This window comes from Pelodiscus sinensis, chromosome 1, assembly GCF_049634645.1.
Source record: "Pelodiscus sinensis isolate JC-2024 chromosome 1, ASM4963464v1, whole genome shotgun sequence".
NCBI classification, from domain to species: domain Eukaryota; kingdom Metazoa; phylum Chordata; order Testudines; family Trionychidae; genus Pelodiscus; species Pelodiscus sinensis.
In genome coordinates this window covers 8508317-8652495 of record NC_134711.1, presented here as the reverse complement: position 1 = coordinate 8652495, position 144179 = coordinate 8508317, and the positions used below count along the sequence as shown (strand labels likewise).

The 144179-nt window shown below is 48.3% G+C and overlaps 1 protein-coding gene across 9 annotated transcripts; it reads right to left on the bottom strand.

The window, feature by feature from the left end:
• Positions 1-44677: 44677 nt before the first annotated feature.
• PFKFB3 (6-phosphofructo-2-kinase/fructose-2,6-biphosphatase 3) lies at positions 44678-139310 on the bottom strand. Of its 9 annotated transcripts, none has more exons than XM_075925983.1 (17): positions 139289-139310; positions 64660-64785; positions 63917-64013; positions 63270-63336; positions 62581-62655; positions 61724-61780; positions 58814-58938; positions 57379-57586; positions 56963-57109; positions 56299-56403; positions 54654-54783; positions 54087-54149; positions 53775-53839; positions 52198-52371; positions 50880-50902; positions 49205-49470; positions 44678-47460 (listed from the first exon to the last, which is right to left on the bottom strand). In XM_075925983.1, the coding sequence occupies exons 2-16, from the start codon at positions 64742-64744 to the stop codon at positions 49455-49457; spliced, it is 1437 nt and encodes a 478-aa protein (XP_075782098.1). In that variant the 5' UTR covers positions 64745-64785; positions 139289-139310; the 3' UTR covers positions 44678-47460; positions 49205-49454. The 9 variants fall into 9 exon arrangements, with proteins under 9 accessions (XP_075782098.1, XP_075782096.1, XP_075782097.1 ...); XM_075925981.1 differs by lacking the exon at positions 139289-139310 and adding an exon at positions 135437-135514; XM_075925982.1 differs by lacking the exon at positions 139289-139310 and adding an exon at positions 122673-122691.
• Between the last annotated feature and the right edge of the window lie 4869 nt (positions 139311-144179).

The following is a 144179-nucleotide window of genomic DNA, read 5'->3' as shown; positions in this document are numbered from 1 at the left end:
AACAAATCCCAGTTCACCTCTTCCATCCCATCAAGAAACCTGGAAAGATAAAAACAGTGGCACGGGACTCAACCAATAATGATGTTTTAGAATAAAATTAATTAAATTAGATCAACCCACTAGCTGTGGATTAGGATTAATTAACACAGATTCAGGGAACTAACATGCGCACCAAACATGGGAATTGCCAATTGTAATTCTAAACACAGCCTTACAGGTCTAATTAAGGCTGAAATGGAAGATTTTGATTATCTACCAGTTTGTTTTGGAGCCATTTGGGTGAAAGTGGAAGTTGCATAAAATTACAAGAAAAAATTACAATTTCCCCCCACAGCCTTCATTAGCTACTAAAAACTGTAATGAATGGGGGAGACGGTCTATACAACCTAGGAATTTGGTGTGAGACAAGGAACTTGCTGTGTGGACCTGTACCAATTTCAAACTCCATTTTGAAGGTGCAGCCTTTTGTCTTCTCTGTTGTCCATTTACCTCAGGGTGGGCAAAATACGGCATTTGGGTCTGACCCGCCATGTCCCATAGTCCAGCAGGGCCCTCAGACAGGCTCCCTGCCTGCTGTGGCCCCACCCGCTGCTCTAAGCAGCCAGCGACTGGGGCAAGTGTGTCTCTGCACACTCCTTGTGGTGAGGGTTGCAATAGGTCTCCACAAGCACCCTCCCCTGCAGCTCCCATTGGCCACCTGTTTTGAGCAGCATGTGGGGACAGATCAGGCGAGCAGTCTTCCTGAGCACCCCACTTGGCTGCCAGCTGGAAGCCAGCTACCATAAACGCCTCCTGGCCAGAGTGTGCACTTAACCACCCCCCCCATATCCCAACCCACTCCTGCACCCAGATCCTGCACCCCCTCCTGCATCCCAACCTTCTGTCTTATGTCAGAACCCCCTCCTGTACCCAGACTCCATCCCAGATCCTGTACCCCTCCATTAATATAGTAGAAAAGTGAGGCCTGTGATCACTTACCAGATTCTTGACGTGGCCCCCTCTGCAAAAATTAGTGTCCGCTCTTGGTTTATCTCCTTGGTGAACTCAGATTCCAAGGAGTAGTGACACAGTAGAAGTCTTTTAAATGAGGATGATCCTCTATCAAATACAAACATCCTGAACAATGAGCTGGCTCCTGATTTGTCAGGGAAGATGTTGCCTAGCAACAAAGTCAGCTGGAGTCTGTGATCACCTAAGGAGGATGATCTGGGAGTCAGCTGTTCCTCCCCCTATCCCCCATGTGTTGTAGTAACACAGCTACCCCTCTGAGATATTGAACCAATGTTAGCAGGCAATGTGCTGAAGCACATCCCACCTTTAAGATGCAAATTGACATCAAATAACTTGTGGTCATTAAAAATTCCTCTGCACTTTTCATAAGTGTCTTGGCTAAATTCCAGTTTGGTCATTAACATTTGCCTACAGTTAAAATAGTTGACTGTATTTTTCTACCCGCCCCATCATAAAGTGTCGTTCGGTGTTGCTAGGCTCTGTTCTGCAGTTGTTACCTTCCACTCCAGAAGTGGCTGCATTTCAGTGAAAGGAAGGGGCCCTTGAAGTGATTCCCATACACAGTTCATAGAATACGTCAGATGAAAGGCACGTTATAAATGTCAATCATTTAAAAACATTCCAGCTCAGAGGGGACTGAACATTTCTGCCCTTAGGAGTTTGGTGATTCATGAAATGAGCTAACCACTTGCTCGGTCTTGTGACATAAGGCTCCAACAGGACCTAGTTTAAAAGGGAACTCCCTTACCTCTGTTTATCTTCTCCCTGTGCATTATATCAATTATTTTAATGAGAGGACCTGCAGTCCTCAGCCACCTCCCATCCCACCCTTTCTAGCTTTCCACCCCAGAGGGCGGAGATTTAGTCCTGATCCTGAGATCCGGTGAGGGCCCATAGCCTCTTATTGGCTTATGAGGCATCCTTTATAGAGCTGGCTTGTGGCAGAGAATGGCACATTCATGCAAAGTGGAGGCTACATATTGTTCTTCCAGGACGTAACCTAAAACCTTTAAAATGTACTCCGTGTTTATAGCCTCCAGGCCTTATAAACTGAGTAGAAGTGACTCACTGAGAAGGCTAGTGAACACACTGTGCATTGCACGGGGAGGAATCCCTGTTATTCACAACAGTGGAGCACATTCTATCTTTTTACACCTGTCAGTGGGCAGGGTCCTCAATTCAGCAACCCTCTTCAGCAAATTGCTTAAGTCCATGCTTAAGTCCCATTGACTCTGGCTCTGATTGAGTGAGTCGCTCAAGGGTATATTTTTAATTTATTTCACTGATTTAAAGTCAAGCATGTGCGTAAGGATCGCACTCAATCAGGCCCTTAAATGGGACTTTAGCACCTTGATGAAGAGGAATGAACATATGCCCCTGCTCCAAATATCTGTTCAACTGGTACTTTCAGCCAAGGTAGATTTTGTTTATACTCTGGTTTGTCAGGTGTGGAGTCTTTTGGTTTTGTTGTTGCAACATTAATTTGTTTTCCTTTTGAATGTGCTGCCAAAGAGATAGCAGTATGTGCTGTAAAAAAAAATGAGAAAGCAATATATCAGTGGATGAGAATAAAACGATCCCACATTCTGTCACTCCCCAAAATGTCCATATTCCCAGACCAACTCCTGGTTTTGCCAAGAAACAGGTGTTGCCTTGACTTGTCTCCACTTTAACTAGTTCCAGAAAAAATTCTTGACATCAACTTTTGCGCTGAAAAGTGAAACCGCCTACTTTACAGCCATGCGTTAAACCCTCTCATCATATGAACCCCTTGTAATGGAACTGCTGACAGAGGCAGTGCAAAGGTGGCACTGTAATTAAGACAGTTCACCTTGATTTGTATTAAATTCCATTATTGCATGTGGTATGTAGCTTTGTTCCGCTCGGGCTGATGGCATTTTGCTACTTCATGTGAGTGGAAAGACTGACTGAAAAATAACAACAAATTGTATTTTTGCTCTTCATCCCAGGATCTCAAAGGGCTTTACAAATATTAACGTCATATGGCCCATTTAACGTCACGATTCTGCCTCAATTGTTTTTATCTACCATTTGTACAAATTGTAGAATAATCTACAATTATTCTAACAAGAAATTATGGTGGGGAAGGGAAGTACCCTGTTTTGGAAGTTTATTTATTTTGTGCATTTGACCCCACTTGGCATTAAATTCACTCTCCCATTATTTTGATGAGACTATTTACAGGTTGTAAAATCAAACATGTAATTAAATCTTTCAGAAGGGAAGCCCTAGGGCATACACAAAAGTGAATTTCATCTAAAGGGCATAGTCAGTTTCACCACAGTCGGTCTTTCCTGTATTCCCTGAGTCTGCCACACAAAAGTGGAGAACAGGAAAACGGGGCTGTAAAACCACGGCTATGGAAGGGACTCAGGAGCAAGTGCAGCCCAAGACCTGAAAAGGACATAAACTAGAACTGATAGAAAAATGTCTAATTTCCGTGAAAATTTGTCTTTTTTTTCTCTCCTTTTCCCCCCTGATCCAACCCTTTCTACTTTTAACTCTATTTAAAAAAATAATAATTAGATCTCAAATGGCCAATGTCCCTAGAAGGCCACTGCAAATAGTCAAGCTGAATGTGGATCTCAAAGGGCTTTACAAATATTAAAAGTAGCAAAAGGCCATCAGCCTGAGCGGAACAAAGCTACATACCACATGCAATAATGGAATTTAATATGAATAAAGGTGAACTGTCTTAATTACAGTGCCACCTTTGCACTGCCTCTGTCAGCAGCTCCATTACAAGGGATTCATATGATAAGAGGGTTTAACGCATGGCTGTAAAGAAGGCGGTTACAAAACTCCAGCTTTGTTGGACAGCCAGGAAGCAGCTCCAATGTAGAGAACTCTGTTGGACAAAGCCCATCATCAGGGCTGGTGCATTCCAGCCCTAGGATCCCTCGGAAGTGGGTATCAGCTGAGCTCAACTGCCCTGCAGGGTAAGCGGGAGGAGGCAGTTTCTCAGGAAGCTAAGTAGAGCTTTAAAACTCAGCGTTATTTAGCCCCTAGCAGCGGAAGAGATGGTTTTTCTAATTCTCTAGCCTCAGGGGATCTCAGAGCATTTTTCAGACATTCATGTATTATGCCCCCAGTCCCACCTAGGGGGTGAGGTCTGTGGGTGCCATCCCCATTCTACAAACTGAACCAAAGAGAGCTTCAGGAGCAGATTCACAAAGGGACTTAGGCAGCTACATGCCACTTGAAGCACAAAAGTCCAACATTTTGGTGCCACTGGTGTACACAAAACCCTTACTCAGATATCAGTCTACCTGGTGAGCGCTCACTTAGCACCAGCATTTTTGCAGTAAAATTTCCCTCTGCACCTAAGTTTCTGCCTGTGGGGAATGCTGCTGCCTCCTTCTGCATCCTGACTCCTAAAACCCAGCTGAGCAAAGAAAACTAGGTATCCCCCCGCCTCTCTCTCCTGTGGAGCTCTGAGCTTGCCTACTGGCTCATGTCCCACCTCTTCTGAAGAGGTGCTGCCTCTTCTAACTTTCTGCCCGGTGGTTAGCAAATTCTGCCAGGATATAGGACTGCAGGCTCAGTTACCACCTCCTGCTTGATGGGGAAAAGGGATTTGACCAGGGAACGGCTACTTCTCAGGGGAGTGCCCTAATCATTGAGCTAGGGGATATTAGGATGTGAGGCTCTCCCACAGCAGCTGTGGTTAGGGGGCGCTCCTGAGCAAGGTGGGAAACTCCTGTTCAAATACTTGCTCTATCAAGCAGAGGGACAAACTGAACCTAGATATCCTGAGTGTGCTGACATGGGGCTATAAGGTAGACAGCGAGGGGGCTTGTAAGAACCCACTTAGATGCTTGATTCCAAGAGAGAGGCTCCTGACTGGCACTCACAAGCTGAATACCCCAAGAGGAGTGAGTTTGGGGAGACAACCCTCTCAATCAGCATCTCCCATGGGTTAGTTTAGTTGACTTTCTGCTCCGCATGCTGGCTTTTATGAATTCCATTCTTCAGAGCCTCTCTCTTCCCATTCCTTGTATAGAGAGCCTAGGCACTTCCCCCAGGTTTGCAAATCTCGGTGATTTTCTACATACCTGAAAGTTAGGCACAGCAGCAGTTGGCAGTAGGCATAAGCAGATGAAGCAATTGCTTAGGGCCCTAAGCAGAATAAGGGGTGCCCCATTTGCTTTGTATTGTGTGATGGAAGGGGGAAAAGTGGGCTAGCTGGCCTCCACATTGCAACACTGGCTATGTCCACACTATGAATCATAGAATCATAGAATAATAGGACTGGAAGGGACCTCGAGAGGTCATCGAGTCCAGCCCCCCGCCCTCAAGGCAGGACCAAGCTCCGTCTACACCATCCCTGACAGATGTCTATCTAACCTGTTCTTAAATATCTCCAGAGAGGGAGATTCCACCACCTCCCTTGGCAATTTATTCCAATATTTGACCACCCTGACAGTTAGGAATTTTTTCCTAATGGCCAATCTAAACCTCCCCTGCTGCACTTTAAGCCCATTACTCCTTGTCCTGTCCTCAGAAACCAAGAGGAACAAATTTTCTCCTTCCTCCTTGTGACACCCTTTTAGATATTTGAAAACCGCTATCATGTCCCCCCTTAATCTTCTTTTTTCCAAACTAAACAAGCCCAGTTCATGAAGCCTGGCTTCATAGGTCATGTTCTCTAGACCTTTAATCATTCTTGTCGCTCTTCTCTGTACCCTTTCCAATTTCTCCACATCTTTCTTGAAATGTGGCGCCCAGAACTGGACACAGTACTCCAGCTGAGGCCTAACTAGTGCAGAGTAGAGCGGCAGAATGACTTCACGAGTTTTGCTTACAACACACCTGTTGAGCTAGAGGTGAAAGGAAGTGGGCGCATCTTGGTGTGCAGCTCCGGCAAGAGCTAGCTGAGCTGCGGCAAAAGCCAGCAGGGAGCTATTTAAAGAGCTGGTAGGGCCCCGGGTTGTACTCGGACAGTACTTGTCAGAAATTGTAAGTCACTTTCACTGCTGTAGAGGTGTGTTTTCCCTGCCCTTGTACACATACTAGCTCTCATCCAGCAAACATGGGCAGCCATGCCGAGTGCATACTCACTAATGTCAGGCACCGAAGCAACACCAGAGATGGGAGCATATAGATCAGTGTTTCTTAAACTGAACTGTGTTCCGGGGCACACCGGTATGCTGCGAGGTAGTTGGAAGTGTGCCGCAGAGAACAACAGAATTCAAAATGGCCGCCCTTAAAGGGGTGACTTTTTTTTTCCTCAATAACTTTCTCCTGACCTTTTTTTTTTTCTTGCTCAACAAAAAATCATTGGTGTTCCTCATTACAAAAAAATTGTTTGGTGTTCCTCTGTCTTAAAAAGTTTAAGAAACACTGGTGTAGATGTTATCAAATATCCACCAGCCAACCAAAAACTCCAGAGCTCAGAAGACTTCCCTTGCAAAATGACCCAGGTAATAAATCTGCACAATCCAGGTGTCAAATTGCCCTCAGAAGCATGGGGCCGTGACGGTCAGGTGTTCAGGTTTGTTTACATCTAGGTTCTTTTCGAGTGGTTTGACAACTCTGTAATTACAACATTATCCCACTGGCTGGCAGAAGTTCTTTCATAGGGTTAGCAGTGTACTGGAGGGAGATGTATTTACTGCTCACATTCCTGTTTCTAGGTCAGCAAGCAATGCAATTACTCTATAACCGGGCAGGCCCAGGGGTTGGGCTTTTGTTGTGTCTCCAAAAATCCTCATTAGTTTATTTATATCAGCTGGGCTAGTCTGTATCTGCAAAAACAACCAAGGGCACAGTGGCACCTTCCACGCTAAGGGTATGTCTACACTACAAAGTTAATTCGAACTAACAGACGTTAGTTCGAATTAACTTTGATAGGCGCTACACATACAAACCGCTAGTTCGAACTTAATTCGAACTAGCGGAGCACTTAATTCGAACTAGATAAACCTCATTCCACGAGGACTAATGCCTAGTTCAAATTAACTAGTTTGAATTAAGGGCTGTGTAGCCACTTAATTCGAACTAGTGGGAGGCTAGCCCTCCCCAGCTTTCCCTGGTGGCCACTCTGGGCACCACCAGGGAAACTCTTCTGCCCCCCTCCCGGCCCCGGAGCCCTTAAAGGGGCATGGGATGGCTACGGTGCCCGTGCCAGGTGCAAGCCTGCCAGCACCCAGCCAGCAGACCCTGCACCTGGCACGGCTCGAGCCAGCCACCCGCTGCCACCCAGCCCTCCCCCTCTTCCCGGGACCAGGCTGGCGGCTCCCGGTAGCCTGCCCAGGTCAGCAAGAGGCGGGCGCCCACCCGGTCTCGTGCACACATCGTGGACCTCATCCATGACCTCCGCACTAGGCACAGGAAAGTGGCCGTCTAGGGCAGGAGAGCTGCCAGCCTGGCCACCCAGGAGCAGGTTGGCAAGAAAATCAAGGTGGTCCAGTGAGACCCCCGACCCTGAGCCTTGAGCTTAGAATGGCCGTACTGGGTCAGACCAAAGGTCCATCTAGCCCAGTAGCCTGTCTGCTGACAGCGGCCAACACTAGGTACCCTGGAGGGGATGGACCGAAGACAATGACCAAGCCATTTGTCTCGTGCCATCCCTCTCCAGCCTTCCACAAACAAAGGCCAGGGACACCATTCCTACCCCCTGGCTAATACCACTCCATGGACCCAACCTCCATGACTTTATCTCACTTCTCTTTAAACTCTGTTCTAGTTCTAGCCTTCACAGCCTCCTGCAGCAAGGAGTTCCACAGGTTGACTATTTGCTTTGTGAAGAAGAACTTTCTGTTGTTAGTTTGAAGCCTGCTACCCATTCATTTCATTTGGTGTCCTTTAGTCCTTCTATTATGGGAACTAATGAAGAACTTTTCTTTATGCACCCTCTCCACACCACTCATGCTTTTATAGACCTCTATCATATCCCCCCTCGGTCTTCTCTTTTCTAAGTTGAGAAGTCCCAGTCTCTTTAGCCTCTCTTCATATGGGACCTGTTCCAAACCCCTGACCATTTTAGTTGCCCTCCCCTCTCCCACCCTCTCTCTTCCCCTCTCCCACCTTCTTTTCCCAGTCTCCCCGAATTTTGTTCAATAAAGAGAGTTTCTATTTTTGAACACACGTGTCCTTTATTTTGTACATCAGGAAGGGGGGCTAGGGAGGGGTAATTGGAAGGAGGTGAGGGAGGAATGGGGTACGAGCCCCCGATGGGGAGGACTGGGCTGGCTCTGTGGGCTCCTCGGGGTGGAAACTCCCCTGAAGCCCCTTGATTGACCCCCCCCCCCCCGGATGGCAGCCTGCGGCAAGTGCAGCCGGGCTGATGGCCGAGTGCTGTGATGTGCCCAGTGTGGGCACTCAGGGCACTCCAATCCAGGACTGCTTTGCAAGCGGGGAACCCCTGAGAACTTTCTGTCTGGGGTGGGGGTCGGGTTCCTTTAAGCACAGCCCTCGGCTAGCCTGAAGCAGCCGCTCCACGCTCTAAGTCCTCCTCTGATGCCCTGCCGGCACTGCTTCCGGCCATCCTTAACCTCAGTTCAGGGTCCACTCAGTGTGGACATGCTAGTTCGAATTAGCAAAATGCTAATTCAAACTAGTTTTTAAGTCTAGATGCGCTAATTCGAATTAGTTTAGTTCGAATTAACTAATTCGAACTAAGTTAGTTCAAATTAGTGCTGTAGTGTAGACATACCCTAACATATATATTTGGGCAGAAGCTTTTGAGAGCCAGAAGCATCTGATGAAGGGAGTTTTTACCCTCGAAAGCTTATGCCCAATTAAATCTGTCAGGTGTGATGATGCCAGAGGACTACTCGTTAGTGTATTCGCTGACTCATGTCCCATGGGGGTTCAGAGAGGAGTCCCGATTATCCAACCTCCCAAAGCACAATGGGCAGAGAGTGAGGGGGGCAGAGTAACTGCTCCTATTGTAGTTAGTCGCTGTCACTCATGGGGAGTTTATAGGGACAGAAAATTTTGGCAAAAGGATGCTTATATTTCTGCTGCTTTCCTTGTCAGCAATGCTGAACTGGGCTTGCCTACTGCCATACAAGTGCAAGCCGCAGGAATAGGCACGTGCGCTTGGATCACATTAGACCCTTGCAGACCCATCAAGGGGGAAGAGCAAAGGGGGCAGTTGCCCCAGGGCCTGGTGATTCAAAAAGCCCCCAGGGCTCCAAGCTTCTGCAGCTGCTACTGCAGCAGCAGCAGCAGCCAAAGCCATGGGCCCTTTAAACGTCCACCCAGAGCACCACACTGTGCGCTTTGAGTGGCTCTGAGGGCTGCGTAAGAGGTGTGCCCCACCCATTTCACTCATATCCCCCCCTCCGCCCCACTCTCCCAGGGGCCCACAGAGGCTGTTGGCTCTCCTAGACCCTTGTAGGGTTGCCAGATGGTTTCAACAAAAATACCGGACACATTTGACATGACAATCGACATTACATCTGATTTAGAAAATACCGGACATTTATAGTTTCTCATTTATAGTTTCTCAATTTGTTTCCTGAACAGAAAGCTCAAATACTGGACTGTCCGGTTCAAAACCAGACACCTGGCAACCCTAGACCATTGATATTTCCTTTCAGCAATTTCTCTATAAACCCTGACGAGAGCTGCAGCCTTTTCAGGTCTTCTGGGCCCATGCAATCAAAAGGCGGAAGAAGCCTCTGAGAGGACAGAAATCTGACCTGTGAGCTATGCCAGCCCTTTGCCTCCTCTTGGCAGCCCACCTCCCCTCCCCCAGCTTGGGCAGTGAGAGTTTGCAGATGTGCAGTCTACACCTGGGGTTCTGCATTTCCCTTTGCCCATGAGCTATGAGGAAGCTCATAGCTAAGCAGATGCTCAGAGCTAAGCAGATGCATGTTTGCAGAATTAAGGCCTTACCCACTCCTCCCCTCCTTTTTTTCTTCTTCACAAACTGATCCTGACTCCGGTTGACGTATTCACTAACCATCACTATTAAATCAACCACGAGCATATCCGACCTATTAGTTTTTGTCCATCATCCCTTTGTCCATCAGCTTTCCTTGAATCTCATTTCCTGATGTGTGCTTGAAGAGTAGGGTTGACAGGTGTCCAGTTTTGAACTGGGCAGTCCAATATGTTCAGGAAACAAATTGAGAAAATATAAATGAGAAAATATAAATGTCTGGTATTTTCTAAATAAGACGTAATGTCGATTGTGATGTAATGTCAAGTGTGTTCAGTATTTTTGTTGAAACCATCTGGCAACCCTATTGAAGAGGTAACTGGGACTTTTTAAACATGAGGGGAAGGTGAATCCTGGAAGTAGCATTCAGATATTTTCACTAATACTGATGGTGATCTCTAAAATACCTGAGCCCACCCACGGCCATAAAGTTAAAGACTTTAAAAATCTGTCCCAGTGTTGGACTGGAAGCCACTGAAAATAGCAAGGCCCTGATGTTCTTACCCATTTATCTTACCTGGAACGGGGGCCCCAGTATTCTGATCCAGCTGGTGTTTCTGCCTGGCTTTCAGCATCATCCTCAGGTAGAGTGAATAGCCATTGCCTAGGCTTGGACTGGCACAACTAGAGCACAGTGTGGAGTGGATGAAGCCTGTTGTACAGCTAGAAATGGACACCAGCATTTCTGGCCACCATTGCTGGAATTTACCCAGAAAAATACACAGGCAGGACACCACCTTCCAAATAAGAGGCTAGATGCCCCCTCTGGTGGGACACAAGAAAATAGGTAATTTCATGGGTAAAATTAGAGGTGAAACATTTAAGGATGACTTGTTTTTCCTTCCTCGGATTAGCACGTCCATGGGTAGGTTTATGAACTACTGAATAGGACCAAGTTAGACCTACAGTGTTCTGTTTAACTTGAACATAGAAAGGCAAGTTCTGCTTTCCCTTATGTGGGAGAAACTCCATTAGTTTCATTAGAACAAATCCACATTTACAGTCCTGTAACTGACAGGAGAATTTGACCGAGAACCAGCTAATCCTTTTGCACCATACTTCTCACATCTTTACTATTCTTTTTTAAACTTTCCTATTACTTTTTAGCACACCTTAAATTTAGGGTCAGATAATAGATTAGCCAATCAACTCGAAAACAAATTACCGCTGCTCATCTGGCTCAATTTCACTCTGACCTTCACTAAATTGAGTGAAATAGCATTGTGCTGACTGACGGGGATAGCCTGTAGCCAAAAGTAGATTAAGAAGAACAGAAGAATGGTGGCTAGTAATGTTCTTTTGCCCAGCTTTTCTTCATTGTCAGACAACAGTATTTCATTCTTCAGATAATTACGTTTTCCCTTCCTTTCATTTTCTGTGAATTTCGTAAGGCAAAATTCGTAAGGCCAGATTCAATCCCTGGAGACTGGTCATCTACCTAGAGTAGAGGGACAACACAACTTCAACCGTCAGTCAGTGCAAGTTATCCTACTCGTTTTCCTGGCAATGGTTCCTAGCCTTGGAGGGGTTGAAAGAGCTGTATGGATACTTATGTCAAGTTAGTTAATAGATATGGTGTCAGCAGATGGCGCTCAAGAATGTTCCCAGGCTGTGTAGGACCAATGCAACTTTCTTGTGGCATACAAATGGCTTCCTCTCAGCAGCTATATAAGATGGGGGGGACCACTCAGAGAGTGAGGGGGAGAATACTCTTCATGGCCCATTTAATCCTTACATGTAGACTGGGCCTCAACAAAGATGCTAATTATCTTACCCATTACAGAGATAGCTTCCCCAGTTATCACCTCTAATGTCATTAGCTCACAGACATTAACCTCCCCCCCTCATCCTCCCTCAGTTCTGAAATTTGATTTGTCCTTTTTATGTGTGTTCACTTTTTTGGATTGTATCCCTTTGGTATATATGGTTGTGCCAATTTTCTTCCACAATTTGATCTGAGGAAGTGGGTCTGACCCACGAAAGCGCATCACCTAATAAACCATCTTGTTAGTTTTTAAAGTGCTGCATAGTCCTGTCTTTTGTTTCATTTAATCCTTGGCCTTTCTGGAGGTGTCATGACTAGAAAAAGTGGCTGAGTTAGGTCACCCAATCTACATACCACTTTTTCCAGAGAGTAGACGGAGCCAACGCCTAACAAACTATAGGCCACAGAATACCAACTGCTTGTCTTCACTTCAGACCCTGCAGCGTCAGTTCTCACTCTGCCTGTCATTGCTTATTCCCCGTTGCGTGGTCAGCACTCGCCTGATTGGCTCACAAAACCGGCCTCCGTCACCCACTTGTGACATCTTCAAACATGCACATTTCTGCGTTCTCCCATGCTGCCCCATTCGCCTGCTGGCCGTTCCCCATAAATATCCACCATGCTAACTTATCAGCCCCCTTCAAAGCCCTCCTCAGACTTCCCCTTTGCCTGGAGTCTGACAGAGCCCCTGACAAAGGTTAGGCTACTGGTGTGGGGAGATCACTGCCAATCGGATGGACTCCTTCTTGCACAGGCTCCAACTCTGGGGGTGTGTTGGGGCTGGAGCAGCCAGTTTAGATGCTCAGCACCCACCAGCAGCCAAGCTGGTCCCTCTGCCCTCCCCCAGCACCTTTCACCTGCTAGCAGCCCTGCCAATCCACTCCTCCCCCTCCTTCCCAACACCTCCTTCCCCCTGGGCAATAGCTCTGGGAGGTAGACGGAGGAGGGAGAATGTGGCGCACTCAGGCTATGTCTACACGACAGAGTTTTTGCGGAAAAATGGCCAGTTTTCTGCAAAAATTCATGGAGTGTCCATACCTCAAGCACGTTTTTGTGCAAAAGAAATTGAAAGAGCAGAGGGGTTTTTCTGGCGTATTCCTCATTGTACGAGGAAGAACGCCTTTTTGTGAAAGAGATCTTTGCAAAAAAGCAGGTGTGGATGGGAAAGAGGGGGGTTTTGTGCAAAAAGAGAAAAGAAGTAAAAGCACAGGTGCCTGGTGGTATTCTGTGCATACCAATCAGGGCTTACTTTTGAGAGAGCGCCCATGCAGTCTGGATGCTCTCTTGCACAAAAGCCCATCGCTTTTTCAATGCGCTTTTGCAGTGTGGATGATCTCTTGCGCCAGAAGTTTTTGCGGAAGATCTCTTCTAATAAAAGCTTCTTGCACAAGAAGCCTGCAGTCTAGACATAGCCTCGGGGTGAGGGAAGGTTGTGGAAAGGGGTAGGGTGGGACAGAGGCTTGGGGAAAGGCAGGACAGAGGATTGGGGTGGAATGGGGATGGGGCTGGAGAGAAGCAGAGCCAGAAAGGGATAGAGTGGGGCAGGGTTGGGGAAGGGATAGAGTGGGGGCGTGGCCTGAGGCTGCGTGGCGGGGGCGGAGTCAAGCATTCCCTGTCTAGAGTAGAAGTCGGCACCTGGGCCTCCTTGTGTTTCCCTGTCCATCTGTATCCATCTGTTGTCTCCTGTCTTGTACTTAGATTCTAGGAGCCTTGGGACAGGGACTGTCTTTTGTATTCTGTTTGTAGCACAGCGGGATCCATGGCTACTGCGCCTAGGCACTGTGGTAATATAAATGCTAACCAGCCATCTGCCGGCTGTCGCTGTGCACCGTACAGGACCAGTGTGCGGCCTCCTCCATCGCTTTCTGTGTCTGACTCCATCATTTTGTTCCTTCAGGGAAGTGTTTGCCACTGTCCCCTCGCTATCTAGGAGACATTGGCTCAATTATTCCCCATAGATTCATACGTCTGCAGCACCGGAGATGTGTCCATTTCCTATATAAGTGCTTAGAGCCAGCCGCAGTTACCGTGAGACTGTGCAGGGCAGGCCCGCTAATGGGGGGGAAAGAGGACACTTGCCCTGGGGGACCCGGTGTTCCAAAAGGGCCCAGGGCTCCCTGCTGCTGTTGTTGCAATAATAGCTGCAGCAGCTCCCAGCACTCTGGGCTCTTTAAGTCACTGCCAGAGAATGCACTTGAGGTGACTCTTAGGGCTGTCTGGGGAGGCGGGGACATGGCAGGGTGCACTCCAGGCAGTGCTGAGAATGTGGGGAACATGCCACAGACCTGGCGTCAGGGGCAGCCCTAGACTAGCTGCCAGCAACTGGCGCCCTAGGCAAACCATGCAATCGGCGCCCCCACCTCCAAACCCCTCAACGATATAGCGCCACCATTTGGTGCCCCATTTAACTTGGCACCCTAGGCGACCGCCTAGTTTGCCTATATGGACGGGCCGTCCCTGCCTGGCGGCACAGAGGGCCAGCTGCCCTCGGCCCCTCCCCTCCCACCTGAGGCCCCGCCCCTTCCACCTGAGGCCCCACCCCTCCCACCTGAGGCCCCGCCCCTTCCACCTGAGGCCCCGCCCCTTCCAGGTGTGCAGAACTGTCCCCCCCTCACACCTTACCCAGGAGGTCCTGCCAGGTTGTTGGCTCCTGTGGAGCAGAAGATAAATCCAGATTGGGATCATCTGTAACTCCTATGGCAATAAAGTGCTAGGACTGAGCCGTCAGTCACCTGGTTATCAGCCACCAGAATATGCCCCAGCTGATTCTCCTGCTGCATCGGGGAGAAGAACAACTCCAAGGAACAACTGCTCAGTAGAGTGCTTCTGATTCTTCTGGTGCTTTGGGGACGAAAGGGAAAAGAGTGCTACATTGCCCTGTATTATTTACCCAGACATGGAAACACCAGGGCTGTGTCTAGACTGCATCCCTTTTCCGTAAAAGGGATGCAAATTAGACATATCACAATTGCTAATGAAGTGGGGATTTAAATCTCCCCCGCTTCATTAGCATAAAAATGGCTGCCGCTTTTTTCCCGCTCGGAGCTTTACTGGAAAAAAGCGCCAGTCTAGACGCGGATCTTTCGGAAAATAAAGTCTTTTCCGAAAGATCCCTTATCTCTCATTTTAAGAGGGATAAGGGATCTTTCGGAAAAGGCTTTATTTTCTGAAAGATTCGTGTCTAGACTGGTGCTTTTTTCCGGCAAAGCTCCTAGCCGGAAAAAGCGGCAGCCATTTTCATTCTAATGAAGCGGGGGAGATTTAAATCCCCGCTTCATTAGCAATTGCGATATGTCTAGTTTGCATTCCTTTTGTGGAAAAGGGTTGCAGTCTAGACACAGCCCAGTGTTGCTTGAATCAGCTTTTCAACCAATATAGTTAAACGGGTGCAAACCTTTCTGTCCGTTCTCTGGTTTCAGCTTATTTCAGATGAGTTTAAACCTGTTCCTAATTGACTGAAACTAACCAGAGCTCCCACATGGCCCTTTGCGCTGGTCTAAGTCACTAGTTTACAGTCACACCTGTGTTAGGGGTGTAAATTCACACCTTGAATTATACCAGAGCAACTTTCTCATGGAGATTTGCCCTAAAAGTCTAATCTAAGTTCAAGTTGCATTGAACTAAGATGGTGGTTCTGGAAGTCAATAAGGCAGCCAGGTTCACTGGGAAACCCCCTCTCCTCTCTCTTACATGGCCCTGCAAAGTACCTTCCCCTTTGCATGGTTTATGACCTTTCTTGGCCTTCTGGTAACTCTCTGTTATTCACCATGTCAAGGGCCAATGTTACCAGTTTAGACAGGAACTCAGACTTCTCCCCCTATTTGCTTATCTAATCACTAGTGTCAACATTTTGAATTAAGTTTCCTCAATACAAGGGAGTTCTTCTAATCAGGATAGGGATCAAAGTGCAGTCATTCCTATATCAAAGGATCTCCCATGTACCCAGTTAAGGAAAGCTTTTTTTCTCCCAGTGGCTGTCACACCCTGTATCTCATCAGCTGCTGCCATAAATGAGCACTTTAAGGTCTATTAGCATTTATAGGGTCTATCAGGCAGTGTTCTCTGTAAGTTGTGTGCTTGTGCTGCCACCCAGGAGAGATTCAAATGCCACCCAGCTGATTAGCAAAGCGCCCAGAGCACCCACAGCTGGCACCATGCGTTTCTACTGGTGGTGCACATCCACACATGCTTTGGTGCACATAACAACATTTATTCTGCACAGGGATGGAAAAATTAGAGGAAATATTGCCTATTAGCCCACCGTAGGTCTTTTGTTTCTATGGCTATCTCATCAGCCAGCCCAGAACTTCATTTTAACATGAAAAAACTTAAAAAAAACACGAATAATCTAGTAGCACCTTAAAGACTAACAAAACATGAGATGGTATCATGAGCTTTCGTGGGCAAAATCCACTTCTTCAGATGATCGGAGTATTATAAGTCCAGATCCAAGAATAAATAAGGGAAGGAAGGAGCCCCCCCCCCCTCTTTCTCTCAACCCCCCCCCCCCCCCCCCCGGAGAAGGAAAAAGGGGAGGGGAGGGGAGGAAGAAAGCACCTTTTCCTCCCCTCCCCCTTCCCTTATTTAATCTTGGATCTGGACTTGTTTGACTTGGATCTTGGATCTGGTGGATCTTGACATGTAATCAGCATTTAGGCCTGGTCTAGACACAGATTTTGTACTTGTATAACCAATAGGATTGAGCATGTATATAGGTGTAACTATATCCATACTAGGAATTTTATTACTTTAATTATATAGGTAGATTATTATTTATTATTATTTATTATTAATTATTATTATTATTATTTATTATTGACATACCTAGGAGCCTTCTTCACGGGAGGGACTATAGGCTGTATAAACACACAACAAAAAGCCAGCCTCTGCCTCAGAGAACATGCAGTCTGAGGCTTGTCTACCCTACAGACTTATGCTGGTACAGCTACATCACTCAGGGGCTATGTCTACACTGGCAAGTTCTTGCTCAAGAGCATCTTGCGCAAGGGTTCTTGTGCAAGAACTCTTGTGCACGAACACATCCACACTGCCATGTGCTTTTGCGCAAGAGCATCCATGGCAGTGTGGACGCTCTCTTGCGCAAGAAAACCCTGCTGTGTGTCCACACTGCCCTCTTGCACAAAAGGGCTTGCACTTGTTAGAAAAGAGCGTAGCTCTTGCGCTAGAAGCCCTCTCTTCTGATGCCGTACTGTAAACCATGCTGTAAAGCAGGTGGGCAGTGTGGATGCTTTGCGGGTTCTTGCACGAGAACCTGCCAGTGTAGACATAGCCAGGGTGTCCTTTATCCCACCTTCCTAATAGGGCAGCTGGTGGTGACACTCCTCGGTGGGCAGGGCTCAAGCCCACAACCCAGTGGTCCTTAGGCCAATGCCTGATCCTCTAGGCGACTCAAGAACCCCCACTTCAGGATGCAACATAGTTATATTGACCTTATCCCCCACAGGTAGACGGCGCAGTGTTGGCAGGAGACCTTCGCACACTGACATAGTTCCCGCCTCGTGGGGGGCTGGGTTAACGATGAGAAAGTTCTCTCCTGTCGGGGCTGAGCATCTTCATTCCAGTGCTACAGCAGCACAGCTGCAGCAGTGTAGCTGCGCCAGTCCAGTGCTTTCAGAGCAGACTTGCCCTCCGTACTTACAGCAACGCAACTTTTGCATGTTGATAAGGCCCCAGATGGTAGCATCTCTCTTTGGTAAATCCCCACTGCCCCGAATCTAAGGCAGTGAGGGGCCCCAGAGCTAGAGCCAATACAGGTGCCTAATATAGACTCATAGACTCACAGACTTTAAGGTCAGAAGGGACCATTTTGATCATCTAGTCTGACCCTCTGCACAGTGCCGGCCACAGAATCTCACCCACCCCTCTTAGAATAATCCTCTCACCTATATCTCAGATATTGAAGTCCTTGAAACGATGGTTCAAAGACCCCAAGATGCAGAGAATCCTCCCGTTAGTGACCCGTGCCCCATGCTACAGAGGAAGGCGAAAAACCTCCAGGGCCTAATGTCTAATATGTGTGTGTGTGTATGTGTGATATGCTCCTTAGCTGTTGCTGGGCTTTGGGATCTTTTCCAGCCTCCAGGTTTATGTGTGATAGAATGTCATAGATTTGGAGGAAGGAGCCAAAATCCAGCCTTCCGGAGAGAGGGAGAGAGAGGTAGAGGGAGAACAAGAACTCTACAAACATGGCCTGAGTCCGGCTCACCTCAGCAGGAGGAAGGAGTGGGGTGGGGCAGGCGTCTGAAACAGAGGAGAGGTGTTAACAAGGAGCCTATGTGCTCTCAGGCACGGCAACTGATATGTACTCAGCTCCCTGCCTGCAGGGGAAAAACCTGCCTTAGGTCACATAGTCCTTTTCTGACCACTCCCTGTCAAAGCCCAACACCAGGATCAGGAAGAGGGAAAGGGAGCAGCTGGATGGCTGACACGACCCTGCAGTATCTGACAGCCTGGCTTCTATAGGAAGCCAAGCAGTGAATGCCTGTAGCTGGGAACGATGTGCCTGCCCCTTTTACTTAACTCTTTGCATGCTACTCTAACAGGTTGTGAGGGTCTATTTTGTATTTTCATGACTATGTAAGTTTGCATAGCCCAGAGCCACTTTCCTCTAAGCACTGACCCCAATGCATCACTGGTGTCGATCTGCACTGCTCCGTGGAAGTAACTGGGGAGCTAGACCATTTACTCCAAGTTCTCTTTGATTTATAAAACACTCCGGGTACGTCTACACTACAACGTTAATTCGAAGTAACTTAGTTCGAATTAGTTAATTCGAACTAAGCTAATTCGAACTAACGGATCTAGACTAAAAAACTAGTTCGAATTAGCGTTTTGCTAATTAGAACTAGCGTGTCCACATTAAGTGGACCCTGAACAGGGCTTAAGGATGGCCGGAAGCAGTGCCGGCAGGGCATCAGAGGAGGACTTAGAGCGTGGAGATGCTGTCTCAGGCTAGCCGAGGGCTGTGCTTAAAGGGTCCCGACCCCCACCCCGGACAGACACTTCTCAAGGGTGTCCCGCTTGCAAAGCAGTCCTGGCTTGGAGTGCCTGGACTACCCACACTGGGCACATAACAGCACTCGGCCATCAGACCGGCTTCACTTGCCGCAGGCTGCCATCTGGGGAGAGAGGGCAATCGGGGGGCTGCAGGAGAGGTTCCACCCCAAAAGCCCGCAGAGCCAGCCCAGTCCTCCCCATCGGGGGCGTGTACCCCATTCCTCCCTCACCTCCTTCCACTTACCCTTCCCTAGCCCCTTTTCTTGATGTACAAAATAAAGGACAATTGTGTTCAAAAATGGAATCTGTCTTTATTGAACAAAACTGGGGGAGACTGGGAAAAGGAGGTGGGAGAGGGGAAGAGAGAGGCTGGGAGAGGGGAGGGCAACTAAAATGATCAGGGGTTGGGAACAGGTCCCATAGGAAGAGAGGCTAAAGAGACTGGGACTTCTCAGCTTAGAAAAGAGGAGATGGAGCGGGGACAGGATAGAGGTCTCTAAAAGCAGGAGTTGGGTGGAGAGGGTGCATACAGAAAAGTTCTTCATTAGTTCCCATAAAGAAGGACTAGAGGACACCAAAGGAATGGAATGGGTAACAGGCTTCAAACTAGTAACAGAAAGTTGTTCTTCACAAAGCACAGAGTCAACCTGTGGAACTCCTTGCTGCAGGAGGCTGTGAAGGCTAGAACTAGAACAGAGTTTAAAGAGAAGTGAGATAAAGTCATGGAGGTTGGGTCCATGGAGTGGTATTAGCCAGGGAGTAGGAGTGGTGTCCCTGCCCAAGGTTTGTGGAAGGCTGGAGAGGGATGGCACGAGACAAATGGCTTGGTCACTGTCTTCGGTCCATCCCCTCCAGGGTCCCTAGTGTTGGCCGCTGTTGGCAGACAGGCTACTGGGCTAGATGGACCTTTGGTCTGACCCAGGACGGTCATTGTAAGCTCAGGGCTCAGGGTCGGGGGTCTTAGTGGACCCCCTTGATTTTCATGCACTCCTGCTCCTGGGTGGCCAGGCTGGCAGCTCTCCTGCCCTAGCCGGCCACGTTCCTGTGCCTAGTGCGGAGATCGTGGACGAGGTCCACGATGTCCACACTAGCCCAGGCGGGTGCCCACCTCTTGCGGTCCCGGGCAAGCTCCCGGGAGCTGCCAGCCTGGTCCCGGGAAGGGGGGGAGGGCTGGGGGGTATCGGGTGGGTGGCTCGATCCGTGCCAGGTGCAGGGTCTGCTGGCTGGGTGCTGGCAGGCTTGCACCTGGCACGGGCACCGTAGCCAGCCCGTGCCCCTTTAAGGGCTCCGGGGCCGGGAGGGGGGCAGACGAGTTTCCCTGGTGTTGGCCAGAGTGGCCACCAGGGAAAGCTGGGGAGGGCTAGCCTCCCACTAGTTCGAATTAAGGGTCTACACAGCCCTTAATTCGAACTAGTAAGTTCGAACTAGGCTTAATCCTCGTGGACTGAGGATTACCTAGTTCGAACTAAGCGCTCCGTTAGTTCGAATTAAATTCGAACTAACGGAGCGCTAGTGTAGCGCCTATGAAAGTTAGTTCGAACTAACTTTGTAGTGTAGACATACCGTCCCATTGCCATATGCACTGGCACATCCCTACAATAAGAACTTAAGACGGGCCCTCCTGGGGCAGACCATCTAGCCCCATATCCTGTTGCCCAGCAGGCGCCCCCAGTGGGAAAGAAGAGAACAGTAATCATCCATGATCCATCCCTGTCATCCATTCCAGCTTCTGGTAAACTGAGGCTACGGACACTTCAGAGCATGATTTTGCATCCCTGCCCATCCTGGCTGATAGCCATTGATGGATCTACCTTCCCTGAACTTATTAGGTCTTTTTTGAGTCCTGTTATATTCTTGGCTTTCATACCATCCCCTGGCAAAGAGGTCTACAGGTTGACTGTATGTTGAGGCTGAAAGTTCATTGGGGCAGCAGAGACTGTCTGCAGCTCCCTGTTTGTGTGGTGCCTAGCACCATGGGGCCCTGATACTGGTCGGACCATAAGCACCGCCATAATAAACATAGTTCACATGAGTGGTGGGGAGGGAAAGTGGTGGTGATCCCCTTTGGCCTTGGGGATTCATTTCCGGCCTTCTTGGGCCATGGGGAGAGTAGGATTTCCTGCATTATCCTTAACATGCTCAACACCTACAGCTCCATACTATGATGATGACTGTAATCAAATCTCAGGCGTCAGGGTTTAGCTGGTCACCTGCAGGAAGGAAGGAGGGTCAGGAAGGAATTTTTTCCCAACAATCCAGAACTGGCCTAGGGGGTTATTTAGCTTTTCTCTGAAACATCAGAGATTGGCCAGAGCTGAAGATGGGATACCAGATGGCATGAACCGGTGCTCTGAGGGGCACAGTGAATCCTCTTTCTTAGGCTTGCCGTCCCTTATTGTGGCACATAGAATACAACTAGCTACGCGCAGCAGGGAACAGCTCTGGCATCGGTGAGGCAGCAGTGAAAGACTTAGGCGTGGGTGAGGCCACGGGGAAAGTCGCCTCCCAGCCAGCAGCCCTGCAGGACTGCAAGGCAGGCTCCCTGCCTGCCACAGTCCCAGGCTGCTCAAAATGGCTGGCGCTGGCGAGAGGGAGAGCCTTTGTGCACTGCTCCCACCTCTCAGCAAAGTCTCTCCACTCCCATTGGCCAGTTTCCAGCCAATAGGAGCTAATAGATTTTGCTGGGGGAGGAGGGCTGGGTCGCCTCCATGGAATTATGGGGGGGACCAGTTTGGAGCAGGATCAGGCCCCAAGAAACAGTGAGGTCCATCAGACCAGAAGGGGAAGTGAATTCCAGAGCCACTGGCCCTTCCTGAGGGTGCCTGGCCAGCGGTGCCCAGGCAGTCAGAGCTGTGGATGGATTGCAAGAGCTCTACAGCTGACTGCCTCTGCTGTGGCAACGCAAAGGGAGAAGGCCCGTCAACACCAGTACAGCCGACAGTCCGTGACACACCTGCATAAATTATGCATGAGCGCTGCATAAATTAACCATGCACTTTGCATAAATGATGCATGTGGGTTGCACAAAAAGCATGTGAGACACACATTGCACTGCCTAACCCTCCCTAAGCCAGCAGTTCCCCCCCCCCCACCCCGCACCACCCATCTTCCTTTGCCAGGCCTTCCTCCGTTCCTCCCCAAGCTCCTCCACCGGTCCCTCCCACACAACACAAGTCAAGTTCTTCCCAATCGCAGCTGCTTTTGCTGACAAGAGCAGGAGGGGATGCGGAGCCCAGTTGCTGACTCTGCCTACCCGGCAGGAGAAACCAAAGCTTTAATGCAGGGAACAAGCTGACTGGCTCTGAGATATGAAGTTATCTTTGTTCTCCAGGCTCCTGTCCCCGCTTGCGTATTTGAAAGTAGAATCAGCTCGGTATATTCTGCATGGAAGTTATTACAAGATGATACAGGTTGGGTCTCCCAGCTCCGGCACCGGCGCAGGCCCACATACAGGAATTTCTGTGGGGGTGGGGGTGCTTTTTTTGTAAATGTGAACAGCAAGGGTATGAATGCACTTCTCCCCCCCCCCCCCCATAGTCCTCCAAATAAGGGGGGAAATCAACCCCAGACTTTCCCCAGCTGGCCAGAGCATGGGGGAGGGAGGCTCAGGCAGCGTACCGCTCTTGCCTTTCCCTGGCCAGGGGAGCATGCTTACTTGAGGCATGATGGGGGGTGCTTTCACACACACACACATGCACACACCCCGCATATGGGCCTGCCTCAGGTTCCAAACAAGGATTTGCCCGACATGGGGAGGTCCCCTACCATTGGCCTCCCCGTCCTCCACCCCTCCCTATTGCCGGCTGCTTCTGGCCCATGCCTGGCCCCCCTGCCCCCAGGCTTGTGCTTGGGCTCAGGCTCGGACTCCAGCCCCAGCCCCATTGCTGCTGAGCTCCAGGCTCAGCCTCCCTTCCACCACGCTGGCCAAGGCTCCCCAGGGCTGGAGTTCCCTAACTGCTGGAGTCAGAGCCCCCAGGCCATCACCAGCCCCGCTGCCACTGGGGTCAAAGCTCCACAGCTGGTAGGGCCAGAGCTCCCCACCATGCCAAACACCGCCCTTCCCCCCCCCGCCACGGGGGTCCCAGCTGAGTCACCGGCCACTCCCCTGCGCTCTCAGCCCCTCTGCCAGACATCCCTGTAGCTGCGCTCTGTGGCCCAGGAATATCAGAGAGTCCCATTTTGGGGAGATACAACCTGTAAGCCAGCAAGCTTGCAATGGCCATACCTAATGGCCTTGAACTTTTACAGAACTAAGAATTAATTAAAACACAATGATCAAATCAAGCTGACAAATTGGAATCGGCTCGATAAAACAGTAGCTTAGCAGTGATGTTGAACTGAATCGCCCATTTCTCAAGTCATTACATTAGTCCGTAATCAAAAGCGTGGAAGCCTATTTCTCCATCCTTACAAACACTGACCCCGGTTACTTAAGAAGACAGTTGTCTGTTTCGTCTCCGTTACAGGAGCTCACTCATAGCAAAGTGGGTAACTGGACTAGTAGAACATTTTGGAATCAAATCCAAACTGGTCTAAGGATTTGTCTACACTTCAAACACTGGCACAGCCTTAGTGCATCAGTCAAGTGCATCTGCCGCCAGCTGCAGGGACCAGTTCTTCCGTCGACACAGAGGTGCTACTTCCCCAACATCAATTTAACCTAGGATTTTTCGCACCTTTGAGTTACATAGTTATACTAACCAGGGTGGCCGATGGGGCACGGGTGGAGGGGGGCAAGGAGGCAGTTGATCCAAGGTCCAGCAATTTAAAGGTCCTGGGGTTCTGGGCCCTTTAAATCACCGCGAGAATCCTGGGTCTGGAGCCAAGGGGTCTGGAGCCAAGCCTGTTCCCTGCTGCCCCACACTACCAGAGCCCAGCAAAGTCTATCACCAGCCCTGATACCAACCTAGGGGGTATGTCTACACTACCCTGCTAGTTCGAACTAGCAGGGGTAATGTAGTCATCCGCAGTTGCAAATGAAGCCCGGGATTTGAATTTCCCGGGCTTCATTTGCATGAAGCCGGCCGGCGCCATTTTTAAATGCCGGCTAGTTCGGACCCCTAGTTCCACGAGGTGTACAGCTAGTTCGGATTAGGAAGCCTAACCCGAACTAGCTACTCCATGCCGCATGTAGCCGTGCGGCATGGGGTTCGAACTAGCCGGCATTTAAAAATGGCGCCAGCCTGCTTCATGCAAATGAAGCCCGGGAAATTCAAATTCCGGGCTTCATTTGCAACTGCGGATGACTACATTACCCCGCTAGTTCGAACTAGTGGGGTAGTGCAGACATACCCTAATTTCCTAGTACAGACCAGACCTACCTTTGCATTGCAGGCTGAGAGGCAGACGTCTCTAAGTTGCAGTTTGTGCTTTGTGAGCATACCCTTCCTTCGTACCCTACGTTCTGCTTGGGTTCACCAGTAACAAGCAGTTCGCACTCCTGCTTGCAAAGTGCGGGAGGAGTTCACTGACACTTTCCACCAAACCCCCGGAGGATTTCCAAGCAGGATTTCCGTCCAACGTAAGTTTAGGGACTGATCACTGGCACTTTCCCAGCACGAATGCACATGTGTCCGCTCCCATTCTGACATGCACATTCACATTCACACCTTGAATGACGTAGCAAAAAGTAATAATGGGAGAGGGGTCATCTTTACCTTTTGCAATAAAAGATCAAAATAGACACCAAACTGATATAGACATTTAGATTTATACTTGTGTTCAAATGCCATGGTGGCAGGTATCTTGAAAAACCTAAGATCGATAGATAGGAATCCCTTTGCCCACCAGTAAAATGCAGCCATTTCTGGGGTGGAATGAGACTGTTGATCAAAGAACATAAGAACGGTCATCCAAAGGTCCATCTAGCCCAGGATCCTGTCTTCCAACAGTGGCCAATGCCAGATGCCCCAGAGGGAATGAACAGAACAAGTAATCATCACATGATCCCTCTCCTGTCATCCATTTCCAGCCTCTGACAAACAGCGGCTAGGGACACCATTCCTATCCATCCTGGCTAATAAGCGTTGATGAACCTAACCTCCATGGATGTATCTAGTTCTTTTTTGAACCCTGTTATAGTCCTGGTCTTCACAACATCCTCTGGCAAGGAGTTCCACAAGTTGACTGTGCACCACTGAGAACTGCTCTCTGGGAAGTTTTCCAACCAGTTCGTCACCTACTTTATTGTTGCTCTATCTAGATTATATTTCACCAGTTTACTTATGAGATCATATGAGACAGGATCAAAAACCTTACTAAAGCTCACCAAATCTACTGCTACCCTACCCTCTCCTGCTATCCATAAGGCTTGTTACCTTTTCAGAGAAAGCTATTTAGCTGGTTTGACTTAGCACTTTGGGGTGTGTCTAGACTACTCTGTCGGCAGAGGGATGTAAATGAAGCACTTCGAAAGTGCAAATGAAGCCGGGATTTGAATTTCCCATGCTTCATTTGCATAATCATGTCATGGCGCGCTTTTGAAAAAGCGCTATTTCGAAATTGAAACCGCAATCCAGACGTGGTTTTTTCTAACATAGAAGCCTTTTTTGAAAAATCCTGTAAACCTCATTTTTTGGTTTACAGGATCTTTCGAAAAAGACTTCTATTTTCGAAAGAACCGCATCTAGACTGCAGTTTCAATTTCGAAATAGCGCTTTTTCGAAAGAGCACCATTACATGATTATGCAAATGAACCCCGGGAAATTCAAATCCCAGTTCATTTGCACTTTCGAAGTGCTTCATTTACATCCCGCTGCTGACAGAGGAATGTAGTCTAGACGGAGCCTTGGAGACTACACACACACACACACACACACACACACACACACACACACACACATTATCATATTATCATGAGTATTCATGGGCTAAAGGAAGCGGGTTTAGTCAATGAAAGCTCATGATACAATATATATTTTTGTTAATCTCTAAGGTGGGACAAGACTACTCATTGTTTGTTTTTAAAGTTACAGACTAACGTGGCTACCCTTCTGAGACTTTGCTTGACAAATCCATGTTGACAGTTACCTATCACCTTATTATTTTCTAGGTGTTTGCATTTGATTGCTTGATTATTTGCTCCATTATCTCTCAGGGTAATGAAGTTAAGCTGACTGCCCTGTGAGTATCAGGGTTGTTCTTACTATATTTACCCTCTTCTTTCCCTTTTGCTTCTTGTTTTAGCTTCTGGGCCTACCTCATGTTCACTGGTATTCATTATGTCAGATGTCAGATCATTACTAATCTTTCTGGTGAAAAATGAAACAAAAAAGGCATTTCACACTTCTGCTATTTTCCATTATTGTCTCCCCCCCCCCCCCCCCCGCCCGAGCCAGAATCTAGTGACAAGTGAATTTGGTTGATGATTTTGCATCAAGACCATGTGAAATTGGCTGTTTCTTGGGCTTCATGCGCTCCATGCAAAGCTGGGTGACTCTTGACTGCCATGACCTGGTTTCACTTTGCGTTTTGGGCTTGGTTTGAAGCTGAAACTCCAGGCTTGGGTGTGTGTGAACTTGCATGGGCTGAAAATGAATCAGGTATTAGCAGGAAGCTCAGCAAACTGAAATAACGGATCCTCCTATGCTGGTTCATAGCTTGTTCTGATTCCCACCTACATGAGAAGGGGGTTGATATTGATTTATACAGGGTGGGACTGAACCCTCAATGCTATGTCAGAGCCATCCGGTCTATAGGCTGGTGCGGGACAGGGGAGCCGACAGAATTGACAGGCCCCTGGGCAAGGTGTGTGGGCGGCTCTGCATGCCGGGAATGGGCGGGGTCTGGGGCAGAAGGGGCGGGGCTGGAGCAGCCAGCCCCCAGCACCACCCGAATGGGGCCTACAGAGCCGGCCAGAGCAAGCGGCACAGGACTCTGGAGCGCACCTCCCAGCACTCCAGCAGCGATTCTAAAGGGCCCAGGGCTCTGGCTGCCATTGCCATGGATGGTGGTGGCAGCCAGGAGCTCCAAGCTCTTAAGAATCACCAGGCTCTGGGGCAATTGCCCTCTTTGCCCCCATCAGCAGACCTGGTTCAGAGCTATCACCCTGAGCCCTGTACTTGGAGGGGTCCTGCACTTCAGGGGGCTATGGGAGAATGGGTGGCCCAAGGGATTAGTGGGGGGCCTGGTGGTGGCAGGACACTCTACTGACTCCCAATGTCACTCAGGGGAAGAGGCTTGAGGGATGGTGCGGAATGGGCGGGTGGGCAGGGGGAGTGCAGAGTAGGAGCAAGAAGAGCACTACGGTAATACAGGGGGAGGGATAGCTCAGTGGTTTGAGCATTGGCCTGCTCAACCCAGGATTGTGAATTCAATCCTTGAGGGGGTCATCCATTTAGACATCTGGGGCAAATCTATCAGGGATGGTACTTGGTCCTGCTGTGAGAGCAGGGGACTGGACTCAATGACCTCTCAAGGTCCCTTCCAGTTCTATGAGATAGGTATAAGAGATGGGGCAGTGGTGAGGCCTAGGGGAGGGGATATCCAGGCTCTGTGCTTCCCTAAGGACAGCCGGTGACGTAGTGTGGGTACCTTGCTGGTTGCTAGGCTTGGGTTGTGAATGATCTCCACTGGCTGGCTGCAGCACGGCCCAGCAGGGCAGGGGATGAGTCATTATGCAAGGGGGCTTCGAACCTGTCTGACGAGTTATCTCCCAGGGAACGGAAGAATGGGAAGAAGGGGAGTGGAGCCCTGGCTGGGGGCAGGGCTGGAAGTGAGTTAGTTAGGTTCTGGATGGTTTCATGGAGGAAGCAGCATACACAACGGGCTGGGATTTAGGGGTCCAGGCTCCCCCATCTCAAGGGGGGCTGAGGCATCCTAGGTCTGCCCTGTAACCAGATTACATCTGTGCTGTGCTGTATCCTGGAGAAGCAATAAACTCCCTCTATTCTACTGGCTGGTGGAGTCTGTCCGTGCCATTATGGGGGCGCAGGAGATGGGAAAACCCCAATGTGCCGTCACACAGCCCTAGCTTGCCCCTGCCCCTGTGCTTAGCTTCTTTCGCATTCGCCTGAAAAGCTATCAAAGGCATATTAACATTAGGGCCAGGAAGACTTCTGTAACTGTGACTAATCCACCTTCCTTTGTACATTTTCCATGGACCTCTCCAAGAATCAGTTTCAATAAAAAGAGAATGAATTGCTCTGAAGTCCGTTTGTCTGCCTGTTGTGCAGCCTAAGGTCTGTGTCGGCCAACTGCCCTCATCCATCTTACCCCATAATGATGATTACTCAGATCAGAACCACATGATTACAGAAAATTCCCGAAGATTTAAGCCAGGCATGTCCAAAGTCCGGCCCGCGGGCCAATTGCGGCCCGTGTTCCGGTTTAATACGGCCCCCCAGGTAATTTGGTAATATCTATCTTTTATGGCCTCCAACGAATCCATATGTATTGAGATGAATACATTGTAAAATCTCAGTTAATGTCAGTTGGTCTAAATCAGTTATAAATATATTTGGACACAACATGTATACTTGGTGTTATGTTCCTGTTCATATTTTTTGAACTTAAAAGTTGACAGACAACCTTTATTACCAATAATATGTAATGTACTTTACAATGTTCCTGACATATATTTCAGCTTCCTGGATTTTTTTTTTCATCTGGCCTTCAGATATGAAAGGCAGAGTGATTTAACACCTGTTTAGATTTGTCATCCATGTGAATAAATGAAAAGTATGCAGTTTGCAATAAACTTTGCATAAAATAGTTAATTTGCATTTAATTTTAATGGTTCAAAGGATGTCAGACAAAATGGTCGGCCCTCACGCATGTTCACTTCATCAAATCCGGCCCTCTTTGAAAAAAGTTTGGACACCCCTGATTTAAGCTAACGGGGACCCAAGAGTAAAGCATATTTAGCTCAAAAGAGATGGTCAAGGGCCCGATCCTCAGTATGCTACCAGCACAGTCTTTACTACTTTGAGTCATAAAACAGACAGGGTCTGCTGAGGACTGTTCATCAGCCAGCAAGATCCCAGTCGATGGTGTCTCACCAGGCATTGTGTAGTGAGGTTCCCAGATCTGCCTCAATCCTGCAAAACCGCCGATCTTTGGGGTGGCCCTGCAAGCAGCGGTTGGGGATACACCTCTTTGCATGTCAGTGCAGAGTTTGAGATCACCGTGTACTGGGCAGGTTTTGTCCATCTTGGAGACATGGCCAAAGAGCATATAATACTGCTGCTGAATGTGATAGCAATTGGAGGATGGCCACATCCCTGCATGACTGTGACATTTCGTGCACAGTCAAACCACTCCAGCTCATTATCTGATGAAGTGGGTTTTACCCATAAAAGCTCATGAGTCTCTCTCTCTATATTTGTTAGTTTCTAAGGTGCCACAGGACTACTTGTTGTTGTCAAAGTTACATGGCTACCCCCCGAGACTTTTTGGTGCTGATAACGCATATGGATAGCCACTCCAACTCTGCCTGCAAGAGGATCCAGAGCTCTGACCCGGGTAGCAACACTGGTAGTACACAGCTTTGATGGGCCCCAAACTTTGCCCCAGCCCAAAGACATTTTTGCCTCCGTAAGCAAACTATAGACTTTAATCTTTACAATGGTGAGTGACCCCAGTTTATTCAAAGGAGCTATCCATGGTAGCAAAGCATTCCACTTGGGAGTAGGGGCCAGAGCTTCAAAGGTATTTGATTACAATGGAAGACAGAAACCTACCTTTACAGATCTGGGCTTACATTTTCAAAGGACTCAAGCTGAGATGTGCGGACAGATTCTTGAATGACAGTACAATTGCTCAGCTGCTGGGACTGATCACTACCGGATGTGTCTGAGGAAAGGGAAATAATTATTCACAAACAAAGTAAGAGCTTGACCTATGGAGTAAATCTGTATTAGGGTCAACATTCTGTCTTGATCTCTGCAACAATCAGTTTATGTTCTTATTAATGCCATTTTATTAGTCATATCTTAGCATCAATTATTTGCTAATAGTAGAGCTGGTCAGAAAGCAGCATTTCTACATTTCAATTTCGTGGGAAATTTCAAAATAAAAAAAAATCATTCCAAATCAAAATGAAGCATTGCAAGTTTAAAATTCCACAGGGTGCAAAAATTCTGAAATAGATCTACAGGTTACATTTTGATAACATCAAAGCATTTCCTTTTGACACCAAAAATTTTTCATTTTGGTAATGTTGAGGCATGCCATTTAATTATGAGATTATAATTTCTAAATAAACTCAGAACAAAATGCTTCAGCATTATCAAAACTATACAAGAAAGTAAAAATGAAACATTTTGCCTTTTCTATTAGAATCAACACATTTCCATAAAACACTTCCACAATGGCAAATTTGTATTATTTTTTTTGACAGAAAACTGTTCCATTGACTTTTGTTTTGACCAGCTCTGTATTATTTGTCGTAAAATTATCCTTTCATTTTAAAAGTCCTGCCACAACACTGAATTCACACTCCTGCAGCAGCGAGTCTCACAAGTCTCCAAATATAACACATTCAAAGAAGCAATCTTATGTAAAATGTTTGCCAGCTGTATGGCTCCTCTGGATTTTTAACAACAATGCACTGAGCCTAATTTTAAGTGACTGTACATTGCCTTTCATTTGGAAGTCAGTTTCATTTTTGCAGATCTACATTTCAGTGTCTTTTCCTGGATTCTGTTTATTTTGCAGCTCGATGTAGTGTGGCTATCTCACCTCAAAACCCACAAGTGACGCATAGCTATGATGAGTCATGTTTTTATCCAAAGGCAGCTCAGTGGCCCGTTCAAAATGAATGTGCTGGTCTCTGTTTAGTCACAGTGGACAGCCGTCCATAGCACCGAAAGGGTCAGTGCTGTGTGCACTAAGTGACCCTCTTATGGGGCGTCTCAGCATAGGTGCCTAGGACAGATTGGGCTATGGAGAATGAACTGCCTCCAAGTCAGCATGGAGACAGTTGGCAGAGCAGTGTGGAAGAAACCAAGATCTATGCTGCAGATATGCATCCACAGTGGATTTCATCCTTCAGAGCTGTCAGGCCATCAGCTTTTGCATGCTCAGAAAAGATTATTCCAAATACACTTGGGACACACACTCTCGGATTTTTATCAGCAAATCAGCTCTTCTTTGGCCACGCAGCTTTTCAGCTGTGGCAAAGAGCCATTCCTCTGAGGCTGGTTGGCTGGCATCCTTGCCGTTCTTAATCTTCTGGCTATCAGTCATCAGCTGTGGTTCTGTTACTGACAGATCACGGTGGAATGGGTCTTCCGAGGTAACAGAAACTGCATTAATAGGCGGTGTCAGGGAAAGAAAGCAGCAATGGGGGGTATATGTGCATGGTATCGGGGGCAGGGGCTGGCACTTTACAATGGGGCATCTTTTCCAACACGTGGGAAGAAGCACTTAGCATTTCACAGAGCCATGCAGTAGTGCTGCATTGCACATTCATGAGTACCCCGTGGCCCCGGGGGTTCAAATGTTCAGACACTGACACACGGTTGTATGCAGCATTCCAGAGGATGAATGGCATTAGCCTAAATTCCAGACACAGCTACTCAGCACTGACACCCAGTCCCAGAACACACACACTTTTACACACACACACACACACACACACACACACACTTTCCCTTACAATGTGAAGAGCTGTCAAAATGCTTAAGGCGTGCAGTAGATACACTCTCCCTGTCTTATTTACCCCGCCCTCCAACACGTCATCACATATTGAAATGAATTATTTTTATAAACTTACACACACACACACACACAGAGCAATCTATGATGCCTACATACTGTAGTAATAGGTGCCTTAGCAATACTGACCCACAGCTCTTTATGGCATGCCCCTACCTACTAGCTGGCGGTGCATGGCATCTAGCTCCATTTCCCCGTGAGCGTTCAGTGCGAGCAGGGGCGGCCCATCCATATAGGCAAACTAGGCGGTCGCCTAGAGCACCAAGTTAAATGGGGCACCAAATGGTAGTGCAGTATCGTTGAGGGGTTTGGAGGTGGGGGCGCCGATTGCATGGTTCGCCTAGGGTGCCAGTTGCTGGCAGCTCGTCTAAGGCCACCCCTGAGTGCAAGAGGGCTAGTGTTACAATGAATTGTAGCTGCAGCCAAAGCAAATGTTAGAGTGGCCTGTTGTGTCGATAAGGACACGTTTCAGGCTCCGAAACAGATTAAGAATTTAATGAAACCTTTGTTTACTGTTACAATAGAAAACTTTGTGTAGGCCCAGCTTTCATCCCAGTAGACCCTTTCAGTCTTGCTTCCCTTTACTTACCTCTTACTAACCCATGACTGTAGGAGGAGAGTGGAAGCCGCCTTACTACAGTACTTTTACCATCCAGCTTGTCCTAGTTCACTGGCTTTTTTTTTACAGACCATTTTATGTGACAGACTGAATTAGACTTTTGTTACCCTGGACACCCTACATCAGCAGTTTTCAAACTAGGGTGGCAACCCAGTGCTGGGTCGTGCAATGTCAGGCGCTGGGTCTTGTTGCTGTAGGGGGATCAGGTGACCAGTGGGGGTACAACAGACTGTGCTGTGCCCCAGAAGCAGCTGGCAACAGGCCGAGCTCCTAGGTGGATGGGATAGAGTGCACAGGGTTCTGTGCACTACCCCTGCCCTGAACACTAGCTCTGCACTCCCATTGGCTGGGAACCTGCTGCTGGGTGCTTCTGGGGTGCAGCATGGTCTGACTGGTATGCCCCCCAGCCCCACCTAACACCCCCAAAGCCAGAGCCCCCTCCTGCAGCTGAAAGCTCTTATCCTCAGCCTCACCCCAGAGCCCACTCTCTAGTCACATTATGTTGAGTAACAAGCATCAACAATTTTCGTCTACTGGGTCATGAGAAAAAAAGTGTGAATACTATTGACCTACAGTATAGGCCTCTGCACAACAGCTCAGTTCCAGGGAAAAGAAACTGCCTAATGGAAGATCTGAGATTGGTCTCCATCATAGAATCATAGGGTATGTCTAGACTAAATGCCTCTGCCGACAGAGGCATGTAAAGTAGTCTACCCGACATAGTCAATGAAGTGGAGATTTAAATATCTCCGGCTTCATTAAAATAAAAATGGCTGCCACGCTGTGTCGGACCGACTCAGGATGGGTCGACAGAGAAAGCCTTTGTCGACCGCTCCCGTAAACCTCATTTCACAAGGCATAAGGGAGTGGTCGACAAAGGCTTCCCCTATCGACCGATCCGCATCTTGACTGCCGTGCTGTGACGACAATCAGCTGAGTATTTCCGCAAAATCATGCCAGTCTAGACGCAGCCTAGAACTTTATTTTGAAATAGCCCCCCCCAAGACTGAATTTATAAACAGAGCATCTACATTACCACGCTCATTATTCTGAAATAATGAGCCACCGAATTTGAAACCTGTACTCATGCTTTTCATCAGGAGTAATGCTAATTCCGAAATAGTTAGGTCAAAATAACGGTAGTGTGGATGCTCCGGTGCCACCATTTTGAAATAATTATTCCCCAGAGTAATTAGAACTAATTCCTCCCCAGTGCTTCCCAGGGCTGTAAGTCTGAGGTAGTGCATCCACATTAATGGAGCCTGCCTCCGACTAATTTCTATGCTTCCCTGTAGTGTGGACATGCTAGTTCAAATTTGTTAAATTGTGCGTTTTTAAGTTGAATGTAAAGCAATTTTGAAATACTTTCCAAGTGCAGACATAGCCCACTAGGGTTGTGTAGCGGTTTAACTGAGTTCTTACAGAAATTACTTTCTGTTGCACATTGTCATTTGTACACCAATTTACACCAGCTGAGGGGCTGCTCCGTAGCATTTAATAGCACATGAAATCTTTCCTTAAGGTGTTTTGGTACCGTCATCCCATTCTACTGCAACAACGAAATTCACAATTAAGTGTTGTGGGGCTTTGCCATAAGAGCACAGAAGAGGGAGCATGGATTCTACTCCATGCATCTGATAAGTGTTTTTTTGCCCACAAAAGCTTATGCCCAAATCAATGTTAGTCTCTAAGGTGTCCCTGGACTCCTCATTGTGTTTGTGGCTACAGGCTAACACAGCCGCCCCTTGAGAAATATTAATGCCATTGATTTCGGTCAAATTTGTTAGGCATTTAATTGGCAGGACAAACACGCCAGGTGTTGCCAATGTGCAGGGAAAAGACAGGGCTGTGGAGTGGCTGTTGGTGGGCATGACGCACTCCCGAGCTATTGTAACACACTGTATTTGGGGACTGATCCGCTGTAACATTGCTGCAGCAGGCCGTTGTTGGTACCACTCCCCTTTCTCTGTGGGTCCCCCTCACCCTGTAAGACATCTTTCACGATTCCTGATCAGTTATGGCAGGGGTGGGGAAGCTTTTTTGGGTTGGGGGCCACTGGCCCACAGAAAAATCAGTCAGGGGCCATACACAAGTGAGAAGAAAACCGAACCCTCACTGACGTGGCCCCCCCTTCTGAGAAGGAGAAAGACACTCCCCTAGCACATCAGAACCTAGCGGGGCCTACGCTGGTAGATGTTACATGTTCCAGCCCCATGGGGGTTGGCAAGGAGGCTAGAGTGCCAGCATGAGGTCCCCAATGTAGCCCCTGGCCACTGGGCCTTAGGTTCCCCACCCCTGGTTCATGGGAATCTCTGTCACTCTGGGTATGTCTACACTACCCTCCTAGTTCGAACTAGGAGGGTAATGTATGCATACCGCACTTGCTAATGAAGCCCGGGATTTGAATTTCCCGGGCTTCATTAGCATAAGCGGGGAGCCGCCATTTTTAAATCCCCGCTGCTTCGAACCCCGTGTAGCGCGGCTACACGGGGCTCGAACTAGGTAGTTCGGACTAGGGTGCCTCGAACTAGGTAGTTCGGACTAGGTTTCACGAGGAGTAACGGTAGTTCGGAATAGGACCCTAGTCCGAACTACCTAGTTCGAGCCCCGTGTAGCCGCGCTACACGGGGTTCGAAGCAGCGGGGATTTAAAAATGGCGGCTCCCCGCTTATGCTAATGAAGCCCGGGAAATTCAAATCCCGGGCTTCATTAGCAAGTGCGGTATGCATACATTACCCCGCTAGTTCGAACTAGCGGGGTAGTGTAGACATACCCTCTTTGATGGAGTAGAAAATGTCTCACTGGTTCAATCTCTCCTCTGCTCCACAGGCCTCATAATTGCTCTTCCCTGGGGGTCGGCTGTGTTTTGGGCCTCCCAATTTCCACCTCTAGCGTGTGGCCACCAAGGGCAGGTCTGCACAGCACAGTTAGCCCTAACTCAACTCCTGCCCCCACACATAAATCCCTAAATAGCTGAGCTATCATGCCACAATTCAGCAGCGGCTAATCCAGTCACTCTGTGCTGCTAATCCAATCACGCTGGGGAACTCACTTGGTGGTGTGAAATGTGGCTGCCTCCTCTTGAGCAGGGCTAGCGGGCTAACAGGGCTGCCGCAAAGGCAAGCCCCCTTTCTGCCTTAAAGAGGCAGCCGGAAGTCTTTGCAGAACAGGACTGCATTTTGTTGGGGTAGATGCGTTGAGTGGGGATGCTACCCTGGTGAACAGAGCACCCCACACTGGCGAGAGCTGTTTCGCCCCATGGTCCTGGTCTATGCGACTTTGTTTCCACCTGCTCAATTGTATTAACAGCAAGATAAGAAAACATTCCAATCTGTCCACATGGTTATGTTTCCATGTAGGGCATTACTGCGTCTGGCCAGGGACACTAGCCAAATGTCCGTGGGAGCAGGGCTGTTGGAACAATTTGTGTAGAGGGAGGCACAGAGCCAAACTGTAAACCCAGCATCTGATGGAAACCACTTCAAGCCAACAGTCCTCCTATTCCTCACCCTTAGTTCCAGCACCCATGCATGGGAGGGAAGGACGTTGGCACAATTGCAAATCAGTAGGAAAGTGTGGTATTGTGGAGCCAGGGTCTGTCCTAGGAAAAAGTTGGGGAAACCCTACTTTACAGCTGGGACTGTCCTATATAATTCAGGGGTGGGGAACATATAGCTCAAAGGTCAGATCTGGCTCTCGGCTTCCCTGGAGCCAGCCCTCGAGGCTCCTGCACCCTCTCTTCCGCCCAGACCCCACACCTCAAGCCCATTTCCCACACACTGAATCCCTCATTTTTTACTCCACCCTAGAGCCTAGGGGGGAGCCACAAAATCTACTAGCTCGGGCCCCCCAGGCAAACCAGCAAGGGGAATTGGGGAGTGTCTTTCTGCCTCTCAATCGGGGGCACATCAGTAGCTTTTTTTTTCTTCTCACTTTTGTGTCGCACCCCACCACTGATTTTTCTATGGATCAGCACCTCCCCTCCCAAAAAAAGGCTCCCCACCCTTATAATTAGTCCTGCTGGAGAGAGAGAGAGAGAGAGAGCTTGGGTTAAGAGCCAGAGCGGACTGGAAACGCTGTAGCATACTGAGCTCCAGGCATGTTGAAGAAACTGCTCTGTGTGCTGAAAGAGGCTGGAACTACCGGTGCGGAGAGGAGAGGGGGACGCTGCCGCACCCCCCTAGCGTGAAGGGGCTTCCATCATAGGCAAGGTTTCCAGCTTGGTTCAATGGCTCTCAGCACCGCCACTATGCAGACTGTTCCAGCGCCCCGTGTATTGAGCAGAGGAAATGTTCTACCTCTTGCAGTGCGCATCGCCAGAAGGTGCCAGTTCCTTAGGGCCCGGCAGGGCAAGCACTGTTCTGTGGGACGCACAACAGGCGCCCCCCCCCCCTTGCGGGCTCTGGAGAGTTAACACCATTTCATTGAGAATAAGCCAGCCCTTTAAGACTTCCAGAGTGAGCCCCCAGACAGTGTGGGAGGGATGCTCTCCCCTCCCCCAGCTCCATTCTTCGGCCTGCTCCTTCCCTGCGTGCTACCCCCCTGTGTCTGAGGCTTCGTACTTCCACCTCGCGCAGCATCGCCTGATCTCTCCCACGGTCCAATTAGCATGCAGGCCCCTCCGCCCCACTCCCCCTTAGTGCCGGCAGGAGTTGTCCTCCTCGCCCTTGCTTGGCCCTTCTGCAGTCAGTCGCCAAGGTAACGGAGCACAGACACAAGCAGGCCCAGCTATTTTTGGGCCATCTCCCTTAAGGATGGTTCCCAGCATTAACCCTTCCATTGCCGCACGTCACATGGGTGGGGGCGGATGTTCTCTTTCTGCAGTCCAACCTTGGTCTCTGCCAAATCAATGAGGGGGGGAAGAAATACCAAGGACTTCACTTCCCCCTTGCAGCTCCTCATGCAGAGCCCACAGGCTCACGAATGCTCTCCCTGTTTCCCCCCTATTCAGAATATCCTGGTAGTTTCCTTTTCTTTCCCTCTATGTGCACAGTCGCTAGCGCATCATGCCCATGCTCAGCTGCACCATCTCTGTGCAAATGGAAAACTCTTCCCCTTGCTTTCCGTGGTCTCAAGAAGGATTTTTTTTCCTACTTCCCAAGAAAGTGCAGCATTAATGAACGCTGCTCCTTGATGGGGGTAAGGCCTCAGGAAACAACGGCAGGGGGGGAAACGTTGCATAATTAGTGGGGATACGTCTGAGGGACTGATTAAAGGCACATCGAAGGTACTTAGACCCAACTGACACCATAGTATTTGGGCACCTTACAATCTTTCACCCCCGCTTTCCTCACTACACCCCGCTGAAATAGGGCATTGCTTGCATCCTCAGGGTATAGACTTGCCCAGCATCAGCCAGGATGCCTGCAGCAGAACTTAGATCTCCTAAGTCCTAACCCAGTGCCCTGGTCGTGGGACCTCCTTCCACCACTAGGCTGCACTTTTTTTTTTTTTTTTTTATTAAGCAGAGAGGAATCTGACTCACAAAATGCAGATGTGGCCACAGGTGCTCAAACCAAGGATAGAGGAGAAGGGGATGCTGCTGCATCCCATGGCCCAAAGTGGTTTGCATCATCTACACAGGGTTCAATGGCTCGCAGCACCCCCACTATGCAAATTGTCCCAACATTGCTGGATCATAGAATTATAGAATCACAGAATTCTAGAACTGGAAGGGACCTCGAGAGGTCATCGAGTCCAGTCCCCTGCCTTCACGGCAGAACCAAACAGCCCACGGAGAGTGTCCCATTTCCCACAGCGGTCAGGATCAGAGGACGGTGCAAGAAACCCTGTCCTGAAGGAATTACCCAGAGCAAACTTTTCCTTTATCTCAGGCTATCAGCTGACTCACACCCCAAAGCTACAAGGATTCTATCCTGTTTCTAACTGTGGATGTGCTCATGAGCTGAACTTTTTGTTAATCCTACTCAGCTCCTGGACCCAATGCTGTCTTGTGAACATGAGTTTTCCAGCCGGGTTACTAGCTGTTTGAAATGTGTTGCCTTTCCTTTCATGGCATGGCTCTTGAAACCAAGGATGAGTTAATGAAACCACAGCTAGGCGTGCCTGAATCACTTCCTCTACACCATTTAGTGACTTCCATTGTCTCCTCTCTAAACAAAATGTTGCCAGTTTTGCCAAACTCCCCCTCCCCCACTCCAAGAACTCTTTCCCTGGTTTTCAGAGTTTTCCTTGTCTTTCTGAACGCCTTTCTATTACGAGGTAGGGAAACCGGTATTGAAGTAATGGTCTAATTCTGATCATACAACTAAACCGATCTCACTTGAAATATTTTTTGATGGCAAGAGCCCTTTTTTTTAATTTTAGCTTTTTTAAAGTGGAAAATGAAAACTTGTATGCAAAACATACATTTTTGGACATGAAAATGTTTGGGGGGGGGGAGGAGAAAGTCTAAAACATTTTTCAAATTCTTTATACTGTTTTTTTTTTTATACTCATGGGAAAATTCCCACTCTCTTACTATTGAGGTTTCTTCCCTTCCCCTTTTTCCAGTCGGCATGCGTCGGGGGGAGGTAAGAGAAAGTAAAAATGTGACCAGGGAGACCCCGAACATTAAAAATAAAATCAGAATGTTTGTCCAGAATGGGGGAGAGACGGGGGGAGAAAGAGTGCAAACTTCCAAACAAACTAAATATTGTCAATTTTCTTTTGAAACATTTCCCATTCGCCTGCTGCCAAATTTTGATCAGCTCCATTTACAACATTGTTCTGTCCCAAGGTAACTGCATTGACCTGCTCCCAAGTTACATCAGATAGCAATCCAGCTCAAGACTCTTAAAAATTCATTTTTCTTTCCATTTAGGAACCTTCCCCCCTTAGGACTCCTCTCCCCCACCTGCCCGTAGGAGACTGACATATCTGGCAGGTACAGAGGCCTGACGAGTACCCCCAGAGGCAAATGCCACCCCAAATGGAGTAAAGTGAAGGCCTTGCAGATGGCAGAGCCAGCCAGCAATGGGGAGGGAAGAGCATGCTGTGCCCTGTTATAGGTAGTGGTAGCCTTTAGGCCAGGGGTAAGGAGCCTAAGACGCAGGGGCTACATCTGGCACCCCGCTTGCCTAGCTCCAGCCGCTACAACTCAGGGCAAATGATGTCATCTGAGTTCCGAAAGGACCAATCAGCCCCTGCCAAAGGAATCGCCTGTCCCAAACTATCTGCCACAGGGCGGCTGTTTGTACTCCTCCAAGCAGCATCTCAGAGGCAGACGTGGCATGGGACACAGTGGCATGGCCTCCATGTTGCTACTCATGGCCAGGGTGTGGGGAGCGTGGCTGTACCTGGTCGGACAAGATGTGTGTGTGTGTGGGGGGACATGTTGGCTGTCGAGTTGGCTCAATTCTTCATGGGTTATTAATGGCTTACACATAGCCAAGTCCGGATCAGATGCCCAAGATGACGGATAGGATGGTCACTCAGCAGCAACTGTTCCAGGCTTGGTGGACCCTTCTGGGACTGGCCGGGACACGCTGGGGAGCAGGAGCAGCAAATGTCATGACGGTTAGATTTTGGCTGCCCTGTTCTAATCCCTCACACTTCACCCTGTTTCGGGGGCACAGGCCACAGCCTGCTCACAGCATAGGTTACTAAAGGTCACAATCAAAGCTGCTGAGGCTGGTGTTACAGATCCCCGTGCCTGGTAAACATGGGGGAGTAGGCAGGGGGAGTTCACAGCTCAGGAGGTGCTGGTTTGTTTTGTCTCTCCTCACCCAGCCTGTTTGTTGTGAGGCCTGGAGGCAAGGGAATTCAGCATCAGCAATGGGGCCTTCAAGGCACACATTTCCTCCAGCCCAGAAACTGGCTGGGATCCTGCGAGCAATAAAATCTCCCCCTCCCAGCTCAGGCATTTCCCATGTGTGCTGTGCCTATAACTACACCCCTCCAGAAAGTCACGGCAAGCTACGCAATGCCCGTTCCATGAATGACGGAGCTGGGGCAGACGGACCTTACGTCGAGTTACCATGGGCGTGACGCTGCAGGAGGTAGGGGTTAGGGGAGAGACTTCCCTTACTCCTCTCCTTCGGGGGTAGAGTAGCAGGATCGACAGGAGAGTGATCTGTGCTTGATTTGAAAGTCTCAGAGGGGTAACCGTGTTAGTTTGTAACTTTTTTAAAAAAACCAACAATTAGCCCTGTAGCATGGATCTTAACTCAGAGCATGGATCCAGCCTGTACAGGTTGGACCTCCCTGGTCTGACACACATGGGACCTGAGTGATCCCAAACCAGGAAGTTTGCTGGACCAGGGGAGATCAGGGCTCCTATTCCAGCTGCCACCAGGCTCCGCTCCCAGCCCCAACGGGGACTGTGCTCCCAACCGCACCGGCCCCGCTGCTGCCAGTCCCAGCTGGGCTGCACTTCTGACCCTGACCACCCCCACTCCCAAGTGAACTCTCTTGTCCAGCAACATCCCTGGCTCTGCCAGACCATGGATGTTCCCAGACCAGAGAGTACCGGATTTTAGAGTTTCTATCTGTAGTGTAACCGTAGATGTCGGTGGTACTTGGTTTAAGTCTGCAGAATCAGTCCCCAGTTTAGGAATAAAATCATAATTTTATTGTGCATTTGTGGCAGTTCCTCTACTAGCCAGCATTATCACTGCTCAACTGTGTCATAGGCCACTTAGTGCCAACAGCTGATGGAGAGTCTCCTTCAACTCTCTCAGCACCTGCCACAATGACATGGCAATGCTAGATGGCTGTGTTTCCGGCGCGAGGCTTGAGTGCTAGTCCTGCTGCCAGGAAGTTCTGACTGGTCAAACAAGCAGCTTAAGAAAAAACGTGACTCCTTAAGTGGCCACTGATCTGTGGCACTCAGTGGACCAGATCCTCAACTGCACAAGGGAAAACAAAGTTGCTGATATATTTTATTGTCCACTAGTTCAGGGACTGACAATGCACCGCAGCAGTGTGAGGCTTCCAGAAAGAGCTGATTATGTTTATGTAACCCCCATACCTGTTGGGTGGGGTTCACTGTCCCATGTGGTCACACTGAGACCATGTACAGAGACAGAGAATGAGTTTGTTCTGCAGCCTTAGCTGAGAGATGGCTGGTTTTTTAGCTCAAGCCATAGAGGCTCATGCACTAAACTCCAGCGGTCCCAGATTCAGTTCTGCGCCTCAGCGTTACATTGACATAGCTCTTCCTGGGATCATCCCTATGTAAAGGATCATGGACATTAGAGACTGGGAAAGGCTCTACTAGATTTTCCAGCCCATTCCATTGGGCCAAAGCAAGACTGTGCCTACCAGTTAATTTTCTATGGCTTCATCCTACTCATGGGTCTTCAGCCAGCCCCTGGGGAAGCTGGTTTACAGCCCAAAGAGAGTTCATGCCTGGAGAGTTTTTAAATTGCTGTTCAGGCTTTGCCTTTGGTCTCCAGTCTGTGTGCATCCAGCTGTTGTTGCTTGTCTTACACGTAGACTGCAAACTCCTCGGGGCACGAACAGTCTTTCTGTTTAGCGTCTAATACTCTGCAGTCCCAACAGTCGCTAGGGGCTATCACTACATAAATAAATACATTGGCCTTTTCTTAATTTCCAATTATATCCCCTTTGTGCACATTAAATAACTCCTTGTTGTTCTCTGTAACACCCACCACTAACCTTTAAATCTGCCCTGCCTGGGGGCACGTCTCCTCTTTGCAGAGGTACAAAATGTTATGGCATAAAGACGCACGTAGGAGGAGAGGGGTTGGATGCTTTGTAAACACACCCAGGTGCTCAATGCTCCCCACGGTGCAGGAGCACAGGACTCCGAGGCCAGCGCAAAGCATCTTTGTAAGAGGGCTCCTATGAGACGATTGTTCTGAACAAAGGGGGGCAAGGACCTCCCCAGTATTTCCAACAATATTCAGTCCAGTCCGCTGTGATCACGCCTCTTCCGCTTCCTGCCCGCACCCAATTAACAGTTAGGACTGGTCCTGGAAAGAAGAGCAAATACTGGAGCAATAGTCCAACCATTATTGGACACTTCAAAATTGCAAATGAAACCGGGATTTGAATTTCCTGCACTTCATTTGCATATTCGCATCATGGCGCTCTGACAAAAAAAGCACAATTTCGAAAGTGAAACCGCAGTCTAGACACGGTTCTTTTGAAAGGGCAACTAAAATGATTAGGGGTTTGGAACGGGTCCCATATGAGGAGAGGTTAAAGTGACTGGGACTTTTCAGTTTAGAAAAGAGGAGACTGAGAGGGGGATATGATAGAGGTATATAAAATCATGAGTGGTGTGGAGAGGGCCGATAAAGAAAAGTTATTTATTAGTTCCCTAAATAGAAGAACTAGAGGACACCAAATGAAATTAATGGGTAGCACGTTTAAAACTAATAAAAGAAAGTTGTTCTTCACACAGCATGTAGTTAACCTGTGGAACTCCTTGCCAGAGGAGGCTGTGAAGGCTAGAACTATAATAGAGTTTAAAGAGAAGTTAGATAATTTCATGGAGGTTAGGTCCATAAAAGGCTATTAGCCAGGGGATAAAATAGCCTCTGTTTGTCAGAGGCTGGAGAGGGATGGCAGGAGACAATCGTAAGTCATGTATTCTAGACCTTTCATCACTTGTGTTGCTCTTCTCTGGAACTTCTCCAATTTCTCCACATAATCCCTGAAATGTGGTGCCCAGAACTGGACACAATACTCCCATGGAGGCCTAATCAGTGCAGAATAGATACTCAGGAGTTGGGCATCATTGGAATAATCGCATTGACACAGACACTGAGTATCGATGTGTCTCGAGACCCTTAACATGCATGATGGGTGGTGACCTGTGTAACACGGGATATCCGAGGACTAGAGACTTCAAGGCAGCAGCAATTTCCTGATAGCCTTGAAAATACCCTGATCCGAGTTACGCTTCTGCAAGCAAGCTTCTTATCTGGGTAAGCAGAGCGAGGCCAATGCTATCAGGACTTGCTGCTCAGCTCCTACTTGTCTGATAAACAGGGGAGGCAACATGCTCATGTGTTATGGCTAACACACATTGGGGAGGGGAGGGGAGAGGAAGAGAGTGAGGTTGGCTTAAGGCGTAAACACAAATAGTCTGTGACTAGGGCCCTGGCTGTATGATCAGGGGGTTACACCAAAACCCAGGGAGTTTTCATTAAGAACCAAAATTCTTGTCTCGCCCCTGGTATTTTTAGGGGTAGGGCTCTGTATTCTTCCCGCTCAAAGCACCAAGCACACCAGTGGCAACTCCCTAACACCACCACTTCTGTTCATTTGACAGGGCGTTTCTATTATGCTGCCACCTATCAATAAAAAAAAGTGGGCCAATTTCCAAGGGGGCTGCGCATTGGTAGCTTTCAACTTCACTGGAAGTTCCAAATGTTTAGGTCTTAATCAGTGTCCCAGATCGGTCTGGATCCACCTCTTTGAGCAGCATGGAGGTTAAGGATTCCAGCGTAGTTTTCCACGTGAGCGGGATTTGCCCCCGGCTGTGTCCGCTACCTCCACCATTTTGCCGCAGGCTAGTTGCTGCCACTCTCCAACCCAGAAGTGGCAGGGTCAGCCTGTCTACACAACAAAGTGCTTTGCCCACGCCACCTATTTGGGCTCATAAGTCATGCACGTTGCAGGGCTGTTCCATTCTCTGGGACCCTCGCACCCAAAAGAGCGACACAGCAATGAAACAGCCCTGCCACCTAAGGCTGGCACGGGCCAGCTACGGGTTTTTCTTTGCTGAGTAGGCATATCCTCAGTGACAGTCAGAACTGAGGGTCACCACATGAAATGAACAGGTAGCAGGTTTAACACAAAAGGAAGTATTTCTTCCCTCAGCACACAGGCAGCCTGTGGAACTGGCCAGAGGAGGCAGTGAAAACCAGGACTTTAACAGGGTTAAAAAAAGTTAGATAGAAATACTGGGAATGGATGACAGGAGAGAGATCACTTGATGATTCCCAGTTCTGCTCAATTCCTCTAAAGCACCTGACACTTGCCACTGTTTGAAGATAGGACTCTGGGTTAGATGGACCTTTGGTCTGACCCTGTATGGCAGCTGTTGTGTTCTTAATCACGCTGGTGTGCCAGTGTACAACTTGCTAACTGCAATGGGGCATTGTATGGGTCACCCATCGTGCAGCTCTCTGAAGAAAAAAAATAAAAAAATACGGCCATACTTTGTAAGGCATAGAGATGATCGATCCATGCACAGGGAGTCAAACATTACAGCTTAGTCTACACGGCAGGGTTTTTGCGCAAGAAGCCTTTTGCGGAAGAGTTCTTGAGCAAAAGCTTCTTGTGCTAAAGTGCATCCAGACCTCAAAGCGCATAGCAAAAGCAATGGGCTTCTGCGCAAGAGAGCGTCCACACTGCATGGACACTCTTGCGCAAGAAAGCTCTGATTTCATCCACAGAATAGCCATCAGAGCACCTGTGCTTTTTCCAATAGGGGTTTCTTGCGCAAAAACCCCGCCGGTGCATCCACACCTGCCTTTCTGTGCAAGAGCTATAGCACAAAAAGGAATCATTCCTTGTGGGGAGAGGAATAACTACCAGCAAAAGCCTTCTGTTCTGTTGAATTTCTTGCACAAAAATGCACTTGAGGTGTGCATGCTCCACTGGTTTTTGCGCAAAAACCTTGTAGGGTAGACATAGCCTATCTGTACTGAAGGAGTGCTTGTCATCAGGTTAGGCCCAGGAGGAAAACCAAAGACGACGACGACCAGGCCCCGTGTATATTTCAACAAGGTATTTTATTGGTCCAGCAACTGCAAAATATACAAATTTCTGAAAGGCATACCCTGTTCTTAAGCTGGCACAGCTTTCATCTCAGGCAATTATTCCAGACTCATATATACAGAATACAAGCAACATATCACAAGTCAGAACAAAACAGACCCCCAAAGCCCTACCCTTCTCTCCAAGCTCGGCAGGATATATTAAATAAATAAACAGCACTCTGCTATCAAAATTATAAAAAAATAAATTCAAGTATCACAAAAAAAAAACCAAATGAAAAGTCATTGGTGTGGTTCAGTTTGCCCCTTTTGCCCACCCACGCTGCATTACAATGGCACAGCCCATGCCCAATAGTTGCTGTTTGCAGACACAGGAGGGTTGATGTCAGCTCTCCAGGGGAACATGATGACAGAGAACCAATCCCAAGAAGCCCCTTTCCATGCCTCCTCCAAGCCACCACCCCTTTGTACCTGGGGACTGGCTTGAAGTGATATTCCACCAGTTTCAGAACAGAAGATAAAATTTGTTTTGAAGTTTAGGTGCGTGTCAAATGGATCACGGGCCCTAATGTTTACATATGCTGTGTTATCTTTCCGTAGCAGGGGGAGAAAGTTAAACTCCTCGGGAAGCAGTTCGAAAGATATGTCACTCTCTCTAAAAATTCGTCTCCCTAAATCTAAACAGCAGACATAAAAACACACAGGCAAAACACAACTCTGCTTTTATCACAGCTATTCAAAAACAATTTCTTCCATTTCTGTACAAGAATAGCTGTCTATAAACAAACCTCACATTGGCAGGTCACCAATAAAAATATCTTCAATGGTCAGATACGGGCTGAGTGCACCGCTACCGGCCCCCTCCCTGGTGCTGCTCTACAACATACAAATGTACAAAGCGTTTACACTGTGCAAGACTAGAGCACTAGGCACTGCGGTTCACCTTCCCAGAGCAAAGTAACCACATTCCACCAGAGCCTTTCTGTTCCCATTGGCAGGAACCTCACCTACTAACCGTTCCCTGAAGTAAGAACGAATGAAACGAACAAGAGCAGAGGGAGCCCCAGCACAATGCTGACAGCTCAGAGCCTCCGCCCGCTTTGTTAGTGGACTGTACGGTGCATCCTTTCAGCATACGACTCAGTTGCACTTTAAACCCTTAAGATGATAATGTATTGCTTGAGCTCCACTCTGATTTTTGGCTCCGTGCTTGCGCACCGGAGAGGGCGTGTGGTGGGGTCGAATGTGGACTAGCCAAGATCTAGCGCTTGGCAGGCCAAGGAAAAACGAGAGGCTACTTCAATATTTGTCTCCGCCTTGCCCCACTTCCAGAGCAAGGCTGGGCTGGAGGAAATGCTGTACAAGGATAATACAAGTGCACACATACATACACACAGACTTCTGCACACATGACACAGTAGTGGTTAGTCTCGGGTTTAAACCCAAGCACAGAACAGACAGTCAAGAAGAGATTCTCACACAGAACTGGAAGTTGGCCAGTCCATACAGCTAGTCCATAAATTAGTACCTCACATCCCCACCTTTCCCCTCCCCACTGTTAATACTGTAACTACCCACTGCTCAGCACCCTTAATCTCTCCACTCATGCAGTTCAGCCTCCAGGTATCTAGGCTTCATCTAGAAGAAGCAGGATTTTGGAGCGAGGTGGGAGGGGAGTCACACCCTTGCCACAAATAAAGTGCAAAAACAAGCGATTTATAAAGAAGAAACGATTGCTTAAATGCCTCAGATAATGGATTTTCGCTGACACAAATTTGCTCTTCATGGACTGACCTTGATGCATCCCAAGAAGGCTGTGTCAGTCAAACCCACCTAGCCTAACCACCCATTGCAGAACAGTAAATCCTGCGCAGGGGGGAAAATGGAGGGTGAGGAGACTAGATTTCCTTGTAATCAAAGACAGCAGGTTTCTCTTGAATCTCAGATTCCTGTGGTCCTCCCTTCCCCCCATCTCGCTCAAAACAACATGGGGTTTCCCTTCAGTCCAAGGCCTGCTGCCACGTCAGGTCAGCAAGTGGCTCAAACCATCTCCCACCATCCCCAAAGCTGCTGCATCTCAGGTCTGGGCTAAAGGCAGTTTATACACATTGCAGCTCCCTTGATATTTACAGAGCAATAGAATCGTCGTATTGAAACCAGCAGCAGGGTTCTGCCTGAAAAGCCAGGGAGGTCACCTGACTGCTTCCGTAGGTCACCTGACTGCCTCCGTGGTTAGGTGACAGGATGCCTGCATGTCTCAGACCAACACTGATACCAATATGGAGAGCAGCCCGATGCACGGAGGAGTTGGAAAAAAAACCCAAAACACCCCTCCCCTTTGTATGTCTCGGATAATCCTGCCTCCTCCACATATATACACAAACCAGAGGAGATGGGGAAGTCCCAGCTATTTCCTGCAAGGTCACGTCACTTTGAAACAAAAACAAAAGTCCAGGAAACTCCGTGCGCTAGAAGCACTTTACAGCTTGCTATGCAATATCGAACACCCAGGAGGACACAACAAGATGGCTGCAGGATCTGTTGTTAAATCCACTTTGTCCAGGTCAATGAACTCTTCTCTCTCTCTCACCCCGACTCAATACAGTCCAGCCTGCAGATGAACAGCTAGGGTAGAAGCAGCCAAGGGTCGACCTCGAGTCAAATGGAGGAGTACGATACAAGCAAGCTTCAGAAATGATGATGGGATGGAGTCGGCGTTGCCTGCAGGCTACCAACGGCCCGGAAGAAATCAGGATTGCTTCTGGGAGCTGCTCATGTTCTTGCAAAGAAAGAAGCAAAACAAGGGTTGGATTTACTCTGCCACTCGGAAACCAAGCAGCAAGAAACAGAGGCATCTTGTACATGCAGATGGGACATGGGGAAAGGAAGGTGAACACAGACCAGGGGCAGGATCGCTGCAAAAGCACCTACACAGGAGACAAGTCAGGCAATCCCTGCTGAGGGAACAGCCGTGATTCAAAACCAAAAAGCAACAGAGGAGATTTTTTAGCAGCATGCTTCCTGCCTGTCACCCTCTACCCTTTGTGTTCCTGGTTCCTCGCTTAAACAGTAAGTGCCTCAGGGCAGGGATGACGCCCTGGATTCTGTACTGAAGAGTGACCAACATCAGTGCAGCAGGGATGTGAAAGGCCACCAGATAAGCTCACTTTGCCCAGGCATACACTAATACACAAGGCTCAAGAGAGGGGACACCCAGGCCCCTAGGTTTTTCCTTTCCACAAGCCTCCCAGCACATACTTGAAACCTCAATACTTTGCCCTAGTAAAGCTGAACCACAACTCTTATTTCAGCAGACCTAGTCTAAGGGCTACCCTGCCTGATGGCTGTAGGAGACTGGCACACTGGCTTGCTTCACATGAGCCAGAGAGCGCAGCTTTCTGCAACCTGCCTCACTGGGGGCTAAGCTCTCCAGCCTTCTCACTTGCCCCAGGACGGACAGACATCCAGCAAACACCAGGGTCACCTAGAGCAGCATTTTCTAATCCACACCCATGAGGAGACAAGGATGCCGGGCTCAACAGCTGAACACACACGAGTCTCAGTGCAGGACCGACTCCCTCTGCGGTGGTCACAATACTGAGTAGCCCCCATTCAATGTGGGATCGGCAGGTTTGTTGCAGTTGGCAAGTTTTCCAATCACACCATCCCAGGGAAGGGAAAAGGGGGATGGGACCAGAAATCTCAGTCCTGGCTGAGTTGCAGAAGTGAGTTGAGATCATCTCACTGCTATCCAAGGAGACAGGGTCAGGTTAGGGAAGCCAGAGCATGCACTGAGCCATTTACCTTGGAAATATTAGTAAAGAGAAAACTTTAAGGAAGTGATACACAGTTCTTCTTTAAGCATGAAAAGTGAAGGGGAAAGAGAGGAGGGGAAGAGACTTTAAATTTGATTTAATAAAAGTTCATTCAGGAACAAATAATAAAAGAGACCTCACCCACACACTGCCACATGCAATGTCATAGTCAAAAAGGCAGCAGACATCCTTCCCGCTTGCTTCCCCCCAGTGCCTTGAGCCTACAGTGCTGGACACTTGCTATAGTCCCTGCCCCATAAAGGTAGTAGGCTATTGTCTGATCGGATTTTTTGCCTGCTTTCTAGGTTACTCACTCTCTTGCAGACAATCCCATTCACAACAAAATCTCCAATTTGTAGGAGGATGGGGGCTCCCGGCACTGGGATGGGACGTTAGACACTCTGAGACCCTCCACTGGTGTAAGCGATTGGAGTTCCATTCACTTCAACGGTGCTATGACACATTTACATCAGCAGAGCACCTGCCATCAATGCTAGCCTAGATCTATTTACACCCACGTACACAGTATAGGCACATAATGTGTATCCCCAAATCGGGCTAGGATTGGTCCAAGTTGCCTTCTCTTCTAGCTGAGAAGGAAGCCACTTTGATGGATCAAGGGAGGAGGGTGTATGGTGGTAAACATGTAAGTCAGTCTAAGATGGGTTAACCTAGTCAGGGGACTGGGAGAATTCGCATGTTACACACCTCCTCTGAATTTGGCCCTTGTGCCTTAGGCTCCTCGTCTCTGCCTTAAACGAGCTAAGCAGGAAGGTGCCACCAGCCAGTCCAGCTCCCGGCCATCCTGGAGTCTGGTCTGCCCTAAGCGTTCATCTGCTAGAAAGCACCGGTTGGGGGCGTGGACTGATTCGGTGGAGTGCTTGACCAGGCAAACGGAGACGTTGTCCCCAAAAGGTTTTGGGTCTCTGCTTCGGAGGGGGCATTTTCAGTGTCGGTATCAAGCCATCCAGTGCCTTTTGATTACAACGCAGGCACTATTAAGGATCATCCTGACAAGCAGCAAGGAGACAGAAAAGCAGCTGTGCATGCCACGCCAAACAAATTAATCACAAATCAAGACAAGCCGGCATTGGTCCTGGAACATACAAGAGCTGAGCACCCCACAAACAAGAATCTGGCAAGGGATTGCACAACGTGTTTGAGTTTGCTAACATGACCCACTCCTTAGCCCACCACCACAGAGGCTGTTCGATCTGATATTCCAGCTACACGATCACAAAATGGGAGGGAGGTGAGAATTAATGAGCTTTGTCAGGGTGTTCAAGCGTTACTGAGTTCTGCCTCTGCGGCATCTTGAGATGAACAAGGACAGAGATGCACATCGACTATGACTCAGGCTGATCCAGCGTGTAAGATGAACTTCTCACCATTATGCTGTGCCTGTCTCCTAGCAGACTACAGAACCCCATTGTGTGCCAGCTAGACTCCCTTTCACATTCTGTTACTCTGCAACTGATCTGTAAAAGCCTACGCAGTGTAGAGGAGTATAAAAGCAGCCGGAATTAGGGGTATTCATGCAGAGCTCAGATACAATAGAGGCAAGAATCATATTCTTGGCCGTAGCTGGAGGTGTCGCCTGCTTACTATTCCCAAGCCATCAGGGATACACTATTCCCAAGAATCCTTGAATCCCGACTTGCTTGTCAGTATTGCAGGAAGATAGATACTGAGACCTGGCAGGTCTCAATGCACGTCTGAACCGCCTCCCTGGAGGCTAGAGATAAATCCTTCCAGGAGAAGGGGAGCAACCTGAAGCAGGACTCTCCTTAGGAGGCTCACCTGGTGCAAAAAATGTGTGTGTGGAAGCCTCTCCAGGAGCTCAGAATACGAGCCATCCCTGGCCAGCAGGGAGCAGCATGAACTAGACGTGGGTTGGTAGGTGGAGGTTGATATCTGCACCAGAGGACACTGCAAAACTATCAGCTGTTAAGTCATCTACACAAGTAGGAGTGTCATAGCCTATGGGAAGCCAAATCTGCAGCCAGTCCCGAAGGAAGAACAAACCAGATTGGAGGCTACCAGCATGGATGAGAAACCTTAGAGTCTAAAGTCCTTGACCAAATAGCGGGAAAGGGAGCAGGCAGGGAGACTAGAAGGTGGGGACATGCTACGGATTCCTTCCCAACTGAAGAGGGACTGGAGAGAGCAGTAGCACTGGGGAGATCCAGGGCACTTCAGTGTTTGATGCCCCCCATATCTTCCCCCTACAAAGATGCATGAATTCCCCCACTTGGGAAGGAGACGGGAGCCACAGAACTCAAATCCAGAACTCGGTCTAGTTTCACAGCAGCACTAACAAAACAAGCCAGTCAGCTGGACGGCGGGAGACACAGAAAGGGAACACGCACAAGAAGATACTTACAGACACGCCTTCCCTAGTAAAGGCTGCAAGGAGACAGAGAATGGAAAGAGAAGCGTCAGTCACAGAGCGCACACAAGGAAGGGAGTCAATTGAAATCAGCAAGAGGCAACCACCCAAAGAGCAATTCCAGACTGAATGTGGGCAGAGGGTTGACTGGAAGAAGTGCTAACATGAGGGACCCCAAAACCCAGCTATCCTTAACCATCCCTATTTGTGCTAATTGATAACCAGATGTTAATGCAAAGCAGCCACCAGCCAGAGCCTCCAGCAGTTCATCCCAGAGCAACACCCTCTTTCCGAAGGCTGCTTTTGGGACTGGCAGTGGAGAGGGCAAGAAGGAATTAACATGGACTTCAGGGCACAAGAAGAACAGACAGATCATGCAGCAGGCTCATTAGCCCTATTGGGGGCAGAGTTAATCTATAACTGAGGTGGCTTCTGAAGCCTGACCCCTCCATGGTCACTTAAGGGGAGGTCTAGCCAGAACCCCGAAGCTTTTAACGAGCAGGGAACAGACTGGGTGGAAGGAGTTTCACTACCGTATTAAATATCAGAATGGGCAGGAGAAAGAAGCACTAAGCAGTGTCCCTGGAGAAGCTCCCTCCCTCTCTAAAGGGTAGATCAAGAAAGTCCAGGAGTCTCCATGGGATGGTTCCTGCCAGTCTGCAAATCTACTTGTGGCCATTATAGTCAGAGCCAGTTTATCATCTCCATGACAGCTGGACATTAGAGCTGCTCTTCAAAAAGGCAACACAGGTTCTAGTCTAGCACCCTCACCCCTAGCTAGGTTGGGGTTTTGGTATCGCAATGGGAAGGGAAGCAGGGCTGGAAGGAATCTTGGCTCCTAAGCGATCATTAAGATAACTGCAAGAATAAATTCCCTTATTGCGACATTTGGAGTTAAACCCCAATCTAATGAGGGACAGCCAGATTCCAGAGGGGTAGAAGTGCAGATAGCAACAAATGATCTGGAGTGAGAAAGGTGCATGGTGCTCGTTTGCTCTATTTAGAAACTTGTGCAGTAGCTAAGTTCAGAGACAATAGAACAAGGCTAGAGAGAAACTGTAAATTTCAGCCACACAACAGTGGCTCGGTTCAGTCTGGATTTGGATTTTCCTGGGCTTCCAAGGGTCTCAATAAGCAAGAGATGGAACAGCTAGTTAATTTAGGTGCTTTTAATAGAAGGGAATGCATTGGCGGTAAACTATTTACATTTAGCTCAGAGACAGCAGCATAATTAAAATAATCAAAGACTGTTCCCTAGATTAATAAGCAACAAGAAGAGAACATCAATAAAGACAAGAAGAATTCAACTGACTTGTCCAGGCAGCTGCGAGGGCACCTCTTGGGGCATACAGACTGGCAGGGCAGCAGCAGAAGAAGCCACATGCTCGTCAAAGCTGTTGATGCGAGGTTTTTTGGTGGGTTCTGGGCTTGCTAGAGGGGTAACGCTATTACGTCTCATGAGCGGGTTAGGTCCCTTCTTTGCTTCCTAAATTAGAGCAAGACAAAGACAAAAAGGAAGAAGGCGAAAGTTATGAAATAAAAAAGCCATTTTAAATTCTCCTGTTTCTCCCCCTGAAAAAACATTCTCCTTTCGTGGTGCATGTCTGATGCCCCTGATCGTCAAGTGCAAGCTCCCGATCTTTATGTTGGAGACACTTTCCAAGGGAAAAACCCTACGCTCCGAGTTGAGACTTCAACCCTTCTGGTTCTACTCCCACAGAAAAAAGGCCATGACTTGCAGGGATAGTTGATAAGAAACAGGAAGGCTCTTCTCTCACCTTCTCAAGATCTTTTCCTCTGACCCAAGGAAACAGGCAAGAGGGGAGCACAAAAGCAAGAAGCACAGGAGGCAGCTAGCCCAGCGAGGGAGAGCGATTCAGCAATTAGACAGAGCAGTCAGTGAAGTTTCATTGCAAAGGGCTCATGCTATGGGAAGTTCTGCTTCCTGGAACTGCCCACAAGGCCAGTGTGAAATGAAAGGGAGTGACAGCTACCCAGGCAGCAACTTAGCAGAATCACTGGAGCATTTTGCACTGGTCCAGACTGATTTGGTCGCCACAGCCTAATCTGGTTATTGCTGCAGAAACCATTGCTACAATGCAGCAGCTGACAAAGGCTCCTGATCTGAACTGCTTCACCTGTTGCCAGCTACCCAGCCACCTCTAAGCATGGCAGGCAGTCTTCTGGCCGCACTACGTGCAGAGTAGGACAGGAAGTGAAGAAAGAGCCACCCGAAAAAAGGGACAATTTAATGGGCTCCATCAGCACCATGTCGGAGCATGCCTTCAGGGCTACCACAGAGCTGTCTCCGAAATCACCAGCTCCACTGCCCATAACACCGACACATTCCTTGGAGCCTCCCATTCAAGTGCTGGCTGGGCTTAAACCTGCTGATGCCGTGGGCTTGTAAACTATGCAGTGACACTGCATCAATCTTGCTCCCGACAGGAGATTGATGTTTTTCCTCCCTCTGCTGGCACACAACCCACTCTCTCCCTTCTGCTTAACGAGGCCCTGGGCCTGATGGATCTGTCCCTAACTACGGCACTGCAGAAATCATTCCTACCCTCCTCCTGCTTCTAGCTCATTGGCTTTCAGGAGGCCGGATCCAAAGTCCAATGACAGTTTGTCCATTTACTTCAGTGGGCTTGGGATCAGGCTGCTAGAATCTAGGGGAAATGCCTGGAGGCAGGTGGAGTAGTCAGTCAGAAACTTTAATTTTGGAAGCCTCTTAATCTGCCTGCAACTCCCAGAGCCAGTTCTCAAATGACTCGTCATGGGGCCCAGCCAATTCCCTGACCCCAGCCCTACATGACATCCTTGCTGCCAGCTAATGTTAGAAGGAAGAAGAGAGATGGACTGAAAGATCTGAAACAAAACGCCACTCACCTCTGTCTGGTCTCTGTGGGTGTTCACTGCCTCAACGTTCAGACAGATGGATTCCACTCGGCAGCCTGCACGGAGGAGCAAATCAACAGAGAAGCTGTCAGCAATTTACAGTTCCTTGTTGCTTTATGGTCCATCCCAAAGGCCTTACCGCAGGGACCCACCACGCTAGGCAGCGAGCACACAAACATCCTAGAGAGTGCACTTGTCCTCCCAAGAGAGCCTACAATCTCTCCTGAACTCAGGTGTAACTAACCAGCAAACACATCCCCCAAACCCACTAGCCACCCTGGCACAGAAAAATCTTCTACTTACCATAGGCCACAGGGGTCAGCTTCAGCACCGTATGCAGGGGGCATTTCAGGTAGGGCATTTCAGCTGCAGGAACAGCAAACAAGGAGGGTTAGCGACAGCACAGGCGGAAGAGTCCATTCTGCATGTGTGTTTGCATGAGGACGGACAGACTCAACTCCAGAGGCTGGTGGGAGCTACCCTCCCCGTAGGTACATGGTTTCTGAAGCCCAGGCAAAACAAGGCGCCACCCAAACCCCAACTCTACATCTGGCCCAATATCCCTGGCTAGCTGCAATGACAACAGTTCCCATCTTTTAGATCAGCAGTAGGATCAGACAGAGACTGACAGCCAGCTCCTCAGGCTAGCCCAGGTGGTCACTTGGAGATGCCAAAGGTCCTACAGATATTCAGAAGAATAACACTGCAATAGCCCAAAGGCTGGAGCGAGGACCAGCAGCAGATGGAGGACCTGCCCTCTCAGTGACCCGGCCACTTCACGATCCACCCACCCTTGAATCCCAGTGTAGGACGGTCAGAAATCGCAGGGGACCTAGTTGCAACCTGCTGAGACAGCCTAGTGACACATACCCGCGCTCTTGTCTAGGAAATAAGCCAGGAGGCATCGCATCACAGCCTGGTGACAGATCACAAGGACGTTCTCCTGCCTCTCCAGCTCCATGATGACTGGCTCCAGGCGCTGCACCAGATCTTGGTAGGACTGCAAAACAAACAGAGCTAGAGATAAATTCACCGACTTAAAAGGAGTCACCATTTTGGTCCATCTACAGAGTTTATGCTTTATACCAAGTGAAACCCGCAAAAAGTTCCTGGAGTTTGGAGCTGTACCCATGACTTGTAGGACACTGCAGCAGGAATACTCTTGAAAGATGCATTACATGGGGTCTGTAATAAGAGGCATTGCCTTCTCCTACTGGGCTCTTCTACACTGGACGTATTCACAACCCTCCTCTCCTACTGCACAGAAGATTCACCGCCACCATCTGAGATCCACCACAGAGCCAGCAAGTTTGCCTGGTGTTCGTGCCCCTCCTCTTCTGAACCATGGACATCTCTCCCTCAAAAATGAATTTAGTACTGGTGACAGCTTCCAATTCAATCAGCCTTACAGGTTGAGGTCTTTAGTCAGAACACAGGAGGCAGAGGCAGTGTGAGATCCCACATGCTGCTAAGCTGTTTGAATGATACAGACCACCCCCTTATGAATCAGGAGGGGGTTTTGGAACATCTCAGTGGAACATCTAGTCCTTGGCTTCCCTGCAGAGACTGCCAGCAAGGGGGCCAACCATTCACTTGGAATTGACTTTTAGTCACTGGTAACATGGATTTGAATTGGTGAATTCTTAGGAAAAGGTCCTATTATTAATCCCTTCAAAGGAATTTCAGCTGGCCTCTAAAATGAACAGGCCACATCTTGTGGCAGAACACTAAATACAAGGTCACGTCTCTGTTTGGTTAGTAGGAGGAGAAAGACCCCCTAAAAACGAGACAGAATTCTACTTTGTATCTAAAATCCACAAGGTTTAAGCAGCTCCTTGGAGTTTGAGAGGATATGGATTTCGGAAGCTTGTTTTTCTACAAGAGCCGTAAACTCCAGAGACCTGGAGTGCAGAAACACCTCTGTGCAGAAACAAGAGCAGTAGCTGGTGGGGATTTGAGCCCTACCATCAATATTAGGCCCATCACTATTCCACACCCATTTGGAATATGCCTTAACTATGAAATTCACATGCCTCTATTTTCAAGGAGCACATTATTTCATCCCTCCTAACAATATGACATCAGCTCGCTCCTCAAGCCAGCAGGAAGCCCTGGAGAGATGTTACCATCAGCCCTAGATAGATGCCTGAGGGCAGAGGAGGAAAGAACTCCTTTGAGATGAAAGAGGCTGTTTTACATTAAATCCAAGGCCAGATTCAGATACCTTTACTGAGATTAAGCAGCACGTTATGCCTCAAACAGTCTTGGTGAAATCAATGGGACCATCCATCAATTTGACAAAGGTGTCAGAACTGGCCCATAATAATTTGACAAGAGTCCAGAAGGGGTTGGCACTCACATCTAGGTACCAATTTAGCTTGAGGTACTCAGAGACCCTAGACTGACTCATCTCTCTCCTGCCTTTTAGGATGGATGTAATGCGGAAGGACATATGGACAGGCACATATGTGGCATTTCAGACCAGTCACATCCCAGAGTTTCCCTGCAGACATACCTCTCCAGAAGGGTAGCGGTAATAGTACTTGTCCTGATCGCGTAAAGCAAATTCTTCTGGATGCTGCTCCTTGATCTCTTCGTAAGTCATCTCCTCGCATACACCCTGCAAGAACAAGATACCCCGCTCAAGGTTATTTAAAGCGCAGCAGACAGATGCCAATCAATGCAAGTACCAGGCAACCATACGGCAAACCCTTCTGCACACGGAATAAACTGCACTTGGCCCCCTAAGACTTCAGCCATGGCATGTAGTGGGTGACAGCAATTTTAAGCCAGCTTGTCGTCTCAAAACCTATTAACGAGTGTCACGGCAGTACCACATATGCTCACAAAACCAGGCCGGGAAACAGTATCGCCTCTTTACGTCTCTGGAGAGGTTCGACGTCCCTGCTTGTGAAAGCTCAACATCAGCAATGACTGTCAGAGCTAGGTACGGAGTCAGCTTCCCCAATTCAGCCCTGGCCTTCCTCTTCCCACCCCAGCTATTACAGCTCCAGGCCTCTCCTGGATAAAATCAGGCAAACTAGCCAAGTCACAACAGATTGGAGTGGCCAAACCTTGCCTCCACGGTGACATTTGGGCAGAGACAGAAGGCCAATGCGCCCTCTCCACTCTCCCCCAGATTGACTGTTGGCAATTGGTAATCCAGGGAAGATGCTTACTGCATCAATTTCGTTGAGCGCTTTCCACTGCTCATAGGGCAGCTTGAGAGCTTCTGCTGTTTGGATTGTTCTCTTGAGTTGGCTGGTCCAGACTTTGAGGTCCTTCAGGTTCTGCTCCTCCACAAATTTGTTCAATGAGTTGGCAAACTAAAGGAGATAAAAGGAGGTTGGTGGTGTCAGTCTGGTAACGTTTTAGGCCCTCATCTTACTACAGTTGGTGTCTAGATGGTCCTGCTTAACCCCGGATTTCAGAGGAGCACTTTTAGGTGCCAGCACTGAATTGGCAGCATTTCAGAAGAGGCATCCAGCCCGATACTAAGTACAAAGGTGGCATCGGAAACGCCTCGTCTCAAACGGCACATTACACAGCGCTTGCTCCCACCTTCCCGAATATAAGAGGGGGATTGCTCCCCTACCTTCTTGCCCCTGTTCGAGAGTCCCGAGTCGCCTCCAATCTTCCCTTTGAGGTTGAAGTCACTCTCTCCGTGCCGACACAGATAAATGGTGCGTGGCTGGACATGGATGTTCATTAGGTAATAGACAATCCTGCTCTGGATGTGATCCTGGACCCTGTTCACCAGGAACCTCCGGCCAACATCAATCACTTTGATCAGAGACAAATCCCTGCAGAAACCAAGGCAAGGAGCAATGACGGAAGGAAGGCAGCTCTTGAGACTAGACTGTCAAGGGATATAATCCCCATGTTAAAAGGATTTGCTGCAGGGTTTATTTCATGGTCGCTCTATGGACTCCCTTTGAAATCACTGTTACATTGAGACTGGCTAGGTAATCTCCGTTTTCTTTGTTGCATTAAAAAAAAAGATTAAGTAAGATTTTTCTGACTCCAGGCCCATCGCTGGTAGCTAGCTTAAGCCTCCATTGCATTGTTTGAGAGATCTAGGGTAAGGGAGCAACCCTCGCCCCCCCCCCCCCCCCCCCATGTGGCTTTTGCACCTTGGGACAGCTGGGATTGACAGCACATTGAATGATCGATTACCCCCAAAACGCTGAAGGCACAGGGAAAGTCAGAGAGTACAGGAGTCACTTATGTTAAAAACAAGTGTTTGCAAATGGAGACATAGAAGAGATAAATACTCCAGCACTGCAAACCAGAACTAAATCTATCCAGAGTCACTTTGGCTGGCCAAGGCTACCTGTGTACCTGCTCTGGCTGGAGAGTTTATCATGGTAAGGGACAGCTTCCACCCAGAAGGCACAACGTTACACAGCTTTGGTGGAACAATGTCAAAAGATTCAGAGAAGCACCCAAAGCTCAGCTGCTCCTCCAAAGCTTTTGGGTCTGGAAACCAGATGGAAAGACTCAGGAAGTCAGCAAATCCTGCTTCTGGTCAGCCCAGAAATCACATGCAAGAAGTACAGACTCTCTGGGTACGTCTAGACTGTATTCTAAAATAGAAATAAGATAAGATACGCAATTTGCAATACGTATTTTGAAATTTGGCGCATCTACACGGCACCAAATTTCAAAATAAAGCACTATTTCAAGACAATCCCTTATTCCTCGTGGAACAAGGTTTATAGGGATGCTGAAATAGCATGTCTGTTATTTTGAAAGTTATTTTGAAATAGTGGACGCATTCCTTGGACACGGGGTAGCTATTTGGGGATACCTTAGGTATCCCCAAATAGCTTTGCAGTCTAGATGCACCCTCTCAGTCCTCCGGAAGAGGGTAGAGTTTAATATGAGAGATTGGAGCGCAGTATTCCTTTATTGTAATAAATTCACTTAATCAAATAGAAACAAATACAGATCTATACTTCATTGCCCTTTTCTTCCAAGACAAAACCCCTCCAAGCCAAGCCATTTCAAAACTCAGCGCAACTCCTTACTTGTCATAGTTATCTGGGTCAAGCGGCTGGTAACTGGCCTGGTAACAATTGATTCTCTTCATAAAGTCTTCCATGGCATCAGTTGAGTTACAGTCTCTATAATCCGGGCTGGACAATTTAACTTCCTGCAGCAATAAATACAGAAAGCAAACCAATGAGTCATCAGAACGCTTTCTGTACAGACAAAAGCTTTAAGTCAGTCAGTCAATGGGCAAGGCAAACACAATAGGTCTCGGAACAAACAGGTTGTTCTGCTATCAGGTGTCAAAATTATTCCAAGAGTCACTGACTGAGCCGCTTACAGTTAGCAAGTAGAATAAGAATCAAATGAAAAGTGTAAGATAGGTAAACACATGGCTGCAGAGCACATCTTGGGTCACCATTTCCATTCAGAATCAAAGGTTATCTAGCTAAAGTATTTCTCAGTGATTTAGCCTAAATATTTTGGTGTCAAGAAGAGAGAAGTCAGTCCAGGGACAGTCAGAGCTCCCCAATGATACAGCTGAACACACCAAGCGAAAAAATACATTATCCAAAGGCTGAAAGGAGAGCCACTGAGAACTCCATGGTTTGATGGGAAAATGGAAAGCAAGTGACCTTAGGCAAGATAGATGTGCAGCACATAGCAGACGGGGGTCCTGGGCCATGAATAGCTACTGAATTATACATAATTTAAATGTTCTGGGCCTCAGTTTCCCCATCTGGATAATGGAGGTAATAATGTTTTTACTTCCTCCCATAAGCCTCATTAGTTAGCATTTGTGAATTGCTTTGAGATCCTTGGATGACATGCTGAAAGGGCACAATGATATTCAACATGTACTCTAAGGTCTTGATTTTGCAGCACCAAGTTTTAGTATTGCCTCTCACAATTGCTTACATGTGTCAGTAACACTCTGCATTAACATGGAACCCAATGCCACACTCGTGCGAGTAAAGTAAGTGTGTCCAGAAGTGTTTGCGGTATGGGGATCTTGTGTAATTATAATTTATTTTCCTTCCCTGCATCTGAGCACTAACACACTGTTAATTTGTAAGGTCCAGTGAAGCAAAAACCTAGATACACCTTCGGTGCCAATTTTATCTCCAATCACCTGTTCATGTATGAACTACTTTGATGTTCTTGAAGCATGTGAGGTGTAAGCTGTCTATAGAGACAAGAAGGGAAATAACCAAATCAAGAGTTAGGATAGTGCTCCCTTATCTGTCTGAATAGAACTCAAAGCTCTGTATGCAGCTGGTACCATTAAAGGAATTCTATGGAAAAGTGAGAGAGGAATCAGTCCCACATGTGGTGATGACAGACACTGATCCAAGACAAACTGGGACCATAAAACCTCGTCATCTAGGGACAAAGGGCATTCAGCCAACGGCATCTGAGGTACTGTACAATGACTTGGAAATGACGTGGTGTATAAGCTGGAGATAAGACTGGAGGTTGGAACAGTGCCAGATAATAGTTTATTTCTATTATGAAAATACGCTTTCCCTGCTGAAGGCCAACCCTAAAGCTGGGGGTAGGGGTGTCACTGCTTATGACATAGGAGCAGGTGGGGCAGACAGCTTCTCAAGAAGGAAGTTGCATGCCATCAATAATTCAACCTCAGCTAGGAAAAAAGTGCATAGTGAGGCTTGGTTATTCTTTTCTTGTGCATCTGTTTAATAGGAGACCTTGAGTTAAGTTTTCAAAAAGCAACAAAGTGACTTAGGCGCTTAAGTCCCTTTGACTTTCACGGAGATTTAGGCTTCAAGGTAATTTTTAAATGGTCACTTAAGCACTTTTGGGGAAAAAAACCCTGCCCCTTCTTATTAAGTAAGAAAGTGGGAAAATTTTATAATATGTTATGAGGCATGTGTGCGCCTCAGTTTCCCCCCTACCTTGGTTTGCTTCTGAGTGCTGGGAAAAAAAAAGAGTTATGTTTGCTCTCAGAATAGTGGTATATATCTTAGAGATAAGACTGGAGGTTGGAATAGTGCCAGGTAACAGCTTAGCAGGGAAAGCTTATTTTCACGAAAGAAATAAAGGCCAACACTAAACCAGGGAGTCACTGCTTATGACATAGGTGGGACAATCAATTAGCTGAAGCCAGCCCAGATCAACAACCGGCCCAGACAAAAAATGGGAGCTCAAGATATGAATCACTGAACCTCACTAGCAGCAAGCTAGGGCCAGGAAAAGAGGAGGGGCTGTGAACACAGCATGGTCCTTATTGGAGAACCAAGGACAGGCGTGGCCAATAGGGGACAAAGGAGGCAGCTTCTGGAAGAAGCTCAGGGCTCTCTTGCCTGAAATGGGCAAAGGAAGTCAGAGTCAGATCCTGAACAGCTCATCTGTTCTTCACTCTTGCTGGTGAGTCGTGGCTTGACCAGAAAGGACTACACTTTAACCTTCATTTCTCAGGGCTCACCTTCATTTCTCGGGGCTCACCTAAGGACTTCCAATGCTGCCGACCACTTGACTAATAAATCCTACTCCTACCAGGAGTCTACTTCAGCTGGACTTGCTGAGCAGAGCTTAGGTGCTGAAGGCCAGCATCTTAATCCAGGAGGCTGTGAAGCAGCGTGAACTACCCTGAAGGAAGAGTGCACTCTGGGGGGTGGGGAGAGGGATGTCTTGCACACTGAAGAGTTTCCTCTGAGAGGCTGTTCAAAAGGATGGGTGCGGAACACATCCTATGGTTCTGTGACAGCTATATATTGAAAGAATTGGCATGGGAGAGATCAGAGAAGACTGCAAGTGATGGCTGTATTCAAATGTCAGTCTTTATTCACTCCCTGCGCTGAGGCAGGTAAATCCTAAAAATCCTCAGCTACCCCAGTACAGCTACAGTACAATAAGCAGATCAAGTAAAGTCAGATACAATCTGTGCAACTACAGGATTTAGAAAGAGAGTAGCTTTCCATTCTCACCATAACATTAGTGGCAACCACGGATGGGTCATTGCAAACAGATTCAATGAAGAACACCTGGAAGGCAAAGCAAACGCCAGTTGAAGATAGGCAGTGAAACAGGAAGTTTATTACATCCAGCCGCAGTGTCTGCACTCACCACTCCATGCAATTATGAGAAAAGGGTTTCAAAACTATTTCCTAACCCACCACATGAAAACTCCCCCTCTCAACAGTTCATCTGTTTTATTCCCCTTGGCTTGGAGATCTTGGGGGGGGGGGGGGGGGGGGGGGGGGCAGAGGGGAGGAGAGAAGAGTGGTGTGAAAACATTCTGACACTTCGTTTCCACTAGCTTGGGCTCACCAGTGGGAGCTAGAGCAGCTCCCTTCCTGCCACAGACAGGGGCTGCTCTGAGCATCCAGAGCAGCCCCCGTCTTTGGTGGGCCTGGGAGAGGCGGGCCACTGGCACGGAGCAGCCCGGCCACAGCAGGAGGGTCGCTCCAGCCCAGCTGAGCTGGAGTATCTCTCCCCCCCCCCCCCCCCCCGCCATTAGTTAACCAGTTACACATGAAGTTTACGTGACATTTTACATCCTTACTGGAAACCCAGGGTCAATTCCCTGCTTCACCACACAGGAAGCCTGCGACCTTCGGCAAGTCATTTGGGCCCAGATATTCAAATGTAGGTAGGTACCTAACTCCCAAGTGAGGCAACTAAAAATACCATTGAGGACCTGGGTGTTAGTCTCGGTCTTTGATTCTCCCCATCTGAAAACAGCATTTCCTCACCTCAAAGGGGGTGTTGTGAGGCCTGAGAGATACCCAGCTACTATGCCACATAGCACCCTTAGAGAACCAGAAGTCTGATGTATACGGACCTTGAATCCATTTTCTTTGGCAAAGTTTACGATCATTCCTCTTCTCTCCCTTGTTGTATTGGTAGCATCAAAAACCTGTATAACAAAAATGCCAGGGCAGTCACCTTGGGGGAGGGGGATTTAAATAGTTCCCAGGGGAGAAGGAGAGAGAGTTTTGTTCTGACAATATATTTGCTGGGGTAGCAAATCAACAAAAGAAAGTAACAAATGCATCACTTAAGGCAGCATTCAGTTATAATCCTTTGTATCGGAGAACGAAGCATGGCAGTAAAGACTTGCAAAACAGAAGGGAACAAAAAAACTTAATGGAGCAGGTAATTGGCAAAGGAAGGATGGTCTTAAGGCACTGAAGTTGTGGGTTCAACTCCTGAATCTCCAAAAAGCTTCCTTTGCAGACCTGGGCAAGTGACTTAATTCCTCTGCCCACTCCACCCCTGCAAGCAGCAGGTATAATACTTGTAAGGGGGCAGTGAGGTTTTGGATACTGCGGTGATGGGACCATTATGGAGAACAAGAGCGGAAGGCCTCCTGTAACGATGCCTCTTCCCCAGAGTGCTGTTCCAGCATGCAGAGCATGGGCCGCAGGATGCAGGTCACTGAGGGTCTCTCTCAGCACACTCTGACCGGGGAGCATTCAGAAGATTGAAACAGGCCTCGTTTCAATCTAGCCGGCCCCTCTCTGAACTTACTGCGATCTGGCCACCTTCCTCCGACAGGTACAATTTGACGTCTCTCAAGGCAGCTAAGGCACATTGTCTGCAGCAGAGGAAGAAAGAGACGTGTTTCCTAAGTAACCAGAGATGCTTATAAGAGCCAGCATATCAGTCCTAATGAAGAGGCCTTAAAAATTTCAACTCCTCCCAACTTGTCCTACAACCCACAATTCCTGGTACGTGCAAGGACGGACATCGACCGCTCGGCAGCCCAGAGCTGTGCGGCCCAAAGCCCCATTCAGGCATTTACCACCAGGCCATAGAAAGCGGCTTCACATCTGTGAGCCTCAGTTTGCCCATTTTGCAGATGGGCATCACAACCCAGATGGGTTTATGGGTCCTGAGCACCTCTCAAAAAGTCAGGCCCCAACACCCAGAATCAGTGCTGAAATCCCTTTCAGGATCGGGTCCTAAACCCTGAATGGGAAACCAAATGAGAGAAGCTGGGCGGAGGCAGGGTAGCAGGAGAAATCTAGAGTCCAGGTCAGACTACACTTCCCATTACACTGCTCTGACTCCACAGTAATCCCATTCAATTCGGGGGGGAGGGTTGCCCCCAAATTATAGCAGGTTTTGGGTCAGAACACAGGAGGATTAACAGAATAAGGCAACAGCAAACTTACTTCCGGACTCTCATGGCCTCCTCGTTGTCGGGGCGGAAGAAGTCATAGGAGCTGTAATGCTTCACCGCCTCCCGGCGATACTCTCCCACATTGAAAACTGCAAGGTGAAGGCAGGAAGTGAGTACAGCATTGGAAAGGGGCCAGCAAGCATGTCCCATATACAGCTCAGCTGGCTCCAGGAGCACAAAAGTATGGACAGAACCCATCCAGAGATTGGCAGGAAAAGGGTTAACTCTTCTCCCCCTCTCTCAGCACTCTGACTACAAAAATAGCATCTCCAGCCGGCATTCTCCAGGGATCCCAGCTGTAAGGGTGTCAAACATGGTAGGAGGGCTCAGCAGCCAATTGCTCTACTGCAAGGAGCATCCAGCCAAGCACCACTCTCGGAATAGATCCAAGAGCCAGATACTCCCTTGGAAGAGGTGGAGCAAAAAGCCTTTGGGAAATCCCTCATACACCGAACGCTGCAGCAAGAAGCCCTTTCAATAAACAAACCACATGGGCTCAGCTCCTTGGCGAAAAGCAAACATCGGAGTAGAGTCACGCGTCAACAGAAGGGTTGGGAGACAGGATGTGGCTGGGCTGAAGCCACCACGCAGTCAGGGTCCTCTCTAGGATCCTTCCCCCAGATGGATACAGGGAGATCCTGTCAGGCTCAATCCACTGGAGTTTAACTCCGCAGGCACATCCCCAGTGAACCAGGGCACGTGTCTTCTAGCAGGAACGGCCGGCTAGGGCCTCACCTTTTGTTGGGACACCAATCCAGTTGAGGTAGCGAGTCAGCTTCTTGGAGATGTAGGTCTTCCCCCGCGCTGGAAGGCCCACCATAACAATCACAGTGGGGGAATTGGTAAGCTGCGGTCCGCAGGCTGCAATGAGGAAAGAACACACAAGCTGCCATTACAATCCTTCAATACCACGCCTGCAAAGTTTGACGAAACGGATATCATGGCGCATGCTACTGCTCTAGTGTCCAGCTAGTCCATTGAGAGCTGGAGAAAATCTTATACCTTCCCCCATTTTATCTTATCTCCCCTCCCCCAACCCAAACAACTGGCACCAAGCATTGAAACCTCAAGTCTGCGAATCAGCTGACTCTGTCTGGCAATGGGATCTGCCGAGTGAACACGTGTCAAACGGAGCACAGATGTAAAGCAGACGACAGCCCTGGAGTTGCGGGGTAACAAATGACGGATGCAACAGCCTGATGAAACCAAGCAACACCTGAAACATCACTTGTGCGGCCTACAGTGCACAGGAGGTGGGAATCATGAGACGACTATGAATGCACCCCTAGTCTCATGAGCACTGACGTACCAGGAGAGGAGGCAGAGAAATCTTATAGCAGAAGCTCAGGATTGGGAGACATGGTTCTACTCCCAGCTCTCACCAGTATTCCCTGTAAACTAAGCACTTGGATGGCCATCTAAGAGAGATTCAAACACTGCCCAAGTGATCAGCAGAGTGCCCACAGCCAGCCGCATGGGTTTCTACTGGTGGTGCACATCTGTACATGCCTTGGTGTACATAAATGTTTATTCCGCACATGGATAGAAAAAAATTATGAGGGAACATTGGCTCTAACACAGGCTTCCCGCAGAACCATGGGCAAGTTTACTTCACCCTTCCATGCCTCAGTTTCCCCATTTGTAAAAAACAGACAATACCATCTCTCCCACTGCATAGGCACACAAGCAGACTACTTCAATAAAGCACTAGAGGAATGCATGCTACAATGGCATGATTTACATGTTTGGTTTGCTAGAAGGACAGCAGCATACTGAAACCCAAGACACCTGTCATGGGAATCTCGTTCCCAGAAGAGTCACTCCATTTCAGAGCTTTTTAGAACTTTTAATGGGCTGTTCTGGCATATGATTGTCTGTCAATCTAGATCTTTAGTATAAACAAGTAGCTCACTGGGATTCAAGAGGCACTGACCGAAGCTGGCCTGACTGGCACCAGCTCCGATGTTAAGTCTGCCTTAGGAACAAGGAGTTTCCAGATCACAGATGCCTGAGGAAAAATTGCACCTCAGTAATGCTCTTTGCTGCAGCCACTGGCAAGACAGCGCCGTACTCACACAAGGGCATTTTGCAGTTGGATCACTACAGCATCAACTTGCAGCAGATATGGTCAAGTTAAATCACTCCCTGTCCCCACTTTGTGACTTCCACTTCCTCTTATTCCACTCCCACAAGATTCAAGTGTTCCTGAAGCCCTTGAGCACAGCGTCCTGAACATCCCAGGGACACAGGAGTGCAAACATCCTTGGCTGCAAGTGACTTCTCAGTGACAGGGCCTTTAGTCACATTGCTCCGGTGACAGTGCAAAACTGGTGCTCATGAATGCAAGACAGAGCAACAATGCTAGCCAGACATAGATATAGTGCAAGTCTTGTTCAGGCATCTTTCCCCACTCGGCAAATACACCTCCATCCGTTCCTGCAGAACCCCCTGGTCTAATCTAGTTCAGTCCATCTGTGCTCAGGAAGACACCCAAATAAGGCACTGGATTTGTGATGCAGGAAAATAAAATCCATGAACAACTAAGATGTGGCCAGTGCACTTAAGCTTGTGGACATGACTGGGCGTGGGAGGGGAGGGGTATATAAACCCCTGAAGGAGAATAAACCCACAGCCCCTCCCAAAGAGCTGTCTTTGAATGAGTAACAGCTTTTAAATGAACACAGGCATACAACTGACCAACTCTTGTGCTTAAAAAAGGACAGAAATAGAATGTAACTAATGCGTATCAGAGTTGTGGCAATTCAGAAATGGTCCTTTACTGCCTCCACCGCTTACCACATGTAAAAATGCTATTTTGAAGCAGGTACTTTTGCATCAATGGAATGAAATTCAGTTCAGAGATATTAACAACTCTGCCAAATTCTTGTATTTAGTCATTTCCAGCCTCAACAAGGTTTTTAGGAAGAGTCCCAACACTCCACAAGGGAAGAGAAACCCATAGGAAAGGCTCCTAAACCTCAAGGCATAGGACTGGCACTACATCAAGGATAGAAAAAAATGCAAGAAAGGATGACCCATCTCGTTAATGGCCTAACAGAATCTGGATTATAGCAGAGTTATTTAGTGCTCCATGATACACTGTATGCAAAACCTCCTAGCCTTCATGCAAAGCATAAAAAGAGTCTTAAATAAGAACTCAGCAGGAAGTTATCTGCAGTCCTCATTTTTATACACAAGCCCTTCAAGGACATTTTTCCTTCATTCCTTACAACACTGTTAGTCCTGTTTAGTCTGTCAGCCTCATCAGAATGGCATGCAAGGAGTGAATGTCTAGTGTTGTTACAGAAAGAAAAGTAAACTTAATAACTAAACAGACTGAAGATGAGTATTATATCTGCACCAAATAAACAGGACTCCAATCTCTTCTACTCTGATGCAGCCAATCTGGATCATGCGATTTGCTGAGCTCTGCCAATATGTTTGGATGGTGCATGCAAGAGGCAGATTACTAAAAGGGAAGGGGGATGGAATTTCTCTCAAACTAGATTTGGGAGTCTCAGAAAAATTTAAGGGATGCAGATTTCTTTCAAGGCTGACAAAATGCTATGCAGCTAGAACAGGACAAATTTCCACCACCTTGCTTCATTCAAAAAATCCCTTAAAGTTATCAGGAAAAGCACAGACAGGTACAAAATTAGACCAACAGAGAAAAAGACCAGTTAGATCCTCAAGTCCATTCCCCTTGCCAATATTCAATAGAGCTGACTAACAGAGTAATGGACCTTAGCCAAGAAGGGTCAATACTGAAAAAATCAAAGACTGACGGAATTAGAGATGTAACAGAATTATTTCCAATGTATGGAGCATCTCGTGAAAATGCAGAATTGTCCCCACTTAGGGTTCAGAGCAGTCTGTTAAGGATGCCACGTGATGGAAGCTTTCACCACTTCCCCAAATGGTCCTGTCTCACTTACAGTCCGATCTGGCTCACAGGGACTTCATTAGTATTGGGCTGTGAAGCTCTTACTCTGCAAAAGACTAAATCTAAACAGTGAAATGCCAAGAGAGAAAACTTTTGAGCTGTTCAGGGAGCAATTTTCTTCCCTCTTATTGTACAAAACATAGTGGGTCAATTTTAAACGCATACACAATTTTTCTTGAATTAAGGGAGGGGGGCGGGGAAGCGAAGATGGTTTTGAAACACTCCAGTAATGCAAGTCTGAAAGGAATAATAAATTGGAGAGTCTACTGAGCCTTGCTCTCCTGAATTAACAGCTCTTTTTCCAGACTCTGCTGTTTGGCTTGAAGGAGAGTTTCCCCAATTTTCCCAGTTGAGCTCACCAAATCAGAACTGGGCTACACTATTCCTATTACAAGAAATCTGCAATCCCAGACCACTGGGCTGCACTGCACATTACAGTGCTTCTCCGTCTCAGCACTCCCATCCACAGAGCTGAATTCTCACCACTTGGCTAGGGAGGGTGGGAGGTGAAACCTAATTTGCTCCCTTCCCCCATAGCAGACAAAGGATCCACAACACTGAGCCAAGAGGCATTTTGCCAATTGTGCTCGACATTAAAAATAAATAGATACTTGAAGAGGGAAGGGAATTGGACGGTTCGCTTCACTGAATATTTCATTATTCTTACGCTCCAATTAATTAAATCTGACCCTGGAAAGATGCGCATGCACATATACACACAGGCAGAATTAGAAATCTTAGGGGCTGATCCTCAGAGGTGCTGAGCACACAGACTGCTCCCAATGATTTCAAGAGTTCTGCAGGAGGGGAGTATCTTAAATTGGAATTTTTCATCCAATGCATTTTAAGAAAGCCTATCAACTCTGGGCTGGGGAGAACCACTGTAATAAATTATTATACCTCCGAAAGAAAAGTAGCAGCTGAAAACTGTATGGGCACTTGCTTGTTAAAACACCTGATCTACAGTCTTTCAATTGATGTTAACAGGACGTAGAGATCACAGACTAGATGAAAACCCTCAAAAGGTGCAAAACAAGGGAGCAAGTAAAATGAAACAATGATTTAGTTAATCCTTTCTGGCCACCGCTAAAAATATTACATTTTAATGTAATCAGGACAAGTTGGGACTGTAAAGAGGATTCAGCCAAGATCTTTAGCAAATGCGTACATTGGCTTTTGTGCATTTAATTCACCAGGGCAATGTTTATTTTTACTATCTAAAGATTGTTAATTTATGCTGAACAAACAGAATACAAGCTGCATGATCATCACAAACAACATTTCGAGGGGGACTACAAGAAATGTATGCAATATAGCTGTGTAATCATTTCTATGATGCATATACTTGATAAAAATACCTATGCATATTGCACACATGTATTTTATAAAGAGATTTAAAAACACTTAAAGCATCCCTATGGCTTTTTCAGCATTGTGGGCATGCATGCAGATGTTTGTGCATGTATGCACAAATACAGTGTGTGTATACACACACACACACACACACACACGGTATATAATTGCATTATGCATATCATTGTATACACAGAAAATGCACATATAAATGTTGGTACACATGCATGTTCAGCAAGGATGAAGGAGAAGTACCAGCCATGCATGCTCAGCTATTCCATGCACACACACCCCTCCCCTTGGAAAGGAGAGGCTCTGCCCATTAAGCCGTCTGCAGAAACCTGGCTGCACAGACCCTACGTGAGAGACGTGCAGCTTGACAGAAATTGAATGGATCACCACCAAAAGGCAGGAGGCAGGCATCATTTCACATCCATTCAATCTCTCCCAACAAGAAGTCAGAAAAATTCGACTCATTGTTTTTCACAGGCACAAAATCAAGCTTTTTGATGGTACTTAAAAAAGACGCCCTCACCCCCCTCCTTTCCCACACAGATATCCCAGCCTGCTCCATAAAGCTATTTCCTACTCCATTTAATCTACACATCTGCCTGACAAAGGAACGCAGGAGGCAGCATCAAACTCCTCACGTAACCCTGTTCTGGGAGATTGTACCAAATCTGGGAGAAATACAACAGGTCTGACTTTTTCTTATGCTTTGGCAACACTGGTATAGTTTCTCCCTCCGATAAAATTTCCTAATGGATTTGCCAACCAAAGTAAATGAGACCAAAGAATCAGGCAGAGACCACATTTGTTTTCCTTATTTGTTGTAAAATCGTATTGGCATTCAACACACACAATTACATATTTCAGAGTCAAGAAAGCCAGCATAGTCAATGTCTGGTTTTTGACTCCAGCTTTTAAAAGGTGCAGTATTTCTGGTCCAGGGACACAAATGCGCAAGCTACTTTAAAATGATAAAGCTTAGTTAAAAGACAAGACTGGTGTCTCTAACTTCCCAAATTACTGCTGTATATTCCTAGAGTGCAGAATATATGCAACCCTCACCTCAAAAGAGCAGTATTTTACAAAGATCTCTAACATGCTTATTTAGGAATTGTTACAGTTCCCTGACTTGCGTCTTTACAGCTTTGCTTACAAGTAAGTTGACCAACTCCTGAACAGTAACACCTATATGACTCCCGCGTTTTGTGGTTCAATTTTTAGGCTATGAGGCTTTCCCGTTCGTGCCAATGTATGAAGCTGTTTCAGTGTTAACTTCATTATTCACTCCGCTGACCCCTTTCATCTCTCTCCTAAGGGATCACAACCCGTCTGTTAAAGTCAAGTCACTTATGCAGCTCATGTTGAACATGGAAGGCAAAGGGCGAGCGAGAGATTTCAAGCACTCAGCCTACTCTCACTGAAGTGGATAGGAAAACTCCAAGCAGAATCAGGCTTTTGCCAGCCACAGCCGAAATAAAACCTGAGTGAATGGGTTAACAGTGTGAGCCTGATCTATCACTCCTCTGTCATCCTACATGCACTTTTAAAAAATTCGGTCGGTCGTATTTACATCAAGACGTGAGGGGCTCTGAAAGTGTGTTAGAGAAATCAGCATTAGTATCCCGGGATGGGGGAGGCTTGTCCTTCCAGTGTCTCTGGACTAAAGGAGCCTATCCAAAGCTAGATGAAGGCAAATGGACACGTGACCCACCACTCCAGCAGCACCCAGCCACCGCAAGTTGCCTCTTGCTGGCAGAGCTAAAAGTGAATTATTGGATCCACATGGATCCCTGATAAAAAGCCAAAAAAGCGAGGGGGGGGGAAGGAGAGGCAAAGAGAGCGAGGAATGCTACAAACGTTGTGCTTAAAACCAATGGGGGACTCTTCAATTCTGCACCAGGGGAGAGACACCTCAGCCAGCGCCACCACAGTGCCCCGGTCCCGTGTCTAACGCAGCCCCGGGATGGAGGACGGGAAGGAGGAGGCTGCACAGTGGATCGGGCCTCCCTTCCGGGGCCCGGCCGCGGAGCATGCACAGTTGGATGCGGCAAATCCATCATCACCTCCATCCTCTTTCCGCAGCCGCATGGACTGGAGTAGTCAGTCACACGAGCCGGCAGCAGCGAGCAGCACTGCCTCCAGCCATGCGCGCAGCCGGGGGAGGCGCTGCGGCTAGACCGGGGCTAGAGAGCATTTCAGGTCACACACATGGCCTTCGCAGACATCCTGCCCCCGGCCCTAGCCAGCCCGGAAGCACTGAACTCAGGGGCGCCGGCTCACCACATACAAGGGGCCCTCCCCATGCCCAGCTCAAGGTAGCTTGAGCGCAGACGTGGGAGTATGTTCCTCCCCCCCACCCGTGCGCTCGGTGGGTTGGCCTCCCGGGAAAAGCCTCCTGACAAAGATGGGGCGCCCCAGTTTCCCTGGGCCTGGCGTCTCCTCTAGTGCCCAATGCAGTCCGAAGTGGCCATGTCACGTTGCAACGCTCCTGGTCAGGTTTCAAATCCGAGACACTGGAGGAGGGTCGCCCAAAGGGATAAATCCGTGGCACGCAGGACGGCCCCTTCCAACAAGGGGTTCGCCCTCCCCCACCCCCCCAGCATCCCCATCACATCTCTTCGGAAGGCGAGAGGGACACAAACCCCCCAACTCGCGGCACCCCGCGCCAGGACACGCAGCCACCGCGTGTGAAATATACACCATAGCCCACCCGGCTGGGGTGTCTAGCACCCAGCGACAGGCTCTGTGGTGCGGGAAACCCTGCGGCTTATTCCCGCCCCTTCCCGCACATCTGCACCCAGGTCCGCACTACTACACTCGCATCTACGCCCCCCCCCCTTCCCTCCGGGCTACGCTATACTCACATCTGCGGGGCAGCGCAGGGAAGTTATCATTGGGGAGCCAAATCTTCTGGATCCGGCTTTGCGTCAGCTCCATGGGCATTTTTACAACCAAGGTCGGGTTGCGCTCCGGGTCCGCCTTAGTGGGTATATGCACGCTGCAGCACTTGATGCTTTAGTCTCTTAAGGCTTCTTAAAACGCAGCTATTGCCAAGTCAGGGGCGGGGCAGGGCTGGGAACAGCCTTGGGGCCAGCAGCGAGGGGGGCCCCAGTGGCCGCAGGCTGCACGTGTTCCACGGGAGGGAGAGCCCGGCTCTGGCCGGTCAGCCCGCTTGGAATGCTCCTCTACTGCGGAATTTCCCCGGGGCCTCCCTGTGCAGGAGCCGCTGGGGGAAGGTGCCAGCTAAAAGGGTTCCCAGGAGCCTTCTTCCACCTCCTGCCTCTCGCGTGTGACTGCCCCGGCTCCCACCTCGCCGCAGCTATTTCTACGAAAAGACCGGCCGGCAAACCCTGCGTCATGCACAGCCCGCCCCTCACAAGCGGAGGCGGGGGAAATGCTTTCACTCTCCAACCCTGCAGGGAGCAGCGGGCATTGGAGACGCTGGCTGGGCTGCCCCCGTGTGGCGGCTCGCCCGGCTGCAGCCACCCGCCGGAATCCACAAGCAACCCCCGGACAAAAGACTCTTCTTTCCATTCGGGAGACAACCCGGTAAAAATCAATGCCCGCCACGCGACTCGGAGTCCTTGTAAAGCTCGCGCCCTGGCAGGCAGGGTGCATGCAGGTCTGGCTAGCGTCCCACGCAGCTCTATGCAATCCCCTCTGTCATTATTATGATGGTTAGCCAGCAGCCTGGGGATTAAGGGGTTAACTACACCTAGACAGGTGGGAGTGACCAGTAGGAATGTAGGTGGGACTTTCAAAACTGGGACAAAGGAATTTGGGTTTTTTTTCCCTTTCTCCCTTTTGTCTCTCGGGTGTCCTCTGCAGCTACAGAGAGGGACAAGCATGTCTCTCTCTCTCCAAGGCACCATTCTTCATTTTCTGTAAGTAGGGTAAGGTTTAGGTAGTTTCGTTAGGCTTTATTGTTTTAAGGGTTGGGTATGGGATCTGAGATCTGGCACTGTTTAAAGATGTTTTGGCTTTTCTTTGTAACTAAGTTCTAGGCCCATGGAGTTTCTCCATGAGTATATTTTGTTACCTTCCTATCTAGTCATTATGCCTGCAACAGGAATATTGTTGTAATAATAAAAGTTCTTTCTTTTCTTTTTATTAACCTGGCAGTGGTTAATTGTGTGCCCTGATTTTTATTTTAGGGGCGAGATTTCCCAAATGATCTCCCCTGATTTCTTTATCAACATTTGGGTGGTGGCAGCGGAAGTTTTATTCCCAAGATCTAGGTTTTTAAGATTTTGGGGGAAGTTTTATACCAAAGCCTGGTAGATAAGGCTTTGGGGTACACTTGCTGGCCCCCATTTCTGCATTTATCATGCCACAGTGGGGAAGGAGCCATGACATCGCACCAATACCGGGCGGGCGTTTTATACACCAGGTATAGAACACACGTGTATTGCTCAGTCGTAGATACAATTCTTCCCACCTCTAAAGGCAGAGCTCTCCTATTCATATAGGGGGAATTAATGCTGCTTTGCAACTACACCGTTTAAAGGACAGGCCACTGAACGATCTTGGAAAATCCTCTAAATCGCACATGGATTATGCACACCTGGTACCAATGGATCATTTCCCTGTACAGGGTGTGGACCCTAAATAGGAATGCAGGGAACGGATTCCTCCCCATGAAGGGGCGAAATCCAAATGCAAAGATTTCGTTTTTAAAACCAGAACATTTAAAAGCCCCGCCTCTTTCTTTTTTGCTGCCTGCCCTTTCCGGGAAGCTTGATGCGACCACTCGGAGACCAGGAGCTTGTTTTTATAGTAAAATAGAGTTTATTATTTAATATCGATCATCGAAAACGGGGCACGAACAGATTTGGGTGAACACACCCCCTCGGATTCCTGGGCTGACACACAAAAGGCAAAACCAGGGAGAGGTGTGGCCTGCCGGGTGCAGGCACGTCCCTCACGTTCCGCATGACTCTGCGGGGAAGCCCCAGCCCTCACTACAGACTCTCCTTTCATCACAGCTGGATGCACTTGCTGCAGCAGGGAGATGCAGCCGGCTGGCTCTCCAGCCTGCCGGTGGACGCTGATCCCTACCTTCTCTCGTATTTACACAATACAATAATAAGATCATTGGGATAAAAAGGGCCCTAGTTTCTAATATCCAGGTATTAAGGACACAGGATCTGAGCCCTGTGCCCTTAATACTCAGGGAAGTCAACAGAAATTTCAGATCTTGCTCTTCAAATGGACATAAGGATTTCAAACAAAACACATGGAAGGAGGATTTTCTAAGGATTCAACAGGCTTTTGGTCAAGTCCAGAATAACCAGGGCACAAAGCAAGAATAAATCATGGCGGTTAATGGGAGAGCAGGAGGATAACTTTGCTAAGGGTAATATTGAGTTTAATTCCCTGCAGGATTAATATCAGATTATGGTTAGATTCCATGACCTATAGGGACCATGCACTTGCTGCTGCCAGGTCAACATTTTATGAGAAAGGCATTGCACCAGACTGATTAAGATTTAATTTCTAAATTAAACAGATTATTTTCTGATGGTCAGATTCCTGCAAGCTACCTTTTCACTTTAAAACAATGCTTCTAGCAGATGCACCACAACTGCCAGTAATCCCAGGAAGTAAACTAACATCACAAATAAAGATGTAGAGATAAAATCATGGAAGGGCTAGAGAAATATACCCCCAGCTTGTAAATGGCATGTCTCCAGCATTCCAAAAGCTGCTTCATTTAAAAATGGAGCAAATCCTTAGGGAATAAAGTGTTACAACACCATTAACTTCAGTAGAGCTATGACAATCAATCAAGGATCTGCCCCCTTGCTTCTACTTATTTTGTGTAGAAAGTTTAGAAGCTGTGAGAAACTCAAGATATGGTGAGAAGCGCAATACCCCCCCCCCTCCCCTCCAAGATATTATTAGATGCTACATTATACCCCATTATGCAGTAATGGGACTCATGAATCTGCTTTAATAAATTTTAACATAGCTATCATTCTTGAAAACTAAGCCATTCCAACAAATCGGCACAACATTTAGTGTAAACTAGTTTTACACTCCAGTGCATTCTTGATTTCCAGAAGTAAATCTCCATTTGTTATAAATACATAGTGAGAACATTTTAATTTGCAGTAAATATACAAATCACATGTGTAAATATACCCTGGATTAAGGAGATTAAAGTGCAAGGTTCCCCAAAAATATACTGGAGGGACCAAGTAAAGGAGTTGGAGAAAAAATCCCCAAGGGATTGACCGGCAAATACAATTGTACATCAAGAGCAGAGAGTTGTTAGAAAATCTGGTAGTGCAGTTCCCTGCAGATCAAACAAGCAGTTAAACACTACAACATACAATTTAGGCATCAAGCATCCTTGTTATATCCATATGATAAATCATAGGTTTAGAAGAGACCTTGAGGGGCAGTTTAATGCCCCTGCTAAGGTAAAGTACAGCTATATAGCCCTGATTGGTTTGTATCCATAGAAGCGAAGGCACTACATTTTCATCAGTGAAAGAATTTCTCATATCAACTTTCCCAAGGAGTCATGAGTTTCTGGGAGGGTTTCATTGTGTCTGACTTGCAATAGGCTGGCCCTATGCTGTTCCCATTGCCAAAGTGCAGCAACAGTGTGTCCACTAAAGCCAGTAGTTCATCCTAGATTTTAAAAGATGCCATGAGAAGGCATTGAAATGTTTTCACACTCTTATGTGTGTAATAAGCTTTTTCTTCCTACTTATTACTTTACCAGATGCCCAGAGAAAAGGCTGGAGAAAGGAGGGGCTATTAAGCAACCTGATTGTCCACACCTGAAGGATCCTTAAGCTCGATAGGTAAACACTTACAGAAAATGGAGCCCAAATGGGCAGAAGTAGGCAGGACTGGTGTAAGGCCAGGAAGAAAGGGCAGAAGGAGTGCAGCAAGGAAGCTAGTGGGTCTCTGGGTTTAGAGGGGGAAACTGAGTAAACCCAGGGAAGGAGTAAATGTCCAAGACTCCTGGCCCTCGGGGTGATGGATGGAAGAAGCCTGATAGAGGTAGAATAGAAAGCAGCCCTGGGAAATAGCAGGATTTTGGGATGGAGCTGACTTTGGCAGGAACTTGGAGTGGTTGGTGGGTGAATGGCCCAGGTTTCCTGCCTGCCACGGGGGAAGTGACAAACTTGAACTGGACGGAGGACTGCTGAGAACTACAGCTAGTGATCCAGTCCTGAGAGACTTTGGAAGGGAGAAACCACATAGCACCCTGGCTGGAGGGTGTAGTCACGTAGAGGCAGCACCACGACTCCTGGAACGTGAACAAGGCTGCAGCACAGGTGAGAGAGAAGTGGTGTCAGATCAGACAGGGCTATTCCCCAGATGCAGTGACAAGCAGGCACCGGACCACTGGACACTTGTACATCCCGTTCAACCTGGAAGACTTGAGAATGACTAGGGAGCTGGTAAGGTAAGGACATCACAGGTATCAAGGATGTGAAACCGGCTTGAATTAAAAATCAGATCCCCTTTCAAGTGGGCTACATAATTATTACTGGTCAAAAATCCCAGAAATAGGAGCCTAAAGTTAGGTACATACTTATCCTATGTGATCAGATTTTCCAAAGCTGTGAATAGCCAGCAACCCCCCCTGAGTCAAACTGAGGGTGTGGTCACTGGTGTCTGTGCAATTTCAGAGGCAACACTGAAGGGGTCGTAAGTAAACAGAATATAAGGAAAAGCGTGGGGTTCTTTGCAGCAGCTCCTGTCTAAAGTCCAGTGGTAAACAGCACAGCTTCTCCTACACACCAACATGCTTATCACTTTTGTAAGTAAGTTTTCATACACTGCTTCCCCATCCAGGGGCCAGGAGTTTAGTTAATTCCCTTTTATGAGGGTGTGAGACTGGAAGTTATTTAGCAGGGGCAGGCTGTGCGCTACTCAGCATTGTGTGTCAGGCCGCTAGTCACGCAGTGTTCCCCGCAGGTCACCCAAGGTGAGGGAGGGATGCCTCTATCAAACAAAAAGGAAAAGCCAGTTCTCTCTGGACAGCAGAACCACAGGGAATGGACAGAATCTGGCAGTAAGAGCTGCAGAGGGAGGCATGCAAATACTAAAGGTCATTATGGGATATTCAGGAACAAGAAAGTCCTTTGGATTTGGATTCAAAATGCTTCCTGTGCACTCGCCAGCCCAATGCCATCAGTTAAGAAGCAGTGCTACCAGCGGATCTAGCTAAAGATTGATCTAGGTGATGTTTTGTCTGCACAGACGTTGCATCCTGCTAGAATTTGCCATACTGCTGCTGCAGGTATAAAATTAGATGGCACAAGCAATGTCCCCTCTCCTCTTTTCCATGCATGTGTGGAATAATATTATGTGAACGTGCACCACCAATAGAAACAGAACCTAGCTGTGGGTGCTCTGCTAATTAGCTGGGTGGCATTTGAACTTCTCCTGTGTGACTGCAGAAGCATTCAGGGAACAATGTGCACCAAGTTCTTCTCCTCCTCCTATTCATATGCAACACTAGCCTCTTTTATACTGCAGCAGCTAAGGCCTTGTATCTTGGAAATTCCACCAATCCACTCAGGGATTTATAGCCCCCCCATGTCTATAGCATGGGAGTGCTTCCAAGATTAGTTCTAGAGGTACATGGACAGAGCTATGCAGGTATCGGACTGGAGTAGAAGGGCATGTTGCTTACAGATAAGGGTTTATATGCATTGGCAGCCTTTGGGAAGTAGGTGGCATACTTGCATAGCAGCTCCACACAGCAAACTCACTCTAGTCCATTGCTAGTTCCCAGCTCTCAGGAGAACCAAATACAAACTAATTTTTAAAAGTAAAGAAGCAAGCAAATTTGCATTTAAAAAGGAGCTTCAAATGAGGCACGAATCAAAAGGAAGAAAATGTGGAACTTGAGAAACACAAGGGCCTCGTGTCAGCCACAGACAGAAGGGCCTGAGAACACAGTACATTACCGTTTCCATTACACATCTCACTATGCTAGCTTTTAAATTCCTAAAGTCAGCATCTGAAATTGGCTTTTGGCTGCAGTAACTATATGGGAGCACTGCGAGTGTTCTTTTGTCTATTTTTCCCTTAAGAGAGGGAAGGAAATTCTATGAATGGTATTTTGGTGCATTTCAGATGCTTTTTAGCCACTACTAGATTCTAGCAACTTAGTTTGCATTAAGTAGCCTTCAAATAGTCTGGTGAAATTAAGCCTGTTAGAATTAGGCTCTGGATGAGCCAGTGCTCCTACCCCTAAGAGAGAAAGGAAACCGGAAATGCCTTTAAATAGCTTTGGGTAAGTAGCCTTTGAGTTCTGATCTCCTGGGTACATAATTTCTCTTCCCTTTCTCTTGTTGTTCAAGGGTGGTGGTGTCCTGTAGATTATTAGAACACTAAGATGCATGGTGTCAGATTTTTCAGTTCTTACACCAAACAACCAGTTCCCATTAACTTTAATGTGAATTGTTGATTTCAAATGCCCTTTCAAAGATCCCAGCAAAATCGGTAAGAGCTGCAGACTGCTCAGCAGCACTTCAGATAATCAAGCCACTTAGCTGCCTAAATATAGTCTTAGATGCCTTTGATTTAGATGCCCACTGAATTTCTGTCCCCTGGGCTCCTTTAAAAAACTGGGACTTGTGTTTTCAAAGCTTTGGCCTATGTGTTTAATTCTTTTCTGCTTCTCTGCTGTTAGAAACACAAGTGCCGGACACCAAACCTCACACCTGTGTATGCTCCAAGTCTTCTGGAGGCATGAGTCAGGATCTAAACCTGTGGTCCCCAACACGGTGCCCGCAGGGGCATTTCTCGGCGCCCGCCAAGTGCTCAGGGCTGGCCTGGCCCCGGGCACGTGGCGCACTGAGCGCCAGCCCCGGGGGCGCCGCGGATTCACCCCCTGCGGCGCATGGAGGGGGGAGAAAGCGCCAGCGCCGGCCCCGGGCGCGCGGCGCTTGGGGGAGAGAGCGCACCGGTCCCGGGCGCGCGGCGCTTGGGGGAGAGAGCGCCGGCCACGGAATGCGGCTATGGGGGGGACCCGCCCCCCCGGGCGCCCAGCGGGCGAACGGCCATGCCCCCTGGCGTCCGGCAACCCCAAATGGTTGGGGACCACTGATCTAAACGTAGGACCTGGTGTCTGATGGATCAACCAAAGCCCATATAGAGCAAAATGCTACAGACTTGGCCCATCTTTAGTAAAAAGTCTCCCTATTAATATCCACTGTACAGAAATAAGGAATGACACTGATTTTTAAGAATGCTGACTCCAAAGAAACATGACTCATTCTTATTCCCAAGGAAGCTTGTGTCACATCCAGGTTTCATGGTCTAAAGTTTGGATAGGAAACCAGGTTCACTTCTGCATAATGTGACAAAAAACAGAATATAAACTGCAGAGGAAGAGGCTGAGTCAGCCAGAGCAACCTGATAATCTGCAAAGTCTCATGGAATCAGAAAGGGATGTTACATATTTATCATTACAATGACTCTGGACTTAGCATGCCGGCCAGATGAGGTCAGGATGTATTGAGAGTATTATGCAAAAGATGCCCAAAGCTTAATGGCTCCAAAGCTTAATGGATATCACACTCCAAAGAGAGTCACTCCCATGGCCAAGGAAGAGAGTTACAAGAAAAATAGTGGGCATTCATTGATAGCTTGGGCTATAACTACAGATTCAGCATATGGATCACTTGATTACCTATTCGTTCATTCCCTCTGAAACACTTGGCATTAGCCAATGTCAAAAGACAGGATACTGGGTTACACTGGCCTTTAGTCTGACCCAGTACGGCTGTTCTTATGTTGTTGTTATTGGGAATTACTTCACATGCTGTTACAAAAAACATTTAAAATCACTGTGCTTTCCCCCAGGATTCATGTGAAGCGACTGCAAGCAATGCAACAAGGCTGCAGGAAAAGAAAGCAGGGGTTCAGTCACTAAACCTCTGCCTGCCAGAGGGACTGGATAACAAGGAATGGATCTTGATAATCGCCCTCTTCTGTTCATTTTCTCTGAAGCATCTGGCACCAGATGCTGTTGGAAGACAGGAAATTGGGCTAGGGGTCAGTGGTTCCCAAACTTTTCAGCATCATGCCTCCTTGATTTCTGAGAAACCCTCACGCCCTCCCCACCCACCCCAAATAAATCAGGAAAACTTGGGGTGCTATTGACAGGGGGTGTGACTGGGTCACCTCACGGCCCACCTGGGTGTCTAGAGGGAACCACTGGGGGAGGGGCAAAGGTGCTCCCCCAGACCAATCATGGTCCGTGGGTGGGAAAGCACTCTGGCTCCGCCCCTTCCGCTCAAGGCCCCACCCCCTTACGCTCAAGTGAAGTGGCCACTGCCAAAAAGTTATTGCCCACCTCTGATCTAGATCATCTTCATTCAGTGTCATGCCTCCTTTTCTCCACTCTGCACTGGCTCTGCAAAGGCGTACCAGCCTCCAATTTATATCTGTGCCTTTGCACCGGTGCAATTCCCCCTGGGCCAGACTACGTTGGAGGCCTTACTCCGGCAGTGATATGACTGCGACTATTTGAGGATGAAGGTGCTACACTTGTAGAGCAAGGGTAACGGATTCCGTGCCCCCTGAGGGAGCCAGATAAGGATCCCATGATCAAAATACATGATTGCAACATCGAAGTACTCGGTGTCCAGTTTTGTAACATTCAGATTTGTCGTTCAACCTGAAGTGCAAGTGAAACCCCTTCCTTCCCCATTAAACAATTAACAAAATACCCATGATATGAGAGGATGAGACATTCATATCGCTTAGCAGTAGAAGCCAGATACTCGATTGCAATATATTTAGAGTCAAACTTCAGCCTTCCCGGAAACTGCTGCGGGTGGAGCAGTTTGATGGAGTCCTGATTTACCCAATTCAGAAGCAGAGTAACTTCTGCTGCCAAGGGAAGTCCCTGTGTGCTAGAGAGGAGTGGTTGCCGGAACAGGACAAGCAGCTCAGTTCAAACATTGCCCAGGGAAGCTCATCCTCCAATTTCTGAACAGTCCAAACTAAGGATGTTAAATTGCAGTTATCAGGCTAATCAATACAAATTGTGTCAACTACACGATTAGTCGATAAGGATCACTCTGCAGAGCTGCAGTGGGGGTAGCCCTAGGAGCCAGCTCGAGCCACCCACACTGTGGCTCTGCATTTGAAATGTAGTAAGAGCTGCCGGACTCTTGCTACATTTAAGATGCATAGGCACATCATCCAGGACCAACTGGAGCTGGGACTGCTAGGTCCCAGCTCATGCTGAGTCCAGCAGCTCCTGTTTGCGGCTCAGCCTGAATGCGGGGGAACAGCAGTACCGGGGGGACGATACTGGGGGGAGAACCAGCTTTTAAACTGGCTTCCCCTAGCATCTTCCCAATCCCTCCCCTTGCTCTGTCTCAGAGGCAGCAGAGGGGGAGAAGCAAGTAGTCAATTCTCCAGTCGACTACTTGCTTACATCCCTAGTCCAAACATGCCACTTCACGGCAGAGGCATCTAACTATGCAAGAATCACAAATGTTAGAGAAAAGAAACTGCCCCCTAGTAAAAAAGTTTGGCCAGGCCGCTCTTGACTCCTTGAGAGAAACCGGCCGCACCCTTCTTGTATACCATTGCCTTTAGAAAAGGGGAAGGTGTGAAAAGGGGAAAATAGCCTCAGACTCTCCCACCCATCACCTTGGCGTGACAACTGCGGGACTTACCTGGTCGCATGAAACCTGCACAGTTTCGGCCCTACCCCTGGGACACTTGGTGACCATTGGGCCATATATGGTAATATGCAAGCACAGAAGAGCGATGTGCAGATTTGGGGATAAATACCCAGCACACAGTTCGCTCTAGGAGGTCTTCGCAACACACGTACCACCATGCGTGTGCCTTCTTGTATACTTCAAAGCGCTGCCGGCTTGATCAACTGACCAGCCTCCTCCCCCGACTCTCGGGCGTAACCAAGGCCTTCGCAACCAAACCAATATCTGTGAAATGTTCCGTCTGCTGTGTAAGTTGGTATGTATGATTTGATTTTTTCTTGTTGTATAAGCTTAGTGTTGTAGTTGTTTTTGGGTAGTACATAGAGTTTGTAGTTATCACTGTTATTTAATTACTGTGGCTGGATATTTTAAGATTAGAGACTATTCCCCTTGCCATTCCCATCCTTATATCTCCGACACGTTTAACTAGAAATCATAGAATATAATAAATACTGTAAATTCATTATTAACACAGTCTATTAAAAAATCTTAGAATAAATACTATAAATTCACCACTGTCATAAATAAATATTTTTTATTTGATAAAACTGTCCACCTGGTTCTGTCCTTCCCCCCTTGGGTATTCATCATCGGACCTGTGATTCTCGCGACAACAAACTGGACTGTGAACATTTCCTACAGACTTGTGAGTAGTAGCTAATAGCTGCCACTGTTCAGGGGAAGCTTAGGGGTCTGAGAATTGGACTTCGAGCTTCTCGTCTCCCCTGGAAGAGTCATGTCTGTTCCTGTAAGAGAAGCTCAGCGCTATATCATTCAGAGATACAAAAGTTGAGCTCCATTCGGTTTGTTCTGGGTGTAGTTTTTAAGAGGAGACCCTCAATCCTGTGGTCTATTTTGTAACCAAGTGTCTAACCAAAGCTTCTCCTTAAAATAAGGGATCCTTCAGAAAAGGCTTTATTTTCCAAAAGATCCGCGTCTAGACTGGCGCTTTTTTCCGGCAAAGCTCTGAGCCGGAAAAAAGAAGCATCCATTTTTATACTAATGAAGCGGGGGAGATTTAAATCCCCGCTTCATTTGCAATTGCGATATGTCTAATTTGTATCCCTTTTACGGAAAAGGGATGCAGTCTAAACACAGCCATACTGTCTCTCAATCCTCCCATCATTTCTATGCCTACCCAGTTCCTGCCCACCCCCCACCCCACACTGTGTTCAGCTCCCCATCAGCTCTCAGCAGAGCCCCTTTCACGTGGGAGAGGAAGGAGCAGATGTAACCTTCTGTCCCCACTACTCACAGGAGGGGAGGGACAAGGAGAGAACAGAGCCCAGCTGAGCTGCAGAACTTTTTGGTGCCTTCTCCTCTCCCCTCTCCCCTGTCCTGTGCAAATACATGTGGAGGGGGAGAGACTGCAGTAGGGCTGAACATCACAAGTGTGCTGGAGTTTCTCAACATGCAGCGCAAGCTGGACTCCAGCTGGCCCTGGAAACCTCATCACTTGAGAAAAATAGTGGAAAATGAGAGTTAGCAATGGTGGGACACCAATAATACTGAGAATTAACCATGCAGACAAAGAGGAATGTTGACCTGAGGAAAAGAAACCCAGCATGGATGGGGAAAGTGGTGCCTGGGACAAATCAAAGATCAACATGCAGTGCACAGAACATTTTATGAGCTTCTGAGGGACTATTACAGAGTCAAATAGTCAACATAAAAGGTTTTTCAAGTAAGCTATGGCGTCCTTTCTGATCTGTCACTCAAACAAGGAGTGCAAACATCCTTGGCTGCAAGTGACTTCTCAGTGAAAGGGCCTTTAGTTACATTGCTCCGGTGACACAGTGCAAAACTGGTGCTCCTAAATGCAAGACAGAGCAACAATACTAGCCAGACATAGGTATAGTGCAAGTCTTGTTCAGGCATCTTTCCCCACTCGGCAAATACACCTCCATCCGTTCCTGCAGAACCCCCTGGTCTAATCTAGTCCAGTCCATCTGTGCTCAGGAAGACACCCAAATAAGGCACTGGATTTGTGATGCAGGAAAATAAAATCCATGAACAACTAAGATGTGGCCAGTGCACTTAAGCTTGTGGACATGACTGGGCGTAGGGGAGGAGGGGGTGTATATAAACCCCTGAAGGAGAATAAACCCACAGCCCCTCCCAAAGAGCTGTCTTTGAATGAGTAACAGCTTTTAAATGAACACAGGCATACAACTGACCAACTCTTGTGCTTAAAAAAGGACAGAAATAGAATGCAACTAATGCGTATCAGAGTTGTGGCAATTCAGAAATGGTCCTTTACTGCCTCCACCGCTTACCACATGTATAATGCTGTTTTGAAGCAGGTACTTTTGCATCAATGGACTGAAATTCACTTCAGAGATATTAACTACTCTGCCAAATTCTCTTGTATTTAGTCATTTCCAGCCTCAACAAGGTTTCTAGGAAGAGTCCCAACACTCCACAAGGGAAGAGAAACCCATAGGAAATGCTCCTAAACCTCAAGGCATAGGACTGGCACTACAACAAGGATAGAAAAAAAAAATGTAAGAAAGGATGACCCATCTCGTTAATGGCTTAACAGAATCTGGATTATAGCAGAGTTATTTAGTGCTCCATGATACACTGTATGCAAAACCTCCTAGCCTTCATGCAAAGCAGAAAAAGAGTCTTAAATAAGAACTCAGCAGGAAGTTATCTGCAGTCCTCATTTTTATACACAAGCCCTTCAAGGACATTTTTCCTTCATTCCTTACAACACTGTTAGTCCTGTTTAGTCTGTCAGCCTCATCAGAATGGCATGCAAGGAGTGAATGTCTAGTGTTGTTACAGAAAGAAAAGTAAACTTAATAACTAAACAGACTGAAGATGAGTATTATATCTGCACCAAATAAACAGGACTCCAATCTCTTCTACTCTGATGCAGCCAATCTGGATCATGCGATTTGCTGAGCTCTGCCAATATGTTTGGATGGTGCATGCAAGAGGCAGATTACTAAAAGGGAAGGGGGATGGAATTTCTCTCAAACTAGATTTGGGAGTCTCAGTCAAATTTAAGGGATGCAGATTTCTTTCAAGGCTGACAAAATGCTGTGCAGCTAGAACAGGACAAATTTCCACCACCTTGCTTCATTCAAAAAATCCCTTAAAGTTATCAGGAAAAGCACAGACAGGTACAAAATTAGACCAACAGTGAAAAAGACCAGTTAGATCCTCAAGTCCATTCCCCTTGCCAATATTCAATAGAGCTGACTAACAGAGTAATGGACCTTAGCCAAGAAGGGTCAATACTGAAAAATCAAAGACTGACGGAATTAGAGATGTAACAGAATTATTTCCAATGTATGGAGCATCTCGTGAAAATGCAGAATTGTCCCCACTTAGGGTTCTGAGCAGTCTGTTAAGGATGCCACGTGATGGAAGCTTTCACCACTTCCCCAAATGGTCCTGTCTCACTTACAGTCCGATCTGGCTCACAGGGACTTCATTAGTATTGGGCTGTGAAGCTCTTACTCTGCAAAAGACTAAATCTAAACAGTGAAATGCCAAGAGAGAAAACTTTTGAGCTGTTCAGGGAGCAATTTTCTTCCCTCTTATTGTACAAAACATAGTGGGTCAATTTTAAACGCACACACAATTTTTCTTGAATTAAGGGAGGGGGGCGGGGAAGCGAAGATGGTTTTGAAACACTCCAGTAATGCAAGTCTGAAAGGAATAATAAATTGGAGAGTCTACTGAGCCTTGCTCTCCTGAATTAACAGCTCTTTTTCCAGACTCTGCTGTTTGGCTTGAAGGAGAGTTTCCCCAATTTTCCCAGTTGAGCTCACCAAATCAGAACTGGGCTACACTATTCCTATTACAAGAAATCTGCAATCCCAGACCACTGGGCTGCACTGCACATTACAGTGCTTCTCCGTCTCAGCACTCCCATCCACAGAGCTGAATTCTCACCACTTGGCTAGGGAGGGTGGGAGGTGAAACCTAATTTGCTCCCTTCCCCCATAGCAGACAAAGGATCCACAACACTGAGCCAAGAGGCATTTTGCCAATTGTGCTCGACATTAAAAATAAATAGATACTTGAAGAGGGAAGGGAATTGGACGGTTCGCTCCACTGAATATTTCATTATTCTTACGCTCCAATTAATTAAATCTGACCCTGGAAAGATGCGCATGCACATATACACACAGGCAGAATTAGAAATCTTAGGGGCTGATCCTCAGAGGTGCTGAGCACACAGACTGCTCCCAATGATTTCAAGAGGAGTTCTGCAAGAGGGGAGTATCTTAAATTGGAATTTTTCATCCAATGCATTTTAAGAAAGCCTATCAACTCTGGGCTGGGGAGAACCTCTGTAATAAATTATTATACCTCCTAAAGAGAAGTAGCAGCTGAAAACTGTATGGGCACTTGCTTGTTAAAACACCTGATCTACAGCCCATCAGTGTCAGTGGGAGTCTTTCAATTGATGTTAACAGGACGTAGAGATCACAGACTAGATGAAAACCCTCAAAAGGTGCAAAATAAGGGAGCACGTAAAATGAAACAATGATTTAGTTAATCCTTTCTGGCCACCGCTAAAAATATTACATTTTAATGTAATCAGGACAAGTTGGGACTGTAAAGAGGATTCAGCCAAGATCTTTAGCAAATGCTTACATTGGCTTTTGTGCATTTAATTCACCAGGGCAATGTTTATTTTTACTATCTAAAGATTGTTAATTTATGCTGAACAAACAGAATACAAGCTGCATGATCATCACAAACAACATTTTGAGAAGGACTACAAGAAATGTATGCAATATAGCTGTGTAATCATTTCTATGATGCATATACTTTATAAAAATACCTATGCATATTGCACACATATATTTTATAAAGAGATTTAAAAACACTTAAAGCATCCCTATGGCTTTTTCAGCATTGTGTGCATGCATGCAGATGTTTGTGCATGTATGCACAAATACAGTGTGTGTATATACACACACACACACACACACACGGTATATAATCGCATTATGCATATCATTGTATACACAGAAAATGCACATATAAATGTTGGTACACATGCATGTTCAGCAAGGATGAAGGAGAAGTACCAGCCATGCATGCTCAGCTATTCCATGCACACACACCCCTCCGCTTGGAAAGGAGAGGCTCTGCCCATTAAGCCGTCTGCAGAAACGTGGCTGCACAGACCCTACGTGAGAGACGTGCAGCTTGACAGAAATTGAATGGATCACCACCAAAAGGCAGGAGGCAGGCATCATTTCACATCCATTCAATCTCTCCCAACAAGAAGTCAGACAAATTCGACTCATTGTTTTTCACAGGCACACGAGCAGGAAAAAAAAAATCAAGCTTTTTGATGGTACTTAAAGACGCCCTCACCCCCCTCCTTTCCCTGGGATTTCATGCTATTTGCATTAGATGCTATTCTCAATTGAATCTAAGCATTTGCCCTGCTCCTTGTTTTATTTTTTACAGAGCAGCTAGGAGGGGGATCCTTGATGCCCAAATACATGCAATTTAAAATGTATATTCCAATAGGTCATTGAGAATCACCCCGAGGGGACCATGTTAAGAGAGTCATTACAAGCTCAGTTATCACCTCAACTAGCACTTTCAGGGAAGTCCTGATAAACTAAAACACATCACAAGGTCTCTCTCCCTCAACAATTGAGGTTGATGACTGTGGAGTACCGCATATAGGGCCATATATGTTTTAGAAGGTTTTCTTTAAAAAGCCAAACACTTAAGTGGAGCACCCTGGAGAAGTCCCATCTGCTAACTATTTAGCTAATTTCCCCAGACAGGCGACCTGTTACCCGGCAGCAGGGTGTTGCTTTCTATAACACAGATATCCCAGCCTACTCCATAAAGCTATTTCCTACTCCATTTAATCTACACATCTGCCTGACAAAGGAACACAGGAGGCAGCATCAAACTCCTCACGTAGCCCTGTTCTGGGAGATTGTACCATGTCTGGGAGAAATCCAATGGGTCTGACTTTTTCTTATGCTTTGGCAACACTGGTATAGTTTCTCCCTCCGATAAAATTTCCTAATGGATTTGCCAACCAAAGTAAATGAGACCAAAGAATCAGGCAGAGACCACATTTGTTTTCCTTATCTGTTGTAAAATCGTATTGGCATTCAACACACACAATTACATATTTCAGAGTCAAGAAAGCCAGCATAGTCAATGTCTGGTTTTTGACTCCAGCTGTTAAAAGGTGCAGTATTTCTGGTCCAGGGACACAAATGCACAAGCTACTTTAAAATGATAAAGCATAGTTAAAAGACAAGACTAGTGTCTCTAACTTCCCAAATTACTGCTGTATATTCCTAGAGTGCAGAATATATGCAACCCTCACCTCAAAAGAGCAGTATTTTACAAAGATCTCGAACATGCTTATTTAGGAATTGTTACAGTTCCCTGACTTGCGTCTTTACAGCTTTGCTTACAAGTAAGTTGACCAACTCCTGAACAGTAACACCTATATGACTCTCGCGTTTTGTGGTTCAATTTTTAGGCTATGAGGCTTTCCCGTTCATGCCAATGTATGAAGCTGTTTCAGTGTTAACTTCATTATTCACTCCGCTGACCCCTTTCATCTCTCTCCTAAGGGATCACAACCCGTCTGTTAAAGTCAAGTCACTTATGCAGCTCATGTTGAACATGGAAGGCAAAGGGCGAGCGAGAGATTTCAAGCACTCAGCCTACTCTCACTGAAGTGGATAGGAAAACTCCAAGCAGAATCAGGCTTTTGCCAGCCACAGCCGAAATAAAACCTGAGTGAATGGGTTAACAGTGTGAGCCTGATCTATCACTCCTCTGTCATCCTACATGCACTTTTAAAAAATTCGGTCGGTCGTATTTACATCAAGACGTGAGGGGCTCTGAAAGTGTGTTAGAGAAATCAGCATTAGTATCCCGGGATGGGGGAGGCTTGTCCTTCCAGTGTCTCTGGACTAAAGGAGCCTATCCAAAGCTAGATGAAGGCAAATGGACATGTGACCCACCACTCCAGCAGCACCCAGCCATCGCAAGTTGCCTCTTGCTGGCAGAGCTAAAAGTGAATTATTGGATCCACATGGATCCCTGATAAAAAGCCAAAAAAGCGAGGGGGGGGAGAGGCAAAGAGAGCGAGGAATGCTACAAACGTTGTGCTTAAAACCAATGGGGGACTCTTCAATTCTGCACCAGGGGAGAGACACCTCAGCCAGCGCCACCACAGTGCCCCGGTCCCGTGTCTAACGCAGCCCCGGGATGGAGGACGGGAAGGAGGAGGCTGCAGTGGATCGGGCCTCCCTTCCAGGGCCCGGCCGCGGAGCATGCACAGTTGGATGCGGCAAATCCATCATCACCTCCATCCTCTTTCCGCAGCCGCATGGACTGGAGGAGTCACTCACACGAGCCAGCAGCAGTGAGCGGCACCGCCTCCAGCCATGCGCGCAGCCCGGGGAGGCGCTGCGGCTAGACGGGGCTAGAGAGCATTTCAGGTCACACACATGGCCTTCGCAGACATCCTGCCCCCGGCCCTAGCCAGCCCGGAAGCACTGAACTCAGGGGCGCCGGCTCACCGCATACAAGGGGCCCTCCCCATGCCCAGCTCAAGGTAGCTTGAGCGCAGACGTGGGAGTATGTTCCTCCCCCCCCACCCGTGCGCTCGGTGGGTTGGCCTCCCGGGAAAAGCCTCCTGACAAAGATGGGGCACCCCAGTTTCCCTGGGCCTGGCGTCTCCTCTAGTGCCCAATGCAGCTGTCCGAAGCGGCCATGTCACGTTGCAAGCCAGCAACGCTCCTGGTCAGTTTTCAAATCCGAGACACTGGAGGAGGGTCGCCCCAAGGGATAAATCCGTGGCACGCAGGACGGCTCCTTCCAACAAGGGGTTCGCCCTCCCGCCCCCCCCAGCATCCCCATCACATCTCTTCGGAAGGCGAGAGGGACACACACCCCCCAACTCGCGGCACCCCGCACCAGGACACGCAGCCACCGCATGTGAAATACCCCAGCCGGGTGGGCTATGGTGTATGTTTAGCGCCCAGCGACGTGCTCTGCGGTGCGGGAAACCCTGCGGCTTATTCCTGCCCCTTCCCACACATCTGCACCCAGGTCCGCACTACTACACTCGCATCTACGCCCGCCCTTCCCCCCGTTCCCTCCGGGCTACGCTATACTCACATCTGCGGGGCAGCGCAGGGAAGTTATCATTGGGGAGCCAAATCTTCTGGATCCGGCTTTGCGTCAGCTCCATGGGCATTTTTACAACCAAGGTCGGGTTGCGCTCCGGGTCCGCCTTAGTGGGTATATGCACGGGAAAGAAAAGAAGGGGCTTTTTTTTACCAGCGGACGCTGCAGCACTTGATGCTTTAGTCTCTTAAGGCTTCTTAAAACGCAGCTATTGCCAAGTCAGGGGCAGGGCTGGGAACGGCCTCGGGCCCAGCAGCGAGAGGGTCACAAAACGCAGCGCCAGTGGCCGCAGGCTGCACGTGTTCCACGGGAGGGAGAGCCCGGCTCTGGCCGGTCAGCCCGCTTGGAATGCTCCTCTACTGCGGAATTTCCCCGGGGCCTCCCTGTGCAGGAGCCGCTGGGGGAAGGTGCCAGCTAAAAGGGTTCCCAGGAGCCTTCTTCCACCTCCTGCCTCTCGCGTGTGACTGCCCCGGCTCCCACCTCCCCGCAGCTATTTCTACGAAAAGACCGGCCGGCAAACCCTGCGTCATGCACAGCCCGCCCCTCGCCGGCGGGGGCGGGGGAAATGCTTTCACTCTCCAACCCTGCAGGGAGCAGCGGGCATTGGAGACGCTTGCTGGGCTGCCCCCGTGTGGCGGCTCCCCCGGCTGCAGCCACCCGCCGGAATCCACAAGCAACCCCCAGACAAAAGACTCTTCTTTCCATTCGGGAGACAACCCGGTAAAAATCAATGCCTGCCACGCGACTCGGAGTCCTTGTAAAGCTCGCGCCCTGGTAGGCAGGGTGCATGCAGGTCTGGCTAGCGTCCCACGCAGCTCTATGCAATCCCCTCACCAACACCAGGCGGGCATATTATACACCAGGTATAGAACACACGTGTATTGCTCAGTCGTAGATACAATTCTTCCCACCTCTAAAGGCAGAGCTCTCCTATTCATATAGGGGGAATTAATGCTGCTTTGCAACTACACCGTTTAAAGGACAGTCCACTGAACGGTCTTGGAAAATACTCTAAATCACACATGGATTATACACACCTGGTACCAATGGATCATTTCCCTGTATATGGTGTGGACCCTAAATAGGAATGTAGGGGACAGCTTCCTCCCCATGAAGGGGCGAAATCCAAATGCAAAGATTTCGTTTTTAAAACCAGAACATTTAAAAGCCCCGCCTCTTTCTTTTTGCTGCCTGCCCATTCCGGGAAGCTTGATGCGACCGCTCGGAGACCGGGAGCTTGTTTTGATAGTAAAAAGTGTTTATATTTAATATCGATCAGTGAAAAGGGGGCACGAACAGATTTGGGCAAACACACCCTCTCGGACTCCGGGCTGAGACACAAAAGGCAAAACGCAGGGAGAGGTGGGGGCTGCCGGGTGCAGGCACGTCCCTCACGTTCCGCATGACTCTGCGGGGAAGCCCCAGCCCTAGCTACAGACTCTCCTTTCATCGCAGCTGGATGCACTTGCTGCGGCAGGGAGATGCAGCCGGAGGAAGGAGACGGCTGGCTCTCCAGCCTGCCGGTGGGTGCTGATCGCTACCTTCTCCTTTCGCCTTCCTGCCCGGCTGCAGTTTTTGCTGACTGCCAAACTCAGCGTCCCTCAGGGGAGAAGGCTAAAAATCTTCAGCTCCCCCGCCCCCGAGATTTAGCTCAGCTTGGTTGTTATAACAGTAGGAACAGTGCCTTGTTCCTAGGGCTAAACAGGTAATCCTGGTGGGCCAGCAGATATATATCAACAGCATAACCAACTCACCTGAGGTTTTTATTAAAGTAATTTACACAATACAATAATAAGATCGTTGGGATAAAAAGGGCCCTAGTTTCTAATATCCAGGTATTAAGGACACAGAGCCTGCAGCGACACAGCATCTGAGCCCTGTGCCCTTAATACTCAGGGAAGTCAACAGAAATTTCAGATCTTGCTCTTCAAATGGACATAAGGGTTTCAAACAAAACACATGGAAGGAGGGTTTTCTATGGATTCAACAGACTTTTGGTCAAGTCCAGAATAACCAGGGCACAAAGCAAGAATAAATCATGGTGGTTAATGGGGGAGCAGGAAGATAAACTCTTAATATTGCCCTTAGCAAAGTTAATTCCCTGCAGGATTAATATCAAATTATGGTTAGATTCCATGACCTATAGGGACCATGCACTTGCTGCTGCCAGGTCAACATTTTATGAGAAAGGCATTACACCAGACTGATTAAGATTTAATTTCTAAATTAAACAGATTATTTTCTGATGGTCAGATTCCTGCAAGCTACCTTTTCACTTTAAAACAATGCTTCTAGCAGATGCACCACAACTGCCAGCAATCCCAGGATGACTGAAGTAAATTAGCATCACAAATAAAGATGTAGAGATAAAATCATGGAAGAGCTAGAGAAATATACCCCCAGCTTGTAAATGGCATGTCTCCAGCATTCCAAAAGCTGCTTCATTTAAAAATGGAGCAAATCCTTAGGGAATAAAGTGTTACAACACCATTAACTTCAGTAGAGCTATGACAATCAAGGATCTGCCCCCTTGCTTCTACTTATTTTGTGTAGAAAGTTTAGAAGCTGTGAGAAACTCAAGATATGGTGAGAAGCGCAATACCCCCCCTCCCCTCCAAGATATTATTAGATGCTACATTATACCCCATTATGCAATAGTGGGACCCATGAATCTGCTTTAATAAATTTTAACATAGCTATCATTCTTGAAAACTAAGCCATTCCAACAAATTGGCACAACATTTAGAGTGTAAACTAGTTTTACACTCCAGTGCATTCTTGATTTCCAGAAGTAAATCTCCATTTGTTATAAATACATAGTGAGAACATTTTAATTTGCAGTAAATATACAAATCACATGTGTAAATATACCCTGGATTAAGGAGATTAAAGTGCAAGGTTCCCCAAAAATATACTGGGGGGACCAAGTAAAGGAGTTGGAGAAAAAAAATCCCCAAGGGGTTGACTCACAAATACAATTACATCAAGAGCAGAGAGAGTTGTTAGAAAATCTGGTAGTGCAGTTCCCTGCAGATCAAACAAGCAGTTAAACACTACAACATACAATTTAGGCATCAAGCATCCTTGTTATATCCATATGATAAATCATAGGTTTAGAAGGGACCTTGAGGGGCAATTTGATGCCCCTGCTAAGGTAAAGTACAGCTATATAGCCCTGATTGGTTTGTATCCATAGAAGCGAAGGCACTACATTTTCATCAGTGAAAGAATTTCTCATATCAACTTTCCCAAGGAGTCATGAGTTTCTGGGAGGGTTTCATTGTGTCTGACTTGCAATAGGCTGGCCCTATGCTGTTCTCATTGCCAAAGTGCAGCAACACTGTGTCCACTAAAGTTAGTAGTTCATCCTAGATTTTAAAAGATGCCATGAGAAGGCATTGAAATGTTTTCACACTCTTATGTGTGTAATAAGTTTTTTCTTCCTACTTATTACTTTACCAGATGCCCAGAGAAAAGGCTGGAGAAAGGAGGGGCTATTAAGCAACTTGATTGTCCACACCTGAAGGATCCTTAAGCTTGATAGGTAAACACTTAAGCTGTGTCTATACTGGGCCACTTATTCCAGAAAATCAGCCGCTTTTCCGGAAAAACTATGCTGCTCCTGCTCGGGCAAAAGTCCTTTTTCTGGAAAACTGCCAGTGTAGACAGCACAGTAGTGTTTTCCGCAAAAAAAGCCCTGATCGCGAAAATGACGATTGGGGCTTTTTTGCAGAAAAGCGCGTCTACATTGACCATGGACGCTTTTCCGGAAAAAGGGCTTTTCCGGAAAAGCATCCTGCTAATGTAGACGCTCTTTTTCCGGAAATACTTATAACGGAAAACTGTTCCGTTTTAAGCATTTCTGGAAATTCATGCCAGTGTAGACGTAGCCTTACAGAAAATGCAGCCCAAATGGGCAGAAGTAGGCAGGACTGGTGTAAGGCCAGGAAGAAAGGGCAGAAGGAGTGCAGCAAGGAAGCTAGTGGGTCTCTGGATTTAGAGAGGGAAACTTAGTAAACCCAGGGAAGGAGTAAATGTCCAGGACTCCTGGCCCTCGGGGTGATGGATGGAAGAAGCCTGATAGAGGCAGAATAGAAAGCAGCCCAGGGAAATAGCAGGATTTTGGGATGGAGCTGACTTTGGCAGGAACTTGGAGTGGTTGGTGGGTGAATGGCCCAGGTTTCCTGCCTGCCACGGGGGAAGTGACAAACTTGAACTGGACGGAGGACTGCTGGGAACTACAGCTAGTGATCCAGTCCTGAGAGACTTTGGAAGGGAGAAACCACATAGCACCCTGGCTGGAGGGGGTAGTCACGTAGAGGCAGCACCACGACTCCTGGAACGTGAACAGGGCTGCAGCACAGGTGAGAGAGAAGTGGTGTCAGATCAGACAGGGCTATTCCCCAGATGCAGTGACAGGCAGGCACCGGACCACTGGACACTTGTATATCCCGTTCATCCTGGAAGACTTGATAACAACTAGGGAGCTGGTAAGGTAAGGACATCACAGGTATCAAGGATGTGAAACCGGCTTGAATTAAAAATCAGATCCCCTTTCAAGTGGGCTACATAATTATTACCGGTCAAAAATCCCAGAAATAGGAGCCTAAAGTTAGGTACATACTTATCCTATGTGGTCAGATTTTCAAAAGGTGTGAACCACCAGCAAACCTCCCCCCCCCCCCACCCCCTCGAGTCAAACTGAGGGTTTGATCGCTGGTGTCTATGCAATTTCAGAGGCAACACTGATGGGGTCGTAAGTAAACAGAATATAAGGAAAAGCGTGGGGTTCTTTGCAGCAGCTCCTGTCTAAAGTCCAGTGGTAAACAGCACAGCTTCTCCTACACACCAACATGCTTATCACTTTTGTAAGTAAAAGCGGTGAGGGACTCCTCTGACGAAGTGGGTCTTTGCCCACGAAAGCTTATGCTCCTACACTTCAGTCAGTCTATAAGGTGCCACAGGACTCCTCGCCGCTTTTGCGGATTCAGACTAACACGGCTACCTCTCTAATACTTGACTTTTGTAAGTAAGTTTTCATACACTGCTTCCCCATTCAGGGGCCAGGAGTTGTTTAGTTAATTCCCTTTTATGAGGGTGTGAGTGGAAGTCATTTAGCAGGGGTAGGCTGTGCGCTACTCAGCACTGTGTGTCAGGCCGCTAGTCACGCAGTGTTCCCTGCAGGTCACCCAAGGTGAGGGAGGGATGCCTCTATCAAACAAAAAGGAAAACCAGTTCTCTCTGGACAGCAGAACCACAGGGAATGGACAGAATCTGGCAGTAAAAGCTGCAGAGGGAGGCATGCAAATACTAAAGGTCATTATGGGATATTCAGGAACAAGAAAGTCCTGTGGATTTGGATCCAAAATGCTTCCTGTCCACTGGCCAGCCCAATGCCATCAGTTAAGAAGCAGTGTTACCAGCGGATCTAGCTAAAGATTGATCTAGGTGATGTTTTGTCTGCACAGAGGTTGCATCCTGCTAGAATTTGCCATACTGCTGCTGCAGGTATAAAATTAGATGGCACAAGCAATGTTCCCTCTCTTCTTTTCCATGCATGTGTGGAATAATGTTATGTGAACGTGCACCACCAATAGAAACAGAACCTAGCTGTGGGTGCTCTGCTAATTAGCTGGGTGGCATTTGAACTTCTCCTGTGTGACTGCACAAGCATTCAGGGAACAATGTGCACCAAGTTCTTATCCTCCTTCAATTCATATGCAACACTAGCCTCTTTTATACTGCAGCAGCTAAGGCCCTGTATCTTGGAAATTCCACCAATCCACTCAGGGATTTATAGCCCCCCTCATGTCTATAGCATGGGAGTGCTTCCAAGATTAGGTCTAGAGGTACATGGACAGAGCTATGCAGGTATCGGACTGGAGTAGAAGGGCATGTTGCTTGCAGATAAGGGTTTATATGCATTGGCAGCCTTTGGGAAGTAGGTGGGATACTTGCATAGCAGCTCCACACAGCAAACTCACTCTAGTCCATTGCTAGTTCCCAGCTCTCAGGAGAACCAAATACAAACTAATTTTTAAAAGTAAAGAAGCAAGCAAATTTGCATTTAAAAAGGAGCTTCAAATGAGGCACGAATCAAAAGGAAGAAAATGTGGAACTTGAGAAACACAAGGGCCTCGTGTCAGCCACAGACAGCAGGGCCTGAGAACACAGTACATTACCATTTCCATTACACATCTCACTATGCTAGCTTTTAAATTCCTAAAGTCAGCATCTGAAATTGGCTTTTGGCTGCAGTAACTATATGGGAGCACTGCGAGTGTTGTTTTGTCCATTTTTCCCTTAAGAGAGGGAAGGAAATTCTATGAATGGTATTTTGGTGCATTTCAGATGCTTTTTAGCCACTACTAGATTCTAGCAACTTAGTTTGCATTAAGTAGCCTTCAAATAGTCTGGTGAAATTAAGCCTGTTAGAATTAGGCTCTGGATGAGCCAGTGCTCCTACCCCTAAGAGAGAAAGAAAACCGGAAATGCCTTTAAATAGCTTTGGGTCAGTAGCCTTTGAGTTCTGATCTCCTGGGTACATAATTTCTCTTCCCTTTCTCTTGTTGTTCAAGGGTGGTGGTGTCCTGTAGATTATTAGAACACTAAGATGCATGGTGTCAGATTTTTCAGTTCTTACACCAAACAACCAGTTCCCATTAACTTTAATGTGAATTGTTGATTTCAAATGCCCTTTCAAAGATCCCAGCAAAATCGGTAAGAGCTGCAGACTGCTCAGCAGCACTTCAGATAATCAAGCCACTTAGCTGCCTAAATATAGTCTTAGATGCCTTTGATTTAGATGCCGACTGAATTTCTGTCCCCTGGGCTCCTTTAAAAAACTGGGATTTGTGTTTTCAAAGCTTTGGCCTATGTGTTTAATTCTTTTCTGCTTCTCTGCTGTTAGAAACACAAGTGCCTGAAACCAAACCCCACACCTGTGTATGCTCCAAGTCTTCTGGAGGCATGAGTCAGAATCTAAATGTAGGACCTGGTGTCTGATGGATCAACCAAAGCCCATAGAGCAAAATGCTCCAGACTTGGCCCATCTTTAGTAAAAACTCACCCTATTAATATCCACTGTACGGAAATAAGGAATGACACTGATTTTTAAGAATACTGACTCCAAAGAAACATGACTCATTTTTATTCCCAAGGAAGCTTGCATTATATCCAGGTTTCATGGTCTGAAGTTTGGATAGGAAACCAGGTTCACTTCTGCATAATGTGACACAAAAAACAGAGTATAGACTGCAGAGGAAGAGGCTGAGTCAGCCAGAGCAACCTGATAATATGCAAAGTCTCATGGAATCAGAAAGGGATGTTACATATTTAACATTACAATGACTCTGGACTTAGCATGCCGGCCAGATGAGGTCAGGATGTATTGAGAGTATTATGCAAAAGATGCCCAAAGCTTAATGGCTCCAAAGCTTAATGGATATCACACTCCAAAGAGAGTCACTCCCATGGCCAAGGAAGAGAGTTACAAGAAAAATAGTGGGCATTCATTGATAGCTTGGGCTATAACTACAGATTCAGCATATGGATCACTTGATTACCTATTCGTTCATTCCCTCTGAAACACTTGGCATTAGCCAATGTCAAAAGACAGGATACTGGGTTACACTGGCCTTTAGTCTGACCTAGTACGGCTGTTCTTATGTTGTTGTTATTGGGAATTACTTCACAGGCTGTTACAAAAAACATTTAAAATCACTGTGCTTTCCCCCAGGATTCATGTGAAGTGACTGCAAGCAATGCAACAAGGCTGCAGGAAAAGAAAGCAGGGGTTCAGTCACTAAACCTCTGCCTGCCAGAGGGACTGGATAACAAGGAATGGATCTTGATAATCGCCCTCTTCTGTTCATTTTCTCTGAAACATCTGGCACCAGATGCTGTTGGAAGACAGGAAATTGGGCTAGGGATCAGTGGTTCCCAAACTTTTCAGCATCATGCCCCCTTTGATTTGAGAAACCCTCACGCCCTCCCCTCCCTCCCCCCCAAAAAATCAGGAAAACTTGGGGTGCTATTGACAGGGGGTGTGACTGGGTCACCTCACGGCCCACCTGGGTGTCTAGAGGGAACCACTGGGGGAGGGGCAAAGGTGCTCCCCCAGACCAATCATGGTCCGTGGGTGGGAAAGCACTCTGGCTCCGCCCCTTCCGCTCAAGGCCCCACCCCCTTACGCTCAAGTGAAGTGGCCACTGTCAAAAAGTTATTGCCCACCCCCGATCTAGATCATCTTCATTCAGTGTCGCCTCACACCCCCCCTGGAATTTCTTCACACCTCCCAGTTTGGGAACCCAGGGGCTAGATGGACCATTGGCCTGGCCCAGTAGCACCACTCTTAAGAGATTTTTGCCAATGTCATGGCCCCCTGCAGTGGCAGGGTATGGATTAGGTCAGACATGCTCAGATGATTCTAGCAAACCACCTACTCCCACACAAGAGAGGAAGACAAGCTCCCTATCTTCCCCCAAAAACAATTTCTGCTAATCTGTGTTAGGAGGGGGAAATCCTTCCTGATCCATGAATTCAGAGTAAAATTACGTTCTCCTGACAGGTGTCTCTGCAGAGGATGGCTGTCACTACAGATGAGCACTGCCATTTAACTACCCCTGATTTTTAGAGTCAGTATATAGGTTGACAATTAGCATACAAGGAATGTTTCCAACTCTCCGCAACTTTGGGTCTGTTTTTCTTGTGCCTCAGTCCAGCCATTGCAATGTTGCAAAGTGAGAGTGCACAGGTCAAAGCAAACTGCAGACACAGACCACGAGCCAGACCCTTTGCTGTGGCCAAGATACACACAGCAACTGGTGTGCAGAGATAGCCGAAACCTCCCCTAGTGCTCTGTGCAGGTCGTGCCCTGTGAGCCGAGATACAGTAGCTCAAAGGATGCTCTGTGTCTATAACTATCACATGGGCCTGAAAACAGGCCAGGGTCAGCATGGCATCACAACTGTGCTCTTATAATAGACTACTAAGACTCAAGGGGGGGTCTTCAAGTCCAGTCCCCTGCCCTCACAGCGGGACCAAGCACCATCTAGATCAGGGGTGGGCAAAAGGGCCTCTGCGGGCTGAATCCAGCCTGCCAAGCAAACTGATCTGGCCCACAGAGGCCCTGCTGCTCTCCCGCCCCAGGCCAATTAGGGGGAGCGTGTGAAGTTTCCTCCGCCCTGCAAGGGGCACTCAGAAGCACCACATGGTCCCGGCAGGGCGGGAGGAGACTTTGTGCATTCCCCTGCCCCCTAGGGTTGCTAGGTATCTAGTATTCACCCAGACAGTCCGGTATTTTCACCTCCTGTCCGGTAAAAAAAAAAAATTCAAAAAATACTGGACACCTAAGATGTCTGGTATTTTCTGATTTTTTTTCCCCCCTAGTCAGGAGCCGAAAACGCTGTGCACCTTACAAACACTCAGCGCCCGGCCTCCCCTGCCCCTAACACTCGCAGCCCCCAGACTCCATGCTTACCTGGTTCCGCAAGGCTGCCAGCACAAAATGGCTGCCAGCAAAAAGACCAAGGGGAAACTGACTCCCCTGGGTCTTAGTGCTCAACTACTCCCCTGTTCCTATCCCTGCACTCACTCTTAAAGGGGACATGCTGTTTTATTTTATTTTATTTTTTTTGCTCAAAAACTTTGGTGTCCCCCCGCCCTTTTTTTCCTACCTTCAACAGGATTTTTTCCCAGGTTTTTTTTTGGGGGGGGGAGGGGCGGGGGTGTTTCGATATTTTTGTTTCAACCATGTGGCAATCCTATTGCCCCCAAACCCCGATTGGCCTGGGGGCAAAAGAGGGAGCATGCGAAGTCTCCTCCCACCGCTAGGGGCATGGGTATCTAGAGGGAACCACTGGGGGAGGGGAAAGGTGCTCCCCCAGACCAATCATGATCCGTGGGTGGGAAAGCACTCTGGCTCCGCCCCTTCAGCTCAAGGCCTGAGGCCACTTCAAAAATTTCTGAAGTGGCCCTCCGTCAAAGTTATTGCCCACCCCCAATCTAGATAATCTTCATTCAGTGTCATGCCTCCTTTTCTCCACTCTGCACTGGCTCTGCAAAGGCATACCAGCCTCCAATTTAGATCAGTGTCTTTGCACCGGTGCAATTCCGCCTGGGCCAGACTACGTTGGAGGCCTTACTCCGGCAGTGATATGACTGGGACTATTTGAGGATGAAGGTGCTACACTTGATGAGCAAGGGTAACTGATTCCGCGCCCCCTGAGGGAGCCAGATAAGGATCCCATGATCAAAAGACATGATTGCAACACCAAAGTACTCAGTGTCCAGTTTTGTAACATTCAGATTTGTCATTCCACCTGAAGTGCAAGTGAAACCCCTTCCTTCCCCATTAAACAATTAACAAAATACCCATGATGAGAAAGGATGAGACATTCATATCGCTTAGCAGTAGAAGCCAGATGCTCGATTGCAATATATTTAGAGTCAAACTTCAGCCTACCCGGAAACTGCTGCGGGTGGAGCAGTTTGATGGAGTCCTGATTTACCCAATTCAGAAGCAGAGTAACTTCTGCTGCGAAGGGAAGTCCCTGTGTGCTAGAGAGGAGTGGTTGCCGGAACAGTAAAAGCAGCTCAGTTCAAACATTGCCCGGGGAAGCTCATCCTCCAATTTCTGAACAGTCCAAACTGAGGATGTTAAATTGCAGTTATCAGGCTAATCAATACAAATTGTGTCAACTACACGATTAGTCAATAAGGATCACTCTGCAGAGCTGCAGTGGGGGTAGCCCTAGGAGCCACCCACACTGTGGCTCTGCATTTGAAATGTATTAAAAGCTGCCGGACTCTTGCTACATTTAAGATGCATAGGCGCATCATCCTGGACCAGCTGGAGCTGGGACTGCTAGGTCCCAGCTCACGCTGAGTCCAGCAGCTCCTGTTCACGGCTCAGCCTGGATGCGGGGGAACAGCAGTACCAGGGGGACGATACTGGGGGGAGAACCAGCTTTTAAGCTGGCCCCCCTAGCACCTTCCCTATCCCTCCCTTTGCTGTGTCTCAGAGGCAGCAGAGGGGGAGAAGCAAGTAGTCAATTCTCCAGTCGACTACTTGCTTACATCCCTAGTCCAAACATGCCACTTCACTGCGGAGGCAGCTAACTGTGCAAGACTCACAAAAACTGGGCTGTGAACATTTCCTACAGACTTGTGAGCAGTAGCTAATAGCTGCCACTGTGCAGGGGAAGCTTAGAGGTCTGAGAATTGGACTTCGAGCTTCTCGTCTCACCTAGAGGAGTCATGTCTGTGCCTGTAAGAGAAGCTCAGCACTATATCATTCAGGGGTAGAAAAGTTGAGCTCCATGCGGTTTGTTCTGGGTGTAGTTTTTAAGATGAGACCCTCAATCCTGTGGTCTATTTTGCAACCAAGTGTCTAACCAAAGCTTTCACCCAGGGCTGCTGACAGAATTGCCAGGCAGCTCCGGACCCGTGGAAGGGGTAGGGCCTTGGGGGAAAGGGTCATGACTGGGGGCTAGCCCCGTCCTACCCCTTCAGCACTGCCTTGGGCTCCAGTGGAAATTTAAAGGGCACAGGGCTCCGGCCACTGCTGCCATGAGAAGTTGCGGTGGCAGGGTGCTCTGGGCTCTTAAAAAAAAAAAAAAATCACTGACCTGTGGGGCAAGAGCTTCCACCACTGATGTATAGCAGATAGTTGGCCTCTGTCCTCCATATTAAGAGCAGCCATATTTCAGTGGCACTAGCTGTGTACTGAAGTGAATGGGTGCTGTGTGCTTGCAGCCTTGAGATCTACTGGATGGAGTTAGTGCTGTTCAGCTGGGTGACACTCACTAGGAACGCTCCTTCAGCTCAAGGGCTCCCGAAGCAGGGGAATTTGGGTTTTAATTTTTAGCTGGCCATCCATTTATGAGCCTGTTAAGTGCTGTGGGATCCCTTGGGACAGATGGGGCTATATGAAAATCATGACAGTCCCCAGAGCTCACCAACGCCAGCCTCCAGAGATCAAAAATCACGAGTCAGACCCGCCCCCCTCAAAACCAATGTGTGTTATTAACAAATGATTCTCTTGTGTCTTTTCAGAGTGCCTTTTCATTTTTGAACCCCCTCTGCCCAACCCCAATGTATGCGACAGAGCTACCTACTCACAAAATTACGTGGCAACGGGGTTTGGGCTCTCACTGCAGACACTCATTCCAATATCCGTGCAGACTCTTCCCAGAACTTATACTGTCTCTCAATCCTCCCATCATTTCTATGCCTACTCAGTCCCTGCCCACCCCCACCCCCACGGCCCCAGTTCAGCTCCCCATCAGCCCTCAGCAGAGCCCCTTTCACGCTGGAGAGGAAGGAGCAGATGCAACCGTCTGTCCCCACTGCTCATAGGAGGAGAGGGACAAGGAGAGAACAGAGGCCAACTGAGCTGCAGAACTTTTTGGTGCCTTCCCCTCCTCCCCGCCCCTGTCCTGTGCGAATACATGCGGAGGGGGAGAGACTGCCAGCTTGCAGCAGGGCTGAACATCACAAGTGTACTGGAGTTTCTCAACATGCAGCGCAAGCTGGACTCCAGCTGGCCCTGGAAACCTCATCACTTGAGAAAAATAGTGGAAAATGAGAGTTAGCGATGGAGGATTAACCATGCAGACAAAGAGGAATGTTGACCTGAGGAAAAGAAACCCAGCATGGATGGGGAAAGTGGTGCCTGGGACAAATCAAAGATCAACATGCAGTGCACAGAGAACATTTATGAGCTTCTGAGGGACTATTACAGAGTCAAATAGTCAACATAAAAGGTTTTTAAAGTAAGCTATGGCGTCCTGTCTGATCTGTCACTTAACTAAATGCACTTGGCTCCAATTAACGCACTTAATCTAGAGAGATAATTAAAGGCCAGTCAGAAAAGGAAGTAAGAAAAAAAAAAATCACAAATATTCGGGAGGCGGGGGAGGTGAGGCATGTATGAACAGTACAAAAAAACAACAACAACATCATGAACAATTCACAAGGCGCCTGAACAAAGATAGGAGATGTGATTACTTCAGAACCAAGTCAAATGGTAATAGAAGCAGTCTGAACAGCACATGTCTAAACCTACCATATACACACATAGGATTAAAATCTACCTCCAGATTAAATATTTAACCCTGGGGAGTAAATATCAGAGAATCTGTTCCAGCATGAGGTTTTGTTAGTAGTACAGGGCGTCCTGGTGGCCTGCAGTAGAAGTCAGCGGGCAAAATTCAGGAATTATAGCAGCTTCCAAACAAAGAAAAGTCGACATCTTCAAGGTGAAAACTCAACAGGGGAAATTCTGGCCCTACAGAAGCTAACCCGAGTTCTGCCACTGCCAGTGTGACTGAAAACAAGATTTCACTCTGTGACTTAACACTCTCCAGGTCTGTTTCCCCCTATAACATAGGAATAATACTTACTACCTGTACCTCAGGAGAGTTTAAGCCAACATTTACAAGTTTGGGAGCTTAAAATGAGCATTTTCATCCATGTTTTAGGCACCCAACTACAGGCCCAATTTGCAGAATTCCAGATATCATGCTTCTGGCCAGATGTCTGTAGGAGCTGTAAGCCTCCAAGTCAGGAGGACCTAGGAGTCAACAGTGTGACTGTTGTTCCAAAAACCCCACACCCACAAACCATGATTCTGGGATGCATTAACCAGAATGTTCTGAGCCAGACAGGAGAAGTAGTTCTTCAGCTCTACTCTGCACTGCTTAGGCCTCAGTCAGGGTATTGTGTCCAGTTCCAGATACCCCATTTCAAGAAAGATGTAGAGAAATTGGAGAAGGTTCAGGGAAAAACAACAAAAACAATCAAAGGTCTAGAAACCAAGACCTGTGAGGGAAGACTGAAGTAATTGGGTTTGTTTAGTTTGGAAAAGAGGAGACTGAAAGGGGACATGATAGTTTTCAAGTATCTAAGAAGGTGTCACAAGGAGGAGAAAGAAAAATTTCTCTCTTTGACCTCTGATGATAGGACAAGAAGCAATGGGCTTAAAATTGCAGCAAGGGAGGTTAGGTTGGACATTAGGAAAAGCTTCCTGTCAGGGTGGTTAAGCACTGGAATAAATTGCCTAGGGCAATTAATATCTCCAGTGATGGAGATTCTACAAAGAGCAGGTTAGATAGACGTCTATCAAGGAGGATCTAGATGGTACGTAATCCTGCTGTGAGGGCAGCGGACTGGACTTGAAAATCCCTCAAGGTCCCTTCCAGATCTAATAGTCTGTGGTTTATGTGCTTAACTTGAGGCACCTCTTTTTGAATATGAAGGATTCATAAGAACATAAGAACGGCCGTACTGGGTCAGACCAAAGGTCCACCTAGCCCAGTAGTGACAGTGGTCAGCACCAGGTGCCCCAGAGAGGATGGACCGAAGACAAAGATCAAGTGATTTGTCTCCTGCCATCCTTCTCCAGCCTCTGACAAACAGAGACCAGGGACACCGTTTCTATCCCCTGGCTTTTATGGACCTAACCTCCATGAAATTATCTAGCTTCTCTTTAAACTCCATTATAGTCCTAGCCTTCACAGCCTCCTCTGGCAAGGAGTTCCACAGGTTGACTACATGCTGTGTGAAGAAGAACTTTCTTTTATTAGTTTTAAACCTGCTACCCATTAATTTCATTTGGTGTCCTCTAGTTCTTCTATTATGAGAACTAATAACTTTTCTTTATCCGCCCTCTCCATTCCACTCATGTAGGCATACCATTCAGCACATTGTCCAAAACCACAAAGCAAATCAGCACCAGGGAAAGAACTCGTGAGTTCCTGCGTCTCCGCACTCCGCTAAGCCCACTCGATTATTTTAGAAGCATCTTTCCAGTTAAACATGACTGTCAATAGTTGAAGAGAATATGCATCTACCATTGCTTTTCAAAGAAATGACTCAGAGGTGGCTAACCACTAATATATGGAAGCCTTCCAGATGGCAGACTTATTAACCACAGATTTAACCTATTCGCTACTGGTCCTCCAAGCTAGCTACCTGCAGTGCTGCCATAGTTGTATGAAAATTAGTGGAATGCTGGGACACCACTTATCCATTTGGCCATCTGGTAAACACATCTCACTAGATGGAACGAACACCTAGCATTAGTCAACTCACTTAAAGGTACACTCAGAATCGTTCCTCTCATTTCAGAGGCAAAGGTCTAAATGATACAGAGTCAGCAGCACACATCCACCCAAAGCCGGCATTTAGAGCATTAAAACAGGAACATTTCTCAACACCAAGAAGCCTTTTAGGACGACTACGCAAGAGGCTTATGCAATGTCCTCTGAATGTTCCTGCACACACAAATCGAACATTGGATAAAACCAAAGCATGAGGCCATTTAGCAAATTGCTACATCATGAAGTAACTGACTGTGGCTCTAACCCACAATCGTCATTCTTTAGTCTCACATACATAGAATCACAGAATCACAGAATCATAGGACTGGAAGGGACCTTGAGAGGTCATTGAGTCCAGCCCCCCGCCTTCAAGGCAGGACCAAGCTCTGTCTACACCATCCCTGACAGATGTCTATCTAACCTGTTTTTAAATATCTCCAGAGAGGGAGATTCCACCACCTCCCTTGGCAATTTATTCCAATATTTGACCACCCTGACAGTTAGGAATTTTTTCCTAATGTCCAATCTAAACCTCCCCTGCTGCACTTTAAGCCCATTACTCTTTGTCCTGTCCTCAGAAACCAAGAGGAACGAATTTTCTCCTTCCTCCTTGTGACACCCTTTTAGATATTTGAAAACCGCTATCATGTCCCCCCTTAATCTTCTTTTTTCCAAACTAAACAAGCCGAGTTCATGAAGCCTGGCTTCATAGATCATGTTCTCTAAACCTTTAATCATTCTTGTCGCTCTTCTCTGTACCCTTTCCAATTTCTCCACATCTTTCTTGAAATGTGGCGCCCAGAACTAGACACAGTACTCCAGCTGAGGCCTAACTAGTGCAGAGAAGAGCGGAATGACTTCACAAGTTTTGCTTACAACACACCTGTTGATACAACCTAGAATCATATTTGCTTTTTTTGCAACAGCATCACACTGTTGACTCATATTCAACTTGTGGTCCACTATGACCCCTAGATCCCTTTCCGCCATGCTCCTTCCTAGACAGTCGCTTCCCATCTTGTATGTATGGAACTGATTGTTCCTTCCTAAGTGGAGCACTTTGCATTTCTCTTTATTAAACTTCATCCTGTTTACCTCTGACCATTTCTCTAACTTGCTAAGGTCATTTTGAATTATGTCCCTATCCTCCAAAGAAGTCGCAACCCCACCCAGTTTGGTATCATCTGCAAACTTAATAAGCGTACTCTCTATCCCAATATCTACATCATTGATGAAGATATTGAACAGTACGGGTCCCAAAACAGACCCTTGCGGAACTCCACTTGTTATCCCTTTCCAGCAGGATTTAGCACCATTAACAACAACTCTCTGACTACGGTTATCCAGTCAATTATGCACCCACCTTATCGTGGCCCTATCTAAGTTATATTTGCCTAGTTTATCAATAAGAATATCATGCGAGACCGTATCAAATGCCTTACTAAAGTCTAGGTATATGACATCCACTGCTTCTCCCTTATCCACATAGAAAGTAAAGGGTCAGTTTAGCCGGTATAGTCAGTATGGGTCAATCTGGATGATTTGATCCAGTCCTTATAGAAATACAGGCTGGATGCAAAGGTTAAGTCTGGATCCAAACATCAATATTCCAGGGCATTCAATTCAAACTCTGATAGACATGGTCTTACACCTGCAGTTCTCCAGTACCCATAGTTGTACCAGCACGAATTGGGCTTCAAGCTTTTGTACTAAATTCTATTCCCAAGTCTGCTATTCACTCACTGTGACCATGGCTGGGTCACTTAATCACTATTAGACAAACAATGGGAACAATAACTCTTCACCTCCCAAGGGTGCATTTGGAGCATTAGAATTTGTAAAGTGATTTGGAAGTCTCAGGTGTACTGATCCAGATTCAGATTCACAGCTGCTGAAAATGACCACTCAGATCAAGGGCGCTATTCAGATTTACATCAGCTAAGATCCTGGCCCTTTAAAAGCAGGGCATTAGAGTTTTAATAATAGGCCTCTTTTAGGGTCAGTTTCTTGCACCTTTATACTCAGTCTATGAATCTGATCCACAGCCCATTGAAGTGGACTACAGATTAAGTCCTGCAAACTCACTCTGTCATCAGTCCCATTCATTTTAATGGAGCTAGTTGTGCTACTCAGCATGAGCAACCAGACCGGAATCTCACCTTTTGGCCAGGTCTACACTAGGGGGCAAACTCCAAGATGCAGAACTCCAGCTATGCGAATAGCGTAGCTGGAGTCGACATACTTTAGTTCAAATTTCCAGTGTCCCTACTGCAGGGGGTGAGGGTGGAGGAAGAGGTCAACAGGAGAAACTCTCCCATCGGTTCCCCAAACTTCTCACAACCTGGTGGAGTACCAGAGTCAACGTAAGTGTGATCAGCAGTTGATTTAGTGGGTCCTTACTATACCGGCTAAATTGATCCCCGGGAGATCAATCTCCACAGCATCAATCTTCCTGTAAATGGAGACAAGGCCTGAGAAAGCAAGTTACATTATCCAATGGACCTCACGGCTAGGAAGCATTTTCTGTGCTCTCATTTAAAATTACCTTTTATCCATTGTCCTAGTTATCCCATCACTGCCGTGTGGGAAAGCTGAGGTCCCTGTGTCTTTCAACCCTGCCACCTTCCCGGGCTTAATTTATCCGGCGATGTCATAAACCAAATGGCAGTGACAAGCCCACTGCTACCATGGGGACTAACAGTCACCTACTATATGAGCACAACTTTGAGTCTTCATGGAGTAAAATGGGTTAGAGAGAGATGATTCCCTTTAGATTAAAATCACTACAATAATCAACAAAGATGCAAAAGCAAACAGACATTTTTAGCAAAATCAGCTGTATAAAGTTTGCCTGCAAACCGCTGGCTTAAGCAACGAATCAAATAAAAGATGAAAAAGGGACATTTGTTACAATTATTGATCAGTGATCCTTTTGGGTTCCAGGAAGTGGTGGATATAAGCCCACCCATGGCTAAAGGACCCTCCCCTCCAAACCTCTGGGTAGGGAATCAGTGAAGTTAGGCTTTTAAGCAGCCTAGTACCGCAAACCAATTATAGGTCTAGAAACAAGGCTCTGACAAGTTCTGACTGCAACATCCCCTCTGGCTATGTGTGCATAGCCTTGGGCAAGTTATTTAAACTCAATGGGCCTGATTGTCCATTCAGCTGGAATGGTGAGATTATACCCAGGGGAGTAAATAACTGCAGAAGGTAATGCACGGGCAAATCAGACCTGTGCCTCAGTTTCCCCGCCTTTTAAATGGAGACAATATTTAGCTAATGGAATCACCAAGTTAGCAAAGTTTATGATTCCATAGCTGCTGTACAGATGCAACTTTAGAACAGTGAGGATGCACTATACCTATGCACACAGTGCAAGGAGAATTCCTATCAGTTTGAAGGATCAGACCAAACACTTGACTCCAAGATTTTAACGGACCATTCTGATCAACTGTTCCAACTTGCATAAGACAAGCCATAGACCTCGCCCAGTGATTCCTGCATGGAGCCCATCACTTCTAATTGAAGTCTGGCTTACTCTAAACTGAACTGGCTCTCCCCATGCGATAGTCCCTAACTCCGTAAGAGTGACGTCTGCTAGAAATGGCAGAAACTGCCCAAATGGCAGAATCTTCTCAAAGGCAGACTATCCAAGGCAAACACAAGGCAAATAATCAGAGATCATGTGTAGCACCTTGTGTCTCTGATTGGCTCTACCCAGCCTGTGCCGTTTCAGTTGCCAAAATGCTGGTTCATTTAGATAGGCAAAGATAATCCAGTCTTGTCTCGTCATTTGCATTTTAAAACAAAGCAGGTGATGTCACAAAACACCACTGATCTTCTGGCAATCAGTTACCTCCCCACCTCTTATTTATAGAAAGCAAGCGCTGGTGCCACATTAATACCAGAGCTTGAATACTTCGGTTACCCCAGAACAGATATAGTCCAGGCAGCTGCCGGGTTGGCTTCCCCCACTCCACCTCCTCCAATATGCCTCAGCCCTGACCTGGACTTCCTGATGTGAGAGGGGAGATCCGTTTCTACTGTCGTATTCAATCTTCTTTCATCCCCTCTTCTAGAGCCATTTGTGAGCTACGTGTTCAACTGAACTGAGATAGAGGAAAAACTTAAAAAAAAAAAACCTGTCCTGTAGCACCCGCTGTTTAAGTTTTTTCAATTACAGACTAACATGGCTACCCCTCTGAAACTGAAATCGTTCGTTTCTCAAGAGCTCCTAATAGTCCCAACCTAACTACCTTTCACCCAGAGGCTCCGATATGCCATATTCTCCAAGGGGAGAACATTTGTTAATTATGTCTCACAACAGCTTAGAAACTGTTCCCAACCGACTACTTTTAGAAGTGAATATGGGGTTGAATCCGGAAGCCAATAGATATTAACAGCCGTTTCCCGTTGACGCCTACCATATATAATCTTTCAGAACCTCAGTTTATTTTAATCAGCTTTCCTAGCCAATTTTTGGGGTAGAAATCAGATGAGACCAATCACTGGAATGCAGATGTTGAACAACCACCATTCCCCCTCCCCCCCCCAGTAGTGGCTACTTGGCTTTTCCTTTACATAGGACAACGATTTAAAGTAAATCTAATTTATGCTTCAACTTAAACCAACTGTTTGTAATTTGTAAATTTCATTTAATGAATTTACAGACTTCACTAAGTGGAGGTCTGGCTGAAACCATGGGGAGAAAACCATATGAAAATATTCATACAATTGTGCATCCACTTTTCATAGACATTTTCCAACCTTCCCTAACCAACATTAAACAGGGAATTTCTCTGAAATTGTGGGACAAGCTAAAACAATATTTAGTGCTTCATGTGAACATATTTTCCCAAAGGCATTTACATTTTCCAACCCACAATGACATATTTAATAGCTATTAAAAAACTCACTTGGATGTTTACTTACTAAGTTTGGGGGTTTATTATGTAACAATGAGTCAGAACATTGGGTACTTCAGCACTTCACAGTTGTTGTCAGGACGCTGCACATTATATGACTTGGCACTTCGGAACAATAGCAGGGATAAGAACTCTAGTTCCCTTGCTCCAAAAGCAAAGGCTCCCGTCACTTGAGCTAAAGACAAGTCCTTTTTAGAAGTTTAGCTGTACCGGGCCTGTAACATGCAGTTGACCAGAGCAGATCCCCAAATATATATGGTAGTGGTGCACCCACATGCAAGAGTCACTTCATTATAATATTTATTGACATCCTGTTCAGATGACCAGGGGAAAGTCACACTATTTTTATCTATGGTTCCAGTCTTGCTGGCTATACAACTGACCAAGTAGATTATGCTTTGGTAGATCAGGCATGGATATGCGGATAGCTCCTAGGAAGGCTGAAAATTTATTTTTCCCCATCCCTCAAAACAAAACCTGAGGTTTCAGAGGATACAGCACAGTCTGCACCTTCATTTCCTTGAAAGCGGAGGATCACTGTTGACAGTGACTAAGTTTGGTCTCCTGGCTTTGCTCCCATGGATGCCACAGCGAGAGCAACATCAGAGCTACCGTTTCACATTTCAGAGCCCTGCGATTTTGCCTGGAACACTTGCTGATTCAAACAACTGTCACAGAGCAGTCTGAGTCAACAAGGGATCTGAAGACAGTTAGGCACTGGCCCATTCAGAGTCTGCTGGCCATTCCCAAATAAACATTTCCCAGGGTCAGGCCCAGGGCAGGACATGCCATTGCTCTAACAGCGTGGCACCCAGTGGAGGTTTGCTGCCTACCTCCTTTAGGTACCCTGAAAAAGCTCAGCCCTCTGTCAGATATTTTACTGAGCAAAGCACAGAGCATTCCCTGCTAACATGCAGCTAAGACTCTGGCTGACATTAAATTTGCTATACAGGCAGACCCCGGGTTACGTACAAGATAGGGACCGTAGGTTTGTTCTTAAGTTGAATCTGTATGTAAGTCGGAACTGGCGTCAGCCGCTGCTGAAACTGATCAGTTTCAACCGCGGCTGAATCTGGACGCCAGTTCTGACTTACATACAGATTCAGCTTAAGAAACCCAGGCGTCCCCAAGTCAGCTGCTGCTGAAACTGATCAGCGGCTGATTCCAGGAAGCCTGGGGCAGAGCAACTCTGCCTCGGGCTTCCTGTAGTCAGCACTGGTCAGTTTCAGCAGCGGCTGACTTGGGGACGTCTGGGGCAGAGCAGCTGGGGTGCTGCTGGGTTGCTCCAGTAGCGCGGCTCCTCGGCGCTACTGGAGCAACCCAGCAGCACCCCAGCTGCTCTGCCTCAGGCGTCCTGATTCAGCCGCTGCTGAAACTGACCAGCAGCGGCTGAATCAGGACTCCTGGGGCAGAGCAGCTGGGGTGCTACCTGGTTGGTCCGGAGCAGCGCTGCGGGACCAACCCGGCAGCCCCCAGCTGCTCTACCCCAGGGGTAGGCAAGAAAAGCCTGGTCTGCTGGGGGGGGGGAGGGTCTGCTGGGGGGGGAGGGTCATCCCCTTCATTCCCCCCGTGACTGAAGTGATCACAGAATATTAGAACTGGAAGGGATCTTGAAAGGTCACCAAGTCCAGTCCCCGGCACTCACAGGAGTGCTATTCATTCCTGCCCATGGCTTGTTTCTCCATTAAAACCACCTTGATGATCACATGCTGAATACTACAATGTGTAGCCATCAAGTCTGTGGTCAGCTTCTAGGCTGGACTTGGCCTTGGTCACATCTGCATTGTCTTCTTTGGCACCCTATCATCAGTTTATCTTCTACAGTGTTCCCCCACTGTAATCTTTTCAACTGTAGCCACTCGCACACCTTGGATTACACATCCTACTGTCCTAGCTTCTTCTGTGGTCTTAAAGTTATTCCTCTTTACACAGGCCATCTTTTGATGGACTTATCTTTACTGCCTCCTGCTTTCCCATCTTTCATTTAATGCAACTGCTTCCAGACCACACGTCACTGAGTCATGTGCGAATTCTGTTCTGACTGGCAGGCATCCTCTGTGCAGTTCTCTTAACATGACCAACAGCTTTGTCCCTTTGCAATCACATATCTCAGAAACATGGGTGGATTCATCTGCTTCACTGACCTTCATCACGCACATCCCACCTTAGAGAGTGTCGAAGGGTAGCTACACCTAAGTAGCTGCACTATTGCAAACACAAAGCTTTATCAATAGGACTGCCAGAACAGAACCAAGCTAGAAGCCAGCCCAGAAAGGAGACCATACGTTGTCTGCAATTTGGCATCCAGAAATTAAGAAAGATCTCCTTCAGTCCAAACTTCCTTCTTTTTGTATAAACATCTAAATGCCCCTTCCCTCTCCTGAGTTATACTCATTAGTTCATATTTACTGAATGGATTTATTGTACTTGGTTTATATGCTCTGTAATTAAACCAGACTGATCATGTTTTCCATGCAAAACATGTAGCCACCAGCAGCACTTTAATCTATAAAAAAAAAACCCCGCAGACACTCACTGACCCGAGGTCCACCTCGTGCATCATTCCAGAGAGCATCCACAGAGGTGAAGTGGAGAATCCAACCCCTTCCCTTGGGAAATTATTCCTCAGGTCGATAGAGCTCACCGTGAGGAACATCACCTTCATATCTGACCTACGTTCCTGTTTTCCTTCTTTCAGGCTCAGCAACAATTTGAATTGCTTGGGCCTCTTGGTACACACCTGACATAACGTTGCTGCCTTTCCCCCTGCCTCTCATCAGCAGTTCTACCGGTATGGTCTGACTGCCAGACCCTGCCTGCAGGGCCACCGACAGGGGTGGGGTGGCAGAAATGGGGATTTTAAAGGGCGTAGAGCTCCTGGACGCGGCTGGTGCAGGCAAGTCGATGGGGTTGGGGGGGTGGGGGGGGTAAAGAGGATAACTGCCCTGGGGCTTGGCCATTCCTAGCCACTGCCACAGCAGCAGTGGTGGCTGGGCACACAGAGTCCCTTTGAAGTGCCGCGGGAGCGCCAGAGCGCTGCACAGTTTTGAGGGATGGGAGGCGGGGCAGAGGGCCAGTCAAACCTTGGCATCAGCCCTTCCGGAGGCATGGAGCTGGGCCTCCCACTTTGCCCCAGGACCCCCAGTGGCTGTCAGCCCCCGATGGGCTGGTACCATCGGCTGGTTCTTCCCAGTACACCGTACCAGCCCACCCACTTTCACCTCTGGTGTAGTGCTAGTGCCTGCTGATGTCTGGGGTCTGTCGGTGCTACACACAGAAAAGGAAAGCCAGAGTTTGCACCAACTGAACTAGTCAGGGGTTACCCCTGCTTCAAGCAGAGATCAATCCCCGATGAGCCCAGACAGTGCAAACCTCCATACTGCTGACTGGACTATTTCCACACCCTGAGAATGACATTTTGGATGTCCCCTGCAGTCCTCAACCTACAGCAGAAGTTAGAGGAAAGTCACTGGTGAAGCCTGGAAGCTTGAAAAAAAAAAAAAAAAAAAAAAAATCTATGTGTCTTCTCCCTCGAGCGCCCTGCAAAACATCAACCACCAGGGAGTTAACACTCCTCTTGTTTACCATGCTCAGCTGTTCCCAAGGTTTCTTGGAAATGGGTTCTGAGCAGAAAAGGCAGGGAAGCAGCAACAATAACTGTGCATGCCCCTTTCACATGTCCAGGGAGGAGAGACAGCTATTAACAGAGCTGTTGATGGCAAGGTCAGGCTGAGAGTGGGAGGAGATGTGAGCCCAACACAGCACTTCCTTCTGTGTTGCACATGTGAAGAGAGCATGCACAGCCAGTGCTGTGGTCCGAGTGTTCACATGGGCGAGGGGGAGGAGAACTCCCCAAGCAGCCTGGCTGTTTACCTACATAGGAAAACGATTGTCCTTTTCGGGAGGCAGATACAGGATCCTGCCAGGCACTACGCCCGGGGAACTTTCCCTGAATTGTTAAGTTGTCACCTGTCTGGCTGCTGCACATCCCGAGGTAAAGGCTCTCTTCAAAACCAATTTGATAAACAAGTTTACAAACTAGCCAGCAGCACCGCAGTGTGGGGAGGTGCTAAGAAAAAAAAAAAATCAGACTAAAGGGTTTCACATTTCAGCTGCCGAATGGCCATTCCTGGGGTTTATGGGAACGGCTTAACTCCATCAGTGCCGCCTCCACAGCATGCTGCGGCCTGGATAGAGCTCCCTACCCGGGTGCCTACCCCTCCACCCCCCCACACACACACCCCTTTAAAAGGCACCCTGTAACCCACCCCCCTGCTGGGTGTGGTGTGCTGGCTCATAGAGTGGCACCTATACCACTTACACACAGAGTCTGCTCCACAGCCTTAGCTGAGAGCCAGCTGGCTTCTAATTCAAGCTGTAGAGCAGTGGTCACCAACCAGTCGATCGGGATCTACGGGCAGATCTTGGAGCCTCTGACAGGTGACCCTGACCGGTTTGGCCAAGAGGCTAGCAAGTGCAGCGCTTCATCTGCCCTTCCCCGCACAGCTGCGCACCCCCCGCCCTTTGCCTTGGAGACGCCCCTCTCCGGGAGCCTCCTGCTTGCGGTACAGACCAGAGAAGGGAGAAGAGTGGTACTTATGTCAGCGTGCTCCATCTTCCCTCCTGTACTCTATCTCCACAGAGCAAAGAGGGGGGACAACCGGGCTTGGGATGGGAGGGAGTTTGCTGGCTGTTTCTGAGAGTGGTGCAGGGCCAGAGCAGGGGTGAGCCTGCCTTAGCCTGGGATAAGCAGTGTCCAGCTGGAGCAGCACCAATCCCCTGCCCTAGCCATGAACCCCCTTCTGCACCCCGAGGTCCTGCCCCAGGCTCAGCTCAGAGCCCCTCTCACACTCTAAATCACTTAGCCAAAGATCAGAGCCTACATCACAACCCTCTGCCTGATGAAAGGGAGGCGTGGGAGGGAGGGAGGATGGTGTGAGCAGGGGTGGGACCTCGGAGAAGGGGCACGGGTATTTGGGTTTGAGAGAGATCTTGGATTGCACTTAAATTCAGAAAGTGATCTTGTGCTTAAAAAGGTTGGAGACGACTGCTGTAGAGGTTCGTGCAACATGCCACAGGTCCCAGGTTTGGTTCCGCCTGTTGGCACTTAAGGGCACATGCCAAGGGTCAGAGGTTTCCTGAGCAGGACCTACCTGGCCCTGGTTTCTAGCAGAGGTTTGGCTTTTGATGCACTATGCTGCAGTATTCAGGACAGGCCTATGGAGTTGTAGTTTGGGCGGGGGACTGTCAGCCTCAGGTCTTTGCTCCCCAAATGGTTGTGGTGCTTCAGGGTGTGACCTCTGCAGATTTCCCATTCCACGGGCACAAGAAAGTATTTTTTCTGACTGTCTGACATTAGAATGCATTAGAATGCAGTGAACACTCACTCCTGAAGACAGGTCCATGGGACCTGGGCTTGTGGTCTCAGGGGTTTCCCAGACAGTGCTTGGTCATCCACACTGAACTGTAAACCCAGGTTTACAATCGCTGGACCCGGCAATCACAGCTAAGCTAACGTCCATACTGCAATAGCAAGCAGACCTTCTGACACAGGTCTGCAGCATGACTTGTGTCTACGCTGCAAAACGATAGGGCGTAGACCAGATCTAAGCAGGACCTTGGGCTCGGATTCACCCTCCCAGTTGAGTCCACAGGCCTGAATCCAGACTGATTTCTGTGTGGACAGAAGGAGGTTGGGGGCTCATACCCAAGTCTGAGCCCAGGTTTACAGTGCAGTGTAGACATACCCTAGAAATTCGCATCTGCCCATCCCTGGAAGTATCTCATGTGAGAACGCTGGAATGAGGACACTACCGATGCCATGGAAGTGAAACCCTATTCAGTGAAGAGGAGAAGGTTGAGAGTCAAACTGCTCAAAATGTTCGGGTTCAGGGTTCCCTGTAAGCTGAGCACTTGAGTGGCCACCCAGGAGAGATTCAAATGTCACCCAGCTGATTAGCTGGCAGCATGTGTTTCTACTGGTGATGCACATCCGCACGTCTCAGTGCACATAAAATTTATTCTGCACACATGGGGAAAAAAAATTAGAGGGAACATCGCTTGTGTTCCAGTTGTTTTCACCAGTTCCACCAACACCCTGAAGGAAAGCTCTCCTCGTGAAAGAGTCAACACGGCCTTTGCAATGAAGGTGGGAGGGAGTTAACATCCCTGAATCTATCACAAAGGTCTCTTGCAAAGCACAATGCCAGAAAAAAAAAAAATGAAGCCTTGGTGTCTGAGGTTCAAGTAAAGAAACAAGCAGCAAAGGACAGTAGAGCCTAATGGCCAGGACTCCAGACCTGTTGCATGATCATGGGCAAGTCACTTCCTCTACGTGTCTGTTTCCCCAGCCGCCTGTTACCTGTCTCAGCTGTTCAGTCTGGAAGCTCACTGAAACCAGCCCTGTGTCTCGTTAGTTCTGTGCCACACCCAGTACAAGGTCATCCTAATCTCAGATGGGGCAACCAGGTGCTGTTGTCATACTAATAATTAGCCCCCTCCAGCAGGCCTTCTTTAGCGTTTTGCTATACATTTTAGAAATGGGCATCTGTCCATCCATGAGGGATGGAAGTTAACTGGCACCCCCTGCAAGCAACTTACACACACCCTCAGCTACGCTGGGGAAGCAGCCACTGTAGGCAGCTGGTTTCTCCCTGCCAAGTCTGCTGTGAATTTCCATGCCACCTGTGCTTGTTATTTTCAGTCAGATTAAGACACCCAGCAACAACGCTGCAAGACAGTATTTTTCAACTGGCTCCCACGTTCCAGCAGAAGTAATGTACGTAGGGGACCCTGGTGTCAACCTGGACAGCATGTGCAGAGGTACTGTACATTTGCTACGAAAGGACAGCAACCAGCGAGGCCAAGTAAGACTTCCAGGACAACATCATCATATTGACATCCAGTATCAAATCCCCGTTTGTGCCCCGTCTGCACATTGAGCTGCATTCCCCAGGCCTTGGACGTGTGTGGGATCTGCGGGAAGCCTGGATCAGAGGCACGACAGAGCCATCCCATCAATCAGTGGCTTACTCCGTGCCTGTCAGCAACAAGAAAGCCAGCCAGCAAGAGCCACCAACAGCAGCAGCTGGAACAAAACAGAGCAGCAGCCAGCTGTACTCGTTGCTGATAGGTAGCAGGGAGGAAGTAGCTGCAGAAAACAAGGCCCAATTGTGAAGGTGCAAAGAGGGATTGGATACTTACATGCATAGACAGACTATCTAGCATTAGAATAGCTACTGCTAATAAAGACTAATGTTGGAAGGGAGAGAAAACCTCATGCTTCAGCTCTCTTACAGGGTAGGATGAGACCTTCATGAAGGGCAGATGATCACACGTGTCCTTCTACATGATTGCTTGCACCTTCCTCTGAAAGAGCTGTTGGCTACTGTCCGACACTGCACTAGATGAATTGTGGGTTTGACACAGCCTGGCAGGTCCACCAGGTTTTTTTGACGCCAACAGGTGGGAAACAACAGCTTGAAATTCAGGAGAAAAGTGGCAAATCCAGAGAGGGACAGAGGGAATGGAAACGAACTGCCACAAAAGAAATGTAGAGGAAGCAGAGAAGGAGACAAAAGAAAGGAGAAAAAAGCCTCAAGAGGTGGTGAAGGGAGAAGTGGTTGTTTTCCTTAGAAGGAAATAAGCACAAGAGAGGGTGTCAATGCAGCTCCATGTAGCAAAACATTCATCCCTCTCTGCGCCACAAGAAAAACCACCACCACTGGCCTGCTTCTTGGCAGTCTCCGAAAGGTTTAGGATGGACTGGACCACAGACCCTAATGATTGGGCTGCAGGGAGTCATGGAGGGAGTTTGTCCACACTCATCCATCTGCGTATATACGCAGAAGTGTCAAACTCCGGGTGGGGCTTCACATCTGCATTCTCATGGGAAAACCCAAAGCTCAGTAAGAAAAGATCATTAAAAAATAATCCTCCAGGATCAGAAAGGAAAAGTGTGAATAGCGCTGGGAGGGCCAGAATAGCATTTGCATCTTCATGATGCATCTTAGACCCAGCAAGACGTGGGGGAGGAACCCTCAATCCAAACAGTTAAGATCCACCTCTTCAGTAATTTCTGAAATACAAACACCAAGCCTATCATATTGCACAAACTGAACACAACAGGGGAGACGGAGAAAAAAGGCAACAGATTTAAGTAATTGTGGACTAGGGGTTAGAAGAGGGGGCTGGGAGCCAGGAATTCAAGTCCTGACCTTGGATGTCATTGACTTCTGTTTCCCCTGCTCTGTAAACTGAGGCTGATAATCCTTCCCTCCTCACAGAGGATCTGTAAGATTAATTGAACTAATGTTTGTAAAAAAATTCTGAAGAGGAGAAATGAAGCGTACTATCCCATATATACAATTATTGTCCAGGGAACCTAGTAATTGAAACGTAGCACCTATGAAATCTGCCAGTGCTGATCTGCTAGACCAGGGATGGGGAACCTTTTTGGGGGTCAGGGGCCACATACAAGTGAGAAGCAAAAAAAACCCCCAAACCTCAAATTCCTAAATGATGCGAGAAGGAGAAACACGACACTCTCACGTTCCCTTTGCCTACCAGTCAACTGGGGCCAAGGAGATCTTGTGCAGTCCAGCCCTGTGGGGAGGCAGCAGGGGGCTGGAGTAATAGTATTAATTCTCCAATGCTGGGGGGGGGGGGGGGGGGGGAGAAGAGCCCTGAGCCTTAGGGGGCTGGATCCAGGTAAGCCAGGGGCTGCATCCAGACTCGCGTGGGCCGTGGATTCCCAACCCCTGTGCTACACTGAGTGCCTAGCGCTCTGGGAGAGACACAGGAAACCCCTACCCATTGATCTGTGATCACCCCTGCACCAGAGAGTGGGTTGGCCAACCCGTGGCTCATAAAGCCTCCCTCGCAGCTCATGAGCCACCCCTTAAAGTGTGGCTCGTGAAGCTGCCCCATGCACCCCTACAAACAGCCCCCAACTCCCTGTGCTCAACAGGTGAAGGGGAGCCATCCAGCGCGGCAAAAAGGCGTTGGCCAGCAGGAGCCTGTGGCTGCCGAAAAGCCTAACCTGCAGCTTTTAAAGGGGCAGAGTCCTTTTTTTTTTTTTTTGGTTGAACAATTCTGGTGCAGCTTTTTGCATTTTTCCCGCCGCTGTTTCGGCTCTCTTCGTTTAATGGGTTGGCCACCCCTGATCTGGTGCATTGTGACACGCCAGCCAGATGCCACGTAACAGAAATGACAGTGATAGCTAAAACAGAGCTGTACTGGCTGCCTATGTGGATTATGCACTCCTTGGTGCAGTCACCCTTGTTCCTATTGATTGTGGAGTATGCCGTGGACAGAAATGAGCAAGCTCACTGGGGCCTCTAGCAAGTCAAATCATACCTCTCAGGGGTGCTGAACAGGATCTGACACCTCCTAACTAGCTATCTGTTTGGAATCAAACATCCCCTACTCATCGTGTCCAGTCCTGAACTTCAGATCCAATAGCCTTGCTGGAAAAACAAAGCTGGCTGCGACACACCAGGCGATGTTCCCAGTGGCAGCACGCGCTGGCGTCAGCCACCAGTACAGCTGTGGCAGCCAGACTCTTCAGCCAGGACTGGGGTCCCACGGCGCTAGTCCTGCCCTGGCGAGTTCACTGCCTAGCTCAGCAAGGCAAACACACAAAAGGAGGAGAGAGGCCTCAAGAGAGGGAGGGACATGCCGGAAGTTACACGGCACAGCCTCCAACAGAACCCAGATGCCCTGGGCCCCAAACCAGTGCTCTACCCAGGCCACCACGCTGCCTTTCTGCTTAAGCCACCCGCAACGTCCCACGGCAGAGCATGCACCGAGTGGCGTTCGCATAGACACAGGGAGCGTTAGTGGCGGAGATGCAATGCTAGGTCACACTTGCAACAAACCCCATTGCCAGCTTTGTCCACATATTCATTCTGCTGATACCATTATTGGACCTAACCAAGTGAGTTATAAGATCAAGAACACATATTCCTGCGCATCCAGAAATATAATTTATGCTATCATGTGCCGAAAGTGTCCGTCTGCTATGTACATTGGACAAACATCTCAGACACTTCGCCAAAGGATTAATGCCCACAAAACAGATATCAGACAAGATCACAAAGGGAAAACAGTTTCTTGCCATTTTAACCAGAAAGGACACTCTCTAAATGACTTAGCCACCTGCATTCTGCTACAAAGACCTTTTACATCTGCACTTGAAAGGGAATCCTCTGAACTGTCATTCATGTTAAAATTCGACACTTGCCAACAAGGACTTAACAAGAATTTGAATTATCTCACCCATTACCAAGACAGTTTCCCCAATTATCACCTGTAATACCATTAACTCACAAACATCCCACTCTCCCTACCTTTAATATCATCAATTCACAGACACTTACCTTCCTTCCTCTCCCCCCCCCCCCCCCGTATCCCCCTTCTGTTCTGCAATGTGATTTGTCCTTTTCATATTTGTTCATTTTTTTAATTGTATCCTTTGGTATATATGGTTGTGACTACTTTCTTCCACTATTTGATCTGAGGAAGTGGGTCTGGCCCACGAAAGCTCATCATCTAATAAACCATCTTGTTAGTCTTTAAAGTGCTACATTGTCCTGCATTTTGGCTCTCAAGATGGCACTGTTTAAATGGGCCAGATTACACCAGAGACTCTGACCTCTCTCTCTCCAGAGGCATGCTGGGATTGAAAAGGGGGAAGCCAGAAGAGCAGGACCAGCCCAGGAAAGGGGCCTGACCCACACAACCAGCTGGTTCAGGACATGCTGCAACACTTCTTGCCACTGCTCCAGTCTGTGCTGCCCCCTAGTGACCACTGCCAACAGCAGCTGAGGACTGGCCTCCCTTCTTTGGGACCCAGTGTTGCTGGACCTGAGTCCTAGCAGTCCAGAGGTCCCGTCTCTTGCCACCCCTTTTCCTGCCTTGGCAGGATGGGGAGGAGGCAGCTCCCTAAAGCATCTTCTTCCTGTCCCTCTCCTGAGCCAGGCAGGCCAGGATTTGACCCCAAAACTCTCAATGAAGCCCAGCTGCAAAGTTCTTCCATTGCAGCATGAAAGACTTTACAAATAAGCTCCAAAGGAGGGAGTCTTCCTCCAGAGAGGAGCGAAAGATGGATGGTCCGAGAGCCTCCAGTGCAGGAAGGGAGATCTGCACGTAAAGGCAGCGTGTCCGCCAAACGCCAGCATCTCTGCCGTACGGCAGGAGCACCAGCAACATGCTCAAGCCTTGACAGCGGCCCTCAGAGATCCTCCCCCACACTCCCTCAAATCTTGGGCTTGTTTTCTTTTATGCTGGAGGCATGCTTCAGGTGAAGAGGCGTGGGAGCCTTTCCTTTGTCAGGCGCCTTTAAAGGCTGGCTGCTTATCTGCCGATCTGCTCATGAGGCAACGATGAATCAGAGCCCCATCGTTTACCTGACAACCAGCCGCCTCGTTTGTGCCTGACTTCCAGCCCCCTCTTTGTGGCAGCAAATGTAAAGGGAGAAGCCTTTTATCTCGGGGCCTGCAGCGTGGTCTGATACAGGGCAAGAAAAACCATTTCAACAGAACCATCTTTCAAATGAACTCATGCAAGTAAAATCACCATCCAGCTATCAAGCCAAAAACCGTACATCAACCCTGTAATCACAGGGTAATTGCAGCTTGGGTAGGTATTGCTCAGCTTGCTTTTACCACACTGGCTCGTGTTGCGGAGCGGCGAAGCCACGAGCGCGTGCACCTCAGCACGAGCTGTGCGAACCCGCCCAGAACCCGGCAGAATTACTCACAGGGCTAGCTATGGACTCGCTGCTCCATGATCAGAGCTGGCTGGGGTATGGCTACCTGAACTGTAGAGTGCACGCTGCAAGCTTACTGGGGGGCTTCAGACCAGCTGCTCACAATTGCACAGGACTCTCCCACAAGGGCCAGGCTAGGAAAAACAAGCATGTCTTGAGAAAAACCTTTCCTTTCAGTGATTGCCAGATTCATAAGAAGTTAGAGGCACTCAGCCTAACCAGAGTCAGGCCCAGAGTAGCTGGTGCTCTGTCCCCTACTCCAGAGCTGGCCTGCCCCATGATACCACTCTCACAGAAAGAGGCTGTGTGTGCGCAGACCTTCACAAGGAAAGGCTGGGAGACTGGGTAGTAGATGGGAGGGGAAAAGAACCCTCCTTTCTGAGCTGCTCTTAGTCACGATTCGTACTGGGAAAGATAAGGCCTCCCTGAACGGGGAGAGGGTACTTACTCACTACCCCACACCTAGCAAACAGCTGCAAGGAAGTAACCTGCACAGTCAAGGGGTGGGAAGAAAGGGGACTTTCCAGCCCATGATCACGGAGTTTGCTGGGTAATCTTTCCAGATACATATTTATCCAAGCCAAGATGATGCTGGGGTGAAGCCCCAGGCCTGTGACTCAGGAGATCTGGGATCCAGGTTTAGCTTTGCCACTGGCATCTAGCATCCTGCGGGATGCTAAGCACTCACCACCCATCCCCCTCATGGAAAAGGGCCACTCAGGCCAACGTCACATAATCCCATGCCCTTATCCCCGCTGGGACTCCGCTTACCCATCTGTAAGACACGGACCTCCTCGGGGTGTTCGGAGCTTCGATCCTTACCGTCCGTACGCCAATGCAAAGTATTATTACAACCTCTCAGCCAGAGTAAAGGAGGGCCCAGATATTTAACAAGACAACCTACGAGTCTCTACAGGCTTGCATCCCGCAGAGCTGTACAACCCAACGACATCCAACTGGAATACAGCCAAAGACACAGCAGGCCACCGGAGTAGTAAAGCAAAGCAAATTCTACCCAGACTCAGTCACCCTGCTACAATACCCAGTCTCCCAATAGGGCGTGCTATAGCTCAGGGACAGCTAAAAACTTGGAAAGTGCTTTCTTTGATGAGAGAGGGAGGTCAGCAGTCGGAGGAGGAAGGAATAAAACCCGACTGTTGCGGTGCTGTGGCTTGGTCCTTTTATCAGCATTGCTCACTTCAACAGATCCCATCATGACAGGATGTTTTTCTACCTAAGTCTGCCCCCGCCTCCCCGAAATTCGTAGAGCAATTTCTCTGGCCCATGTTCCACGGGAGATCAGGCTAGAAGACTGCAATGGTCCCTCCTGGCCTTGGACACAGAGATCAAAAGCTACACGTCAGATCTAACACACAAGAGGGTTTTGGTGAGGGGAGGTGAAACAGAGCCAATAACTTGTTGCTTTGGGCCTATCACCCCAGTGAGAGAGAAGATTCACGCGCCCGCTTTCGAATGTATTGGGTGAGAGGGTTTTGGCTGCAAACTTTTGCCCATCACCCCACCGGCCATTAATTCTCTCCCCACATGTTCAACTTCCTCAACCCCTCCCTCAGTTTTGCACCCCCCTCAGTTCCCACCCCTGCGGTTGACTCCACCCTGTCTCACCTCTGCTCCTCCTGGGGCACTTCACCGCCCCTCCAGGCCTGAGGGCAGCAATGGGGGCCCCCTCTCCAGGCTGGGGGGCAGCCCCAAGGGCTCTGCACCCTCCTGTGCCCCTCCCTGGGAGGTACTGCAGGGAGGCGGGGCAGGGGCGCTGCCCTGTGCCCCTTGCTCACAGGAGGGGGAGAAGGGGCTAGAGCCACCCCGCGCTGCCGGCAAGTCGACGACGGCTTCAGGGCGCTATTGGGCGAGGGAGAGTCCGTTTTGCCAGCGGCAGCTCTGATTGGTTGATCTGTCACAATAGATCAACCAATCAGAGAGCTCCAACTCAAAAAGAAGCTGGGGTCCCTCACATACTGGCCATATTGGTTCACACTCACCCACAGCACACCCTCGCCCTCCCCCTCATGGATGACAGTGGGGGGCACGTGTGCCTTTCAGAGAGCAGAACTTGGGCTAACAAGAATTCAGTTCTTCGACACTTGGGGAAAGACGTCCTAGGAACAGAAGCAATGCCATAAAGGCAGCTCTGTCTTCCTGCCCTTCCCACAAACACCTTGAAATCGGGCTCTGACGTTCCGCAGAAATCACCCTGCACAATACTCACTGCTCCCTAGACATTTTGAGAGGGTAGCTGTGGGGGGCAGGGAGGGAAGAATGTCTGAGCGCGCAAATATTTGGTCCAATTGAGCAGAAGCAGCTTTTGTTCACCCCCCCCCCCCCCCCGGGAGATGTTTCCCTGAGGGCAACCCCCTGGGAGCCAAACAGCAGCACCTGAGGTGTAGTGAGTCAGGGAAGTTTCAGTTTGCAAAGTGGCCCATCTGCTCATTTTATTGAGCTCTCAGTTCTGTGGACATCTAGCTACGATTTTCTTTTCTCCCCATCACTGCAGTATGCATTACCCCTTCCATTCCAAGATCAAGGTGATTTGCAAGCTAAGCAATCAATCCTTACGGCTTCCCCAGAAGGTAGATACAATCGCTGCCATATAACCTAGGAAAATGGAGTCTGGGACTGTCAATGACCCAAGGGAGTTAGGAACCGATTGCCTTTCACTGGGAGGTGAGTACCTGGCTTCACAAGGGTCCTCTGAAAAGACCGGCCTAAGGGACTTCTCTAAGGTTACACATCAACTCACTAGCAGGGCTGGGAACACAACCCAGTCCTCCTGATTCCCTGCTGTGGGCTTTAGCTGCTAGACTGGAAAGAAGTGCCACAGAAATTGAAACCATTCCACTTGGCTTCAGAAGGAAAAGCAGACTTGGCTCCCTGAGCAGAACTGCAATGACATACAGTGGCCATTTGGTGTAGCACAGCCTGCATTGGCTTGTGGACGAGGGATGTAATAGTGTGGTCGATTAACCGATAAGCAAAAGCTTATAGGTTAATGCTATAGACTACATGCATTTCCCTAGCCCCCCTTGACAGTAATTTTTTTTAGCAGGCTGGCCAGCAGCCCGGCTCAGTCCTGGCTTGCACTGGGTCCGGGACCTACCTCTTCTGCAACTCTGCATTTAAAGTGTATTTGGAGCCAGGTGGGCAGACTCAGTTCTGGCTCATGCCAGATCCAGGAGCTCAGACTCCCACCTATACAGGGGATGCTGCGACCCCACGCTGCTGCCTGTATCAGAGGTAGTAGCACGGGCAAAAAGCAGCTGGTCCACAAAGGGGAGCTGGTTTTTAAATTGGCTCCCCTCACAGACCAGCTCCTGCCTGGCACCCTATGCTGCTTCCTCCAATACAGAGGCAGCAGTGCAGACTGGCAGGGGGCTCTTCAGGAGTGAGGCTGGAATGCACTGGCTGCCAGCCCCGCCCCCGAGGACTATAGAGTAACTGACTAACCAATAAGAATTTGTGAGGTTAATCGACATTTAACATCCTTCTTACGGACACCCCAGAAAAACGTACAAGCTACAGTTCTATTGCACGTGCATGTAGCATCTTTTCAGCTGATGAGTCAGACCCCTACGTGCTTGAGCAGGAGCTAAATGCATCACCTTGCCCAGTGCTAAAAAAAGAGTGTTCTGAACAGTGAAAACATGGCACCTGAAACATTACACAGGACAGGAGCTAAAATAAACCATCTTTTCTAGTTTCAACTGTAAGAGGAATCACCTTGGGGTTCCAGGCCAGAAGAGATCATTACAATCCTTTAGCATAACCCGCGCAACACAAACCAGAAAAATCTCACTCAGGGACTTCTGCACCAACACTAACTTGTTCGGCAGCCAGCCAGTCTTGAAAGACTCGAAGTGATTGACACACCTTAGATCAGCATGCATGAGTAATTCGGGGCTCAGATGATTTGGTGGCAGGCACAGCTACTATAAATGCCTGAACAAAAGGCAGAAATAGCCTTTGTATCCTGGCTACCTGCTATCCCTACTCACTGGTATTGTTGGCTTCTATTTTGTTTTAACTGTTCAGGGCTTTGGGGTTTACACCCCCATGGAAACAACGACAGCCCCAGTAGCACGTTGTCCCCTAGCAAAATGCTGGGGTCTTGGCTCAAATAGCTCCAAGAAGAGCCACCAACAGCCTATCATTTGCCAGAATACTTGGATTTTCCCTTCCAGATCCAACCCACATTCAGGATCAACCCTGCTTCAGCTGCCAGGTCAAAGCCAAGTGCTGCACAACTGAAAAACTTCAGCTGCTTCCTTAATTCAACACAGAGCTCAGGCCTGGATTGGTTCTAATGCCATGTTTTTAAAAGGGCCAGATTCTGACCGGTCACCTACCAGTCCTCTGGCAGCCTGAAGGTTTGCACGCTGAATTCAAAAGGAGACTTTCCACCAATGGGAACTGGCAGGGGCTCGTAGAGTGCAGCCAACTGGATCCCAACCCCAATGGGACATCCAGGACCCCTTGAAGCATCAAGGACAGGTGTAACCCCATCAGGCACCCGTGTGTTTCTTTCATCTGTTGATTTAGGCCCATCACCATTGTGTGGGAATCAGTGCTGCACACTCCCCCAGATATATTGTTGTAAGCCCCAGGGGCCACTGTGACACTCACTGCACGTGCCAAGGGCTGCAACTGAAGTGTGGTTGCATAGACATGCCAATATATATGCAAATAGCTTTTCACACTGACTGGCATGAATACAAAGATTAAGGCAAGACTATACAACACACAGACCCCATTTAAGTCAGTTCTGCTGACATTAATAAAATGCAACATTTACCCGATTTCCACCCATTGACAGCGCTTTTAATGAGCAATGACAATACAGGAATGTAAGTACTAAAACACCTATCAACAGAAGACCATTATACTTTTTTTGTTTTGGCCCAAACCCAACTGAAAACCCAAACTGCACTGCTGGCCACAAACAAACAGGCTGCAGGCCACATGTTGAGTAGCCCTAGGGTAAGGGGATTTTTGGCATGCACCATAGCAGGCCTGCACAACTCAGAAAGTGGTGAGGGCCATAGTACTTCAAAGAAAACAGCTGCGGACCGCAAGTAGGGTTGCTAGATGCTCTCCCAAAAAAATATTGAATACGCGGGCTAAAAATTTGTGTCAAGCAAAAAAACAAAACAAAAACAAACAAAAAAAAACCCATGCATGTCGGGCATACAAAAAAAAAAAAAACAACCCGCCCCCCCCACACACACACACCCCCGCCCGGCTTCAGCACACAACCACAGGAGGCACTACCAGGCTTCTGTCCAGTGCCCAGCCAATATTTTCTGATTTTTTTTTTTTTTTTTTTACCAGGCAGAGAGCGCAAATACCAGACTGTGCAGTTGAAAAACCGGACACCTGGCAACCCTAGCTGCAAGGGTAGGGTTTTGGGGGCGGGGTGATACTTTAAGAATTTTTCAATTACATCAGGCCTGCACAACATACGGCTCCCAATGCCCTTACCCTCTCCTCTCCCAGCATCACACTGTCCCCCCTTCCACTGACACCTCCCCTCCTGCCCTTTTCCTCATTGTCTCCACTTGGCCCCCTGGCATTTGTCTCTCGTGCAGCCTGTCCCTTGGTGCCTTCCCCTTTCTCCTGCCCTGCCCCCCTCCCCTCAGCACAAGCCCCTTCCCCTCCCCTACCTGGCTTCTGCCTTCCTGTCTGCGGTGCTGCCGGAGCCTTTTTGAATCCAGCGGTCGCCGGCCGTGACATCACGATGCCACATCACGCCAGGATCCTGGCATCTACCGGCATCCCGCCCTCTGGCTCGTGCCCCGCCTCCTCGCGCCGGAGCTGCACACAGGCAGCCCAGTGGCGAGAACTGCCATACTTCCTCCTCCCCAGCGGTGCTCCGCTCCTCCACCCAGCTAGCAGATCCGACAGGGCCGCCCATAGTCGTCACGGGCCGCACAGTGAGCCCCTGCAGGCCGCACATGGCCCGCGGGCCGTATGTTGTGCAGGCCTGCACTATAGGCACCCTCAGCCCAACTCCACCCTCCCCCTCCAATCTATTAATTCTGCCCTACCCATTCAACTCCCCCCCCCCCCCAGCCTCTACCTTTCTCAGTTTTGCTCCTCTCAAGCCCCACCGTTAATCCTCCCAGATTCACCTCAGCACATGCTGGGGCTCTTCAATCCCCCCTCCAGGACTGGGACAGATGCAGTGGGGTCCCCCCCTTCTCCTTCCAGGCATGGAGGGGGCTCCAAATCAGGTCTTAACCCCTGCACCCGTTCTAGGATGTACTGGAGGGAGAGGAGGAGAGCAGGGGCACTGTCTTGGTCCTGGCACTCAAAGGAGGCAGAAGGAGGAGCTGAAGTCACCCTGCTCTGCTGGGCTCTGTGGCTCATCCAGTATCTACCCACACCTATGGCTTTGGGGTGCCCCGGGGGAGGGGGAGCCCATTCTGCCAGTGGCAGCGCTGATTGATTGGCTGTCCACCTCCTTGGCCCACCTACTGGAACAGAACAACCAGAGGGCTCCAACTCACTAGGCAGCTGGAGCATCTCAGGCGCTGGCCATGCTAGTTCACACTTCCCCCCACACCCAACAGCACACTCCCCCCCCACACACACACACACACACCTCAGCAGGGGGTACCCGTGACGTTCAGAGAGCAGAATTTGGGCTAACAAGCATTTGGCTCTGATACCACAGGGCAAGACATCCTAGTCATGGTAGCATTGCTGTAAAGGCAAATTGGGCTCTGAAGTCCCCCCAAAAAAATCACCCTGCACATCACTCACTATTCCCTAGATATTTTGGGAGGGTAGCTGTGGGGGGCAAGGAGGGGAGAAGCTCAGAGAGCAAATATTTGATCGAATTGAGTAGAAGCAGCTTTTGTTAACACACAGGCAGCCTCCTGGGAGATGTTTCCCTGAGGCCAGGCAGCAGCACTTGAGGTGCAGGGAGCCAGGGAAATTTTGGTTTGCAAAGTGGCTTATCTGCTCGTTTTATTGAGCGCGCTCAGTTCTGGGCGCATCTAGCTAGGATTTTCTTTTCTGCTCATCACTGCAATTCCCGAGCACCTATTGCACCTTCCATTCCAAGATCTCAAAGATGATTTGCAAACTAAGCAATCAATCCTTACTGCATCCCCAGAAGGCAGATCGTATCACTGCCATTTGACCTAGGAAAATGGAGTCTGGGACTTTGAATGACCCAAGGGAGTTAGGAACCCATTGCCTTTCACTGGGAGGTGGGCACCTGGCTTCACAAGGCTCCTCTGAAAAGACCAGCCTACGTGACTTCTCCAAGATTATGCATCAACTCACCAGCAGGGCTGGGAATAGAACCCAGTCCTCCTGATTCCGTGCCATGGGCTTTAGCCACTAGACAGGAAAGAAGTGCCACAGATATTGAAACCATTCCACTTGGCTTCCAAGGAAAAACTCACTTTGCCGCTAGGTAAAAGCTCGCTCGGCTCCCTGTGTAGAACAGCGATGACATATAGTGGCCATTCACTGTAACGCAGCATGCACTGGCTTGTGAACACCCCAGAAAAGCTACAAGTGGCAATTCTATTGCATGTACATTTAGCATCTTTTCATCTGAGGAGTCAGACCTTATGTGCTTGTGCAGGAGCTAAACAAATGGCCTTGCCCAGCAGCGAAATGAAGTCATCTCAACAGTGGAAAAAACGTGGCACCCGTTTAAGCCCCTGTCCTGCATAACCTGGCAGGTGCCAAAGGAAAAAAAAATCCTATTTAAATGGCAAAGGGAATCAGCCTGGGCTTCCAGGTCCAAAGGGATCTAGCGTAACCTGCACAACAGGCCGGAAAAGTCTCACTGTGGGACCCCTGCGTCCAGATCATCACTTCTATTCAACAGCCGGTCAGTCTTGAGAGACTTGAAGTGACGGACACGCCTTAAGCCAACACGAATGGGTAACTGGGGGCTCAGAGGCTACGGGGAGGAGCACAGCTCACGTAACGCCAGAGGAGAAAGTGGGAATAGTCTTAGTTTCCTAGCTACATTCCATCCCCCCTCTGCTCCCTGGTTTGTTGGCTTGTATTTTAACTGTTCAGGGCTTTGGGGGTTTACACCCCATGGAAATGACACCCCCAAGCAGCACAGTGTCCCCTAGCAAAGTGCTGGGGTCTTGGCTCAGAAGCGCTGCGAACGATGCATCATTTTCCAGAGTACCTTGGGTTTCCCTTGCAGACCCCAACGACTCTCAGGTGCAACCCTGCTTCAGCTGCCAGGTCAGAACCCAGAGCCAAGTGCTGACCAACTGGAAAACTTCAGCTGCTTCCTTAATTCAACCAGCGTAGGGAGCTCAGCTTGGTTCTAATTTGGTGCTTTTAAAGGGCCATTAGCCACGTATAATTCTAGAGCAGGGTCTCCCAACCTATGCGTCGGGACCCAACTAGGGGTCGCCATTCCATTTCAAAAGGGTCCCCAAGTGTCTCCGCAGGTGGTTCTGCCCACCCTCCCTCCTCCCCCCGTTTTTGAATTGTCTTGTGTCACATAGTCTTCCTGAATCGTCAAAACGGATCCCCATCTGGAAAAGGTTGGGAACTGCTGTTCTAGAGTAACGCCACAGAAGTCAATCTGAAGGTACTTGAGCATTACTGAGCTGAGGAGACGTTTAGGGCCAATTACCAACTTCTAAGTAGTTAGGGAGCTTTATTCACAGCCTGTTTCTTTGGCAGCCTGATGGTTCCCATGCTGAAGAACATGGTTGGGGCCCACTTTGAACTTTGACTGGGTGGATCTTATCCAACGCCCGCCAACCACAAAGGGAATTGGCTGGGCTGCTTAAAAAGAGTGCAACCAGCTGGATCATCCAGTATCTCTTCTGCTGGATGCCAGAAGCTTCACAGGGAGGCAGAATCCCCTTCTTGCATCTAAAGCTCATACTCCTCTAGCCCCAAAGGTGGGTGGAAGGAGGAAAGTATATAAACTTCTAGGTCTGCCTCGAGAATCTCCAGGTTTTCATGTTGCCAAGGCTTTAGGTGCATTTGATCTCACTGGATAGGTGTCACCAGTACAGATCAACAAGCTGGGAGGTCTGGGGATGAGAAGGGACCACCCCGGCCACAAAGGGGACAGACTGAACCTCACTTATCTGGAGTTACCTGGTTGTGAGAGTCTGGCAGAGGAGGTGGAAGTGGCATTACAGTTGTGAGCATTTTATTGGAGGTCAGTATTTTTCTCTGATGCCAAGAGGAAACCTGGGGGGGCGGGGAGACCCCCTGGCTGGTCCATTCCCCTGGCGGTAGTCACACCAACACAGTATCTGCACCCAGGCTGAAAGCTACATTGGCATCTTGTCTAAAAAGACTGCGTGGGCACTCTGCTCTCAGGGGAAGATACTGGAGCCAGACTTCCTGTCTTGTCGCAACAAAGAAAAAAAAGGGGGGGGGAGAGGGAACGATTGCTGCTCTTCTCCACACTTACTGGAATCTCCATCTTTCTCACCGGATCAGACAGGCATCCTGAATCCAGCGCCGACCACTGCCTTCAGAATGGAGAAATGTGCAACAACATGGCCACAGGGGAACATCGTGGGCAGTTAGCAGCTGGCTTATGTCCTGACTCTTAGAAGCTAATTTGCCTTAGAGATACATTCCTGACAGGCAGGAAAGTTACAAAGCTCTAGCCCTCTTCTTAAGGGAGTGGCTGGGACTTTCTTCCTACCTCCCAGTCTCTCTGCAACAAACGGGGTGGGAGGGAGCAGGAAAGGCTGCTAGTGTGCCCCAAACATGCAGAGCTGATCACTGAGCCCTGTCCCACTGATCATTATCACCCCGCACAACCAGACTGATCCCCCCTGCATTCCCGCAGGAGACTGTGTTGAAATTCCATCGTGGTGACACTCAGGCTTGGCTTGCACATTAAATTTGCAAAAAGTCCAGTTTAACCCAGTCAAGGCGAGAGAGAGAGAGAGAGAGAGAGAGAGACACACACACACACACACACACACACACACACACACACACAATGTTGCAACATGCTTCCTTTCAACTCTACTCAAGCAAGCTCCGTAATTTCACAGCATGCAGGGCACCAGGGGGAATGAGGGGGCAGAGATCTGCATTCGTGTTGTACTCCCAGTCTGCACCCAGCTTGGCTGGGCAAGCTAATGATCCAACCCGTGACCCAAATGTGGTGATAAATGCCGGTTCCAAACCACACCAAACATGTTGTGCATCTGCTAAGAGGAAGAAGGGGTGGTTGGAAGGAGTTTTGATTGTTTTTGTGCAGTGATGCAACCAACTTGCAGCCGTGACTTCCTCCCAGGGTTGGCTTTGTCGAGGACTGCGCATGCTATCTGTCTGTAGGGTTCTTACAAAACACAACCAAGGTTTGTACTCACAAGTCCAGTGCAGAAGATTGCAAGACTGGTTGATTCTTGGGTTCAGGTCCCTCTTAGCAGCATGGCCTCTCTGATCAACCCCCTCCCCCCCCACCAGAAGCGAACCAGCAGCCTGACTGTCAGAAGAGATCAGCCCCATTTAGGCACCTGAATGAAAAGGCCAGATTAACACAAGCGCTCAAGCCCCATGGGGTCACTGGGTGCTGAGTACTTTGAAAGTCTGGCCTCCAGGCTCTGGCCTCTCCCACCGGCTCATGTATTTCTCTGTCTGGTACAAATAGTTCCCTCCTGCACCTGACAACAAACATCTGGAACTGGCTGCACATCCCAGCTGCAAAGAGGGAAACCAGCACAATGCTGCTCCGAGTGTCAGACAGGAACAGAAAAACATTCCTAGGCTGGAATCACAACCAGCACTCACCCTTAAATTAAGACAAGAACCAGTTCTCTTCTCCTCCTCTTCCCCCGCCCCCACCTCCCACCCCTTCTGGATCACCCCCATCTTTCTTCAGGCCTTCCCCACACAAGTTTGGTCTCAGTATTTAACTGGACCATTTTCCAGGCCTCCCCTTTTCAGCCAGCAATTGTCCTGCCAGTGTCACTCACGTCACACGGCATCATCTCCTCTGTACATTGTGCCTCTTTCAGACTGCCCAGGTGGGCTGACCTGGTGGAGTGAGAAAGAGGCACCGTCTAAAGAGCTGGGGAGGAGAGAGATCAGCTCAGGATAGGATGGAGGCCCCGAAACGCTAAATCCTGTGCCCCGGCTCTACTGCCTTTTCACACACTGATCATCTATGGGATTTAAAGGGCGTGTGCAAGCAGCGGGATTCTCCTGCCCAAGTTCCAGGACAAGAGGAGGAGAACTACAGTCAGCTTCTCAGCACAGACGGTCCTTTGCTCCACTCTCTGGAGACGGACCTGGCATAGTGTTCACCGCAGCATCTAGGGGGCAAAAACCTAGGAGGTCATCCAGTCTATTCTCCTGCCCAAACAGCTTGTTCCACACAGCCCTGGCACTTAGTCCAACCTGGTTTTATAGGGTCCCAAACTTTGAGAGAGAGAGCCCCTGACTTTTGGTTATTTCACATTCTGGAGCTCCCCTCTCTCAATTTCATCTCTTAATTCCTATTTACACCACCTTAAACAGCTCCTCCTCTGAGCAGAGCTCCAGACTTAGTCCTGTCAAGCACGTGCACTATGTATTTCCCTAGGCTATAAGCCAAACTGTATGCAACTCAACCTTTAATTGGTCCAGCACCCTTGGATCCTTTTGGGTGAACTCTGCATGCAGATCTAATGCTCGTGCTGTTTTGGCCCATTAGGGATACCAGCACTGATCCCTACCTTCCCAGAGATGTTTATGTTACAATTGGTTTGATGGACAAATCCTTTAAATGAACATGGGCATTATACATAGCCGCAGGCTAGTCCTACTTTCATGAGACAGTGAACCCAGTTCTCCTCTCGCTCCAGTTTCATGCCACTCCCTCGAACATACTCCTTGAACTCCTGTAAATGAACGGAGAATGCAGCCCGTTTATTTTAAAACGAGACCAGCAACTGGAAAGATTAAGCCATCTGCTCACAGAGGGGCAAGGCACAGGGCTCATTGTAAATGTACTGGGGCTTTCTTCCTTTTGCTTTCCCACAGATGTCCTATTCAGTTCTCATTCAGCATCCTGGCACGCACCATGCTCATACGCCACAGCTGTCACAGCCCTGGTGGCAGGCAGAGTCAATAGGTGCATGTACGTGGGCAGGGAATTACAACTACTTAGCATTTTTTCATTACCATTTTCATTGCTAGATCACAAAGCACTTTATAAAGGAGATCAGGAGTCATTATTACAGTTAGTTGTATGATGGAGAAACTGAGGCACAGAGCGGTGACGTGACTTGCCCAAGTGCACTCACCAGGCCAGTGACCGAGCCAGAAATTGAAACCCATTATCCCGTTTCCCAGTCTGCTTGGGACATTGGATACCTGGTTTCAATTTCTGACCCACAGAAAAATTAGTCAGAGGCCACACACAAGTGAGAAATAAATAAGTAAATAAATAAATCTCCCGCCTACATTTCTCTACCCCTGCCTTAAAATGAAGGCCCTGCATTGCAGTAGGCTGAGGAGGAAGAGACTCTATTCCCTCTCTGCAGCACTCATCAGCCTACACCTAACAGAGGCAGCTCACAAACTAGATAGTAGAGATGCCTTTGTCCCTAGAGCCACAGCTCATTCACCCCACTCTGGGTTGCAGAGCTTTGGGACACACAGACGAGGCTGACCGCAGTCCATCACGAAAACAGAACCTCCCAGAAACGTGAGACGGATTCGACCCTATAACAAACCCACAACCACATAGGAATTCCAGGCTGTCACACTATGACAATTTTACCCAGGCGTCTGAGACAAAACTCAGCTCTCTGCCTCCAAAAGGCCACCTCTGCCGCTAGAAGAGAATCTCTGTTGGCAGTCTAGGTGCTATGACACACAGCGGGGCAGTTCCCATTCTATCCAGCAGAGAGCAAGGACAGCATCCCACACTAGCCAGTTCCTCTCTGCCTCAGTGGGCCAAGGCCACCCCATCCCACACTAGCCAGTTCCTCTCTGCCTCAGTGGGCCAAGGCCACCCCATCCCACACTAGCCAGTTCCTCTCTGCCTCAGTGGGCCAAGGCCACCCCACACCCATGCAGGGCCAGCCCCTCCCGGTTTCTTTTCCTATGGCTTGGTCAGGACCGCTGTCACAGGACCGGCTGGGGAATAGTGATAGAAATGTAGCCGTGTTAGTCTGGTGTAGCTGAAACAAAACACATAGTCCTGTATTTTGACCGGCTGGGGGCACTGCAGAGAGACTGGAGACGTTGCGCGAAGCCAGGCGAGCAAGGCAAGAAAAACGCGTCTTCCGAAGGAGAAAATCAGCCTCCCAGGGGCTTGTTCTCCGCCCGTCCAAGCCCTGAGCGGTTTATGCCCCGTTTTTAGCCAGAGGCTGGGGCGGGAGGGGTCACACACACGCAGCCAGCCCCTAGCCCAGGCAGCCAGGAAGCCACCCGCGTTTGCAATTCTCAGCCGCAGCACGGACCCAGCAGCGGCCCCCGGCGCAGCGGGAAGGAAAAGGGGGGGAGCACCCCAAGCCCGCCCGCTCCCCAGCTCAGCGCCCGGGGCAGGGCCGGGCGCGCCCTACCTTTGCGGAAGGGCATGGCTGCTGCAGAGCCGGGGTCCCGTAGCCTCCCCTGCCGGCGGGGCGCGCCTGTCTGCGGCGGGGCCAGCACCCGGCAGCGTCACGCGAGCCAGGCAGGAACTCCCGGGGAGGAGGAAGCGACGCTGCGGGCGGCACCCGCTGGAGCGCGGCCGGGACCGGGGCTGGGCACCCCCCGCTGCGCACAGCCTGGCTGGCCGCCGGGCAGGAGCGGCAGCGGGTGCCGATGGGTGGGCCCCGAGGCGCAGAGAGCAGCCAGGGACTGGGAAGAGTCAGGAGCCATGCCCCATCCTTTCCCCCTCCCCCCAGCGCACACACGTTTCCAAGCATCGTGCCTGCCTGTTTTGAACACGGGGGTAGGGCCCTTGGGCAGATGCCAGGCCCTTGCTCGGACAGCCACAATTCCCACGCTGCTGCCTCTCCTCCCTCCCACTTGATCACAGCTCCAGTGCTGCTGCAGGGGCCCCCCAGGCATGAGTGCCATGCCATCATCTGCCACTGCAGGAGGAGCCCCAGCCAGGCAGCCAGGGTTGCCACCCTCAGTTATTTCCTGGACACTCCAGGAAAGAGAGGAACAGCCAGCCTGGGTTGTAAGAACAAGTCATGTCAAACCCATGGGAGCGCTTTCTTTGAGCCTTGTGGATTAGGGGGCAAAGCAGTGGAGGTGGTATACCTACCTATACCTTAGTAAGGCATTTAATACGGTCCTGCATGACATTCTTATCAATAGGTAGGGAAATACAACCTAGAGGGGGCTACTATAAGATAGGTGCATAACTGGCTGGATAACTGGTCTCAGAGAGTAGTTATTAATGGTTCACACACTTGCTGGAAGGACTTAACAAGTGGGGGTCCTGCAGGGATCAGTTTTAGGACTAGCTCTGTTCAATATCTTCATCAGCCATTGAGATGTGGCAGAGAGAGCATGCTCACAAAGTTTGTGGAGGATACCAAGCTGGGAGGCGTTGTGTAAGAGCCAGGATTTCCAAATTTTAATCCCGTCGTGCTGCAGTGCACTGCAGTAAAAGGGGCTCAGGACGGATGGCAGGGTTTGCCCACGTGCTGGTCATGACTGATTTGGGCCCTCCCTGATCTTGTAATCTACTATATATGAGAGTTTGTCTGTCCAAGAACTCCTCTTGAACAGTTAGGGCTAGGGCCACCAAATGCAGTAGGCAGCTTCCTCTCATCCTAACTTAAAGCAAGGTCAGGGTTTGGCAGTGTCAGAATGGGGTGTGCCTGGAATAGGGCTGCTCCTCAGAAAACCATATAGAAAAGAGTCCGACTCATCAGGCAGGTGAAAGGAGCTAGCTGGGAAGTGTGCTCTCCTGTCCAGGCCTGTCCCAGCCCTGAGCCTCTCAGCCCTCCCCCCAGGTGCCCTTTACAGAGAGCAGGGGAGGGGCGGAAGCTGCTCCCCACCCAGTTTTCACAAGGACATTGCTGGCTGCTCTCCATCAGGGAGCGAGGGGAAAGTGCACAGTTTGCTGCATTCCTCACTCCGGCTGGGGAGCGCAGGGGGCAGATGAACCTGAACCTATCCCAGGCAGGGGACTTGCACCCCTCCCCCGGCTGTGCCTGCTGGAGCTGCAGCCGCCATGGAGAGGTGCTTCTCACCCGGCCCCAAGCTACTGCCCTGAGAGGGGGCTGGGGTAGGCCTCTTTCCCCAGGGCAGCCTGCACATTGAACCCTTCATCCTCAGCCCCGCCCCAGGGCAATGATTTCAATGAGTATGTACTTTTCCAAAAACAAACACAAAAATTGAGTTGTGGACGTGACTGGGTAACGCTCATGGAGTGGTTCCCAACCTTTGTTATACTGGAGACTGGCAAACCTAGTCACAAACTACCCGTGAACTGGTGACATTTTATTTGCAGACTCAATATGCAAATAATGAATAAGAAAATATGCAAATAAAATGCCACCAGCCCACCAAAAGCCCAGGTCCCCAGAGCTCCAAGTGCCAGCCCCAGCCCTTAGAGCCCCCCACTTCCCCAGTGCCAGCCCCTAATCCCTAGACCCCCAGCCACTGACCCTAGTCCCTGCATCCAACCCTCCAGTGTCTGCCCCCCCAGAGCCCTCCACCACCAGACCCCCCGGGCCAGCCTCCTGTTTCCAGAGCCCCACTGCACTCAACTCCCCAGACTCTCCAGTGTCAGTTCTGCACCCTGAATGCCCTAGTGCCTCTCCCCCGCCAGTGTCAGCTCCCTGCCTCTTAGAGCCCCCTAGCACTAGCCCCACCCCTGGAGCCCCCAGTGCCTGCCTCACCCTCCTCATCTAGTCCTGAGCTGCTTCCCAGCGCCAGCTGAGCGCTGCTGTCCGTGTCACGGCTGCTCTAAGGCTGCTGGGCTGGGCTCCACGCAGCCGTCCTCCCGCAGAGCAAAGCACTGTCTTAGCTCGCAGTCTCCCTGCTGCAGGTTAAGCCCATGACTTCTTGTCCTTTCCTCAGTGGATAAGGAAAACATCTCCCCCACTCCCTGTAAACAGCCTTTTATATACTTGAAGGCTTATGCTCCACCTCAGGCTTCTTTTCTCCAGACTAAAGCCTGTCTTAACATTTTTCTTTGCAGGTCAAATCTTCTAGCCATTTTATCTTGCTTGCCTCTGAATCTTCTCCAGTTTCTCTACAACTTTTCTGGAGCATGGTGCACAGAACAGAATACAATAGGCTTGATCAGCATTGGGCAGAGAGGAAGAATGACTTTTCAGGGCCCGCGAGAATGTCATTTTTCTGGAACCCTGAGGCTAAACCCTGCCCTGCAGATTGCTGCAAATACCCGCCCCCATAACTCTGGCAAGTGCATCCCAGAAGGACTGTGCACGCAAGTCTGCTGCAAACCAAGTAAGGTGCAGCATGTACAAGTGAGGTCATAAGAGAAGCCATAGAAAGCAGGACGGCTGGAAGGTTCCAAGCCATCTTCAGTGAATAGTAGGGGAAGTTACTGCAGTGTACTTGTACAGGTAACAACTTAGGGATGTGAATACAGGTGATACTTACTGATTACAATTAACCCGTGGGCTGCTCCAGCTCTATGGGCCTGCTGTGGGCAGGGGGCATTCCAGTCCTGGCTGGAGCAGCCTCTGCCCAGCCCCATTTAACCTGTTAACCATTTAAACACTTAACTGATTAATCAGGGTTTTACAGCTATACTGCAAATGCATATTAAGTGTCAGGTTTCTCCCAGAAACCTTTCCTGAGACACACTCACTTTTTCAAAGCATGACAATACACATCACACAGATTTTGCATCAACTTGCAAAGCCCCATTGGGGGGGTAAGGAGGCTGGGAATTGGTTACCTAATAGACCATCCCTCTCTCATAGATGGATGCTGTTGCAGTTGCATTTAGCAGCAGCATTCCAACTGGAGCCTGTCCAAAAGGCTAAATGTAGCAGAGAATTCTCCAAAAACTCTTTGGCTCTGAAACTTGTGTCCCTCCTCAGCCCACAAGAACCCAGATTTGTTAATCTTGCAGGCAGATTGTAAACCCCACTTTTCCCCCAGGCATTAAAGAGACTGACATGCTGGAGCAGAATCATTACAGTCCGATCACTTATCTGGCTTGTAGAATACACTTTAACTACTGAATAAGGTTTTAAGCCATGGAAAGTATCAAGAGTGTAAGATAGGCACTATAAGGTTCAAACAGGTAAATAAAGGAGTGGTGGAGAGTGGCACCATATATTTTTAAAAATCTCAGCCACCCTGTTGCAGTGCCACGCCTGTTTGCATTATGTTTAAAAAAAAAAAAGGAAGCTGTCCAATAGATACTAAAATATCAGTTGAACTAAACCAAAAGCAGTTCAGAGGCAAAAAGCTAGAGAGAGTTTTGCTCTTACCTGTCCATGTAAAGCCAGTGCAAGGGTAATGCAGGTTGGCTATTCTATAGACGCTTCCCAAACAGGCCCAGCCACACCCTCATAGAGCTCCTCTTTAAAAAGTTCACTCACGTGTTTCTAGGGTAAACTGAGAAAATGTGTGTGAATACACCCCTCCCCCTCCATACTCACAGGTTTGCTTGTCAGAGCAGTCCAAAGTCAATTAGTTTGGCTTCCAGATTGAAAACACAAGTTTAATTCAGATCATTTGAGCCCCCAGCTGAGGGGTGTAACTATGGGGACAGTTGCTTTGTTGCAGTATATGTAATAGCAAGGTGATGGTGGCTAGCGGCACATCAGAGTGGGGGACAGATCCTGAAAATTCTACATCAGGCATAACTCTTGCTGAAACCAGTGAGGACTTTCCCTGAGAAACTACTTCAGGATTTCATCCTCAGCGCTGCTAATTACTTGAAAACATTTTGCCTCTCTGGACGTGCTGCTAGAAATAGAATGGGCTGAAATCATAAAAGTAATGAGCCAGACCTAGTGTTGTTTGGTGTGCACGAGTTAATTGGTGATCTGCCCAATGGCATGGCATTTACCAATCTGTACTGCTTCTTGGCCCTCTCCACATTGTCAGTCTGATCCCATGTAAAAATCCCACTACCTTCCATAGCTACTGGAACAGGTCTGCCCCGGATGGTGACACAGGTTGTCAATCAGCCTGGGAAACCGAAAACAGAATTGCAGGGTCTTCTCTGTGTCCAGCAGCCTCAATAAAGAATCCTCTTTAAATTTAGTATAACCCAACCCTATGGTGCCCTCTTTTGTAAGATTCTGTACTATTACACTCATCTTCTGAGATTGAGGATTACCTGTTGTGTTCCCTCCCTCTGGGGCATCTGGCATTGGCCACTGTCGTCAGACGGGATACTGGGCTAGATGGACGTTGCTCTGACCCAGTATGGATATTCTTATGTTCTGCCCTTCTTGTGTCCAAGCACTGAACAATAATGATGATATTAAGCACATCCTGGATTTACATAAGCAAGGGCGAGAGGGAGGGGGCAAAAGAAATGTAATACCAGGCTAAACTGCTCAGCGCTTCTCCCTTAGGGAAGGCATAGAAAGCTCTCTGGCTTTTCCCAGGGTATTCAGTGTGCAATAGCAGATTATGTATCAGTGGTTGCTTAGCCAGGAAATTAGTATTGACCTGACCTATTATTCCAATAAGTAACACAGTAAGCAACACAGCCAGCAATATGCTGCGGTGGTGTTTAGATTACGGGAAGACATGTGTGTGCGAAGAGAGGGGCTGGGGATTGTAATTCAACCTGGGGACAAATTGTTTCCATTGAGTTTTCCAATGAACAACAGCCTAACCCAGATGGATTGCTTTTGCTCAATTCCAACATTAGAGCTCACTTCTCCAAATCCCAGAGATTGGGTGTTTTGTAAATACCTCGAGACAAGAGATCATATTGATAGCTGTCAAAAACTCAGAGCCACACACGGTTGTACAAATCAATGGGCCGATTAGCGAAATATCCTGTTTCAATCAGTGGTCAATTCCGGATGCTTGAGAAGAAGGCATAAAATCCACACATTGGACCTACGTCCATTTCCCATGGGCGAGTTGGAGGCGATAGCTCTGGCAGCCCCGTCTTTCCCTGCCATCACCGCTTTCCTGAGTTTTTTCTGTTTCTGTAGCTACCTACATAAGCCGATTTAGAAGCACAGCCTTGTGTCTTACAAGTAGTTAGCTCTCCCTTACAATCTCACAGCTGTTCTATTGATATCAATGACTTAGAACTGATACAGCAGGTCCCCTTTAGTCATTAAAGATACCTGGTCTAATGAAATATCTCAGCCATTCTTACAGCACATTATGGATGAGATGTGTTTAGACAAATCCTGCTTTCACATAGCTCTGGCTACTGTTCTATTGTGATGCAGGTTGTTTACTCGGAGCTAAATCCCAAAATCTTTATTCGGTTTCTATTCAGGCAAAACTTCCACTTGAAATGAGAGCTTTGCCTGGAATATGTAAAAGCAGGCAAGGAGGTCAGGAATTGTCCTTACATAAGGATGCTTTGCTGGACAAATCAGAAATAAAACTGGGTGTAGCATTTCTAAACTGTGCTATAGAAAGTAAGCTGTAGAATGGAAAAACAATACAGATGGCTGCTTCTTGCTGCCCAACTTTTCAGTAATTTTATTTTCATATTTGAGCTCAAGTTCCGATTTGCTCAGTGTATTGGGAGTGCCGAATGCTTGCAGGTAGGAACAGTGCTTTGTTTGCATAATGAATGTGATATCAGTCCACTGTGGGGCTCTGTGCTTTAGTCTCGATTTTACTGTTGCTGACTGCTAGGAGACTGGGAAGAAACGCTATAAAGCTACAACACTGAGGAGAGAGAAAGCAAATGCATTTATACTGAAGAAAATAATGCTTTCCCATCAATTGGTGCTCTGCAAGAATCAGAATCATTAGTCCATTAGATAGAGGGGAAAAACAAGGCACTGAAGGGAAGTGACTTGCCCAAGCCTACCGGGGAAGCCAGTAGCAAGCCAAGTCTGGTCTCCACCATTCCAGCTCCGTGTGCTGTCCACTAGGTTATACTGCAGAGGGACATAAGAATGGCAGTGTGAGTCAGACCAATGGTCTTTGTCTATCTTCTGACAGTGGCAGATGCCAGGTGCTTCAGAGGGTATGAACAGAACATGGCAATTATTAAGTGGCCCATCCCATCATCCAGGCTCAGCTTGGTAGTCAGAAATTTAGAAACTCTGAGAGCATGGGTTGAAGTCCTGACCATCTTAGTTAATAGCCATTAGTACACCTAGCCTCCATTAATGTATGCTGATATCACACTTTCCAGTTTACAGTCCTCTTTGGTTCTTTGGGCTTTCCCCTTCTCTACATTTCTATTTCAGTTTTCCAGTCTTTGCACCCATTATTTTTTCTTTTTATTCACATAAAACCTTGTTCTCTGGCTCAGAAGCACTGTTAGCATTTTAGCCTCTCCATGCGAAAAGATGCAAGAGTCCTCTAAACACCACCCACATTCTAATTATGAGACGCTTTCACCTAACATGGAGTTGGTCAGAAAATAAGATCAGGATGAGCCTTGGTTTGGTAATGAACATGACTCACTCCAGTAAGCTGTCTGCAGCAATGACTGGCGTGATCAAGACTCTTATAAGCTCTTGCCACAGTGTGATTTTGGGGAATACATCAAGGCTGCTTCTATGGAAAGGGAAGGCTGTGATGAGGTACATCTATGGAGAGCTGTCCAATTCATGCAGCATTTTTAATAGAGCAAAAAGCCCTGTTCAACATTAATTTCTCCCACGTTATCTTGCTCACTGAGCTGTGATTTGAGTGACTCAAAACTTGATAAATGGCATACAGATTCATCTCATTAAAATGAATAATAAAGCAAACATATTTTATCTGGTCCAGCAGGAAGGAGGGGAAGAGGCTAGGAAAAGAGAAAATGGAAGGTGACCTTACAAGAATTAGTTTTTGATTAGAGAGATTTTCACAGTTCTTGGAGACTTCGGTGGTGGTGGTGGTGGTGGTGGTGAATAAAAGGGTAGATAGGATTAATCCTTAGGGTACCAATATTTTCCTGATTACCAAGTAAGTGGGAATCCTGGGGGTGCAGTGATGGATGTAAGTCTCTGAAAGGATTAAAATGTTCTGGACCACTGCAGTAGTACAACGAACTATTATAATTACACACAATTTGTCCATTTCTAACACTGCTCATCTAAGAAGCACAAACGCCTCTGAGGTCAAGGTCTATTATTAAGCTCTCTTTACAGATGCATAAACAGAGCTTCAGCGAAGTAGAGATTTCCCTGAGATTATGTGCTCAGAGCGAGTCAGTAACAGAGCCCGGAATAGAACTAAGGAGTTCTGCTTCACTGGCCACAGCTCTAACCACACTCCCTCCCCATATTAAGAGATGCCTCCCAGTCAGTCAGCTGTCCCTTGCAAAATATGGACCAGATCTTCCAAGGCCACCATAAGAAAATTGCAAAAGAATTTGCTTTGCAAGTGAGAGGAATAGAAAGTACCTCTCCATGAAGACATTTTTTACCTCTTGCTCAGGTTCTTTACTCACTTAATTATTTTAAATAAAAGGAAAAGGTACAAGCTTTATTGAAATGAGTGCATTTTTCAAAAATAGTGTTATTTTTATGATTTTTTATTTTGGATTTCTTAAAAAAAGGATTGTTAAAAAAATTTGTTTCATTTTTAGTGCATTTTTTTAAAATGGGAATTCCATCAAATGTATTTTTTCTTCATCCGTATAAACTTTTATCATTCGCAATGTTTTAACAAAAAGGGCTACAGTCAATGTTGTTTCTAATAACATTTTCTTCTAGTTTTCACACCTTAAGCATTGATTTAGCTGTGCCAAAACAGAGCATCACTTGCCATTGCTTTGTTTTGTTTCTTTTCTATAAGGCCGTGGTCCCCAACACGGTGCCCGCGGGCACCATGGTGCCCACGGGGGCATTTGCATGCGCCCGCCAGGTGCTCGGGGTTGGCCTGGCCCCGGGCACATGGCGCACAGTGAGTGCCGACCCCGGGCGCACTGCGCGCGGCGGGGGAGGGGAGAGCGCCGGCCCCGGGCGCGCGGCTATGGGGGGGGGGGGCGCGCCCCTGGGCGCGCGGCTATGGGGGGGCCGCCCCTGGGCGCGCGGCTATGGGGGGGGCCACCCCTGGGCGCGCAAGTGTCCCCGCCCCCTGGCGCCCGGCGGGCGAACGGCCACGCCCCCTGGCGCCCGACAACCTCAAAAGGTTGGGGACCACTGCTATAAGGTTTATTGAAAAGCAATCCAATTCCACGTTCATCCTATTTTTCTGCTCATCTTGGTTCAGCCTCAATAGTTA

Coding starts and splice junctions, on each gene's coding strand:
- PFKFB3 (XM_075925976.1), bottom strand. CDS start 90,123: ATGATAACTTCCCTGCGCTGCCCCGCAGAT. Junction 58,939..61,723: donor TGGTTGCCACTAATGTTATG/GTGAGAATGGAA, acceptor TTATTGCTGCAG/GAAGTTAAATTGTCCAGCCC. Junction 53,840..54,086: donor GCTGACCCCTGTGGCCTATG/GTAAGTAGAAGA, acceptor TCCTCCGTGCAG/GCTGCCGAGTGGAATCCATC.